Below are 144,179 nucleotides of genomic sequence, written 5' to 3'. Positions count from 1 at the left end.
GGTAGCAGCATTTCAGTGTGTGAGATACCAGCAGTACAGTGAAGAAATGTCGAGAGGAGCTGACTTTCATCATGTATGTGAAACTTGACAAGTCCAGGAATGTCTTAGGTGAGGTATCTCCAGCTGAAAGGAGAAGACATTAATTCCCGTGTAGAGGGTAGTGGGGAACTTGACGTGGACCGTCGTGCACAATTCTAGCCACCCATATTCAAGAAACATGGACCAAATTCAGAACAGGTGCAGGTTAGGCAGATGAGAACAACCTGAGAATTGAGAACCGATCTGTAGAGGAGAAGAGTAAAAAATCTTGTCTTTTTCTAACAAGCAAAACAAAGCCAGAGACTGAATGTAATGCCTTCTATAAATATATACACAGGAAAGGGAGAGGAAGAAGTATTTAAACTAAATGGTAATGTCAGCTCAGAACATATGGATATAAATTGGCCAGAAGGCTGGAAATTAGCAGAGGTTTCTAACTAGAACAGCTCTGGAACAGCTAGTCAGTCAGAAAATGAGGTGTTGTATCATTTAGTTGACTGCAGTAGCGGGCAAAACTAGGCTCAAACATCAGGAGCTCCCTTCCAGTCTTCTCTTCCATATTTATCACCTCCACTGATCGATGCTAAATACTCAGCTGGAGCGTACAGAGTGTTGAATCTTCCCTACCTCCTTTTCCTAGAGGAAATATTGCAAACACTAGAAATGAAGTAGAGCAAATGTCCGCTCTGTTTGTCACCATGAATTCTTACAAGGTGCTGGAGTCTGGAATATGTTCTATACTATTTCTATACATGCACATACATAAACGCATACATGTATGTGTATATGCATGGGTAGATGCTTGTGTGTATGCATACACGTGCACATACAGAGCCCACGTTTGCATGCACATTTGAAATGGGCTGTACGTGCTGCTGTATTTTTATTTCTCAGGAGTTCATTTGAGTATTCCAGTACTTTCTTTTCATCCTTATACCAGAGTAATGGATTGTATAAGTACCCTTCTGCATTTTGACCACTGCATACACAACATGTTTGTGTGATCTCATGTATATCATGGCATCTCATCTGAGCCACAGTGTAAGAGAAGGAATGTGTCACTTGAAAATGCTGAATTTCTGTCACTTGCTCTCTCAGTGGGAATCACACGCATGCATCTGCTGGGAGAGGCATGCAAGCAGCGGCTGGTGCAGTTCCTCCTGCCTGACACTGCAACCTGGTACGTTCTGCTGGTGTTTTGCTTCTCTGCGTGCGTGTGCAGGCATGTACGTGCATGTATACGCCTCGTACTAACACAGCTGCATGCGCCTCAGACTAGTTTGTAAGCTTACACTTTTCAAGTTGCTTTTTTTAAGGACATGGTGCCACATGCCTGGAGCTAGAGGACGTGTGTTACAGAAAAAGTCAAGCCTAGCGTATGGCTCGTGCATGGGGAAGGGGTTATGGGTGCCGGGCACTGCCTGTTTGCCTGTCATGCCAGGGAAGCGGGCATGTAAATCTGTCCCTGTGACACAGCTCCACACGCCTTGCTTGTTCATTTGTCTCGCAGTGATGGTCCTGTGTTTTTTCAGGTCAGTGCATGAGGAGTGTATGTGTGGGTGAGCATGTGTGCCTCGCCGAAATGGTCTCGGGTGTCTCAGGCCACCAGGACAGGGTATGTATGTGCCTATCAACGGGGTATGTGCCAGTTCAGTAAGAACAGTTGTACGTATTTTAGGCTAGCGTGTGTCTGTCAAACCCAAAGTGCGCCTGCCCATGTTTCTCGGGCCAGCGGGTGGATGTTTGTGTCTCGTGACCCGTGTGTGCTGGAGTAGCTTCTGTGCCTGTCCTTCAACCACTGTTACGTTCCACAGGGTACTCCAAGCGTACCTGTGCATGTCAAGCTACTCTGTGTGCGCAGTTCTCCGTGTGTCTGACAGCGACAGTCCCAAATACCTCAGATCAACATCTGTCTTCCAGTGACAGTGGCCCGTGTTCCTCAGGCCAGTGTCTGTCTGTCTGTCTGTCAGCGACACAGGCTCACATGCCTCAGGACTGTGTGTGTCTCACAGCAACACAGCCCCTACACCTAAAAACAAGAGACAGACTAAGGGTCTGTCTTGCTGTGACACCGTCACGTACACCTCCGCACTGCTTGTGTGTCCCACGGTGACAGTCACGCACCTCGGGACGGCACGTGTACGTATGTCCCCGTGACACGGCCCCACGGGCCTGAGACTGCCATGAAAGCCACATGCCCCGAACCCGTGATTTGTGTCTCTCCATCATGCAACGGCGTGCCTCACACCCGTGTCAGTGACACGGCCGCACACCTCGGACCAGCGCGCGAGCGTGCCTCGCAGTGACACAGCCCCACGGGACCCAGCCCGACGTCTGTCTGTCTGTCTGTGCCACAGGCCTGGCTGCCTCAGAGAAGTGTGACTGAGGGTGACACAAGTCCACGTCCCTCGGAGGTGCCCCCATCACACGCGTGCCTCAGGACTGCGCGTACCGCACAGTGCCACAGCCCCTGTGTCTCGGAGGTCAGCGCGCGCGTGTGCGCAGAAACCGCGCGTGTGCGCGAGGAGACCGCGTGCGTGCGCGTGGAGACGGTGCATGCGTGAGTGAGGGCGACCGCGCGCGGCGGCGGGGCGACCGCGGCCGGCGGGGCAGCCGGACCCGCACGTCAGCGCGCCACGCGGGGCGGGAGGCGGCGGCGCCGCCGTTAAAGGCCGGCGGCAGCGGCGCGGCGCGGGCAGCGCGCAGGGGCTGGGCTCGGCGCCGGCGGGGGAGCGAGGCAGAGCGAGGCGGCGGCTCCAGCCACCCTCCCACCCACCATGTCGGGCACCCGAGCGTCCAACGACCGCAGCAGCCACCCCGGCGGCGGGCTGAAGCGGGCGCGCAGCGAGCCGGGCGGTAACAAAGTGACGGTGGTGCTGGGGGCGCAGTGGGGGGACGAAGGCAAGGGCAAGGTGGTCGACCTGCTGGCCACCGAGTCGGACGTTGTGTGCCGCTGCCAGGTGGGTGCCGGGTCGGGCCGGCTCTGCCCGCCGCTCCCCCTCGGCGCTTTCCCGCCCCGCGTTGCGTGTTCTCCTCGGCCCCCGCTTTACCCCCGCTCCCCTCGGCCCGCCGCCCTCCTTCCCTCGCCGGTCCCCGCTTTCTTTCACTTTTCTCCCCGCGAAGCCCTGTCTCCCTCCGCCTGCCTGCCTTTGTCTTCTGCCGCTGCCGGCTCCTCTGCGTTTTCTTCCTCCTCCCCCCGCTCTCTTCCTCCTCCCCGTCCCCTCTCCCTCTCTCCCGCAGCGAGCGGTGGGACGCCATGTGCCCCCCACACCCCCTCAACCCTCCCCGCCTGCGCCTCGAAATGCCACTCGGAAAGAAAAAGCCCCGAACTATAAATATAAATAGCTGACGCTTCACGATAAGCGACACAAGATCCCGAGGTGCCGGCGGGGGGGGGGGGGCGGCGGCCGCCTGCCTGGGGCGGGGCGGGGCGGGCAGCGCTGCCGGGGGCCGCTGCCCGCCGCTGCCCGCGGAGGCTGGGCCGGCCGGCGGAGGGCCGCGCTCCGGGCGCTTCCCGGCGCTGGGTTGCCTCGGGAAGCAAAGCCCCAGGGCCTGGGGTGGGGTCAGTGGCTTGCGAGGCGGTGACGCTGCCTGTAAGGGGGTTGGTGTCTCCGGGCTTGTTGCTCCTCTGGGAAAAAAAAACGTTATGAGGCGCCTTGAAGACCAGCTGCTAATAACCCTCACGAGTTTTCCGAAGTTTTACTGCAGGGGCTTTTTTGGGTAGGCAGGTTGTGTTCCCTGCAAAACGCCTGGAAGTTTATTCTAAAAATACTTTAAAACGGAGCATGAGTAAAATGGAGAAAACGAGCTATGTAGAAGTGCAAGATTTAAACAGTTTGATGAAAACAGGGGACATCTTACGTGGCTTTGCTTATATGCATTTTTGAATTTAATATAATGCAAGTATTCTTAAATTATCTATTTGCCTCGTATAAACCAAATTAGACACGAAAGTGATCCCAAATAATAGTGCTAACTTTTAAAATAACTGTTTTCAAACATTAATTATGAACATATTAGACCAATACAGCTAATAACCTGTTCAGTTGTCCCTGCAAACTATGTGACCGCATTAATAAGTAGTCAGCTTAGTCCGGCTTAGTTGGTATGTACCATGAAATTTATTCTGCTTTAAAATGCATGATAGCTACTGAAAAACTGCAGATACCCTTGACTCTGAGATGATAAATCCAAGGACGTTTGTGTTATTAAGTATATTATGTAAATAAATGTTGTCGTGGAAGTTAAATATTTAAAAGGTGGAGGAAGTATTTTCAGTTGGGACATTAAACTCTCAAGATCTTGAATCACCTTGGGGAGAAGTTTCCCACAAAAGTTAGCTAATGAATATGTATTATCAGGACTACAGCTGCTTTTCCATCTTTATTTCCTCCTTCCTCCCCAATAATGCGTTGCTAGGAATTTAAACACAGGTCTCGTAACTGCTTTGGTGAGAAAACAAAATTTACAAGTTTTAGCTGAGGAGGAGCATTTCATATAGGCCCCAGTCAAACAGAGCTTTCTCGTGGGTTTGCTGTTACTACTGCAAGAAGTCATACTGGTTCTTCTTAGACCTGCTTTTGAGGGATGGCCTGAGGCTGCTTTCAAGAGGGATTTGCTGTCCATGCAGAGAACTAATTTGCAAGCATGGCCCCCAGGTGCAGCCTCAGAATACCCTTTGAAGGATACAGGGCTCTGCGTGCGTGAGAAGGGTTAGTGTGTTAGCAACAGGCTAGATGGCTTAGATGGTTTAACATGCTGCCGGGCATATCCAGATCGTCTTTCTGTAGCCTAATGATGAGATTGGGATGGATGGAAGGCAGGTGGATCTAGAGGAGCTCTGGACTGCCTTCAGGGTAGTGCTCACCAATACACGTGTGCACACCGTGTGTATGAGACTACAATAGGATTACTAATACACTGATTTAATGGAAGTGTCTTCAGGATTAGAGTTAGGGAAGAATATAAAACATTTGAAAGAGAAAATATGAATAATGATTTACTTCTGAGTAGCAAAAATTATACAAGTTAAGTGAGAAGTGGGGGGTTTTAATATTTATGTGGGGGTTTGCGCGTCTGGCATTTTTGAGGATGCTTTTTAAAAAGATGCAATTTAAATAATTTAATATTTCATACTTTCAAAGCCAATCAGGCAAATAGATAATGGTGTATGACTTTTGCCTCTGTTAGAACTCAGATGGGACTGTTAAGGTGTTGTAAAGGTGTGGACATATCTAAGCACGTGAACAGAACTGATGAGTTCTCTCAGTGTGGTAATGGTAGGTCATTAACTTACAGGTGTAATCAGTTTGAGAGGGACTTCACTAATGCTGTGTACTGCTATGAAAAACCTCAGTGTTTGGACCAGAATCGTGCTTGCTTCACATTCCTCTTAGAAACAAAGAAAAACTTTCTTAGGGCAATGGCACTTGTATATTAGAAGAGATTGCTTAAACAAGAAACACTGAATGTCTCGCTTATTAGAGACTTCAGAGAAAATATCAGAGAAAGTTCCATCAGGAATTTTTTGTGGTTTAGAATATGGTGATCGACAAGGTTATTTCCTGATGTCCTGTCCACTCCATTTTCTGAGACGTTGATGGAAACAGTGTTCAAGAGCCTGTTCTAGTCCTTGGCAAAATGAAAGTAGGGAAAGCTAGAAAATGAATGTCTGAAAAGGGGATGTTTATGTCTTTCAAAATATTGTCTCAGCTAGATTAATTCTTCATCATGGTAGGATATTCTTTGAGCTAACATTTTAGCAAAGGTGGCTGTGTGTGTCCCCCCTTCTGAATAGGAATTTAAATTCAGGGCCAAATTTGAGTTTGAAGAGCTTTCTCAAAATAGTAGTTCCCTAATATTTCTATGAAAGGAAATAATTTTCATTAAGTGTTTCTCAAGTATTTTTAGTATGTTGATTTTGTGAGAAAAATGTGTGACAGCTGGATTGCTACAGAGGAAATTAAATGGTATTTCCTGGGATACTGGAAAGAAAGGCAGACAGGCAAATGAGAATAGGAGGACCTTCACAGGCACAAGGGAAGCTTCAAAATATGTTAAATAAAGAAAATTCTGCATTAAAACCCCAGCATCTTTAATTTTCCTAAGTTTTCATAATTTAATTTCACATGAACTGAAGAGTCTCAATTTGTTGATCATGTTGTTTCTGTCTTTCTCAGTACTTAGATTATACACAGTCTAAGTACAAACGAATTATGGTACATACCATAATTCACTTTGTTTTTCACATTAGTGACACTGAAATATGTGACATAATTTAAATATGAAATCTTAGTTCACCTGAAGTAACTGATTTAATTTCACCTGTATACTTGAAGCATTCTTTGTGAAAGAGGATGTTTCAATAAGCATAAAAGCTCTCTGGATATTCTCGTAGATGATGCTGAACAAAAGTTTTCATAGGCTGCTTTCATTAAAATACCAGATACACCAGCACATATACCCATATAAACAAGCAGAAAAGGTATTTCTAAATAAATTAATAACAACAGTTAGAGCTGTTAAAGAATTGAGTAGGTTTGTCTAAGTTTGGGTTATTAATGGCGAACATCAAGAACATTTTTGCTTTAAATCGCTCTTTCAGCAAGCAAAGGCGTTCAGAAACAAAACAATAGAGGCTAGTATTTCTTTGTTATTGTGGCCTTCTGGGGCATAAAACTGTCACATCATGCTGTGCAATACTGTTAATCCCTGGTATACTTTCAGGGAAGGGTACAATCAAAGAGTTCACCCGCAAATGTTTTGTTTTGATGTTCCCTTTAAAACCAGGGTTTGTGCATTTGTGTAAAGCTTTTAACTGACAGAATATCAGACGTAAGGAAGATCACTTGTTTCCTCGCCTCTTACCGTGTTGTCGTAGAACAAAAAGTCCTAATGTAAGTTTAAGTAATTTTGATACCTATAACATACTAAAGAAGAGAGGTTTGGCATTGTTCAAAATGTGACTTCAGATCACTGTTCCTTCAGTGGCAGCTCCCATTCCAGCTGTATGTTTCTCACTTCACCTCACACATTGTTGTACAGCCACCTCCAAAACTAGAACTTGTGGTCAGTTTTGCCTACCTGCGTTTAATTAGATAATTTCACAGATCTGGTTTAGAGCATGACCCAACAGTCAGCTGTCACAACTGCCAAGGTGATGTGTCTACACAGGCACCACTTAAACTAGATCTATTCCCAAAAAGTCGTATATAGAACTGCTGTGGTAAGTTCACAGTTAACTGAGGACAGCTGGTGATCATGCAGTTTTAGCTGTTTCCTTAAGCAGAGACTATGTAAGGTACACTTGTAATAATAATTTTTCACTGAACGTGTTTATTGTACAGTTCTGTATGGGTGTGAATGGAAAAGGAAATAGCATGCATTGGCATAAATGGCAGGAGAAGTACCATGCATCTTTGCCAATAATGGTAGATTACTCAAGAGACACTTTCTCTTTTATAAGAAAGGTGTGTGCCAAGAATGTCTAGGAATTCCTGTTATAATGGAGAGTAAACAATTCTGCCTTTCCTGATTAAGTGTTCTTGTGCAATAAATTGTTATTCAACAAAACATCCAAAAGCATTGCAGGAAAATGTTCATAAACAATTTGATAAAAAAATTGAAGGGGAAGAAAGAGAAAAAGATTTTCCAAAAGCTCGGTGTGAAAGATACAAAAAATGTTGCTAGTAAATTAGTAGAGCCCCTGTGATAATAATCATTACCTGCAGTGGGTTTGATCTTGGTGACTGAATAGATTGGTAGAACAGTTGCAGCACAAATGTGTGTCTCTCCTTCACTTCGTACCGAAACCAGTGACAAGGATTCAGCAGCAGTGACTAGTCCAAGACAGTTTAAGATTTTTCAAGCCTGCTGTTCCAGCGCTGCCCATGCCAATGCTGGATGTGTCAGACCTGTGACACTTCTAGCATCTGGAAACAATCTGCCTGATGTTACCAGCATTGAAGACACAACAGCAAATTGTAAGAACATGATTGGAATAAGAAGAGCTCTTACTAGATTTCTTAAGCTTCTCATATTAACGTGCTTTTATTTTTCACTAAATATGCAGTCACTTTTTAAAACATTTCCTTTATCCAAGTCAGTATGCTTTCAAGTGAAGAATTGCTTTGGTTTTAAAAAGGGATCATCTGGTCTTTTGAGACAGATGGACAAAAATTATTGTTGATGTTAATACTGAAGAAAAACTGAGGAGGTTGAAAAAGGTACCAGAAAAACTTGCTGTTAAGGTGTTCTGTGGTCGAGTAGTTTGCAGTCATTTGGACCAAAGAGATTTAACCAAGTCATACACCAAGGGCATTGAGTAGCTAGTTTTCTCAATGTAGTGGATGTTAATAAATAAGATTGAGAGGCACTAACCAGTAAGAAAAGCTTAGCAATGTTTTGGGTTTGAGATACCATTGCAACATTAGAGAACAATCTAGGAAAGGGTGAAAGGACGCGCCCAACACTTACAATACAAATACCTGTTGCGTAGTATTGCCAGTTTCCTTGTTCTAGTGTTTTCATGAACGTAAAGTAAATACCATATATATTAAAAATGGTACTTTGATGAATGCAAAGGAATATACTGTGGGCAAGTGGTTGAATCGTAAAAACCAAACATGGCAGAAATGCCAGACGGGAAGTTCTTCTCGGTGGCTTAGGTGCAAGACAGGGCAGTTTCCTTTATTCCTCTGTTGTGCTGCTGACATGGCAGGGCAAAGCAGCCACACATTGTTGTGACTGTCCCTATTGATCATGGACTGCTGGAACTGTTTGCAATGGGGATTAAATAAGGGCAGTTTTATGTCATGATTGTGTGGAGTTACAGGAGCTTGTTGGCTACTGTTTTTCTCTGTGTATCATGTGTTGCTCTCCTTTCAGTGAGATTTAACCCTGATATTTAGTATAATTTCTCACTACAGGATAAAGTAGCATGTAAAGACTTTAATCTCCTAATGATTTAGTGCTCGATGATCTTCAGTGAAGAGATTGATGACCTTGGAGTCATGAGTGTGCAGTGACTACAGGACTGTCACTGAATTTGATTTCTCTAATGTTTGGGAAGGTTGATAATCCTGTTTGCATGCACATGTACATTCATACAGGCATATTGCTTTCTAAGTAATTTTTTGCAAGATTCCCCACAAAAAAGCGAGTAGCTTTTATTTTGCTGTTCAACACAGGAGAAGGTTTATTAAGAGTGAGTTTTGGTTTCCTTAGCTACAGTAAAGAAGATCCATCCTTTCAAAATTGAAACTTTTTGTGCCAATCTGTCATTTGTAAGATACTTTATCCAAATTCTACTTTTCATTTTGCTTATACATACTTATATGCTACACTATATCATTTTAGGCTTTAGAACAACATGGTGACATTGCTATTTTAAACTACCCTCCCCTTTGGGCATCAGTGAGATCATCTCAGGACCACCAGGATTATAAATACTGTATGAGAAGGTCAGGTTTAAAGTTTCCAAATCTCCATAAGAAAGCAAGCTTAATTTTCAATCCCCTTTATAAAGCATAATAAATTTATTATCCTCTACAAGCACCAGAAGAAAGCAGATGAAAATTAAGCTGAAATGACATCTGTTCTATTTAATTCCTGTTGTAACTCACTAGCTGTTGTTACTTGTTTACAGATACAAGAAAAGTTGTGTTCGTATCCTTGGATCATGTTACTTCCCACAGGGACATGTTCTCTCTTCTGAAGAAGCGTAGTCTAAAGATGAACAGACCTGTCTAGGTTTTTCATGTTTCATTTCCTTTATTTCAGGATTCTGCTAACATTATCCCTATAGCATTTTCGATCAATATACCTTGAATTCATTGTTTTCTTTACATCTTCTGCTGGAGTTAAGTGTGTGTTCCGTTGTAGTGGTCTGTCATAGTAGATTGTTTTTACATGGTTTGACAAAACTTTAAATTCTGTTTGAGAGAAAATAACGAGAGTTTAAGAGTGTCTAGTTTGTCTACACTGACTGCTGTTTGAAACCTGAGTTGAATTAGACCTGGCTTTTCCAGTTGCATTTTTCAGATAATTAGGAAGACCAAGGTATCCATATAAGTTAGGGTCACTTCTCATTTCTAGTAAAGGGAAAAATACTACATTATTAGTGCAAAACATGATACAAGCTTCAGTTTTGGATATTTGCACTAGCAATATTTTATATATTACTTTAAAAGATCAAAAGTTTTGCTCAGTTCTTCTCAAGAGTTTGTGTCTCTAGTCATACTAATTATCTCCTTAGGCTTCAGAAGGTCTCCTGCCATGGGAATTCAGGAGTTTTTGAAGAGATCACTATTTTAATTTGGAAGGTGGGATCCTGTGGATTTTGTTCATTCTATGAGATAGTGAGAAGGGACACAGCAGGTACATGCTTGAACAGATGCAGGAATCAGACACAGCAGTCCTGTGCAGAGTTGTTCTTACATGAAACTGTTACTACAAACATTCTTTGGGAAGAAGAGCAAGGCAGACTAGGTTTGGTTGTGATAATTGGTGTTAGGAGATAAATACTTGCAACTCACTCCAGCTCCTTGTCACCACCGTAGCTTTAAAAATCACTACTACCTCAGTTGTTCTGGTTTAAGTATACTTCTGATTATTCTCTAACCCAGCTTTTTCCAATGGCTTGGGTTAAAAAAAAAAGTAGTTACGGTCCACTTCCTGGAACTGAATTGGGGTGAGTTGGGTGCTATCAGGCAATAGTTTAACTGGAAAAATTAGCAAGAAGAAACTTCCAGTAAAGGAAACTGTAACAAGCACCTATGGCAGCAACTTCCCAACCAGAACGTACAGTACTTTCAGTCATCTGACAAAAGCTTTCACGCACAGGTGATTTTGTGACGTCTTGTCTAAGGGTCCAAGTGTTCAAAGCACTTAATGCATTTGCCATAGTGTAAATCAAGAGAAATTCCATGAAAGGCAATGGAGCTATATTATTATAAAGTTCATGTCAAAGCTGGTTATGCTGGTAACACTTACTAGCTACATTTACTCCAGTTCATTCCAGGCAGTTGCTAATCTAAGTTAGAAATAGCATGGTTAATTACATTGTAGAGCAGGAAGAAACAATTTATGTAACAGTGCTTTTTGTTTATTTGGACTCACATATGAAGTGCTATAAATGGAAGAAAATTACCCAATCCAGATAAGAAAACTGAGGTATTTTATAGTCTGTTTCATAGTATGATGAGCTGTATTTGGCCTACAGATGCAGTTGAATTTCAGGAAATGTTTTCCTTCATTGGTGGGTGGAATTAGTAGAAGTGGGACACTTAAAATGAGGAGAAATTGACAAGAATCATAGCATTTGTTTTCAGATGCGGACTTCCCAAACTGCTGGTTTGAGGCTGGTATTCCAATTCATAGATTATAAATTCATAGATTATAATGCCAGAGAGGATCATCTGTAATCTTGTCTGAGTACCAAGTACACAGTATTCTAGCAGGACTTGCGCCACTGCCAAAAGGAGAGGTAATACAATCCATCTACTCCTACTTGATATTCCCATTTATACATGCGAGGTTTGCCTTAGGCATATCAGCCAGTACTAAAACTGTATTCAGACAGCTCCACGTGCTTCCTAGCATAGATATCTCCCATCCAAAGTCTGACCTACCTTTTTGTTTCTAATGCATTTATTCTAAACCTGGTCATGACATTTTATACATTTGGTGTTTATACCCATTGGCTAAGGAGCTCAGGCTGCTGCATGCTGCTGGTGCACCGCTCAAACAGTAGTGGTGTCAGCTGCAGATCTTCAATAACGAGTGTCTATGTTTTTTCCCATTGCATTGATTGACATTGCTAACTGGAAGTGGGTGAGAACTAATCACTGTGGGACCCATCAGAAACATATCTGTTTTGTGTTCATCTTCTAGTTATAATTTGAAACTATCATCAGGTTTTAAGGCGTTTTATATGTGTTCTGGTGTTTTGGGTTTTTTTCACATCAATCAAGATTGTTAATCAAGTTATGTTTGGGCATTGTGGGACGCACTGAGCAAATGAAGGATGTGCTAACCAGTGGAAACCAGCAGAGCATCTGGAAACACTCCTCTCACATATGCAGAATGCAGTCTTCTGCATGTTACCTGGCTGGCAAGAGCCGGCAGAAACACATCTGAGTATCAGGATGCATTTCACTCCTATTCAAACATGTATCATAAGGCTAGGTGGGAGGAAGGAGTTCCTGCTATAGGTACTGAACAGCGTCACTGCTGCTCTGAACAGAAAATCTGTTTCTACCTTGGGATGTTTCAACTGCAGAGAATGGAACAGATGACAATACAGAACAAAACATCAGCCTTGAAATGGCTGAGCACTTCGGAAGGTGGATTTGTTTCTTCATCTTTTTTGTAAGTTCTACTAACAAGATAGATAAAGACTGTGTGTTCTCCTCTGCCAACCTGTTCATAATAATTATCAGTTCCCTGAAAGGTAGCATTTCTACAAGCATACAGTTGTTAATACTGGTAAAATGGAACAGCTTCTCAATTTAGTGTATTGATGCAGTACTTGTGATCACATACTATAGAATAGTAAAGTATATCACTTCAGTGCAAGAATCCAGTATCACAAATAGGTCAGCACATAAAAGCTTGGAAAAGTATTTTCTTTTTAAATAATGTACTTGAAAAAAACATTCAGATGTTTTATGAGGCTGCTTAAGTTCCTTTAGCTCCTTCTGGTACCAGGACAACATGTAGCTTTACACTTTGATTATTAGAAGTCTGAAAATGTAGATTAAAATCTTCCAGAAAAAAATCCCGTTTTATGTGTCCAACTTAAACATTCTTCAAAAATTATTTTTAAAAAACAAACCTAACCTCCTCATATAGGATTACTCTGCTCTGAAAATAATGCCTAGTATGTTTCCTGTTGTTTAACTCTTGAAAACAACATGATGCAACTCTTTCCATTAACTTAAGGTCTGTTTTCCAACCTGGAATGACAGGTGTTTTAGCTTGTTGAATTTAAACCACATTGGTGGTGGTCTACTGGATTTAGAAGAAAGGAGGTATAGTTTGCAGCACCACAAGGTAATAGAGCATTCCTTAGGCAAAATATATTGAAATTATACCTATTTAATGCTGTTAATAGAGTCTGAACTTCTAAGCACTTTCCAAGTTAATAAAAACTAATTTGTTAAGCGATGTAGGTACTTTCAAAAGGCTGAATACTAATTTTCCACTGTGGGCTATGAATGACTTCAGTGAAAGTTATTTTTTCTTAGGTGCCTGATTTAAATGTGAAGAACTTTAACACCTACAAAATACTGTTAGAAAAAAGCATTTATCTGCTCTGAAACTTTAATATAGCTGATAAAAAGAAAAACAGCTGTGACTGCACAGTCAAAAAGTATTGCTGTATCTATACAGTACCTCAAAGGAAGGATTTTTTTGTACTCTCTGGAGATTCCTGAATGATATTTAGGTCTTTTTATTACTCTAGTAAGATATCTATCCTGTTGTCTTTGGCATGCTTAATACTTTCTAGTTCTCAAGTCCCACTTCATTGCTGCAGTTTGCTGTAATTGATAGCCCCAGTCAGCTGCACCTGGTAGGTTTCCTGCATTTGGTACAGTTTTAATAAGAGTCACTAGAGATTAAAGAGGTTTAACAGAAGGGACACAAATGCTACTGATCTTGTTGGAATCACTGCAGGAGCAGTGAGGAAGGTTTCAGGTTGAAGTGGATGCTAATGTTCAAGGCACTGCTGTCATCCAAGTTGTGCTCTTAGCCTTTTGGAGCTTCAGCAGCTCTCTAATTGTTCCTTCTTTGGAAGAGAACTTCCCACACCAGAGTAGTTTAATAGGAATGCCCAGGCTTCCCAGATTTTGGAAGTGAATGCTCATTGTTATTTCTGGTCATACCATCATTTCACAATACAGATGATACCAAAGTGGTACTGGTGATTAATCTGTCAGAAGTTGTTGCCTTAACAGTCCCTTCATTAGAGAATTTTTTGAAGAACCACAAAAGAATGCAGATACCATCTCTAGAGACCTAGGAAAGTGCAAATGATGGAAGATAAATAATATTCAGGTGAGATCAGTGGTGCGCAACAGAGATTCTGTGAGCTGGGTCTGGATATTAAATGGAAGCTCATCATGCAGAGCTGTGTTTGAAGCAAGGGCCAAGCAGAGAAACCAAAGATTTCTTGGTCCAAGTGGAAGCATCCTGAGGGACCACAGAATACTGTCACTAGGTGTGTTAGTATTGACACCACTTTAATGAAATACCGTTTGAGGAAAAGAAGGGAGCTTACATGGTTGCAGTGTACCAGGTAGTTCTCTGCACCTGCAATCACGTAATCTTCAGATTAAGCCCATACAAGCTTTTGGGTTCCTCTTATACTTCATTAGCAAAAGAAATGGCTCATATAGAACTTATATGGACTCTTAGAACTCAAGTAAAATTAGAAAAGGAGTAGATATCTTTAATATCTGAGCTATTAGACTGCCAATATGCTGTTAGAATATCTATGGAACTGAACATGAGAAATTACTGAGGTGATCAGATAATAACTAGAAAGCATCTCATCAGACCAGCGGTATGTTTTGCAAGTTAGATCATGTCTGTTGGGCAATTCAGTGCTCTGCTACCACTTTAATTATATTTACAAAAATGTAATTAATTGAGCTGTAAAAATATACTCAGAAGACACTTGTGTAGGAAGTACAGACCAACATGAGCAGTGCACAAAAACAGTTCCAGAGCTGTCAACACTAGCTTTAGATTAGAGAAGTGCTGTTTTATAAGGTCTGTCACTGAATTCTTGGTTTATATTATCTGTCCAGAAGGACTGAAAGTGGATTCAGAGATTTTGGCAATTAAAGGATGTGTCATATCTGCTGATATTTCTGTGCTTCAGCATATTTTTTTTAGGTATGCCAGCTTTCACAGCTGATTGATTAATGTCCCTTTTTAAGCATTTGCTAAAGAAACAGCATTTGTCTGGGTATCAGGAGTTCAGGAAAATTTCCAAAATCATAAACTTATCTTTCATAACCATTCTCATACTGGTATATCCCACCTTCTAAAATTTTAGGATACAAGAAAACACTTCTATAGTTTAGGAGTGCTGTTATCTCAGATTGTGAGTCCTCAAGCCAGATTTCATTTGTTCATGTTGATGAAGAAGAACAGAATATAACTGTACTGTTAGTGACAACAAATACTTTTGAAGGAGTCTGGTTCCCCATTTTCTCAGGAAACATGAAAATTGTTGTTTGTTGTAGAGATTAAATCAGTGTTAAGTGATGGAGTTAATTCTCTTAAAGTTTCCATCTTTCCATAGCCTATAGGCAAGCAGAAAAGGAAAACTGATGGTTTCAGAAGAAGTTATTAGTCTCTTTCTCAAGCCTGATACCACTGTAATAAAATAAGCTAGTGTTTCAACCAGTGCAATCCATCCAGTCTCAGACCTCTTAAATATCATGTAAAGGAGTCTCCTGCATGATTTATTAGCCTGCCAGATAGTTTGGTACCTTTAATGAGATCCAGATTCCTGCAACTGCCTTATTATATCTGGGAGGCAAGCTAAATACCTGGGACAGCTCTGCTTTCTTCAGGATTCTCCAGACAAGTTATAACTCTGCATTAGCAAGACACTTGGGAGTCCTTCCCAGCCCAAGGGTGAGCTACCCAGCAGTTTGCTACCTCAAATGAAATTTTGCGTGTACCGGTTTTTCTGTTACGACTCGGACTCGGCTATCCCTTAGCAGGCTATCTTTTTAAACATCATTGTTGAGCTCATGTCTTCCAAAACATGAGAATAACTTTTGTTGTATTTAAAGGCATATTTCTTAATGTTTCCCTTCATCCCACTGCTTAAAAAAGAACTTGAATTTTTTTATAACCTGTATCTTTTCTTAAATGTGTTTCAGTGTATATCCACATTTTGAAAGGAATGTCAGTTACATGCAAACAAATGGATGAACAAGTAAATTAAACTCTGGAAGAAGGCGTGTTATATTAATTGTTAAAAATGACTATTCTTTCTCAGAATTTTCATGTAACAACTCTACTCATTCAGCCAACTCTCTTCATTATTTGCAAATTACCAGTCAGTCTCAATTCTTCCTCCAGTAGATGCCCTCATTCCAGTTGCTTCTACATCATTCAGACCTCATATCAAATCCATGAAAACTTGTCATCATTTTGAAAAGTGGAAGGGCCTGTAGCATCAGAGCAGACAAGTAGTCAGATTTACCAACCTTATCAGTAGGAGGAAAAAGTCATATCACCACAGAACAGCAACAAACATTAAGCCCGTTGAGAAAACTGGACCTTTAATTTTTAAAACTTTGCTGCTTCAGTTCAAATCAACTCGTGACCTTGATTTACTCACCTCTTCCCAAGTTTGTCATTGCCCTCATTATCTTCTTTTAAAGCCTTTTGGGAAAAATCAGTTTCTTGAGGAAAACACCAGCTTCCATTCTCAGGTCTGGTAGATGGTCATGAAAGGTATGAATTGTAGTAGACTCCATAAAGGTGTTGTGGTGTTAACTGGGAAGATCACCCCTTGACAGTGAGAGTCTGTGAAGCTGCAAAGACTGCACATGCTCCCAGCTCTATACCAACCTTCTGTCTTGAACACCTAGAGAAGCAGTAGCTGTTTGTGGGTGGGCAGGCAGGAGGCACTTCCATCCAAAAGGAAATACTGGGCATTGTAAGCTTAACTCTAAAGACATGACCATGCACAGAGGATGCCCAAAAAGGATGGGCTTGTCTAGGCATGTCAGAGACAGAACTCTGTGCGTGGTAATTCAGTCTGGTTTTGTTCCGAGAAAGCTTCAGTTCTCTCTTCTGCCACCACTCCTGCATTTACTTTTGCTCTGCCCCAGTCCTGCCTTGACTCCGTGATACCATTCTGCTTCCTAATTCCACACAGTCCTGCTGAAATCCTTCAGCCCCCTAACTGTCCTGTCTGAGCCCTCTTACAATACTACGGCATCTCAAGAAACTGGAAGGTGGAGAAAGCAGTGACCTAAGACATGAATGTATAAATAAAAAAAGATGATCTTGTCAAATCGTTTGCTGAGTGTTTAGAGCAGTGGTGTAGACCATTAATCTTCTGGTGTTTCTTTCTGTTGCAGGGTGGGAATAACGCAGGCCACACTGTGGTTGTTGATGGGAAAGAATATGATTTTCATCTCTTTCCTAGTGGCATCATTAATCCAAAGGCAATTTCTTTTATTGGTAAGACAAATTTGGAACTTACTAAATAAAATAGTATTACATGGTAGGTAGCTGCAACCATGTTTTATAGTAGCAAGCGAAGAAAAACATATAGGTGACTGTCAGTTGGATTTGCTTTAGCTTCAGCTGTTTGACTTTTATTTCACTGCTGCTTTAACATGAAGAGTTATTCTACTTTCAGTGTCAGTTTAGTTTCCGCTACTAGAAAACTGAAAGAATCCTCTCTTTCTGTCATGTTGCTCTTTCTTATACTTTATGGTACAAGTTTGGATCCCATCCTTTACTTGCACACTCCTTTTATACTTTCAGAAATATAATGGCTATACTTTGAGCACACAAAACCCAGCACTTAGGCTAAATAAATAATATAATTTATCTCTGGCATCTCTTTACTGACTTTCCAGAAAGAGGCCCCAAGATACAGGGCTCTCCTTGGAAGGTTATCATCCAGTCTCCTTTTTATTCACATTACCAGCTGTTTCAGGTCATGTTGTATTTCACTGTAAAGATATTCAATGCAAATGACATCATAAAAAAGTTGCATTGCTTACTGGCCATTAAACTCATATTTAAGTCGTAGGCAAATTTAAGCATTATACTTGTCCAAAATTATGATTCTTTTTGAGAGAAAAAATGTATACAGACTGTGCAAGAAATGAGCGTAAGTTTTAGTGAGTCACGGAACCATAGTTGCAGTTTTGTTCCATTTGAAAATTTCCGAATGGATGATTGAAATCCATGAAACGCATTTTTTCTCTCTGCTAAACACAGTGTATTGTTTTGCTTTCTGCTTTACTCCCTTGTCAGTTAGTAAAGTCTATAACTTAAGTTATGCTAAATTTAGGCTGAGACAGACTCTTGCAGATATTTCTGATGTTCCCAAGAAGGAAGCAGCAGCTGTTTCCAGCCCACTACATCACTAATCCTCCACGTCTTGTCAGTAATGCTCCGTATTGCTTGTGGATTCTATATTGTAGCTCAAAAGCAGGGAGAAGGCATTGCTAATGTATTATAGCATTAGTTGAGCTCAGTTTAAAACAAATACATGAATATTGAAGAAAATTTAAATATTGTCACACAGGCTTGTCAGTGTTGTAAGGCCACAGACTTCTTTGAGCTTTTACCAGGGAACAATTGAGGCTGAAGTCGTGGTGCAAACTCCACCACAAAGACAGACAAGAATCTGCTTACCTCAGCTGGCTTCAGAGCAGCCCTGGCATTCACATCTGAAACAAGCAAGCTCCGGTTTTAGCTCTGATTTTAGCAGGCTTGTAGCTGCTTACCCAAAATGAGGATTTATCCAAAAAGCTCTCAAGATCACTTTGTGAGAAATGTGAGAAGCTTAGTCTTACTTTTTAAATAAAATTTCAGACAGCAGTTGTTTACATGCCTTACATCCTAAGAATGAGTATTTTATTTCTTACTTTAAAATAAATCATTTATGTTCCCAAAGGTAATGGAGTGGTTATACATTTACCAGGCCTGTTTGAAGAAGCTGAAAAGAATGAAAAGAAAGGTTTGTATCGAGTAGTTTTTAACCTTTCTTTATATTGGCAGCCAGGTTGAGGGGTTTTTTAAGCCTTTGTTTCTGACCATAAATATTCAGTGCAATAACATTCTAGATTTTAAATAATGAGGAAAACAGCATTTGAAATGTTGAATTGTGTTGTAGTCTTCAGACTGCTTTTCAAAAGCAATCTTTTCATGGGTTTTCAGGGAGTTTTATGGCATTTGATACCACATTAGATAGAAAATAAAATCCTAAAGTGTGTGGCAAAGCTCCCTTTGAGCTCAGACTGAGATGATTTAACCCAGAGTTTCTGTGTCCCCATTTCTGTGCCCAAGTATAACCTCAGTTGGTTCTGCTCTGAGCAAGGCTTTGGACCAGATGACCTTCTAAGGTCCCTTACATCTAAAATTGTTTTCTGATTCTATATGTATAAATTTTCTATTTTCTGAGGCACAAATAGAGTTTAAGTGATTTATCGTATAGCGAGTTAAACAAGAATCTTTCATTAAAATAAGAATTGCGTGTAAGCCACAGAATTCTGGCATTAAGAAGTGAGTATCTTTGTCCATACCAAAATGAGAAAGCTGAAAAAGTAAAAAATGAGAAAGGTTTCTTAATGAAAATGTTGCTGATATTTGATATTCACTTATGTTTTATCCGTTTTGTCTACAGTCTTCTTAACAAGAAGCTAAATAAACTAGAAGAAAGACATAGAAAAACGAAAAGCAAATCTCAAGGTTTGACCAATCAGCACAGCTGAAATCCTACTTTTCTTTATATCTTCTGACAGGTTTAAAAGATTGGGAAAAAAGACTGATTATATCAGATAGAGCACATATAGGTAAGTGATGATTGAACAAGGAAAGAACTCACAAATGATTACTTAGCTCATGGTGCTAAACTACATTATTACTCCACAGAGCAGTCATGTACTTGATCTAATACGGCTTCTTTATATGTTGTGTATCTGAAGCATAATAATGGAATTTGTATCCGCTAAAGAGTGATGTTTTACATGTTTTCACAATATTTAAGGAATACTCGCTCTGTTTTCACGTGAGGAGGCCTGTGCACTACCAATGATAACAAAGGCACTGTGTCTTGGAATTATAGATGTCTGTGATGTAAAGAATGTTTTTCTTCTTTGGTGTCCCAGTATGTCCATTTGATTTTCCATTGCAGTGTTTGACTTTCACCAGGCAGTAGATGGGCTCCAGGAAGTGCAGCGTCAAGCACAAGAAGGAAAAAAGTAAATATTTTCAGCAGCTTCATTTCATTAACAGTTATGCAAATTTGAAAAATTGGTGTAATTTTGGAAAACAGAAATGCAATGTATCTCTAAAGAGCCTTGCTGATGTTACTAATTCTGACTCTGTTCTGCTCCTGCTTATGTTAGTATATCACTGAAAAGGCAGGGTATGAATTCTTACATATTTCCATTTTCCAGTTCTCTGCAACATACGGAGACATTTTGAAATTCCTACCAAATCCTCAAAACCCGTTTGCATTAAAATGATGTTTCCAATCCAGTTTGATATTAGACTAGTGATACTCTTTTGAATCAGGTCTGAAGTGTTGGCATGATTAGGTTCCACACTCGTAATCGTTTATTGTATATTCGCTTATACTTCATGGAGATACTAGTTTCTATTTTAATTTTAATCTTACACTTTAGCACAGTATGTAACTATTCATACTTCATTATTCTGGTTTCTGAAAGAACAAAGGTTTATGTGAACACGCTGTATTTTTCTCTCTGGTAGTCTATTAGTTTTTGATCCCATTGGACAATTTCAGCCAAACTTAACATACAAAGAGATCTCAAAATTCCTGTATTTCTAAAATGCACATGAAAATAGGCATGCGGGTAGGGAAACAGTTTCATTTTTACCCTCATCAAGGTAAAGGCTGCAGCAACAGTTCATAGGGACAGAGATGGTATGAGTAATGCAAAAACCGCAGGAAACCAGTTTGATCACTCACAGAACTGGTTGTTGTTTACAACTGTAGACAGGGCTGCAACTGTGAAAATGTGAAAACAACATTTGTTTCCTATTGTTTGTGGTAAGGAATGTAGTAGTACCACGGGATAGTATAGTAACCATTATTACTGTAAAATATATGTATATACAAACATAGTTTCAACTAAGCTTGTCTTAGCCAGACTCAAGGCTTAATGTTTTACTGCATACCATGAATATTAGCAATATTTATGCAAATCCATTGATGCATGAAATTTGCTATATATTTATTATTATAGAACTTGGGGGGGGTGTCTATATTGAAGAGCGTTAACAAAATTTCTTAGCGTAAAGCATATTTTTGCCTATATTTATATATGTTTGGGGGGTTTCTTTTTAATTAGTATTGGCACAACAAAGAAGGGGATTGGACCAACATATTCTTCCAAAGCTGCACGAACAGGCCTTCGAATTTGTGACCTCCTTTCTGACTTTGATGAATTTTCTTCAAGGTACAACTATTTTCATTTTTAAATAATTGTGTTAGAGTGATACATTTTGGCTGACAGATTTGCTTTTAAGGAGATATTTTTAAATATGTGTCTGAATGTTGTATATAAATTGTCTAGAAGGAGAAGAAAACTGGAAAGAATGTGTGTGTGTATATTTCCAGTACTTCATAGAGTTTCTCATCATTTAAAATGTAATTTTGTACATTGGGAAATGTATCGAAGTTCTGGGTATTTTCTCCCTATAGCTCCCAGTAAATACTGTGTATTATATAAGCTGAGTTCTTGCCAAAGGTTCTATGAACGGTAACTCAGTGTTCTTCATCAATACGATTTTAATATTTTACAGATTTAAAAATCTGGCACAACAATACAAGTCAATGTTTCCCACATTGGAAATAGATATAGAAGGACAATTGAAAAAGCTAAAGGTAAGGAATTAACATCTGTAATATTTGTTTAGTTTCAGGGAAAGTATAGCAGAAAACAGTAATACTTATTTTAATTAAAAAAGTAAAAATGAAGTGTAGCAGAACTCCTACTTACTAACACACTATATAGAGGCTATATCAACAAAATGAGGTAGCTATACATCATCTCTGGGAATAAAAATGGTACAGAGATTATGGCATTCTAATGGTATAACAAGTCGTGTTTTCTTACGTGAGTGGTTCAATACATTGATTTGTTTTCAATAGAATATAAACTAATGGTTGTATTTTTCAGGTAAAACACAGCTATTGAAGCAGGCATGTTAGGGTTCTCTGTTACGTTTCATGTTTCAAAAGTGAACACAGTGTTCCGTGCTCCCAGCCGTTGTCTGGGGAAGCTGACGTTTCTACTCAATTTGCAGGGATATGCTGAAAAAATAAGACCCATGGTTCGAGATGGCGTGTATTTTATGTATGAAGCTCTTCATGGCTCCCCAAAGAAGATTCTTGTTGAAGGAGCCAATGCAGCATTACTTGATATTGACTTCGGTAAGTTAAATTTTAAACTCAATTTAACTCCTAAGAGGTTAGTTTTATTTTGACTTGTGTTTTATATCAGCTTTGCAAACAGCAGGAAAATAGAGAAACAAAATAGTCTTTCTTTTAATAGGAACAGATCTCCCCAAAGTAAAGCACGGTAAGCCGGAGATTGTATCATTAACAGGATTAAGTGCTTAGGGTTTAAATATTGATTTTTACTGAAGTTTATTCCAGTGAGATTGAAATTTCACTCCAGATATTCTTGTCTTTATTACTTCTAAATGTGTGTGCACATTGCCGTACACTCCAGGCAGGCATTGCAGTGCTGCTGAGATAATTACTCTGTAGTGGAGGGAAGATTAAACTGGTGCAGATAACCTGTAAGTCTAGCTTTTTCAGCTGATCTCTACTCTGCTCTCTTACCAAAAGTCTAATTAAAACACTTAGGTCTCCACAAAGATAAAATGAAGAACTGGAGAGATGCTGCAATCCAGAGTCACAATGTAGAGATCATGAATAACCTTTTAAGACTTAGAAAATTTGCTGCAGATACTCAGAGCTACTTGTGTAGAGCACTGGGAATGTCAGACTGTGACCTTTACAACAGGATCTCTGTGGATGTTGCAGAAATACTTTCTGTGAAACACAGGACAGTGAAAAAAGCTTTACACATGAGCAGCATCCTATAATAGATCCAGTGCCTAATGGAAGTAGTACTGAGATGCTTTTAAATTTCTCCCTTGTGGGCAATCCTCAGTGAAAGTTGCAAAGGATGAATGCAGAAAAGCTTACGCATTGGAACAGATCGCATGTACTGGATACCTCCTTAAGTATAAGAAAGTAGTATATTTTCTTATTTGTCTGTGTGAACTTCTTGCTCACTAGTAATATGCTTATACAAATTGCCAGGATAAATCAGCTATTTGAGTGGAAAAAGTCCTTCATTTTGAGGGGTTTCTGTGGAGCTTTAGAAATCTAAATACATATTATTCACTACAGGAGGAAGCAATTTGGGGAAGAACAGCTTAATTCATTCTCTTAAAATCAAAATGGGGACATGTAGTAAGAAGAATTTGCCCTGCTCTTTGGCTGCTATTTCAGTTTAGCTTTAAAGCCAAACATACAGGTGAAAATCTCCTTTCAACTCATAAAGGAAAATCAGTCTTTGTTTCTTATCGTTGCTGAAACAGAGTTGTGCTGTTGTGTTTTTCTGACAGGCACGTATCCTTTTGTGACTTCATCGAACTGCACCGTGGGTGGTGTATGCACCGGGCTTGGTGTTCCTCCCCAGCATGTCGGTGATGTGTATGGTGTGGTGAAGGCGTATACTACTCGAGTGGGAATTGGAGCCTTCCCCACTGAGCAGATTAATGTACGTTTAATGTTACAAAATGCAATATATACAGTTGCCAAAAAATAAGGTCAATGGAATGGGGTAAGGGTATACCAACGATAAATAAGCACCATAATAATAATGCCAAGCAATCGCACTGGTGAAGAGAGGAGAATTATATTATAAACTTAACGTGTTTTTTTTTCAGAGGAGAGAAACACAAGTGTGATGATGTTATATTATAGTGACCACGCTTCTGCTGTAATGAATGATGTGAAGACAGATTTCATCATTTTATGTAATAATATTAGGTGCATTTCAGTGGTGAGAGTTTGTTGTACACTGGAACTGTCAGTGCATCACGGGAAAGCTTAAATTAGAAGATACAACTTCTGTGTTTAACAGCCTGTGTTCCATGTGATTTATAGAATAAATGCGGTGTGTGCATCAGCCAGTCGTGCACAAACTGATCAATAAAAAGGGGAAAGATTTTGATTCTTTTAAACTGTCTGTTGTATTTTCATTATCAAGAAACTAGAAAGCTCAGGGTATTGATTACGAGCTATGCACACAGCAATCTCTAGGTCAGTGATCCAAATCTAATTTAAGGATTTAGTCACTAAAATCCTTTCTCTAATGGCTCAGATGAATTGGTGATATCTTTTAGTTTTAGGAGTCATGAGTGTAAAGTTTCTTTCTTCTTCATTTTTAACACATTATAAACGCTGCCAGCCCGAAGGGAACAGTTGGCAGTCTCATAGTGTGGTAGAACCTAGGAGCCCTAGGCATGGTCAAGGAGTCTGACCTAGACATTGTACAAGCATTGATCTTGTCCCAGGCATTTACAGTCTTGTCCCCAAAAACAATAGATGCCAAAAGACCAGATGAAGAAAGTAAACACAAACAAAATTAAAACCAGGGATGAATTGTCAAGGAAATCTTCCTATCAGATGAAGGAGGAGGAAAAGTGTCTCCTTGGAACATGAAATAGTCATATTAAATAAGTATTTTGTAAATGCTAGTGACTGAAATACAAAAATCCTGTGCATGAGTGTCCTTATTCTCCACCTTAGTCCCCTCCTAATAAAACTTAATTACTTTTTTTCCTACAAAAAAGCCTTGGAATTGAACAACTATATTTTTCTTGCTTTTTGTCTCTATCTGTTTATATTTGTTTTCCTGCTGTTTTTCAGTGAAATACCATCAGCATTCTTTCTGTCGTCTTTTAGGAAATTGGAGATCTTTTACAGTCCCGTGGCCACGAATGGGGAGTAACTACAGGCAGAAAAAGACGCTGTGGCTGGTTAGATCTTGTCATTTTGAAATATGCTCATATGATCAACGGATTCACTGCGTAAGCATCACAGATTTTGCGCTACATTTGGAAGTGATAATTTTGTGCTTCGCAGAATAAATATGTAGGTAACATTAATATAACTCCAGTAAAGTGTTACAGTTTAAGCAATAAAATAGTTCACAATGGGCAACTGAGAATTGCCATAATGCTAATAATAATCTAATTCCTTTGACTTTTTTTTTAAAATCAAGTGATTTTACAACGTCATAACAGTGATTTTTTTTTTTTTCAGAGATGTTTTCACTTTGCTTACATCAGACAGCCAACACAGATTGGATCAATATATCAGTTTTCTAACAATTTGCTCTAGTGCTTTTGAATCCAGTGCTTTCATACTGACTTATATTGTGATCGAAAACCCGCTGGTTTTGAGCTTTGGTTGACTCTAGTGGATCGTACTTGTAGGACCAATTCTGCATCATTTGGAACCACTACCTCTTGAAGTAAAATAAGGGGGATGACACAAAGTGTAGTCTAATATTGTATTATAAATTTGGCTTTTAATAGGTTGCGTTTTGTTTTATTTTCTTTGGGACTGAGCGACTTACTTGATTGAGAAATTATTTTATAATTCAAAATATATATTAAATTGACATTTTAAAGTGGCTGTTAAAATGAACTGTTCAAGACCATAATGCCATCAAGCTAGCTTGTGTCTAATGCTAAAATGCTAGTAACTATCACAAGCCATTAATTTATAACTAATTACCAATCTGTATTTTTAGAAAAAGTTGCAAAAGTTTCATTACAGTTTTGTTCATACAAAGTGTAGACTTACTCAGGCAAACTTGTTCATATATGCAAACACATGACCCCAGTCATTTTAAGATCTTATAAACTGAGACTTAACTTAATATTGTTTATGCTACTGATGTTACAAAGGAACAATGATCTTTGTTCATTAATTTGTCAGAAGGGTTTTTAAAGTTTTTTTTTACTTGGATTTATATTTTGCTTTAACTTACACAGCTCTAGCTTATGTGGAAGTAGTATTAGGAAGGTGTTATGTTTCCTTCCATTTCAGTTCTATACAATTACTGCACTTCTATCAACAAAACTATGTCATCTCTGGTAACTGTGACAGTTAAAAAACATGGGGAGATAAAAACTTCAAAAAAGTTGAAGAACTGGCTCTATGCTGCTTCTTTCCCAAAAGGTCTTTTAATTTAATCATTGCATTCATCATATGCTTACTGAGCACATATAGCATGGACTATTATGCACATACCTGTCTAAATCCTTAGCTACTCATATTTTTACCAAGCAAGGTCTGGCATATTGTTTCTAGAGAATTTGACTAGTTTCAAAATGCAGTTTTGTTCTGATCAATGAATACTACGGTGTCTTCTTGAGGTTCTGTTTTTGTGTTCCAGTGTGTTCATTCAAAAGATGAAAAAGGCTCATTAAACTGACAACTCTGATAGCACAGCCTGGGCACTGAAAATCAGGCTGGGGTCTTTCTTACTGAACTGTATATGTGATTTTAGTAGCCAGATTATGCTTGTGAAGTCTGTTTTAAAAATGTAATTTACTAAATAAGTCTGTCTTACAGTTGTTGTGAATTGGTAGAAATAACAGAAGTAATCACTAGAGTGACGTAATGCTGTCATACACACCCAAACCAAGTCCAGTAAGCGCCACTTTACATAGTCAGCTTGCATTTTCATGCGCTGAACTGAACACTGTGCACCTGTATGAGCAGCCAAGCGTTTGGAAATGTGTCTTAGTAACTCAGTCATGTATTCATCCGAGAGGCGTGAATTCAATTAACAATGTTCATAGTTTAATATATTTGTGTATTTCTGCTTGCTGGGTTGCCTGAGCTGGATTTGGGAATACAAAACTAGAAAGAAAAAAAGAAAAAAGACAGGTGGAAAGTATTAAAAGAGGAGACTCATCATGTGTGTAACTCTACCTGATGTTTTTCTGTACAGTTTGGCATTAACGAAACTAGATATTCTTGATGTCCTTGATGAGATTAAAATTGGTGTTGCTTACAAACTGGGTGGAAAGAGAATTCCATATTTTCCAGGTATGTTGTTAAATATCTATGTTCATTGTTCTCTTTCCTGCCTGTTAAGTCATACCTGTTGGGAAAGACTGTTTGCTTTTTAAAATCGGGCTTGATTTCTTTTTCGCTAGACCTTCTGTAGAAATTTGCAGGACTGTGATATCAATATAAAGACTACTGTATCATATGTTAGCATTTTCTAGTCATCTTGTCTGTATGACAAGAAGTTCAGAGCAAATAAAATCTTGTGTTAGGGCCTCTATGTCTTGTTCCACTAGATTTTTTTTTTTTATTGACAACACAAGGGGTCTGAAAGTCAGCAAGATTCAAGTCAGTGTCTGTGTATCATTGGCGGTAGCCTTTAAAGAAGTAAAGTGAAAACAAAATCAGTGCTTAAGCTGTGCAAAAATGAGATGGATACAAGCAGAATAAAGCTGCTTGTGGGCTACAATCATATAACTCTAACAGCAACAACATTGTGGTTGATAATAATATACATTGCCTCAAGAATATGCTTCATGTTAAAACTTCTAAGATGTAATAATATGTAATTTTCATATATTAATGATGTTTTCAAGATACCTGTAACAGTCTATGCCAAGATGAGGGGTTTGTTCTGTTGAGATGGGGGATTCTGGAGGCACGGGGAGGGCTGGCAGCAGACAGCTTTCCCACCACTGATGGTAGTTCCTGACTGTGGACAGTGGCACAGTGAGAATTCCAGTGGGGAAGAGCTTGCAAGTTTTTAGCAAGCCTGATTTAACCCTGTTCTGTGAAGGTAAAAATTTTTGAGAAAGTCGTGCCTTGTCTACAGGAGGACTTCTATTTTATTATGTGCAAATCTGAACTAAAAAGTGGAACTACTATAAACTTCGAGTGATTTGTTTCCTTAAAAATACTACTGTAGTCTTTTGACAACATAGAGTGCATCCTAAGGTTTCGACAAGAGGAAACTGGATTACTGGAGCCTGTTGAATCAGAGTTCTCTTCCTAAGTAACAGAAATTAATTTAAATTAAGAATAAATTAATTAACCAACCAGCAGAAATGCTGTGGGGGGGTATTTATCAGATTATAAATGTTGTCAAAAGACTTTGTTGGTCAAGAACCATAGGTGTGTTCTTTTAAGGTGGAGCAGCTAAAATCAATTGTGATAAAAATTGTTCTCCCACAGCTAATCAGGAGATACTACAGAAGGTGGAAGTAGAGTATGAAACAATGCCTGGGTGGAAGACAGACACAACTGGCGCACGAAAATGGGAGGACCTCCCACCCAAAGCCCAGAATTACATCCGCTGTGTGGAGAACCATGTTGGAGTGCCGGGTAAATCTTTCTGTTGATGTACATATGAGGATGCCACAGCAGACAGGAACAGCTCTGAAAAAAAGTGAAAACTTTAGGATCTCTGCACCATGCTTCAGTGCATAGTTAGTCTAATGTCCTCCCTTTACTAAGCTCTTCCTTTCACTTTGCTTCTGTACCACATCCCTGTTTGAACATAGACTTTTCTTTTTTTCTTCTTTTTTTTCCTCTTCCATACTTACCCATATAAGGAGATGTGTTGCATAACGGATACAAGATTGTTTAGCCTGATTCTGCCCCTTTGGAAAAAAGAGAATCTTAACATGATCAGTCTCCAAAGGTTAAGCCATGCAGTTTTTTTCAAATCTAGTTGCTAGAGCTCTAGAGGTGCCAAGAGCTAGGTGTGGTGTGAATGGTGGAGTTTGGAAGGGAATTTCCCCAGTAGCAAACTTAGAAAGCTGGTATCTGTGCTTTTGTTTTCTATAAAGCACCTCAGAGGTCACATTTGGGGAGCGTGAACTAGTTGCAACTGTGGCAATTCCAGTATTGTTCATGGATTAGGAAGCATCTAATAGCAGAGCCTGAAACTCGCTGGATGGCCTGTGTGTGGTCATGGACACAGGTGTGGGCAATGGGATATGTAAATAAATCTCCCTTTACTTTATTTCTCTGGTTCTCAGTGTGAAGACAGGGTGGCTTGGTGGGTTTGATGTCTAAAGGAGATCTACGTGTAGTCAGTTCTATAGTATCCATGGGCAATAAAAACTGTAGTGGAACAATTATAGTACAGTATTTGGGGTGGCTGCTCACACTGGGTATGTTTTTAATTGCAGCCTTATGTTTAACAATATTATAGGACGTGTGCGTCACTATCTCCTGGTCCACGACAAGAAAACTTCACAGTCTGGCAGAGCGCTCGCTTCCTCTTTGCAGGGATTTAGCTGGACATCCTATCACTCAAGACAATGATAGTTAAATGTGCAACAAACATGCTTGACCTTCTGGTTAGGCCTTCCATCTGCAGTGCTTTGTGTTTATGGTATCATTATGTCATGCTTTCAAACTTCAGTATATCGCACTTCTAGTCTGGTAATGCAGCAGGAGTAAAGTGATTTTTGACACTAAAACTTCCTAGCATTGTGTTTGAGCACAAAGTTGGCCAGTTTGTAGTGAAGCATGATGAAAGGTGAAAATTATTACAATTCATTGATTATAATATTTACTCTCAGCAATTATTCTAATAGGTGTGTTTTCCTCCCCAGTTAAATGGGTCGGAGTTGGAAAATCAAGAGAGTCGATGATCCAGCTATTCTAAACAAATGAAGAACTTCAGTGATGAGAAGCACAACTGAGCGTTCATCTGTTCCTTACTGCTTCCTCTTTAAATGGAGATGCTATTTAAAACAAACATGTTCTTCTAGGAATTGAATAGAAACAAAATATATATTCTGTATTGTAACATTTTATTTATCTTTAAGTTCTCAGTAAATTCAGTGTAAAATCTACTTGGTGGCCATCATAAAAAAAAATCAAAAAAGTACTCTTAACAAAGTAAGGAAAAAATATTTTTTTAAATTTGAGCCATGTTACTATTTGAAAGTATTTTACATCCATATAGAGTTATTTCTTCTCGCTGAAACCAGTATTAAGCCTTTTCCAGTAGTTACTGGGTAACTTCAGAATTGTGAAGTTTGAATTTGTTCTTCAACTTCAAATGTTAAAATGTCTGTGTATCTGGGTTGGCACAAGATAGATACCATGTACTTAAATTGGTTGGATTATACAGATTTTCACTTTCTAAAATAGAGTGAAATTAGGTAGGTATTTTTGACTGCAGAAAGTAAAGCAAACACAATTATATATAATTTTTATATAATGATTTTTAGTAGCCCACTAAAATGAGTGGAGAGCAGCTAAAGCCTTTTTATCACAGAGCCTATTCTAGTAACTGAGATGACATCTGTAGAGGGCCAAACTGGAGGAAGTTGACCTGTCCAATAATTCTTTCAAATATCCTGTGTACTAACAGACAATCCCTGTGGAGACTGTCAGATGCACAGTCTTTACTTCATGCAGTAGGGAAGGAGTGAGTGAAGGTGGAAGGAAGAGAGTCCTCAGGGTACAAAACACATGGGGAGAGTGGAGTTGAGACAGCACGCTGTGTTTTCTCAGTGAACCTGAGACATTTCTTCCTCATAATGCAGTGATTGTAACTTCCAAAGTTTCACTGTAGCTATCTGTTGAGGAACTTGGGACTTGCAGCTCTGTAAGGCACACTCACTTCCACAGCTTCTAGGTTTCCAAGAATAAATCAATGCATGACTTAATGATGACTGCCCTCACACATTTTGACCTTCCTCAGCAAAATGTAATGCCTATTTATAGAAGGGGATGACATGTGGCAGCCAGGGTTGGGACATGCAGAAGCCATGGAGAGGTTCCAGAATCTTCAAGAATACACTTGGATTTCTTTGTGGATCTTCTAATTTATAATGGCTGTACTACAAGAGCTCTCAAAAAAAGGCCTACCTCTTGTAGAGGAAGAAGAATACACTAGGAACGGAGTTATGCCCTAACTGCGGAATTTTCCAAGTAAATGTTCCTTTTCTATATATGTCTCAGAGAGCTATAACAATATTATTTTTATCATTCTCAGGGGCTGGGGAAATGGTGTCACAACCTCAGTAATGCCATTATGTAGTGTGTGAAAATACCCCTTTTCTGAGATGATAACTCCAAGGATACAAAACAATTACATACTTTGCATCAGTGATGGGGGAAAAAGAAAAACCTATCTGGACAATCTTGTGTCATACTTAGCCCCTTTGTCTTTTCTCACTCACTATTAAATAATGGTTAATGGTCAAACCCATTTGTGTCAAGAAGCAATTACAAAAGTACTGGTACAAGCACATGGCAAGCACTAAACTTAACTGTTTAGGCATGTATTGCTGCTTGTAGGGAGAATTCTTACACCCTGTGGCTGCAGTGCAGTCTCTTCGTACCCCAGTTCATCACAGACTGTGGCTTTATGCCACAATCAAATACTTTCTATCTCTAAAAAAAAAAAAGGGGGAGCCAAAAGCCATGAATCCTTAATTCAGCTACAACTCCATTGTCAATCTTTGACAAGTTATTTAATCTCCTTGCTACTGTTTTGCAATCTGTAAAATTGCAATTAGGAATACTGCCTCACCTCTTCTAAACTATTCTTTGGAGGTTGGTGGGTCGAGCCCTGCAGTCCTTGCTCTGACACTGATGAGGAAGCTCTCCCTGTCGAATTTATGGGTGTTGTAATGAGAGAGTGATGAGATTTCTGACCTTACTTAATGTTTGCAAAGCACTTCTGAAAGGTGCTTGGTAAGTGCTAATTATTACAAGCACTGTGAAATGTTCCTCATTTATATGAGGTCATTTAAGCATAAAGATGCTTGGAGATACAGAAATTAAGTTTTGTTTTCACATGGCTTAACCTTGTGACATTGGCCGACTCGATGATCTAGACCTGTTCCTTTTCTTGGCCTCATCTTCATCAGTGCATTTGTTTCAGGAGGTTGCTGCTATATTTAAGGTTTGGTTGATTTGTAGGCAAAGTCCGCAATGGCTAACAAGCCATTCAGTGTGCTGAATAACTGGATTAAATGATCAACTCTAAATGAAGTATTTGACATATTGAAAAAAAATTAGTTTTTATAGTTTAATTTTCACAGGATTACTTTCTCTTGTTCACCTAAACTTTTTATTTTGCATTAAGTAAGTTTTCCATTAAATTTCCATTAGATCCACGTTGCCTGTCTTTGCATTCAAGGATTCATCAAAAACCCAGTGTGTTGTCAGTGGTCATGATGTAATAGGCAATTATCCTGTGACTTACTCAGTTAGGTAAAAATAATATCACGGATTTCATTTCATTTCATAGCATGGATTTTTTTAAATGAAAGTTCTATTGGATTTCATATGTGTTGTCATTGAGTTAAGTGTGAATACGTTCAGGCTTTTATTGAAAAGTTTTTTTGACCTACCAAGTGACACAATGCTTAATAAGAACAATTTCATGTAAATTTGCTTTCATTTTGGTTGTTTCCCCTATGTATTATTTTGTCTTGTTTGGAATTTCATTTTAATAACAATCACTGTGATGAATTTTAATTTCTTCTTTCTCCCCAGCCAAATGCAATAATAATGACTAAAACTGGTTGATACATCATCCTGTTAGACATCTGGATGGAAGAATAAGGGTAAACGTTTACCAAAAAGGCATAATTTGTGGTAAAGATGATAGTTTTTTAGAAGTAGCAATTACTGATTCACTCATGCACATTAATGTATTTGACATACTTTCTGACACTTAACCGTATGATATGGCCTTCATAGTCAGGTGTATGCTTCCTAACACATGCAGTATAGGATTCTGAAGCTTTCATAATTTCTAATTTGGCTATATATGGTCTTACAGTTCTGGCGTAATGCACTTTATAAAAGGAAAGAAAACTAAGCATTTCCATAGTAATGTGCAAACTATACTTACACCTTATGCAGATTTTTTCAGATGAATTTTGGATCCACACCTGTTTATTTTGTCCTGAAAGACATATTAAAACCAATTTAAAGTAACAGTGCTTGGTCTCTTTCTCTCTTCTTTTTTGTTTTTTGTTTGGTTTTTTTTTTTAACACAATACACTTCACACGAAAACCTGGTTCAATATTTCATGGATTTTAAAAAGTAAGTAGCAGCATTACTGAATGAATGGATATTTTTTTTCAATCTACAGATTCTCAGTGTTTGGCCTTTTTTTCACATATTCTATAAATTTTGTCACACTTTCCCATTTACAAACTGAGCAGGGATCCATCTTTACCACCGGGGATTCATGGTTAGTCATCTTTAGTTAGCTCATCTGAGTTGAACAATCATTTTATGAAGAAAAAAAAAAACCATTTCCTAATTGATGGAAAAATGTGCTTGCCATACCAGCTGGCTTAGAGCAATTGATATGAACTCCATATAGCTCTTTCTCAACAGCACTGTGCTAGAAATGAAAGGTAGATACGGGCTCAGATGATAATGATAATTATCACCTCTAAAATGTGGGAGGTCTTCAGACAAGTACTGTTAGGGCTTTTGGAAGCCTTTATAGAAATCGCTCTTTTTCTTACCCATTTTAGAAGATGTCTGGAACAGCAGGTGAGTCACCTGTCCAGTAAATGACAGCAGGTTAGTATACAGTTCAGGGCAACGTCTGAGAGCTGTAGGAGAACTGCTCTGCTAATTAGCTAATGTTTCTTCATTTCCTTTGCATCAGTTATATATATAAATTCATGTAAAATGGTCTTTGGTAGCCAAAGCATCTGATGCAGTTTAATCTAACTCCACATGACACTGGCAATGGCCAAGGCAAAAAGAAAAAAACAAACAAACAAAAAAACCCAAAAAAACCAAAACTGAGGGAGTCTCTCTTTGCTGAAATTACCCACCACGAAAATACTCTGGTTTTTTATGGGTCCAGCTGTTGTCTGTCAGCTGGAGAGCTGAGTCTTAAGACTGTCTATCTTGTTTCCTCCCTCCTAGCTCAATAAAAATGTGAACAATGTGACCATCTTGCCTCTGGAAAGCTGCAATTAACAGATGACTTTCCTGTCCCTACCCTCTTCTAGTAATACTTTGCATGGCATCAAGTTCTAGCCCACTCCTTATTCCTCATGCAAGTGGCCCAGCTTCCTTTACAGTAACGTTTCATATCCATCAGAGAGCTGGCTTCAAGTGCTGGATGTTTGCAAAAAGGATGGGCTGACATCACCCTTGTAGCTAGGCATCTGGCAGGAAAGAAAACCCAGCTCCAACCGTCTTATCTGTAGAAGTCCCTGTTTGCGGTATAGGCACTGTATCAAGGGAATAGCCTGTGGATTTGTTGGCTACTAATTTAAGGGAGTTTTCTAGTGCTGGTTTCATGCCTTTGTTAGATCCATGTTGCCAATGAGAAAGAGGGTGCCTGGGGCATGGACCCTGCTCGACCATCACAGTACTGCATGGAATTTGTGGTGTGTGCGAACTGGTGGTGTACAGCCTGCTTCAGGGAGGGAAGAAAATGGGTTCTTTCCTTCCCAAATCACAGGTCCATCACAAAGGAGCTTTGATAAGGAACACCTTTAACTCTCACATGGGGCTGGCTGAACGCTTAGGTGTTGCTCAAATTTAAAGTAAAATATTATCCATGTAGATGTCAGCCATAGAGTGAAGTCTAAATAAGGATTTCAAGATTTTGCCTTTTAATCTCTTACACACTTGCAGGAAATTAGTTGTTCTAAAATACATTCATGTGTTATTAGTATCTGTACATTTCTGGAGTAGAGACACTGCATTAAATATTTGCCCATCAACACTATGAAACTGTCTATAAGGAAAAAAAAAAAACAGGAAAGAAGATCATCTGTAAGCACATACACTTCACAGCTTCCTTTAATGCAGAAAATTTGGGCCAGCAGCTGCATTTTTCAGTGGTTGAAAACAGTACAAATTTTAACACTGTCCACAAAAATGTCTTTGGCAAGGAGATGTCTTTGTTAGGAAAATAGTAACACTCATATTTGAATGTTTTCACAATCTTGAGATAATGTACCCTTCCATTGACAGGCGTTACCTTTTAGAAGTTGAGCACATACACCAGAGTTTACATTACAGGCCTGTAAATAGTGCCTCAGACAACAGTGTTAGGTTTCAGGAGATACCTTTACAGTGCTTGATAAGTGGCGGAGCACTTCAGACGGTTTGGGTTGTTGCTGAAATCCTTAAAATACCCTGGGCAGAAGCACTGGAGACGTGTTTCTTAAGGACTGCGGAACACAGTCAACTATACGTGCCCTTACAGCAGAGGTGGCAGTATCCATCTTCATCTTCCCCTTTATCACACAAAACTTTTTAATGCTAACTGGGCGTAATTCCTCAAACGTGTGGAAACGGTGTTTGCTGCTGAGGTTTGTGGAAGCCCGGCTGGTCTGCAAATGGAGATGGTCCCATGTACGGGGTGCTGGAGTCAACTTTTGGTGAGCCTGACAAAATGACAAACTTGGTAAATACAGTGGTTGACCAGTCACTATCATAAAAACGTGTTTCATGGTGTTCTTTGTTTCTGAAGAGGAAACTCCTGGTTACAAACCAATTGTATTTAGAGTTACGTTTCCACTGAGATTCTTAAAATAGTGCAGTGCTCTGCCATGAATGGAAACCTGTCCTTTGATGAGTTCCAAATTCAGGAGTGGCTGACAACAAATGGCAAAGACCTTGATAAGCTTGAGGGCTGGGCAACGGAAAGCTGATGAAGCTCGGGAAGAAGCGCAGGGTTCCCCATGTCTCAGTACAGGCTGGGAAGCACCTGAGGAGCAGTTCCACTGAAAAGGACCTGAGGTTTACAGCAGATGCCAGGGTGAATATGAGCCAACAATGCACTCGCACCTTGAATAAAGCAAACGGCCTGCTGGGCTATACCAGCGGGATAATGGCCAGGAGATGGAGGGAAGGTATTTCCCGTTACTCATGCTGGTGAGTAGTACCACTGATTCATGCTAAATGTCCACTGGTATCTGCTGTAATGGCATGTTTTATGTCCTTAGGAAATGGGTGAAGGAGAAAAGGAGAATCAGGGACACGATGGGCCGTTCTTGTTTCAAGAATCTGCCTTGCTACAGATAAGACTAGCAGTGGTTGCAGTGCACGGTCACATGTAGTTCAGTACTACAGTTACAACTTTACTGCTTAGTTAGCATCCTACAGCATGAAAAACAGGCAATGCAATTCAAATTCTGAAATTTGCATTTCATACTCCAGGTTTTTTTCTGCTTCAGTTGTTCCAGCCATCGAGGCTCTGTCCTCATGGTGGCTTCATCCTGCTCTGCAACAGCTGTTATCGCTGTTCCATGCTTTGATTTGCACTCTGGAGTCATGGCAGCATAGAAATTGAGTTCCTTTCGGATGAAACTCAACGAGAGATGCCCCTCCCAATCTTCAAATGCTAACCAGAGTTCAGTCCATGGGGCCAGACAAGAGCTGGTCAGAAGCAGCCCTACACCTGCAGTGTGGATATTGGGTCCTGAGCACCAACTGCTTTGCATATTTGTTCCCACAGGGTTGCATTGCTTGCTAATATAGACACAGCTTTTGAACATCAGCTATTCCATCTCCCCTTATCCAGTTCTTCATACTAATCCCTAAGTAATAGCTAATTATTCCCTGTATGGTTCTATATCAAATGCTTAATGAAGTCTAAACAGATTATAACTACTGCAATTCCTTTGTCCATAAAATCAGCCATTATCCAAGATACTCAGGGATCATCTATTTTTAAGTCCATTTTGCATTTTATCCCATTTTGCATGTTTTATCCCATTATCCCCATGTTTTTAGTGAGCCTTTCCTTGAAAACATCACTTGCAAACTTCCGAGTCTAGACTATTAACCCTCTGGTTGTCAGCATAATTTTTTCACTGCCTCCTTTAAAAGTATTACATCTTCAGTTCTCAAATAATACAATACCACTCTCAACTTGAAAGATTATTAGAAGCATTTCTTCTTGCCTTGCAGTTGCATAGACCCATTCTTTCAGAATTCAGGAACACAGTTTATATCCATACCAACAGGGCTGAAATCATGTCTATGTGAGGTAAAATATAGTTTGAAGACATTTACTGAGTAAATTCACAAAAGCTTTGTCTTGCCATTCTGAAACAGCATTAAATTTCTATGTATACCTTTTAAAGAAGATTACTGGAAAAGGTTAACTAAGACATCAAACCCATTTCCTGAGGATTTGTTCCACTGATTTTAAGTACATAGATTCTGCAGACAAAATAAGAATGACCAGTGATCTCTACTTGCCTGTATTGTGTAGTGAAATAAATAGGGGGCTGGAAAAAGAAGCATCTTCAAGTTTGCAAGAAGAACTGAAGTTGGAATAAACCAGCAGCAAGCTCATGCAGAGCAGTGCTGGGGGCTGAACTCAGCCAAAAGAATGGCCGGTGCCTGGGACGAACACTGGAGAGCTGTGAATTTTGAAGAGCTTGGAGGAATGTCAGGCTACTCTGCTCCATTATTCAGTCAATTATGCAATGCCAATATTGGAGTTTTATATTTGCACCAGTTTCAGTGATGATCTATTTGTATATGTAGGTAGTTCTTCCTAGAGTTTAGGTAGTGCTAAAGAATCAGTATTAGAAATGGAGGCAATACTGAACATCTTCACCATCAATCTGGCGATCTTCCAAATCTTCAAGATAGATAGGAAAGATACAACAGAAGAAAGGAAGATATGATTATGTCACATCGGTATCTTCTCTGAAATTCCCATGCAGGAAAAAAAAAAGAAAAAAAATATTAATGCATATCCATGGCAGGAATATACTGAGCATAGATACACAGAATAAGTTACAATGCATTTTAATATACATGAAAAAGAGGTCAAGTGGAAGAAATAAAAGATATTAGCTAATTAAGGCATTACAAGTGGGATAAGACATTTTGCTTATTAGAGATTGATTTGCACCAGACTACGTAATTAAAATACCAAAGCTGGTACTGATGGAAGTCTGAGCCCTATGTATTGATGATTTCCATCCAGGGGAAACATGCCAGCAGCACAAAATTCTCATTCTATTAATTGGCACCCTGGATGCTAGGCCTAGGACTGAACATTACTGTTATAGCTTGTCTCACACCACTCACGCGAACTGCTCAGCAGAGAGAAAAGAGATAGAATGAGCGCCTTCAAGATTTCCCAATGTAAACAGATTTCAGCGGAAAAGGCTGTACGAAGAAAAGGTCCACATTAGCCCCAGTGATGGTCCTGCAGCTGTAGCTGTGGCGTGTTATCCTGGCAACGTTCAGGGACTCGCATTGACTCTGTGCAGCTTCTGTTTTCTGGACAGAGATCTTCTCTATCCAGGGTTGACAATACAGCGACACATATTTAAAATAAACACACTTTGTGGGCTGCTGCTGGGGCAATTGTTTGTTAGACACAGTGAGGGCCAAGAGCCAGGTTCTTCTCCAGCATGTGTTGACATAGTCCCTTTGAGCTGAACGGATGTAGCCTGGCTTGTTCCGGCTGCTTTAGGGAGTGGATAAAGGCCAGCGCGCGAGGCACAACATAAAAAGCTGTCTTGAAGAAAGGATTCATTTCCACAACAGAATAACAAGACCAGGGCCGGATGCAGCTGCAAGGTGGAGGGAGGAAGGTTTTGCCTAGCCCTTCCCATGCCGCGGGAGGGAGAGGATGTTTTGTACTGTGGGGGGCTAGTGAAAGGGCAGAGGTACCTGTAGCCTCTGCCGGGTAAATCCATATAGAATAATGGAATAGCACCATTTGGACACAGATTTAAAGAATTCTTAGGACAATCACTTAGTATTAAATGGAAAACATTGTCCCCTGCAGAGGAAGAAATCAGAACACTGTGGCACCATGGTCAGGAATGGCAGTTATCAGTGTCAGAGCCCAGTTTCCTTTTTTCTTGATAGATTGAAATAATCTGGAAAGAGGTAAAGTAAGAGGAAACTGCGTGCAACAGAAACGAAGGCACACAACTGGAAAGGCCAGGAACAACAACCACAAAAAAAAAAAACCTTGGAGAAAGCAGCCCCTTTGTAAACACTGCAGATTGCCGTCAGCAGAACAGTAACATCTTTGCAACAGCAATAACCATTTACAGCCTTGAGAGTGCCCTCTGGTGTAAGTGGGACCTTCGAGTGTTTTCATTTACTGAGCAGAACTGGTGTATCTCTCAGCTGGCAGAATAGTAACACACTATGAAATTCAACCACGTCATGCTAATTTAAGAGCGAGTACTGGCTGCCATGCCAAGCTGGCAGAACCTTGGCTTAACAGCAGCATACTTCGAGAGCCAGCCCTTAATCCTGCACATAACTGGCTTATCAAATGTTTTTTGATGCACAAACCGACGCATCGAGATGAGGACACAAACTCTGTTGCTAGTGAGTCATAGTAAAATGACATGCACTTGCGAGCAGATAACGTCTGAACTGTGTGTAGCCCTTTGATCCCAGTTGTAAACATGTTGCCTGTTAAGGCTGACGTGCTACAATATGATACGAAAAGTAAAGGACGCGGAAGAAAAGGAACAGCCCCGAGCCATTCTAGTAAAAGCAATTTATTCAAGGAGGGTTTTTTTATCTTTGAATCCATATTGCAGAGCACAGAAAGAAGAGTACGGTGAGGCTGAGTGCGTGGGGCTCGGTGCTTTACTTCAGTCCTAGCAGAGGATGTGTGTGCATCCTGATACTCCAGCTGACTTAACACAGGCTGCATGCTGGTGCAGGGCCAACTACAGCAGCTACTATAATGTATATTCCACTTAAAAGAATTTCCAGAATATGCCTTTCACCTTTTTATGATGAAAACATTAGAAAAGAACCAGAGAGTTGGCCAAAATCCACTCTTTTATACCAGTACAACTTAGGAGAAATCATTAAGCAAGCTCCTTATTTAAAGTGGTGTAAGAGACAGAGTCCCACCTCTAGCACTGTGTTTCGATTGCTTCTAAATGGCCTAACAATGAAAGAATAGAAAAAATGGGGAATTTTTACCACAAGCACATGGAAGGGAGAGCTTTGGTATAAGTGAAGCTGGAGAGAAAGTATTTTTAAGGCCCTTCCAATGCTTATGGGAACCTACTATTAGGCATTTGGAACAGTTTAAAAACTAATATAATCTCCTGGATTGCTATTTATCTGCCACCTGTTCCTAAAATGGAACACTTGTTACAGTAAATGGATAAAGGTTGCTTGCAAAACAGTCTGATGAATAATTGGATTCACAAAGCCAAATGAGCCATTGTGGATATTTTGTCTGACCCTGCCTAAAAGAGAAAGCCAAATTCTCCTCAGTTTGCTCTTTTCCAACTTTATAAGTTCTTTTACTGTTAAGAAAGCATCCAGTCTCGATTTGCAATGTCTGTGATTTACGCTGTGTGTAATTTTTATTTCTGCCTACCTGTTTATTTCTAATTGTTTTTTGGAGTAGGTGGAAGCATTGGCTGCAGGCAAACATTTATCGTGATTGTCTTAAATGGATCAGAAACAAAAATCTTAAAATCTGTCATTGCTTACTGGAGTGTTTAAAATCTCAGTCTACACATTTTGTAAGCAACGTCTATTGTAGTTCAGGCCTGAATGTGATATATTTAATTAAATTGGTCTCAGTGCAAAAGGAATTTGATGCCAATTCTTACAAAGGGATCGATGTGATCCTGAGGACTGTGTATCTGTAAATCTGAGGAAGCTTCTGGCAATTCAGTGTATTTAGAAGTACACTGAGGAAGGGAGATGAGCAGTGAGGTACCAGTGTTTGCTGCATTCTTGTTAAAAGTCAAATCCAAAAGCCAGCTGGGAAGAGCTACAGCTGCGTATTTTCAAGGCTCTCACTATACCAAACAGGCAATAAATTGGCGATGTCAGTAAGTATGCACTAACACACGTGGGGGAAAAATAACCTCGGTTATATACATAGAGTGACGGGTTCTGGATGAAGTGATTAGCACTCAGGGGAGAGACGCTGGGAGCCATTTATGAATAGTTCCCTGAAAGCATCAGTTTGGTACTTCAGTAGCAATCAAAATGTTAAATCAAATGTTAGGAGTTATTAGGGAAGGGACCAAGAAGAAAACATCTTTAGATTTATGCTGTCCAGATGCATAGCATGCCAGCAGCAGGCGCACTGGTCACCCAGCTGCAGGAAGGACATCAGAGACTAAGAGAGGTGCAGAGAAGGACATCTGAGGCTGGCTGTACTCTGCAGCTCAGGTATGCCGGCTGCGCTCCGCCACCAAGCCCCTGCTGCCCAGGGCTCTTGGGGCACCCGGGCCTCCTGCCCTCCCCTCCCACACACCCCACTCCCTCTCCAGAGGGACGAGACGTCCTGTGCTGTGCGCTGGGATGTAGCACAGGTGATGTGGATCAGGACACACTGCAAAGCAGTGCTTCAACGTGACAAAATATTTTGGCTTGAATAAAAGGTGAAGGAGGATGATATGGCAGATATCTGTGTAGTTATGGATGTTATGCAGAGAGTCAACAGGGAATGGTTATTCATTATTTTTTATAAAACCAGACATAGGAGACACCCAAGGAAATTAACAGGTGACAAACTGAAAACAAACCAGATGAAGCATTTTTTAAAAATAATATATTGCTAAGTTATAGACCTTGCTAGACAAAATAAGAAACTAAATGTTACCAGTTTTGAGAAGGGGACTGGACAAATTCACAAAGAGTGGGCCTACTGACAACTGTTAAATATTAAGATCCAGATGGAAATTTTGGCTCAGGAAATTTCCGAACTCTAAACTACTAGAAGTGATGAAGGTGAACTATGGCCAGAGTCCTTCTGCGTCTGCCCTAACTTTCTTGAAGGACCGATAGAAGTAGAATATTACGAGACAGACTTAGCAAGCATAATCCAGTGCATTTTGCTCTTTAAAATTGCTTACTGGAAATGAAAACTACTGGGAAAAAATGAAATGCAATTTTTCTTTGTTTTGTAAGTGGCAAAGCTATCAACCAGGCAATTTGTCTGTAATATTCACACAGGCACAGGAGAAGCAAAGTAGCAAGAAAATTACCGTTGTTTTTATTCTCTGCTTTTTTTTCACAAACATGTTTTCAAGGATAAACCAAAATCATCGTATTTCATAATTACCATTAGTGGTTTGGATTTTTTTGGGTTGTTTTTTTCATATTCAGAAGCTGTGTAACATAACAAACACTCTCATTAACTAACCTGGGAAATTGTCAGCATTCATTTTCATGAATGCTCAATGCCAGCAAGCTTTGCCAGATCAGATCTCAGCCTTTCTTCTACTTCCAAATCAACAGTGGATATTCCTTAAGGCTTACTGCTACAAAACTAATAAAACACTCAGAATCATTCTGTTGGGCAGATGAAACAGTTCCCTCCCTGTAGGATGCTAAGGTACATTGGTACAGACCAGACAGAATTATTTTGCCTTTATAGCTTACAAATAGGCAATAGCTGATCAGTAACAGATGTTGTTAAGGTTGAGGCTTGCAAAGCAATTAAGAGATGTCACCACCTGAGGCTGACTCAGATAGCTGCAACAGAAGATTTCTGCATCTGCCCTGCAGTGGGGTGGTGGCGGCAACTGTCAAATGTAATCAGCCCTCAGGGAAACTGCCCTTAAATTTACCCTTTGGTGACAGCACCAGCAGCACTGCTGCAGCACACGCTGTTCACTTTCAAATCTACTTCATATTCTGAGATCAGCATTTCAGAGCACTCCTTCTTCACCAGCAGAACATCGAGCGCTTTTAATTTTTTTCTTTGTATTTCATCCAGTTCTCAGACTGACGAGTTCCAGCCAAGCTTATCCTATGCCGTTTTAATGAAATATGTGTGATCTGTTGCCCTCTATCCTGACAGGGCTCCGTCTGACTGGGATTACATTCTGATCCACCCATATCCCCCAGAGAGCTTCAGGGACATCAGAGTGTATATCTAATGAATATTTACAAAGAAATTTCCTTAGAGAGAAAGAAAAGACCATGAGTTTTCAATGTGCAGTGGAAAATTGTCTGCTGAACATCTTTAAGCACAGTTTTGCAAGTACATGCAGAAAAAGCCAAAGTAGAAGTCTTCAAAGCTAAAGAAAGTGTGGCAGGAGTCAGACTTTCCAGCTCAGAAGGGATTTTTGTGAATGACTATGTATTACAACCGTAGCTTCCACTCCACAGACCAGAAGGCTGGGCTGATCAGCTCTACAGAGAAAAAAAAAAAAATCACATTAACCTGTATGAAGTCAGTGTGGTTGTACCTGCAACCTAATACCAGTTCAGCAGCCAGTGGAGGCATGGTTTTGGTGTTCGCTGATGGAAAAATCACTCCTGTACTTGGCTGTGATTTTCTCCAGAATCCTAGCGCATATAGGTGAAGGTTTGAATTCAGAAACCTCTCTGGCTGAAATACAACTATTGTGACAGATTGGGTTCTTCACGTGACACAAAACATTGTGCCAAGAACACCAATGCCAGTTTTAGAGGTCTCGTTTGCCCTGAGGAAAACAATGTATTTTCAAAACATACATAGTAACCAGACTGACTGCTACTTGGAGTTGAACATCAGGCTTTAAATGCATGCAACACCACCTTGACGGCTAGAGCCAGTTTACCCAAAAAAAAGGAAATGAACTGTAGTAAGTCCCTGTCAGACAACGGCAGCAGAAGGTCTCAGGGAGCTCCGTGACCGAACTGAAACCGAGGATCAGTCCCTGAAACCCCACTGAGCACCACGAGCGGCGAATCCGCTGTTGTTAGCGGGTGCTGAGGAGCCCCCCGGCCAGCCTTCCGTTCTCCAGCCTCCTTGTTGCTTTCAAAGAAAGTGAATTTTTGCACTTGTGCGCATTTTTGTTGCTTCTACAGCAGTCAGACAGCCGAAACCTTGGCAGGCAGTTTAAGCTGTAGGAAGAACTACCTGAGCCTGAACACAGACGTAACCCGCAGGACTTGCAGAAAGGAAGACGAGTCCAAACACGCTAACATAAGGACCACCAGGTAAGAGCATGAAGTGGTCCCTTCCAGATAGGCATATCACAACTCGGGAAAAGGAAAAAGTTGACTAGAAATAATTCACAAAAATCCCTTCTGAGCTGGAAAGTCTGACTCCTGCCACACTTTCTTTAGCTTTGAAGACTTCTACTTTGGCTTTTTCTGCATGTACTTGCAAAACTGTGTTTTGCTTTGTCCTGCCGGGTTCTGCAGAGCCAAGGACCAGAGGCACGGAGGGGACGACTCCCAGCCGTCGATACGCGGGCGGAGCGGCGGCGGGCGGAGCGGCAGGGCCGGCCGGGCGCCGCAGGCAAACCCCGGCGGGCGGCAGCGGTGCCCTCGGGACGCGGCGGAAAGCGACGTTTTCCTGCAGACGAAGGGATCGGTTCCCTGCGACAAGAACCGAGGGGTCCCGGCTCCCAAATACCTCAGGCTGGGGAGGGGAGGGGAGGGGAGGGGAGGGGAGGGGAGGGGAGGGTTCCCCGGGGCCGGGCCTGAGCCTGAGCCTGAGCCGACGCCGTCACCGCCCGGGCGCCCCGCCCATGCACTCGCGCTTCCCCCTGCCGCCCCGCCATTGGCCAGGCGCGGCGATGACGCCGCGGGGACGGGGCGTCCGTTAGAGGTGGCGCCCGGCCTGCCCTGGCGGGGCCCGCCATGCCGAAGCGCTCCTGCCCCTTCGGGGAGGCGGCCCCGCTCCAGCTGAAAACACGCGTGGGGCTGCGCGAGCTGAGCCGCGGCGTGCGGGGCGAGGAGTACCGCCGGGAGGTCTTCGGTGAGGCGGGGGGTGGAGGGGAGGGGGAAGCGGCGGAGCCGCCGCCCCGCCGGGCTCGGCCTGTGCCCGCAGGCCTCCCCAGCCGCCTCTGCCTCCCAAAGGCCGCTCGCTCCCCGCTGGGCCTGGCGGCGGGGCGGGCGACGGGGGGGAGCCGCCCCTAACTCTCCTCTCCCGCCGGCAGAGAGGACGCGGCGGCTGCTCTTCCAGGGCGCCCAGGCATACATGGAGGGCGCCTGGCCGGCCGGCCCCGCCGCCACCTGCGCCGTCACCCGCTCGCCGGAGCCGGGCGGGGAGGCCCAGGAGGGCAGCGCGGGGCGCCGCTGGAGCGGGCAGCTGCTCATCGGCCACGACGGGAAACTGCTGAAGCGCCCCGCCGCCACGGAGAAGGGTGAGTGGCCCCGCCGTGGGCAGGCGGCCGGCGCTGCCCTGCGCTGCCCTGCGCTGTGGCGTGAGCCAGGCTGCGGGCGCTGCTGTCCGACCCCCGGGCTTCCTGGCACCTGGAGGGGTGTGTGTGTCCCCGTAGTTCTTTATTTTCTTTTTTTAAAGGAAGTGTTAGATTTGAGCTTCACCGACGGATCTAGAAACTGTTGCATGTATGGTCTGCTTGACAATCTCTTCGCGGTCTTGCCATTGAGCAGAAAAAGAACCAGCAAAGTTATAAGCAGTGGGCCCTGTGCCGGTGCCTGCAAGTGTGTTCTGCAAAGTGCTGCCACCTGTAGCTGTAATGCTGAGCGGAGGTACCACGCTCTGCAGTTCTTAGAACTTCCAGGTGCTTCCTCTGTTTTGCTGTAAAGTACATCTCTTCTTAATTGCATCTTTTCCAAGCAGTGCCACCCGTGGGAGTTTCCAAAGCCTGTTCATCGTGTGTAAGAACTGCTGATGTCAAGGAAGCATGTACGCAGTGTGACCGGTTCGTCTGCCAGAACTGCAGCAGGGTCTGCAGCTGCTGTAACACACTTACCTGTTCTTTGTGCTCCACTATTGAGTAAGTGCCTTTTGAATTTTTAAGCTGATTTTAATTATATATGCCCTGAAAATTGGCAGTAGTACATGAAGACCCAACAGATTTCTAACTCATCCACGTAAAGGACTTGAACTCTTCTCATGTTGCTTTAGCAGAAGTAAAACTGTCTGAAACATGAAAAATAAAATGCCTATGTGAAGTAGTCTCATCAATCTTACTGCAAGTCTAGTTTAGCTTCACGTTTAAATGTTCTAGAGGCAAAAATTCCTCTTGCTTTCCTGCCAGCAATATAGTATGCTGGCCAGTGATGAATGAATGCACTCCCAAGGAGTAATCTTAAGTTTTTGCCATCATTGTTGGTATTTCTATGATATAAAGAAATATTGAGTGTGCTCTGTGGGAGTCCCGTGGTTACAGTTGATAATGGAATAGGATGGCGTTCTTTGTTATGTTCCATAAACAGTAGACACACTGACTTTTGTTTCTTTTGGTTTTCTTTCTTTCTTTTTTTCCCCCTAGTTATGGTGATGTGGGAGAGCAAGTTCTCTGCAATGGTTGTTCAATATTTCAAGTCTGAAACTTGATGAAATAGCCTTTATGGCCAAGATGTCTGTAAATGTCATGAAGTCTCCTCCTTACGGCTGGTCAATTAATCCTTTTAGCATGTGAATTAATTATGGAATTTCTATGTTTTATATCTTTATATTGTACTTTTTTAATATTGTAGCTAAATAAACTTTTATATTTTGAGGCTTTCTAGATTATTTCTAGTCAACTTTTTCCTTTTCCCGAGTTGTGATATGCCTATCTGGAAGGGACCACTTCATGCTCTTACCTGGTGTTCCTTATGTGATATAGAATTCAGAATATTAATCCAGTGTCTCTCCACTTGTTGCTCATGTTAGGACGCACTTTTGTGGGATCAGACTAGGAAATCATTTGCTTCTTGTGTGCTTTCAGGTGAGTGTAAATCTATTCTGGACATGCAACACTTTCTTTGTGAAGCTAACTAGGAAAATCAGCCACCCCTGAAGGCTTTTCCATATAGAGAATTTGCTGATTTCTGGTTAAATTATTTTAAACTGTCATAAACATCTTATGATTACTGACAGCTTGAATGGTTTTAATTGTTCTTTCCGTGGTAACTTTGATAGAAAGAACAGTGGTACACCAGGCTTGGAGCAAAAAAGCTTTTCTCAATAGTTAAGTGTCAAAGACTAATTTTGCTGTACCCTCCTTGCGAGGTCTTTCTTGGAAGGCAGCTTGTTTGCGTAAGTTGATCATCTACACTGTAAACTTTATATTGTCCTGAATACCCACTCAAAAATAGCTCGTGAAGTGGACTGAAAAGTGGTCAGCGTGCATCTCCATACACTAGCTCATTCCTCATTTTCCCTTTCATAGTGCTGCACAGACTAGTTTGTTTAGTATTGTTTGTGCTGTAGGAGTGAGACTATCATTAAGTACTACTGGAAAGCCCCTCAAAGTAATTTCCTTTTACTATTTTTTGCTATGTTTTTAAAAATAAAAACACCAGACTTCTCATCTTGCAAACCAACCATACGTACGACAAAACTACAGTGGTCTTGACCTCAGGAAAAGATGACTTAAGTGGCTGATTTCAGACTGTTCCTTTTTTCCTACAGATTTGAGAGGAAAAAAGAAATTCTCATGGCACTCGTAGCTAATGCTCCATTTCCCAGATTATTTGCCCTGAATTCCCAAAGCAAAGTCTGCCACTTGTGCTTCCCAGTCTTCTCAACTGTGATTAGTATGTTTTGCGTGGAGAAACTTTTTTTACTGCTTCCCCTTCACTCTAGCCATTTCTATTAGAAGAAATTCAAAGGCCCTTGCAATGCAAGTTGAGACACTGACTTCTCTTGTGGAGACATCTTTATTTGACATGCTGTTGAAAGCATACCGGATATTTTTACAGTTCAGAATACTGCAACTAACCCAACAGAACAGTAAGTGCTTCAGCAAAGAAAGTGGTGATAGCTGTTGCTGAATAGCACTACTTCATAGCTGCACGTTGCATGGCTTTGGATATATCAGCCACAATGAGGTGCAAGATGACATTCTTTCTAGCCCCAGTGTAATACCTTGTGTAACTATGCAGAGACACTTTAAAAGCATTTGTGCCCTTTGGGGTGTCTGGGGGGGAAGTCACTTTGCTACTAGGTCAACATTCTGTGTGCTAGCATAGTCTGGCTGGTGAGTCTCATTTATTTCCATGTTCTGCATGCTTTGTAGCTGGTTAAAACGGAGAGTTTACTAGTTCTTACTCCAGTCTTGATTTTGAGCAACTGTAAAATATATCTTGTCCCCATCCCCAAAACAAACAAACAAAAGCCTATGTCAGTCAGGTGAGCTAGTAGTGCAACTATTAGTCAGTGTGTGCAGTAATTCCACAGTACTATTTTTTCAAAACTGTAATAGGTTAAGTCAGGATGATGGCAGATCTCTGGTGCAGTTCCCAGCTGTCAGGTATCAGGGCAGATAAAAACATTGTTCCTGTGGTAATCATCTTAAAATGCAAAGCTGAGTTTTACGAATAGGAAGAATCTCTGGGTTACTGCATTTAAATGTTAGTTTTAGGAAAGCATTTTAAAACTTGGCTTTGTTTCATTTGAAGCTGAAAGCAGTGAACAAAAATGTTTTTCAGTCAAGCATATTTTTCAAACTGAAACCTTTAAGTATGTATCTGCTTTTTCTCATTCTCTCCCGAGGGTGGGAGACTGAAGATACTGTTTTCCTTCTAGGCTCCCGGAGAGATGAGACATGTTGTTTACAAATGATTTATGTTTCAAAGTAGTTGATAGATAGGGTTTTTTGGCTCATTTACTCACTGCTATATTCCATAGAAAGCTGTTCTCTGTAAACAATGACAAGGGTTTCATGGCTTGAAGTTCTTATTTGTTAATCCTCTAGCCTGCCCCTTGAAAGATGGGTGTTCATTAGGACAGATACCCGATGCATAGTGAAGAGCTGAGAGAAGAAAAAAGCAGGAGGGCTGGAACAGAATGGTTAGAGGCTGGGAGGAGTAGGGCAGGAGGAGCACAGAACAGTGCGGTCAACTCGTATCGGGATGGTGCATCATACATGTAAGAAATGGGGTTTTTTAGTGGTTACCAGCTCGTTTGCTTCTCTGGCTTCAGAAGGTGTGAAAAACTGCTTCTCATGTGCTTGTATCTCCCAAAAGACTCAAATCTCTTTTTTGAGGGAAGTTCCTGCTGTAGTCCTGCGGTTCTTAGATGAACAATGGGAGGTAGGGCTGGGGACTGTTTTTAAATCTTTATATTGCCTACAGAGAAAACCTATGGGAAGGGAAGAATGTTTGGGTGAGGTCCAAAGATTTTTCTCTTTGTCTAATTAACGCCTACTCACAAGGCCTTGTCTGTTGCCACTGGTCATAGAGTTGTACATTGAGTACTCCTAGGACTGCGCAGGAGAGCCAGAGAAATTGTCTGGTTTATTAATTGATCAGGAAATAGGTTTTTATACTGTGCTATGTTGTTATCATATGTTCTTTCCCTCCTACTCAGTGCAGAGTGTCAAAAATCAAAGTTTGCCTGATGTTCAGAGATCCTCTGAGGAGCCAGGTGGGTGAAAATACCCTACAGTAATGATTTGACAGATGGATGAGAAACTTATTTTGAGGCCTGTGTATCATTACTGGTGAAGTATGTCTCAAAGAGCACAGTTTTATGTCTAAAAGGAAGTCAACTGATCTGATCGGGATGAAACAATTTCCTTTAAGCCTAATATGTGAATAACTAGTAGAAATGTATGATTTCAGAGATACCAGATATTCCTTTAGGGACAATCTAAGGCGGTAAATGACTTCAGTAGTCTCCAGTATCTACAATCTGCATTAGAACAAAACCACACAATATTATGAAGAGCTTCAGTAAAAAGATCAAAGACTTGAATTATCACCTTCAATAGCTTTTATCCATTACATGCATCCCTCATAGTACTGTTGTGTTCTTGGTGGGTAGATCAGATTTGGTGGTTACTCAAATAACCTTAGTCCTGTGCACGCAGTGAGTAATTCCTATGTTTTGTAGATTAGGTCAGAAGCCTGTTTGCTTTCCAAGAGAAAAATGAACTATTACACAGATGATCCAGACACCCTAAAAAAAAAAAAAAAAAAAAAAAAAAAAAAAAAAAACCACAAAAAAACCCAAACAAACAAAAAAAAAACCCCACCACCAAACTAACCAGTGCCATTGTGTGATTGCTACCTCTTTTGTTTAATACAGCCAGCAACTAAGCTTCTTCCCCTCCTTTTGTTTTAGTGTCCTACCAATTTGGACCCTGACTTGTAGCCAATTTTTTTTTTTTTTCCTTTCTGGGCAGGTGATAACTAGATGCAGCTGTATTTTATCCCAGGACAGGGCACAAAACCCAAGTTATTTAGGTGTAAGTGAAAGATGATGTCCTTTTCTTTGTTATGAATATGGGTAAGACATTTATGCTTCGCTTCTGTGCTATATTTGCTACCATCAGCTGTGAGATACTAAGAAGTGGCAGCAATCTACAACGGCTTAAATCTTCTGAACCTTTTCTGAAGAGGTGTAACTAAGAAGTAGAAATGGAAACATAACTCTTCTATCTTTATCTGTTTTCTAGATACTTTATTTCTAAAGATATTGAAATATACATTTTGTAGTTGATTGCAGTTTGAACTGCTACCATTGTAAAACAAGTTTTAATGATATTTGCTAGTGTTTGTGTGTTCTAGGCTTTTGTTATTTTGGTTTTTTTCCCTTAGGAAAGGGCTCTGCCTCAGCTGGAATCAAATCGTTATAGCTTACACTTTTATTACAAGTTTTTAGTTCTTGTGGTTGTGATTTCCATTAAAACCTAGTGATAGATGTTACATTACTTTATCTCTCGCAGAGGTTATTATTGCTTAAATGTTTGTGGTTGTAGGATTTACTTTAAACTTTAGGATTTATTTAATTGTATTTTTCTTACATTGTTTTACTCAGATGTAATAGTTGAAATCATGATCCCCTTCTCATTTGTTCTGTTGTCACTTAATCTTTAAGATACGGATGTGTTTTTATTTCTTCTTTCCCTGACAAACACAGTTGTAGGTAGTGGGGCCAGTTGTCCACTTGATAACCTGCACAGCAATGTTAACATCAACGTAGTTTCACCAGGTACTGTCTTGATCTTTTCTACATACATATGTTCTTAAACTTGCACTGCAGTTCTAAAAACTGCCAGTGGCTCCTTGTGCAGAAGTCCACTTCAGTCTGATGAGAGACTTAAGATGAAACGTAACCATTCATCCTACCTTTTCAGTAGAAGTTTCATGTTATAGCCACAGGGTGGCATCACTATGTTAGTTTTGTGTAGATTGTTACCCAAGTTCTTAGTTTTTTTTTTTTTCTCAAGTCCTGAAAGTTTGTTGATACTGTTATAATTGGACTGCTAGTTTGACGGGGGGGGTTGGGGTTTGTTTTAAAATATCCCCCTCATAAATCTGTAGGTCCAAAACAAATGTTTCCCAAACAGAATTTTTTTTTATCCAAAATACTTTGTACCATTCACAAATATATAGCCTGCAATTCAAAATGGCCTGTTTTGCTGTCTACAAAGACAAAAAAAAAATGTAAATCATAAGCGTAAACATAAATTGATCACATTATTTTTTCTTTGAATTTTAAGGTATCAGTATCATAAACAAGGGTATTTATATGCCAGATAATATGTAAGTTATATGACTCTCTTCTTAAAAAAAAAAAAAAAAACTAAAAACCCCCCCAAAAAAACAAGCAACCCCAAACAAACAAAAAAAACCAAACCCAAACACCTTATGTCACATTCCACTTTTTGTTGCCTTAAATTAACATATCGCGCACAAGGTGCTTCTCATAAAGATGTGAAACAGTACAGTGATTGCTATGCCAATAGTAGGACTGTAAAGCTGGATTTTGAAATGTAGGGGAGGTTCTGAGCAAGCAGGCTAGCATCACTAGAAGGCTGCTGTCCATCATCTTTCAATGGCAGTGGCAACTGGGGGATGGTCACGATGATTGAGAAAAGGTGAGGGTTATGCTACTCTTTGAAAAGAACAATTTGAGGAATTACAGGCTGGTCAGTCTCACCTCAGTCCACAGGAAGAGTATAGTATGAATCCTTACAAAAGCTGTGTCCAGCACTACATCCAGGCACATAAAGGGCAGCAACATAACTGGGAACAGTCAACATGGGTTTATCAAGGGCAAATTATATCTGATCAAGCTAACTGCCTTTTCTGATGAGATGAGCATCACCAGATGAGGGGAAAGAAATGGGTGTCATTCACCTTGATGTTAGCAAGGCTTTCAGCACATTCCCCGCTGTACTGTTGTAGAAGCTGTATTGGAGAGGTATGGTTTGGACAGGTAAACCATAAGGCAGGTAGAAGCTTCGCTGGACTGTCGGATACCAAGAGCTGTGACAGGCAGGGCAAACCCAGCCAGCCCCTGATTACCAGTAGCATTCCTCAAGGGTTGTTACTGGCACTGATGCTGTTGGATGTCTTTGCTAATGACCTGGATGATGGCACAGAGCAGAGCCTTAGCCGGTCCCTGGATGATGCTGGGTTGGGGGCAGTGGTCAGTGCACCTGAAGGGTGGCAGCACAGGAGCCTCAGCAAGCCACAGAAATCGGCTGGCAGGGGCCTCCTGGGTTCGGTGAGGGTAAGTGCAAAGTCCTGCCCTGGGGACAGTCACACCATCCATAGCCCAGGCTGGGTGCTGACTGACTGGAAAACAGCTTTGCAGAAAGGGACCCGGGTGTCCTGGGGCACGCGTTGCAGCGAGTGACGGCGAGTCCTCGCCATGGTGAAGGCAAGCCATGTCGGGCTGCATTAGTAAGAGCAGAGGCAGCATGAGATCCAGAGGCAGCATGAGATCCAGAGGTGTTACTGTCGCACGTGGAGGTGTTACTGTTGCATGTGGAGGCTTTAGTTGTCCTGAAGACCATACAGTGCAGAGAGACAGCACTAACATGCAGGAAGCCTGGAGACTTCCAGTTCACAGATAGGACATGTCTGTGGCCTTCAGAGTATCAGAAGCACAAGTATTTTATATTTTTTTTTTCTTGGGATTCCAAGGCTCTGTATTCATGTATGGTGCTTTTGAATACACTTAGGAATTTATAGTACTGTTGAAACTCTTCAGTACTCTTAGACCTTCTGCATTCTACCTCTGTTCTCCTAAGCGTTGATTACTGCTAGCTGTCAGAAATGAGGAACTGGTAAAAGGATATGTGGTCTGAGTATGTCCACTCTTACATCCTGTTTACTCTGCTAGAACTACTGATATGATGAAACTTACTCATATCCTTAAGTGGTTTGGTGGGCTGTGCTGTAGAGTGCAGCACTTTGCAGAATATAGATTCCTGAGCCTAAAGAAATAATTAAATTTTCAACCAAGTAGCTTATATACAGAAATTAATGCACTTTTACGTATCTCAGTCCCAGTGAGTTTCATTTTAGGAGCTTGATTCTCCCACGCTTTCTTGCACTGAGTAATACCTCACTAAATGAGTAATCTGATTGTTCTGATTTCTCTTTCCATGATAGCAAGATTATTTACTGCCCCGAACTGGATTTTAAAAATATTCTTAAACCCAGTACAAACAAGCTTAGAAATCTGGGACTGTAGTCAGTTTGGATGAACAGTATAAAGAATTAAAGTATAGTAAAATGTAAGGCTGAAAATATGAATGTCTGTGTGTGAATTTTCACGGTCTCCTCACAAAAACGTTAAGAAGAAAGCCAGCTCAAATACTTCCTTCGTACCTTGTTTTATATTCTGCTGAGTGGTTTAATTCCACGTTGTTCTCGAAGTCCTCACTTCTCTGAAAATGAGAGAACTTGGTCTCAGTTGGGTGTAATCACATGTATTGCTACTTACAGAGCTGGTTTAAGATACCCATGTATTTAGACGGGTTGGATTTTCACATGAATGCAAGACCTTTCTTAGCCATTGTCTGGAGTGAAGAAGTTCTATATAAAACCTGCCTCATTCATGTGAGTTCATACCAGCACTGTTCAACACAAACCTCTGTAAGTCCTGAAAATATCTTTTATTCCTCACCTATCCAACACTGGAGTGCACTTAGTGGGACAAAGAACTAGAAGTTACTGTAAACCAAGTTAGAGGGACTTTCCTTCTTCGCTGGTTCAGGTCTTCCACTCTTCGTTTACTGCATGCACTTTCATATATCTATGTGTTTCTGTTTAGGATCATTGCTGTAACCTTTTTTTCTTGCATCTTGTACTGACTTTGTCCCTTCTGTGCTGATGCTACTGATGGATACAGCAAGAGCTTGTGCACTTCTGTTCACCTTAACACTGGTAAGTTTTCCACTTGTAGAAGTGTCGTGCTGTCCCTGCTCTGCAGAAGAGGTTGTTGAAGCTCACGATGCTGTCCCTTCATTGCTGCTGGTGCTTGTAATCTACTGCAAAATGATGTGATTTGGGGTTCTTTCATTTTTCCCTTAGTACCAGATATTGTCTTTGGTCGTGTTTTACAGTGCAAGTATAGCTTAATATGCAAGAGTTGTGGCTTTGAGCTGTACTTGAAATGTCTGTGGTATTAATTTCACAAGTAGTGTCTTCTGCCTAAGTTAAATAAAAACTTTCATAATGATGAGTGCTTCAGAAACGAGACTACCCTTTAATGTTTAGTGGTGTACATCACTTGGACATAAAAACTAGTTCAAACCTCAAGACTTGTTCTCTGTATTTTCTTGAGAATTTCAGTTCTTGCGAGGCTTTTAACTTTATTCCTCCACTCAGAATATTTTCTTAGTTTGCTTAACTCATGCTACCATCTGTTGTTCAGTAACTACTCAGAGCCAAGACAACTGATGGAGATCTGAGTTCTCTTAGATCAGCACTTGGCACCATCAGCTTTTTCACAACCCAACAAGCAGTTCCAACAGCTGCATGCATGAATCACTTAAGTTATAGTACCCTGCAGCACCCTGTAAGAATGGGTCTTGACAATCTGGTCAGATGCCACACAAGCAAAAGTGCTATGAACTGAGCTCCTTGGAAGGTGTGACATAAATTTAAGATCATTATTTTGATACTTGTTTTATTGTAATGATGTGCTCTAAAGTTTCATTACTGTTCAGAAAGCTTTGGGAATACCAAGGTTGTACATAAGGATTTACCATTAATTACCGAAAAAATTCAGTAGGCTGGGGGGTGTGTGCATGTGTGTTTATTTGTTACAGCAAACTATTCTGACACATTCCCAATGGCATTTCATGTTACTGAGAGAGAGTTTGCCCCAGCAGTAGAACTGTTCTTCACATGCTTTTGAGTCAGTCTATATTTAAACCTGTCTCCAGCAGTGTTTATTTCAGTTGTTTTAGTCTGGTTTGCTTAGCTGTGGATACATTCTTGATTATGCTGTATGTTTATTGAAAGATTTGCTATCATCATACACTGTTCTTCTGCAAACACTACAAAACCTCATTTCATTCAGAGTTTAGCAAGCTGCAAGAGCACTTCTTTACGGTTTGCAAGGGGATAGTGTGGATTCCTTGTTGGTTTTGTAGCAGTTAGCTGATTGCACCAACACCAAGCCCAAAGGACTGGTGTAAATCAGCCTCGTGTCATTGGGCAAACTGAGCTACACAGCTGAGGATCCTGTCCTGAATATAATTTGTGTTACACTGTAGTGTTGTCGTTATTTGTTTAATGATAACCATTGCTTTGGCAGAGTATTTAACACAAGGCCATTCACAAAAGACTTTATGGAGTCCATATGTTTGTATTTCACTTAGCTGCCTAAATAAGGGAGGGAGGGAGCAATATGGAGGTTATATTGTCTCGATTTTATTTTGAAGCTGCATCTGCAGACTAGCTGGAGCCAAGCAGGGTAACTATAGGATGGGACAGTATCATCCAGGAATGGGGTGTTGAAACTTCTTGGGCAACTTCTACAGAGCTGTCTGGCAGGACTTTGCCCCAGTTCCTCTTAGAAAATTAGATCAGTGGGTTCCCAGGGGATATGAGGGATGGGTGCCAGAGGCAGAAAGCCTCAGTGGTTCTGCAGAAGTAGGATGGGAAAGGACATGATTAAGTCTTGTGTCCAAGAGTTTAACCAATTTTTGTTGAGTTGGACTGCAAGCCTTTCACACCATTAGAAAAGTGGATTAAATAGGTCTCAGGATGTACAGGCTGCAGACTGAGGCAGTGAACTTGAAGATGCTGAAGAAGGTTGGTGTTAGTTTCCCAGATCTTAAAAAGTTTATAAGAGTTTTAAAGAGTTAAAGAAAGTATGTAAATGTCTTCCATCAGCAATTTTCAGTCAATGTCTTATTAAGGGATTTAACTGTATTTTTATAGAGAACTCTGGATAGGTTAAACTTGACAGTTCATACCACAATGAAAAGATAAGCTAGATAAAGGGCAGAGAAACGGTCTGTTTTGCTTTCCCCAGGTTTCTTACATTTACCAGCTGGAAAACCACACAAATTTAGGGATGCCCTGGAACAGAAATGGATGTCAGACAGTGAAGGATGACCAGATTTCTTTTTTGAAAGCAACTGACTCCTGTCTAACTCTACTAAAGAAATAGGAGTGAATGACAAAAGGTGCTGGGCAGTTATCTCCTCTTCTTACCCTAGTGATTTCCAGTTGTGCTTCCACTGCAGAAAGGATGTTAAAAATATCAATAGGAGTAGGAAATAACTTTAAAACTCGGTGGGAGACATGCCCTTTTCTTTGGTTAGGCCAGTATTTCATGCCGTAACATGTCAGTCAAGGCTCTACAGGAAACCCTGAGGATGCAGGTTTATATAGACAGCGTAAAGTGGTCCTGTAGGTTTGGGTCAGATGACAAAATTAACTCACCCAGCTTCACTACATTAAGGAACTGTAATATCCAAAATAAGATTTCATTGATAGGAGTACAGCTAGTATGTCCATCCCTAGAGTCAAATACTTGGTTGTCTTAGTATTTAGCAGCTTCTAGGAAAGCCACCACACCCAGACCAGCAGCAGGCACAGTCCTGACCCACAGGCTATGGCAAGGGCTTTCTCCCAGTTTGTGTACCACACCAGATAGTGCTGGTGGGAGAAGGAAGGACTACACTATAGGCTATAACTACCCTACCTCCTTTTGCTCATTAAATCTGCACTTGTCCGAGAGGCCAAGGAAAGAGGGACTTGCAGCTTCCTTTTACCATTTAAAAGGGAGCTTAGCTGTATATTGGGTCTCTGAAGTCTCCACAGCCACCCAAGGAGCATCCAGCATCAGGACACTGCCCAAGAGAAAATTATTTAAAGTAACAGATATCCTGTCGGTTCATAACACACCCTCTAGAAGGGACTGCAAAAGAAAATCTGAAATAGGCTAAGAAGGCATAAAAAAGAATGAGAGAAGGCAGGGGAGAAGAGGAGGAAGAAATGCAGTTTCTTGTCTGCTGGGAAGAGACAGGGGAAGGTGTCATAAGGAGTAAGTCAAAAGGCAAAATAAAGAGAACTGGAATTCAGACAAAACTGACTAAAAAAAGGGAGAGGGGACAGAATAGAGCAGCCTGGTCTCTACAGGTAACACCCAGCAATCTGCATCCAACCTCCATGCGGCAGGGAAGTGAAAGCCCACCTCCATGTGCCAGCTTTTTTCCTGCTCCCAGGAGAAGAGATCTGCTCTGCAGAGGAAAGACAGATGGCATTACCGTTGCCTGTGCTCCTGTGGGGATTTTTCCAGATGGGGAGTTGGAAGCCTCTTTGTGCTGCTACAGCCTTCCTCTCCAGCAGCCCTCAAGTGCTTGGGGCCTCCACCAGTCTGCATACCCGTATCATATGCTACTTAGACATGTGCACACATGCATCTTGGTACTGTGAAAATTTCAGCTGAACCTGTTAGCAAAATAGCTGTATTTTTATCTAGGGTTTTCTCCAAGTTTGAAAAGTATCCTTGTTGACTTTTCCTTTTTTGTAACGTGCACTTGTGTTCATTCATTATCGAGAGACTGCTAATAAAAACTGAGTTACCACCAGTGATCTGATAAAGTTGACACGACGAACTCCAGACAACACTGTGTCACTCACACACTGACTTCATCAGTCAGTCTCAGCGCTTTCCTATAGTGTTAGAATACCTCTCCTACCACCAACAAAGCACAGGTGTGACAAGTTTCTCAGAGTTCCCTGGACACTTACTGGGAAGCCCAGGAAGCATCACCCTCATCACAACTCAGTGAGCTGCTTCCTAGAATTACAAAAAAAAAAATACATTTTAAACTACAAGCAGCCACCTTTGATCTCCACTTCCTTAAGAGCTGAGCAAATGAGCACAGAAAGTAAAACTTTGGAAAGGTAACGTGATTTCAAATTTTACAACCAAGTAAAGGGAGATACTAAGTTTAATCCTTTTATCTTAGTTACACATTAAATTTATGACAACCTCACCTGTGTAAATAAGTACATTTTGTTCTGCTTTCTTATACTTCCCTTCCTCTGCAACTTTCCAGTCTGCAGTTGCACCAAGTGACCTTGTTCTTTCCACTTTGTTTTTACTCAGTTTCATTTTATCTCATTACAGGACTGTCAGGAGGTATTCCTGTCTTCCTGTTTAGTTTCATTTCCCCCAATAATATCGGAATAAGGAACAACTGCAGCAGCTGAACATACCCTATGGAAAGCTTACTATATGCTGCAATCATCTTAAGAATAGTATCACTCCATTTTTCATTATTACAGTTCATTAAAGGGCTTACATTTTGATCTTTCTGCATATCTATAAAGACTTTAAAAATCATTGGAGCAATTGATCAAATACATTAGAAAAGTTTATTAGCTAGTTAGAAAGAAAATAATTCAAATGCAGTATCAGCTCCAGGCCTCTGTGTGGGAAAAGGTGCTTCAATTGTTCTCCAAAGTCAGATCACTGAATTAAAAATAAAAAGCCAATTTCAGGGTAGGGAGCCTCTACAGCACCGACCTTGCCCCCAGCCATGCTGGGGCTCCTGACTGAGGCGCTGCTGACATGTGGCGAGCTGCTGGATTCAATTCTGTCAGGAGACCTAAGTCAAACTGGCATTTTCAACAGCAGTCAGCAAACTGGAAGCATATGCAAATCCACAGGGTACAGCTGTGCAGCTCCAGGTGCAAGCGACCTTAAGGGAGCTGGCAGCTCCAGCCTGCACTAAAAACAATTTCCGAGTGACTTACGTGTCAGACAGATAGGTGAAAAGAACATTAAAGGTATCTATCTATTTTGGGCATGACACTGTGGAACAGAAAAGCTGCAACCACCAAAACCAAGCAGAGATGAAAGTGCCTGGTGGTGATGCTGTTAATGCAGCCCTTCAGACACAGCCAAAGGATCCTGTTAAGAGTGAAATCCTAAGGCAAAGCAGACATCATCCTTCACCTGAAAGAGTAAATACCACTCGGGGGTTTCTCTCCTAGTCATGCCAGGAGGAAACCTGAAGTATCCAGCCTGCCTGCACCCATCTCAAGCAATGCAAGGGCAAGCATTGGTGTTCCTGCTTTAGAGGAATGTGCTGACAACCGACAACCTCCAGTTCAGTGACAATATACTAGAATACAATGTACTCTTCATATCCCTGAAAAAATTACTTACAAAACTATAATGTAATAAAATCTGTACAAATTCAACAAAGATACATACTTTGCTTAAACAGTAAGTAAGTGCAGTGAACTTGGGATGACCAGGGCCAATGACAAAAGAAAACAAGAAAAAAAATGCAGGATTTGTACCACTGGAGGCATCTCAAAACAAGGCTGGTGCAGAGTCACAGCCATTTTATGAAAGTATTAGACAGGTTTTGTCAGTCTGGAAGTATAAATACATAGCAGAGATGATAGAAGAAAAAAAACATGAAGAACCTCCTTCACTATGGCATACGGTCTCAAATCCACGACCTAAATCATTAAATAGACTCACAGACTAGTTAAGGTTTGCAGGGATTTTGGGAGGTTGTCGAGCCCAGTGCCCCTGCTCCAGGCACAGTCAGCAAGACTTCCTCAAAGGAGTCCAATTTGTTCCAATCACTGTACTTCAGTAAGATGAAGGAAGAACAGTATTAGTGGTTTTGCTTTTTTCCAAAACAATATGTTTAAGCATGTATTTTATCATCATTTTCATGCAATTTCAGTGAATCCCCAGGCACTGTGATGAAGACTGCAATCACTATTTTTTGTTCTGATACAGGTTTGCTCAGTCTACACAACAGTTTTCTGGCTAACAGCATCACTACTGTAAGAACACAATAGTGCAAGGCAATAGACACGGCAGTTTACAAATAACTGAAGATCACAACATTTGGTCTAGGGATTGTGCCTCCTCTGTTTCTGTGACGAATTTTCACTCTTGTACTCAAAATAATTACAGTATCTTCTCTGGGGTGAAAGTTACGTATTAATTTAAAAATGTGCAGAATTTGAGAGACCTTCAGAATTCTGAAAATACAGCAACCGCCGTCTGTGTGCTATCTTCTTGAAACAAACTCAAAGACCTGATGAAAATGCAAAATACAAGCAGTTACGTTAATAGGACAGAAGACATGAAAAAAGTGTGGAAAAGTTCATAAAAATGGAATCTTAGCACAGACCGGGGTTACATTTAACACAGGAACAAGTTCATAAAGCCCATCTCTAGAGAAACAGGTAGGGAGCAGTAACAGGCAGACAACCACGCGAAGCAGTGCTTCAGCAAAGGAGAAACAGAACCGAGCTACGAGCACACTGAAAAACTACAGAGGGAAGTAGTGTTTTCACATACAAAGTCCTCGATCTGGTCCTCAAGAAAGAATCCACCATGCTCACAAAACCAGGATGGTGACCAGCAGTTACAAAAATTAAAATAAATTAAAAAAAAAAAAAGAAAAAAAAGTGGCACACAGGGACTACTGTAACAAAATGGTTTTGTTTAAAATGATTTCAGACACACAGCAACTAGTCATCACCTGATTAGAATGCAACATATGTTCCACTAGACAGAGCTACCAAACGTCTGTACACTCAGCTGCATTGGGGATAATAAGCTCCCATTTGCTATAGGCACTGTGTGTTCTTTTCGTTTTACTTCTAGTGGCAATTAACCTCCCTGTTATTAAGAAAATTGAGCTAAAAGTGGAAGGCAAACACACTCATTTGCAACACTGTAGAAACAAGATCCTCCTACGTTTGCCCATTTCTTCAAATGTGTTTTTACTTCTGAAGCTCTTTTAGATACAGCGAAATAAATGAAACCTTCCTCCTAAATTATCATTTCCCAAACTTCTTGGGCAGAAAACCCATGCAACTCTCACAGGTGTTTTACCTGTGTGGGCTTCTCTTCTGCAACTCCCTCTCCTTGGAGTTTACATTCCCACTATAGGCTATGACCTCTAATTTGGGACCACCATCCTAAATCCTGCTACTGCAGATAAAAACCTGACTTAGCATATGCTCTCTAAAAAGCAAAGGGTAATTTCTCTGACAAAGATTAAAAAAACCCAAACAAACGAACACTTAGGAGTATGAAGAATACAGTACACTCATACTGAGTGTTTAAATGCACATAAGCAATCCAAAGTACCAGACAAGAAAATTTGCCCCCAGTTAAAGCAAAGATCATCCAATCCAAACAATTTTTTCACTCTCAAACCTCCAAAAACTATTGTAATTTGTTTCTCAGGTGGAAAACCAGGAACAAATTCAAATAGCAGCCAAGATACTTGAGGCCTGCATGAGAGCAGTGCAGCAGCTGGAGAGCACGTGGAGGTTACCTGCTGGAGGGGCGATGGTGTAGAAAGAAAAATCAAGAAAGAGCAGTTTATTTTATTGTGGGGGGTGAGAGGTCACAGTTTGTGCAGAGTTGGGAATGCTATAAACCACGGCAATCTTTGCCCCGTTTAAAGGTAGAAGAGCCTACCATATCCTAATGGGATTGTACTGGATGTTTCAGTTACACAAGAAAATATTAAACGGAATTTGCAGAATTACCTGGGTTCTGCCAATGTCTCTTAACCCCAAACAGCACAAGCAGCAGTGTAGCTCTGTTTCAACCAGTGCTCAGCTGACCTCATCTTCTGAATGCAGTCAGTGGCACACTGAGAACTGCATGTTACTTATTTGCTCTTGCAAAGGTTTTTTTTCTATTTCTCTCCCAACCTGAGTTTACAACCAAGTTCCTGGGCTGTAACACACGTACACAACCAGTGTTCTGCACTTGGGATGCACCATCTTTGCTGCAATGTACAACACCAGAGCAAGATGACATCTGTCAATGCCAGAAGGAAGAATGAGGATGTTTTGGCTGTACAGATAGTTAGAAAAGCTTTGGGTTTTCAAACAAAAGAGCTAAAGGAACATGCAAGATTTAAGCAGTCTCTGCATATATGGCACAAAAGCAATCCTAGTGGAATGGCACTCAGGTCACAGACTTTTGTGACAGGGAGGGAAAGACAACAGGATGCTAACAGTGATGGATATGCTGCTACTCATTCTCTGTGCTGAATCAAAATTTGGAGAACATACTCTACATTTGCAGGCAGACAGCTGTAATGCTGGTAATCATTCAATTACAGACGACAGGCAAAGCCTTTTGAATAATCACAGGCAAAATGAGGGAAAATATCCAGAAGACCCTGCATTCAGGTGTGGCCCTCACAGCTCACTGTTGCTGACAATGCTCAGATTCCCAGACTTTTTTGGCCACTTTTTTAAAGTTCCATTTTATATATGGAAATTAAAACAAAAATCCATTAGCAACAACTGGCAGAAAAATACTGTTCTGAGACATAATCAGCCTCAACAGAACAACCCGATCCATGTCTGTTCTTGCATTTGGAAGACCAGATTTTCCTGGGGCAGATGATGGTAACCTTTGCTCATTCGTGTTGCCTATATTTGGATGCACGAAGGGTGTTAGTTCAGAACTTGTCGGGGCTTGCAGACTTGCAGAAGAGTTCTTTGGACTTCATCCCCGGGCTGGCTGCAAACTCAGATGAAGGCTTGGAAGCAAAGGAAGGAGAGCAGTTAGGAGATCAGACTTGCAGAAGGGGATAGGCTGTCCAGCATCAGTGGAAAGTAACCTCTACAGAGACACAGATCCCTCCTTTCACCTTCCCTCCTTGTGTAAAATATGCAGTGAATTCTACTGGGAATTATAGCCTATTCCTTGAACCAAAAAATGTTTTGGATATTTAATGGCTTACTACCATTGCAACTTCTGTGCTTAGTTTGACGCATACTGCAGTTCTTGGACATTCTTCTATTTTCCTCTGTATTCTTACTTGAAAAAGGACATTCTAGCCTTGCATAACTATCTCCTAGAAGCAATTAACATTAGTCCCTAGAAAGGAAACGCAGTATTATATATTGTACACTGGCCCACGTGACTGGAATAGAAATACCTTTGAAGATTAGGGCCTCAGTAACACAATCGCGCTGGCATCAGGAGGACAGCAAAATGAGGCCTGTCCTCATTCACCTCAAGACAAACTATTTCTGGCACATTTTCCAAAATTATCTTTGCATAATGATCAGCACAGAGATGAAACAACTGAGGAGGGGCAGAAAAGCCTAAATCCCTCAGTGATGTGCACATCAGGCTCAAGAAACTGGAGCAGTTGTTGCATCTCCACAAATTCAGAAGTCTCCTACCACAAGAAATAAGAACCTAACTTGTTAAAGCAATTTTTATTTAAGTATTTGGAGGGAAACTTTCATATCATGAGTAAAAATACTAGAGTTGAATGTTGTTTAAAAAAAAAAAAAGTCAAGATGATGGGCTCTCTGTGCAAACACAGCAGTTTCTGATGGAAAGGGGAAGCGAGGGTTTTCATAACATACTCCCTTTCAAATAAAAAAATTAAATGCTAGTTAACTGCAGTACATGTCATCATTTTTTATACAGTCAAGAGAATGAAAAACAAAAAAAAGCAATTTAAGAAAATGCAACCTACAACGGAATAAATTCATTCGCAGCAGAGACAGAATAAGACTGCTTTTATGAAAATTACAAAGAAACATGATACAACAAAAATAGGGTGCGGGGAATTTTCCACTAAGATTAAAAATGAAAAACAAAAAAAATTTCACTTTTTGAACACCATTATTCAAACACATATGAAGTTTCAACTTAGTTTTTTTCTTATACATGGGAAACACTGTTAAAGTGAATCTTCAAGAGTGAGAAGGCACCATGAACTGTTGGCTGATACCTTTAATGCACACTCAAGAAAGAAGAAATGATCTGGCATGATGCAAAAAATCATTAAGTGTTTATATATATTCATATATCTTTTCATTAAAAAAAAGCGGCAACAAGTCATTACTTCAGTGCCAAAATGTACTTTTGTCTGGTTGACTCACTCATTAAGATGATTTCTCACTTAGACCTGTATGGTGTTTTTATACAGTGGTGAAAGTGGGTGATTTTGCATTGTTGCATTTCATATTAGACTGGTAAATCAAGCGTTTTCTAGGTTCTGAGAAGCCAATCCTATGAAGTATTCCTAAAGTCTACGCAAATGGAATCATTAAATGCACTGTCTAGAATGGAATACTCATCTGTATGATGTGGCAATTCCACTGGATTCAGTTTGATATGTAATGTCTTGCAGCAGATGTTATAACAAAAATAACTTTTGCTTTTTGATTTACCTCACTGAGGCCATTAATGCTGTTCCTATAGTTGGTTTTCTGGAGTTGGATGACACTTCACTGCTGTCCAAAATGAGTTTGAACCTTAACCCTCCAGAGTTTGTTCACTTTGTTGCTTATATTATTGCACTAGCTACTAAAGTCTTATATCTTCCTATATAAATCTAATTGTTCAGAGTGCAGATTCTATATTTAGATAATGAACTGTATGAAATAAATAAGATAAGGGGATTTTCTGGTCAGAGTTGCTGATATGTTGAATACCTTAATTATTTCTAAAGTAAACAGTTTTGGTGCATATTCTTAAAAACCTATGGTCATTCAGCATAAAAGCCTTGACGTAATACTTTAAGAATGGATTTGTTTTCCTTCTCAAAAATGCATCAAAGAATTGTTTTAAATACAGAATCTGTGAGGCTTCCTACAAATTCATCTAAATCGTAATACAAACACAGTTTGTAATTCAGATAATATAGAAAGTTCTCTAGTGTCCATTGAAGTAAGGTCCCCAAAATGCAGTCTGTTTTGTTTCTGAATGAGAAAACATTGCAAAACATTAAGCGGTTCCACTGGCTGAATAGGAGAACTGAGGAAAATGAGGTCTTCTCTCGTTATCTACACAATCCATGCTGTCATCTGAAAAATGAAAAAAAAACAGTAGACAATATTTGCTACCATTTTAAGTAAGCAAACAATAAGATAATGCACGGTAAAGTTATTTCAGAAAATTTCACTGTCGTCTTTTTCTTCCACAACTTGAAAGGACAAAGAAACAGGAAGTCTTAAATCTCACCCCATTAAATGGGCATCACAGAAGATCCTGATTGTTGTATGTAAACAGTTGTTTGGATGTCCATTTAAAATTGCTAGGACCTGCATTGCTTAAATCCATATTCAGTGTTCTGAATTTTTGGCAATTGCTATTTCAGAGCAGCAAGCATGCTCAGTTACCATGAAAATAAAATATATTTTCATTGAATACGGACGTTAGTCCATACTCAATTGACTGCTTGCATATACACAGTGTGTGCGCAGACATAGACATGCAAAACTCATTAACAGAATTATTTTCCAGTGGGAATGTGCAGATTTGGAAAAGACAACAGTGCAAATAATTTCATTATCTTCTAAAACAGGTTTTTCATTTCCCAAACTGGAAAGACGTGGGAAGTTTCACATCAGTTTACCAACTTCTTGGTCAAATACATATATGGAAAACCAGCACGTTTAAACTGATGCTTTTTCACATGGTCTAAAGAGACCAGGTAACATTATAGCAAATTATTTCTGGTTGTCTGGAGAACATAGTGGGCAACATTTGGGAAAACTTTACCTTGGTCAGGAGGAGTGATTGTTATCATCTGTGCAGTAAATTCTTCATCAAAGTATCTTGTATCTGTTTCAGATGTAACTTGTGGCTTAAACGGAGGTACAAGCTAAGAAAAGCAAAAAAAGATATTGTCCATTTACAGATTCTTGCAGTACTGTTTGAAAAAGGTAGAATTTGAAAGAGTTATAAGCTACAGTGCCTTTTCCTACATTCCTAAAATAAGTTTTAAAAACGCCAGTTCATAAAGAAGGAACCATATACAGTAAAAAGTATTTATTTAGGTGTGTACTTCCTATTTATGGGGCATTTAAGGCACTTTGTCTCTAGGATTTAATTTCACAACGACGAACCTATAATCCTACCATTTCTTCAAGTAATAAATAACATGCTTACAAATGTAAAAAATAATAGTATATACTGGTTCCCTGCCTAATTATGTGGAAATTGTCAACTGCATCTAGTCAGATTTATGCTTGAGGAGGATGAAAATGATTAAGAAAGATGCTCAGTGATACCAAACTGATCAGCTAGACTTGTGTATCACCACAAGGGTTGTAACATTCACAAAAAAAATTTCAGCTACAGAGCTACTGTGCACATGCAGCTCCAACTGCAACGGTGCTGTAGGTCAGACCAGCCGAGGAGAATATAGGACAAGGCAGCAGCAACATTAAGCATTTATACTTTTATACTATACTTTTACACTCCCCAAAAGCAGTTTGATACCAACTCTGAACTTAGAAAATCTGCAGTGCTTACAAAAAATCAAGCATGCTTCGCAGTGAACATTCTCCTCTTGTTACACCACGGGTCACACTATTTGGGTTTTATTCTTGACAGTCGCTTGGGCAGACAGGCTAGAAATCATCCATGTGTACCTAGGCAAGCTCTGGCAAGACAAACTCCAGATGGAGCGGAGCTGCTTGACTGGGGCTGGAGGAGGAGCACTCCTGGAAAGCGGGGTGGCAGAGCTGGTTGCATACAGATGCAGAGTTGGAACACGTACAATTTTGGAGGGCAACGGAGCTGGGATTCAGACCTTGCTCACCTCCCTGTTGCATGATGCGGTAGAAACAGAATGTAAACACTGTTCTTAGCCCTCCCACAGGGGACATGTAATAGCTTTCAGCGCTGGGCTTCAGTTCGCCCACCACTGGGGTTAAGCATGGCCATCTTTTAATAGCACAGAACCACACCAGGCAACAATTTAGGAGCGTGATTGAGGAAGTATACAGCTTCCAATCTGAAACCGCAGGGAAAGGTTTATCAAGGCAAACGGTAAATTGCTCCAACTGGAATTAAGCAGTGACCCCAAAACTTGCACTTCTGCCCTTACACAAATAAGAACACCACCGACAGAAATCACTACCTGGAAAACATCAGCAAATCCTGAGTGTACAAAACACTTTTTCTCCACCCCCAACTTTTCCTCCAGCTTAGGTCTGAAGAATCATTTGCTTGGCAAGCTGGTTAATAAGAAAAGCACTAGCTTCAAGCTCCCTATCACCAGGATCATCTTTCTGATCTGTTTTGAGAGCACCTAACAGAGTGTTGTCCTGTCTTACAAACAACAATCCAATAAAGCTCCTCCTTTTTCAATGTAAAGACTTTAAGAAGTGTTAGGTACTCATATGGTGGTATTTCCAAATACAAAGAAACATTCTACGGTTTAAAACCACTCCTTAAAAATTCTCTTTATTGTAATAGAGCACAATTACAATATATATTAATCCTACTTTTTTTGAATTATTAATGACCCTCTGTGCCCAAGGATGGCTTAAAGGAGCGTGGCAAATGTTCCTGTGAAAAAAATTAGGTCCTTAGAAGTGGTCTTTATGTCCTGAGTTTAAAAAGGAAAAGGAAACAGGATATCCCAAAGTCAGAGTCACTGAGCCTTACAGTCCTCCTGAAGCTATTGAAGAGGGAATGCTTCGCATTATAATGTTAATAATGCTATTCTCAATCAAGTCAAACCTGCATATTATGTATAAAAACCCTGCTGAGGATGAGCATTCTTTCTTTCACATTTTAACGCTATTCTCTTTCTCCTTATAGCAGTTGTCTGCCTATTCCTTAAAATGAACCTTGGTTTGTTTTTGACAAGCTGTGCATGCACGCGTGTGTGAAGTTCTATCTGTCCTTTTAAGCTAATGGTGGTTTTGGCATTCGCAATGCTCCCAGTTGCTCTAGCTTGCTGTGTGTAGCACAGAGTGATTTAGGACTTGGGCACTGCAGCAGACACCTGAACTATACACATCAGAACGACTCGGAGCAGCAATCCTAAGTCAGAACACATGTAATGGGCTAGCACTGCCTGTATCATTTTCCCTTTTATTTTAGTATCTGTTAAAAGCAATTTGAGACAGATTATGATGCACCCACACGACAACTTTTTTTTCCCCTAGCTGTCAAATTGAGAACATTAAGCTGGAAACAGAGGGGAAGCCGCAGAAAGCTCTAACACTGGCTTTACCAAGCAAATATGTTGCCTTACTGAAAAGCTGTCGCTGCAATAGCTCTGGAGTTTGATTGGCAGAGAGGTGCCACCTGTAGCCTCCCACTGCTGCAGACCAGCATGATACCCGTGGGCTTATGTTGGTTTAAGAGACAAAAAGGACCAGAAAAAACCATGTGATTAAAATCTCATGGCGTATGTTTTGCTTGTGGGTGGGCAAAATACTGCAAATTAAATCGCACCTTTCTTTGCACCAGAGACAAATAACAACACTCTTTCAGGAGAGTCTAATGAATATTTTAAATTTTTGGGACAACCCCAGTTACTCAAAACTCCTTACAATTCAAAGCAAAGCTGTGTTTTCAAAAACCTGTAATTACAAAGTCAGTGTTCTCGATTACCCCAACCCTATATTCATAAACATATTCACTGTTACCTGGAGATAGTGGGTAACTAAGCTTAGCACATAAACACCTCTAGGCAGCTGACAAAATTCAGCTTTTATCTGTGAGACTGCATTTCAGGTAAATGCTGCAAGATTCTCTTTGGACCACCCAGAATGTAGGCACCAATTACTCACAGGCTTTTTGAAATCTCTTCGTTTGCACAGCATGTCTATTTCTACAGTAGGTAATGGTTTACATCCAATTTCAGATGCACATGCTAATGGGACAGGAGCAAAACCAGAATCCAGCCTCCTTAGATACGCCAAGGTCAGAAATAGCCTCAATTAGCACACTGTTTTCTCCAAAATATGTAACATTTGGAAATTTCCTGGTAGTTTCCACAACAATCTGAGTCACTATTACTATGGGACAATTTATGAAGGCTTTTTCAGTCCTATGGATAAATAAATTGCCTCCAACTTGTGTGATTTCTCCTCCATTCAGGGAAGCAGGACTACCACCAAATAACAAATAACTCCACTGAAGACATTTGAGCCCCATTACGAATTTTTACCTTAAACTGAAAAAAAATAGCAAAACCCCACGTATTCAGCTTCTCAGCTGGGTGAAAATGGGGATAACCTCCTGTTTAGAACCGTAATTCGGACATACTTTTTACATTATACTGAATAAACTCCATGCAACTCCCTCCTGCCCTCATGACTGCATGCAGCACTGTCTCAAGGGATGCTTAGAGTTTAGACCTCTGTTCTTCCAATCTACAATTTCAAGGCACAAAAACTTATTTTATGATTTTTCATTTCCCTTTAGCCACACAAATCTGTAAGGAAGTGAAAGAAGAGAAGGAAACAAAGCACTCTTTGTAATTGTATACAGGCACTAGACAGTTTTCCCACTACGGTATGGAAACCAGCAGTGTTATGCTCTATTTCTTTAAGAATACAAACACTGCTAATAGATCACTGTATTAGTTTTACCGTAAGAATCCAAAGAATTAAAACTCAGTTTCTGTTAAGTTTCTTACCTGCTCCCACAACTGGAGGGAGAACTAATCTGTATTTAGAGATGAAACGAGATCTGATACCATGCAGGGGGAAGCAGGAAAATCAGGAAAGGCTGGGATTGAGTGAGATCATGTGGTACCAGTAGATGGGAGCCTTGAATTGCCAGACCCACGTTTTAGTTAGCTGCACTTCATGTGAGCGTTACAGAAAATGTGGCTGGTGAGAATCAAATGGGAGAGAACAACAGCAGAGCGCCCTGAGAGCACGAAGCAGGGCATCTTGGAGGAATGGAATAAGTTATCTGTGAATGAAGGGACAGTGAGGCATAGACAACTGATGAAACACACTCATACAGAAAGGGCTGGGCTCTCTGACTTCAGTGGCTCTCATTGGAAAGCCGACAAACTCAGTGGGACTCAAGGAAAACCAATGAGGAATACCATGAAGTGCAGACACTTCACATCAGCCCACTGTCACCAAAAAAGTAAAAAAAAAAAGGGGGGCTTGGATTGATGTAAAAGCCTACATTTCTCTGCACTTGCCTATTCAGTCTAATTTCATCACTGAAGACAGGAAAAACACAAAGGGAACAAGCAGCCCATCTTCTATTACTGCTTCTAGGAAGTTTTGCTTCAGCTGCTCAGGAACCAACAATAACTCCTGAGCTCGCAAGGGATATGTCAGTTGATAGCAAGGAATGGCAACAAGAATTCACAGGAAAAGCCATTTTAAAAGCTTATATACTGTCTAAATTTGGAAACAATTTTGTTTACATCCTATTTATTCAGTCACAGAAACAAGCATCTCATTGAGAGATACTCCTCTCGTTGTGAAAAAAAGCTTTGGTTCAGAAGTAATCCGATTACAGTATTTTAAGAAACATGAAGCAATTTAGCCTTGTTAAGAACAATCGCAAACCTTTTCCGTGGAGGGCTTCTGTGTACCTTACAGAGGGCAATGAAATTTGACACATTCAGTATATCCACAGCTACAATTCACCTTGGGAGAACAGTTGTATATGTACCTTTTTCTCGTATACATCTTGCCAAACAATGCCAGCAAAGAATTTGTGCTGCATAATCTCCTTGGCATCATCAGGACCGCCACCTAACCTGTTTGGGGCAAAATAAGTAATTAAATGTTTGAGTACAGTTATTTTTCTCATACAATTTCTATTAAACAGTAGTGAAGAAATTCTGGTTTATAGAATACATTTGGAAGCAGTTCTAGCATTTGCTTCACATTTGGTTTTTTGTGCAAGGGCTGCAGGATAGTCTATTTTAGGTTTCAACACAGTTCCACTAAAAGATTTGAAAACATGCTAACAAAGAGAATTAGAATAAAGGTCTCTCTTAAACAAACAAACAAAGAAAAAAAATAATCACAGTTCAAAAGACCTGCCCTTCAGGAAAGATGCTGTCCCAGGGACCACAGGATCCTGCAAATAGAAGGTCTGAGCCACATGGCCTTCTCTCTTTCTAAATTAACAAGTCACTACCCCTTACAATTTTCTAGAGCAGAGTGTTGCCAGCAGTAAAACTGAATTTGATTTTGAAGTGTAAGAGAGGCAAGGATTTTTAAGACAAACTGATCTATGCAACCTTATTGAAATTTCCATTAAAGAAAACAGTTGACAACTGCAGCGATAATATCGTGTTGTATGCAAATCTTTCCTCCTCCTTGGCTTCGAAAAAGCACAAAGGGTGTTTTATTGACTTAAGATATATCAAGATAAAGCACTTTTATTCCAAAATAAAACTGTCCACACAGCTTATAGATGCAATCAGTTTAGCTGCAGTCTTGAGGTTAACAGATGTTTAAATTTTGCTGTGGAGGTTAAAATGTTCTCTAAAAGATTGAACCACATCTGCAAGCAAAGGCATGCACTGAGAAAACAAAACACTTACTGAGTAATCAGCAAGAGACTTACTTTCAGCTAACAAGGTTAAGACGACGCTCAGGATTTTAATTACAAGAGGTGCCACCATGTTCATCCAGGCTGACCTCTAGTATCTACTTGTTCTCTGATTCTTGGTGCCACTGGCAAACTGAGACATTGTCCCTATTTTAAGAGCTTGGAACAATGGCTCTACATGACCAAGGCTAGAGCTATACTGCTACAGAAAACCAGGCCAAGGACTGTTCTTTGAACCTGAAGGCAAGCTGCCCAGTCAGGCCTCATCCCTGCTGTACAGCAGTTGGCCCTGAATCTCCTCTGGGCCACATGCAGTAACCCCACAGCCCTAATACATGATTATCTGGGGATAAAGGAGAGGGTTTTGGTTCAAAATATCAGAGATAATGTAAAGGCTGTGCTACAGCCCATTGAAGTGGTATTTTGACAGCCTGACACTGTACTGCATGCTCTGAGACATAGTTTGAAGGCACGATGCTACTGGGACAGCACTGGACAATTGATTAGTGAGGAGGAGTCAAATACGGTGACACTTTGTCCATACTGCCGATGGGGAATGGATCCTGGTGCATGCAACTCTCTCAGCCACCCCCGACCACTGTCTTCAGAGAGCGCAAGCTGGCAGAGGCCACAGCTGTACCACAGAGAGCAAGCAGCAGAGGTGCCTGGCAGTTCAGAGTCCGTGCTTGATTCCCAGCCCTCTTTCATTTAGTGGTATAGCAATGTAAGGGGTTTGCTCCTTCAAGTTCTTTCAGGAAATGTGCAGTAGAACAGGGAACGGATCCCCAGTCTTCAAAGTCGCAAAGCGTTGGGTGACGCTCTCCGTCCTCAGGTAAGCTCTAAGATCAAGCCTAAGTCCACCACAGAGCCCCACAGGCCAAACCAAGCCGGACAATGGCTCTCCCATCTGTCTGGCAGCAAGTTATACAGCTGCAGAGCAGCCTGGAACAGACACAAACTCCAGGGCAGCCTGGGAACAGAGACAAAGCCTGGGAACAATCATCCCTCTGCTGGTTCCCTGCAGGTCTAGAGGTTTTGCCAAGTCTCTACCAGGCTCCTCATTGCTTCCCCAGCGCAGATGACTATGGCCAGTAAAGAAGAGGGTGGAGTCGATCCTCTTTATCCACGGATGTCAACAGACAACACTTCTGCACAGAAGTTCAGGAGTGACTGTGAGCTAAGAAGAACTTGAATTGTGTTTTGCAGAAGCATGCAAGAAGGCTGGCTGACTGCAGCCATGTACGACTGCTTTGGAGAATACGTTGTCTAATACAAGCCTTTGTTCCATGAAGGGCAAATAAATATTCAGGAAAATGCCAAGTAAAAGCCCAGATGTTTTACTTACCTTTTAAAAAGCTATACTATTAAACAAATCCATTCAAAGTGAATGGGGAAATGATAGAAACCTCGTATTTTGGATATGGACTTATTCCAAAATACGCTCTTGTTTTTCAGAATTATTATTGAAGGACCCTCTCAAGGAGAACAAAATTAAATCAGCACCTAATGAAAAATCATAGTTAAGCACCACTGAGAACGGAAAGAGCAGCAGGTTTGTCTTTCGTAAGGACGTGCAACAACTGAAGAAAAATATAGCAGGAATAAAAGTCTTGAAAAGATTCTTGTACAATGAGGTGCAATTCTGTGCATTTCAGTCTTCACACAGAACCAAAAATAGCATAAATAGGACTTCAAAAGAAAAAGCTCCTGAGCTTTACACTATACAAGGAAATAGAAAGTGTAGAGGCGAAAAAGCAATTTAAAAAAACTTCTCAAAACTCAAACTTCTGTCTAAATTGGTCTCCTTTAAAAGTACCTGCCAAACAATTCTGGTTATTCATTTTTAACTTCCATCTATATTTGAAAGCCTTTGTTTCTATGTATCAGCTAAATCCCAAAGAGAAAATTATTAATAAAGTGCAACACCAATATTAAACTGAAACCATTTCCACATTTTTAATTTTTATGAAACTGTGTATTGCTTTCAAGTTCCTTTAGTCATTTAATGACAAATGTCTGTGCTCCACGAGTCAAGGGCAATCAGCTATCATTCCACAAAGAAATCATATGCAAATATTTTTAAAATGTGTATACTGTAATTTTTATATATATATAAAAATATAGTGTATAAACACACAGGCAACAATGAAAGTAGTATTATCACAGGCCAGAAGATTCCAATTAGTGGATCACAGGAAATATATTATTTCTCTACTTGTCCATGTAAAACTAAACAGTGCTTAGCACCCAGGTCCATTACCAGCTCTTTAAGAAGAAACCCACAAACTTCTAGTTTTATAGTTAAAACGTTTATACAGCAAGGACAGCCAGGCTCCAACACAGGAAAGCAGGCAGCAACCTGCCAATTAATCCCATTCGCAAGCTCGTGCTTCACCATATTAGGAGCCACAATACAGATTCTGACTGTGGGCGAATCCTCATCTGAAGAGACTGTCATATTTTAGGTGACAGATTTCTGTTGTTCACAGATTTGCACATGCACCATCCTCATATGAGAAGACAGCCACAGTTTTAGGCACTATTTATGTTGCCGTTCTGTCTTCACATGGTTTCTTTGACTCCCCCCTGCCCCCAAACCTGGCTCTACAACAGTGCAAATATACCCACAAAGCTCAAGAAAATCAGCTCAGCAAAAGCTATTGGTGTTCACCAGCTCAGAGAAGGAGAAATACGCATCTGTGTGCTCTAATACAGTCAGGATGGAGACTAGTAACTTCTTTTACCATGGCCCTTACCTTCAGAGGTCTCTAATAGCCACAGGGAAGGATTTAGGAACTGCACCTACACTGCTTTCCTGTGACCAGTACTAGCAGCACAGAGAAGCTCTGCCTGGCTTTGGGAACAGCATCATTTGATGACTCCAGATTTGGACAGAAAAGGCCGTATTCTTCCCAAAGCCCTGTACACGCACAGTCTTTGGGGGCTTTCCTGCTCAGAGGTTAAGACTTTTGGAAAGCCTAATGCAAATCCCAGCTCTGTGCCGAGCTTTACTTCCCCACTTCTTCATTAACCACCTGCTTGGACACAAACGTAGTGGATCCAGTAACACTGGAAAAGCTCCTCCCCCCCCCCCGCACCCAAAATTAGTAACCACAGAGGAGTCATGTTTGAGGATGCTGAGGCTTGGGAAGTCTCTGAACTACTGATTTCTAGAAAGCTGGGGAAAAAACCTCTTTAGATTTGCCTTCTGTTTTCCTCAGCTTCAATTTAGATCTCTTACGGGTGAACTGTTTTGAGTTTGTTCAAACTCATTCTGAATAGCTTTGGCTGAACTGATTTAGACTAAAATCATCATATGCCACAGCTAAATCTCAGTCTACCTCAAAGCACCTGGTGAAACACGTATGAAGATTTGATGAGCACTCTGCAGTTCAAGGGATACCCAGGACACTGGAGCTGTCTGGAGATAGAAACACTTTTGTACTCAAGACACACACATTTCAGAGCAAACATAAGACACTTGTCACATGTGGTTTCAAAACTCTGGATGCCCACAAGGCATTAAGTCTGCTGCCTGAGAGGACCAGCTATTCAAGGTTATCTCCTCCTGCCTGCCACCAGCTAGCTGGGACCACCTCCAGGCCCCTGCAGTCCCCATGACTGTCACCTCTACCTCTTCCAATTCCAACAGCGGCTGCGTGGGCTGCAGACCTAGCTGTGTCAGAGCAAGTTTGCTCAACGCATCTACCCTTCCCATAGCAGAGCACACAGACATACACCTTAACTACAAATCGCCTCCTTTCACAAGGAAAAAAACCAAGGAGTTTGGTTTTCATGCAGATAAAGGCTTGACTGACCATGATCTTCCTGAGCATCTGCAGCCAAAGTTACACTCTGGATGTGGAAAGAGCCACCATCACTAGAAAGAACGAAGTGCCAGATCTCTGTTAGGCTGCAAGGACTGATCACCAGTTCCCAGCGACCAGCTTCACTGCTCCAAAGCCACAACTTCAACTCTGTGAAGTCATTAAATCTTTTAACAGGCATTTGTGAAATGCTGCATCTTCTTCCTCTCATTCTTCCTGAATGGTAAGGTCCAGCAGCACCACAGAAGACAGAAGTAGATGAAGCAGGTTGTGACAAACCCCATCTGAAAGAGGCTGAACAACCCAGATCTATGAGAGGGAGCACTAAGGCATGTAGTGAAAACACATGATCAAAATTCAGAGGAACCCATCCCGAAGTTCTCTCAAGTTTAAAACCTGCCAAGATTCAGAGCTTGTGAGACACTCTGCTGATGACGAACCCACCCACCCATCCAAACTCAGCCCATTTACATGGAGCGCTCTGATCCATGCCCACTTTCTCTGGCTGTGGAGACTGCAACCTGTGAAAGAATAATAAGAGCTAAAAACTTTGCTGTTCTATGCATGAAAAAAATGCTCTGATTACCTCCTTTCACTTAATACACGTCACAAAGCAGCGAAGAAGAATTTCAAGTCACATTAAAAGGAAATATTTACAGAATAGATTTCTTCCTTCTTAGGAAAATTAGGGCTCACATTACAAGATTAATAAACTTATATCAATCCCAAAAGAAACGTCAAAATTCCTTTTCTCTTACAAAATGGATTTTATATGACCAAATTTAGAAAACAGCCATGATTAAAAGCAGAATGCAATTTACTGTTCTTCACATTTTCCCCATACGCCTGTGAGTTTGAGACTGAAGTGGTATTACTGAACGCAGAGTGCTAACACCGCTTCTATATATCCAGCTCAGGTACAATAGGTAATTTTTAAGATCTAATTCACTGACGCAGGTCACAATTCCCTAGCTCCTTGATATTTAACTTAAAATATCCTCGTCACTGAGCTTCATTATATCAACCTCTTTTGTTGTTAGGGTTTTTTGAGGATTTTATGGGAAGGGCCAACATCTCCCAGCTTCATTTTTCTCATGGTTTTGGCTGTCTCTTCCATCCCACTCTGAAGTTCATCAGCAGTTACTAAATGCTGCCAATTCTGATGTTTTCTACCACAAACAACATTATGACGACATCAACTTCAGTCCACCACTGGGTTTTGTGGAAGAGGGGATTTCTGTTGAATTACACAGTGGTTCCCAAAGCTAAAGTCAACCAGAATATCACACATTATTTAACTTTTCAGTGAATGTACTTTCGTAGCTATCTGCCTGTTTTTCTTCAGTATGGCTCCATGAACTCACTATGAGTCAACTATCAAGTATCCCAGGTGCCCACCCCAGCACACAGACCACACAGTCAAAAGAAAATAAAACTACAAGGCCAGGACTCAGGACTTCTACCCCTAGTGCTTCCAGCTCAGCTCTCTGTATGTATTGCCTGAAAACTCATGAAGCACAGGGGATTTGCAGAATCACAACTTCAATTAAAAATCTGGGTGAACAGTGATTGGTGAGAAACCAGTATTTAAGAATGGTCCATGATCCAAAAAGCTTGGGAAGCACCAGTGTAATTAGCAAGCTGCAGGCATGTGTGCAGGCTTGTCTAGTCTATAGTTATTTCTATCAGCAGCATGAAAATATCTGTCCAACAGATCAGAGCATCGTTGGTTCCAAGCCTACAGAAGATACATGTGAAGAAGTGGCTATTTGTATAAAATGAGCATATTGTGGAGTAATTATTGGCATTGGGAAAACCTTGTAATTAGAAACAAGTGGGCGTTCTTTGTTTGTAAACAAATTGCATTTTGGTTCATCAGAGATGCTCCTTTAAGAATAAATTGCAGCAGATGCTGCTTGTGTTTCCAGGGATTGAAAGGCCCCACCTGAATAAGCTACAAAAGGGTCACAATTGTATTTAACCCAGTGCTTTCCTGGACAGGAATCCTGTTGGCAGGGGCTGCAACCACACTCACAGAGCACAGTGCCTGGGGGGCTGCTAATCAATTACACAACCTTCTCCTGGAGGTCCCCTTGCAGCTCCTGTGGGTTCAGGAGGGGTGCATAGCTGTTGCCACCTGGTATAAGGATGGCTATGTACTGACTACAACTGTTCCCAGTTTCCCATGTCACCGCTAAGTTGAATCCTCCAGTAGTACAAATTGTGGATTTGCATTACAAGACCTCTCAACAGTATTTTCCATCAAAAATAGTGATGGAAATAGCATACAGTGATGACAAAAAAAACTTGCTACAAGTATTGATGTACTGGCAAAAACCATTTTCCTGCTATTTGCACGCACACACACACAGAGTAAACAAACATCAGAAAGCAAACCGTAATACTCTGCTTGCAGCTCACATGAAAGATTTCCTATTTGGGGCCCATTTATGGTGGAAGGCTCAGGACAGGAGATCAGGGGCAGAGTCACAATATTATTTGTTTTAAAAATGTCTGGGTTGACAAGATGGCAGGTTTTTAAACTGATGTTTATCTTTCTGAGAAGGTCAACATCCTTTTTGGATCTTGTTCTATTTTCTGTTTGTTAGCCATTAAGGGCTTGGGGTTTTTTGTTTTGTTTTTTTCTGTTTTTAAATCAAGGGTTACTTTTTAAATAATGCAGCATAGCAAAAAATAAACCAACAACCACAAAAGGAAGAAATAGGAAAAGTAGATTAAGCATGGTATAAACTCTACCACAAACATGGTACAAACACCACCACCTACTGTACAAAGCAGGATGCTCACTGGCAGAGATTTAAACGAAGATTCAGAAAACGGACAGCAGTCTGAACTGGGACAGAAGGTGAAAGCATTCCATGTCGAGCAGCTTATAACCCACAGCAGCCATTGGATTCATTACGACCGAAGGCAGGGTTAACTTGCTTTGTCCTAGGCTATAGTTTTGCATTAATGGCAGCCATCATGTTCTGAAGTTCAGCCTTCTGATCACCAAAGCTGCTTCATGTCGCTATTTGCAGTGTCAGCTCATGTCAACAGTTAAAACAAAAATGAGCAGGGCCACTTGCTGCGTCTTGGTGGATGATCATTTGGAATGGATTAGAAGCAAAACTACAATTTTGTCTGAAATACCTTCCTCAACTTTAAATAAAGAGAAATGGCTGGCACACATGCATTCAATATCCCTTTGTGCAGTATCATTTTCAACTGGTTTTCAAAGATGGCAGTATGGGCCTTTCATACTGCAGCATATTAACAGTCACTTTTAAGTTACTCGTCTTGAAGACTAGTTCCTTTTCATAGACACACCTCTGCATAGCACAACCATTAACTTCTTTGCGAAGGCTTTAGCAGAGTGAGTTTTTTTCTTGATTTTCTTTTATTTCAGCATTTCTGAGGGCACGAGTGCTTACAAATGCAACTATTAAGCAACAGTCTCACCTTTGCTTAGGATCTTTCTTCAGCAAACCCGACAAGAGAGATTTTGCTTCAGGTGACAAAGTGCGTGGAAATCTAATCTCCTCCATAAGGATGAGTTCAAAGAGCTTTTCGTGGTCCTGATTGTAGAAAGGGAGCCGGCCACACATCATTTCATACATCACAACTCCTAAACCCCACCAGTCCACTGCACGACCATAGTCATTATCTTCCAGCACCTGCAGAAATGTAAGGAAAAGGCTTTAGAAGACATTCCCAAACCAGGCATGAACACAGAACTAAAGAGGCAAAGTTTACTCCAGCAAGGTCATCTTTCCACATGTCACAGCCGAACCTACCAGCAGAGTATTTGCAGAAGATCCATTTGAAAAGAACCGGCATCCACATTCACCGCCCTAGGTGAGCAGAAGGGGGAAAAGGAGGCAGCGGGTACATTATGGCAACTCCCTTCACCTCTTCCTCCCACCCTCCCTCACATTACGACCATAATAAGCAGAACCTTTGAAAGCCCAAAGGCTGAGAACTGTTCTCACATTACAGAGCCAGCTGTTAAATTCTCACTTATTCATCACAAACTGCTCCAAGTGGGATCCTGTTTTTTTAAAAAAACACCAAACCACCAAGGAGCCAGTACAGGGAGAAAAGACTGTCCACCTGTTACCTCACAAGCAAGAAGCCAAACAGCTCCATCATCTTCATATCAACCTGTACCCCCCAGACGGTGGCTCTGCACATCCTGAAAGACCACGCACAAATACTAAATGACTAATCTACATTAAACACTAAAAGCCAGAATGCCACTCCTAACATTTGACCGGCTGTAAGGCCGTGAAACGGCAGCCAAATTGTCTGGAAATGTTTCCCCTCCTCCCCTCTGCCCCCCCCACAAAGGCACTTGCTCACTAGCTCTAACACTCCTGCCTCTGCTTAGAGGGCTGCAAACTCAGGAACTGTCAGTGGGGTGGACTTCTGCCAGGTCTCACAGCAGAAGGAGTCCAGCACAGTTCATTTTTCCCTTCCCCTAGGCGCTTCCACCTAACAAAGCCCCAGCTGGTGCAGGGACTCGGGACTCCAGCAGTGCCCTCCATCTCTCCTGCTTGCTCTGGGAAGCCCCGTCGCAGTGCATTTCTGATCTTCCGCACTGAAGGTTGCTGAAGGGAGTGGGGAGTGTTTTGTGGCTTGTGGAGTGGATGTTATGAGGACTTCTCTAGACTTTGTGTCTCCTACACAGTTGTCTGTAGCTGATACCAACAGTCTCATGTTCCAGACCCTGTCCTCAGGTTTTAGTTGTCATCTTTACTCTTTTCACAGGTCTGCACTGAACTGCTTACTCTTGCTAAGAGCACAAAACACAACCACACCACCATCATGCTTTCTTGTCGCATGGTGCCTATGTGAGCTTTATATTACTACAATTCAGAATACTTTACACTCAAAATTAAAAGGGTGAAAGAGCCAAATGAAGTTGACACAAGTTTAACAAAAGCAGGATCTGAACTTCTTACAAACCTTAATAAAGGTTTTGCACACAAAAAAGAAGAATCAAGACACTCCACATAAAAACTGTTCACACTCTGCCTCTCTTTATTCACTAATTATTCCCCTTAATTATCTGAACGAGGGAAAGGGCCTGCAGTAAAAATCAAAAGGCTGCCAGGTATTAGATTACCCCACGTTGGTCTATTTACGGCATCCCCTACCGTATGATTCACACCAAACGACAGCTGGCTCTGCAGCTGCCCTGTATATGTATACGGCCGACACAGCTGCCGGCCGGACGGGATTCCAGGAGCCGGTCCTGTCCTTCCCGAGGCATCGCAGCCCTTCAGCTCACAGGAGATATTGTGTGACAATGCAGTTACTGCTCTCTGAGTCACCCCATTCAGTAAGCACTTCCTGTTCGCGCTCCCCTACACTTGGGTTACCTAAAATAAAACAGTCACGGGGCCTCCAATTTTTATTTTTATTTTTTTAAACTGCTGCAAGAGAGGCAATAGGAGAGGATTGAAAGAAAAAAAAGAACACAGAGGCCTTTGTTGAGTATGTAATAAATGCTACAGGTGCTTTCAAAATGCAGCCAATACTTCAAATGTTACTTTAGTAAGCATATTAATACTCTGTATTATAATCTATATTACTAACTACAACTCTTTCCTTCACTCCATTAATTCCAAACAGAATATAAAATGATTATTTCTTCAAAGTGCTTTATCACGACGAGTATATGCTCATATTAGTGATTACACAAAACAGAGCAATGGTGTTAGTATCAAAAATACACCGTGGCAAAAAAGGTATTGCACTCATCCATGATTTACTGCAACACACAGGATAGCTGGGGAGCAATAAAGTAACAAGGTCATTTGACTTAAAGGATCATGATTTCCTAATGAGCAGCTTTAGACTGCTGTGAGATGGAATTTGAAAGAGAAGGCACAACAGCTGTAAACACCACAGCCATCGATGCATCTGACACATCAAAGTTGACATGGTTCAGTCACTGTCATCCGTGCACAAGATTCCAGTATGAACCTAAAAACAACGATGCAACAACTGTACAAACATGCCGCTAAGCCAGATTCAAGTTACAAACGCAGACAAGAAGATCAAGACCCCCGCTTTTAAGGATGTACGACCTTAAATGCACAGAATATCACTCGTGCACAATTACCAGATTTTTTGCATGCTATCGACCGGATGATAAAAGCCTCCAGAATTTAACATTCAAACTCACAGATGGGATTTGCAAGCAAGGGAGAGATCTGGGTTAATCAAAAGGATTTGTCCTTCAGGGTTTTGGATGAGCCAACTCATCATAAATATTAAAAAGAAAAATAATAGCAAATAATATAATAGAAAGAACAAGATAACACCTGCACAGGGAATCCCCACATTCCAAGTTAGGAAAAAACAAAACCAAAACAATAAATATTTTTAGTTTCCTCATCAAGTCCTTGACGAGACACTGAAGTTCAGCAATTGATTTTAAGAGGGAAGCTAAAATAAAAGCCGTATTTATGAATAATAAACACTCTGCTATGCTGCTAATTACTCCCTGCATCAGTAAATCTGAAATTGTAGTGCATGGACCCCAATTTAGATTCACTGAAGACTTCTGGTGATCCATGGAGAGCCGGCAGCTATCACGAGACTGGCTTCACCTCCTTGCTGCAAGTTACTTTGACAGGTGCCCACATTCTTCATTATTACAAAGAGACTGGAGGCCCTTGAAAGCAGCTGGGAGTTAAAAAAAAAAAACAACCCAAACAAAAACCAAGAGGATGCACTGCCATGGCTACGCAAGCAGGGAGACATCAGCTCTCAGTAGAAATATTGCCCCTCCACTTTGGTTTTCCATACTTTGTACTTCTGCATACTTCAACTCAAGAAAGGTTTGCAATGCCCAAGTCTCCCACCTCAGAGAAAGGCTACATCCTGGCTGTGCCAACAATGTATAATCTGCCAGCAGCCCAAGACTTGCTTCTGCCTGTGCTCTGAGCTGGATGGAAGTCTTAACACCACGGGTAGCAAAGCACCCACTGCAAGGCAACCAGCCCTTCTGCAAGGCACAAGCTCAGTGCCCTACTAATGCAGCAACTCTGCTTCCAGACAGCTCAGAGCGTGGGCAGAGAAAACTAGCGTCTGCCTGCAAAATACCATATATACATATATCCTCTATCACACAATTTCACTTTTGATCTGGCTGTAAATAACTCACAGCTATAACACCACCTGTGTTGCACAACTCTTAGGAGTATTTCTAGGATGAAAGTTGTAAGCACACATTTGCGTTTTACACTTTAAAAAATTAGTACAGAAAAATCCCCAAAACATACAGTTTGGGGACTGAGATCCCCTGCTTGGATTTATTTCCTCTGAAACTGAAAAGTTCAAATTAACATTGAGAAACATCTCATGCTCTTCCAGGCACAAAACAGTCAGCACTTTTAATGCATACCATGCTAAATATTGCAGAAAAATCTTGGCCTGTCCTGTTTCTGAAAACATGCCACCTTATACTGTCTTCAAAGAGTAAAAGAATTGGACAATACTTTTACTTCTTAAGCGAAGTCCTGTTGACAGCTTTAAAATAGGCCAACGCGCAGCAAACAAGCTGCAAAACAGTCACCAATCCATCAAGTAATATTTGAAGTGATTCAGAAGTGGTTTTTTTTAATTAGATTTCTGACACAAGAAGCAAGCACTGTTCCAGTAAAATATAAATATTTCCTAAAGTGGAAGGTACTACCCTGCCCGAAAATTATCACACATCGTTATGCTGAAGATACGTCCCAGAACATGATGAATAAAAGATTGTCAGTATGTGTTGTTATATAACAGTAGTTACTGTATGAACACATTATGGCACAGGAATTATTCTGTATCACTACTGCTATCACAGATGACATATAAGAAGATAATTTAGTACAATAGCCAACATAAACATACCTCTGGTGCAAGATACTCTGGAGTGCCACAGAAAGTCTTCATTGTTGCTCCATCCTTGATGCCTTCTTTACATAGCCCAAAGTCTGTTATTTTTATGTGTCCATCTTTATCCAGCATAAGATTTTCCAACTGTGAAGAAAATCCAAATGAAAGATGTTATTACGTATAACAAACACTGCTTCTGAGCAAGTCAATGAAAGACATGAACTTCTGCAGATCAGTTTTCAACCTCGTTCTCACTGGGGTCAGAACCATAGTAGCTGCCAAAGCATGCATGATGTAAATATACATTTATATCACTTTCCTTAGTTCTTCAGGGAATGTTAAGTAACTAATTTGCAGTCTTTGGGTAACCGATCATATATACAAAAAGTACACAGAATGGAGACATTGTATTTATGCTTCTACAATATTACCACCAACAGAACGCCAGTTCATTTAAGAATATATTAAGTATTCTCCCTCACACAGCTTCAGCCCTGCTTTTACTCTAAGTGATTTTATGAAACATTCTGTACCAGTAAAGGATAGCAAATGAAACAAAAATCAAATGCAAGGCTAAGGAACCACTTCCAAAGAGACCCTTTACATGAGAATCACTTTATACATTTACTCAGCACGTGGTATTCATCCTAGCCTATGCCACTAATTTTTGAGAAAGCCATCCAGATTTCAGGACAGAGTTTCCACTATGTATGAAATAAAGTGCACTTTCAAAGGAATTACGGTTATATGGGAGACAGAATCCCAGCAGGAATCCCAAAATTACTTTGACGTAGCCTGAAAACATTACAGAGCATGCTTCATTTTAGATTGCTCCTAAACGAACTACCAGTATCCTCCTCATCCTCTCCACTTGTCAGGGAAAAAAAATGCTATTGTTGCATTTTCCTCAAGAACTTCCCAAGTTTGTTTGCCCTGAGATTTCTTGTTTGGTTGTTGTTATTTCTTTCCCTTCTCTGCTCACCAAACAAATAAGCAACTTGAAGCTTATCCAATTTTCTAACTGCAAGCAGCTACTATGAAGATAGTGCTGCGCAGCGCATTGCAAGGAAGCACAATATCCATGCAGTACAAATTTGCATCTATCTGATAAGACCTGGGATGTAGAGCCCAGGATTATGTTCCACCACGCAGAAGAGCCAGCAAGGTTTCTCTTCGAACATAAGAGGGCAAGTGAAAATGCAACCCAAGTGGCTCAGTACCCCTTCATATTCTGTGAAACACTGCCAGGGTCCCGATAAATGCATTATAGAACGTCTTAAACTATAAAAATGTTTAGACATCCTGTAAAGTCAAGACCAACAGCTGCAACAGCTGTTACGTTCAAAGTTCAGTCAGGAAAGGCTTTCTTATAGTTCAGGCTCATTTGCTTTGTGACTAAAACAAAAAGCCCAAAACCAAAAAGCCTATGAAATTATTTTTCTACATACCTTCAAATCTCTATAAACCACATTCTTCTCTGAATGCAGGTAATCCAGTGCTGAAACAATCTCAGCTCCATAAAACCGAGCCCGGTCTTCAGAAAAGACCCGCTCTCTTGACAGATGGAAAAACAACTACAAGAACAATAATTTGTTACCCTTTGCACATGTTTCTGAGTTATGTCTTGCACCTAGCAAGCCATCCTGCTTGGAATGCAGTATTACCTAAGAGAAAACCCCTTCCCATCCCCGCCCAGCTGTGTTCCCAAATATGTTTAAAAGCATCATAAATGAAGTGATTAGACAATTAGATCTCAAATTCACAGATGCACACTGATAACCAGTTTGCGTGCTGCACATTCTTGTACACACAGAAAATTATAAAACCCCATTTTGATTGAACTACAATTACATATTAAAACTACAGCTTAATGCATGATTTAGAGACATGTTAATACTCCAACTTTTCCTTCATGACTGTCTAACAGTAGTTTGCTGTTTCTAATTCTCCCTCCAAACTAACGCGTGCTCACAATATTCATTAGAAAGTGTTAAAAGTTGTCTGAAGAAAAACTAGAAAGCAACCTTGCCTTCTTGAATTACTAGATGTCAGATTACAGTATGCTGCTGTCATGTAAAATATGAACCTACACCCAAGCCCTCTATTCTCCAAAAATGGAGTTCAGAAAATTAAGTCTTAATTCTTAATATTAGTTAAGCCTGCAAACAGCTCTGTTTAACTGGGACAACTTGCGTTAATTACAGTTGCAAACACGGAACTTAGCTAAATAATGTCAAGTAGAATTAGTAGTAGTAGTACAGGAAAATCCTAAAGTATTAAACATGATTACATTTCCCTTACCTCCCCTCCATTAGCATACTCCATAACAAAACACAAGCGATCATGTGTCTGAAAGGAATACTTTAAAGCCTGAAACAGATTTAAACCAAAACTTAGAAGACAGATCACAGTGACAGTTATAAAAGCATTTTTAATAGATTTTCAGAATCATAGACAGACATTAAATTTTCTATTTTAGTGGACTTTTTGTCCTTGGATCTTATATAATACTTACACTTCCCTATTGCAGCTGAGGACTGATCCACCCCCAACTTATTTCATTAAATAATTTAATAAAACATTAAAACAATCCCTTGCAGAAGCGATCAGTAACACCTGTAATGCTGTGAAACAAAGCCCTGGCCCATTAACAGTGATACAAAAAGCACCAATAGTGGTTCTGAAGTTTCCTCCCCAGGCCTCAAGCTCCCACAGTTTGATCTCACAGGCAAGAGGCCACAACCAAACCCCAGAGCACAAGGTTTTACCGCACTAGCTACGAGCCCTCTTATATGAAACACATATATATTTACACACACCAGTCCCCTGGTCTCTGCCCTGCTGTCTGCAACTGCTCCCCGTTGACAGCCTGCCAGAGGATTGAGCAATGCTGTCAATATCAATTTGTGAGCAATTCACAAAAACAGACCGGACAGAGGGTGTGATGGAGCGTCACAAGGTGCCTTTGTACAGTCCTGTCACGTGTATTCCTGTGGCAAGAGTAATGTCAACTTGTTTGCCACAGTCTTAAGTTTCTTGGTCGTAACCCAGTCTTGTAGCTGACTTCTCAAGACAGCCCTTGTTTTAGATATTTGGATTTATGAAAGCATCAAAAAGAAAATACCACATATGATATCACTGTCTTCATTACTAGGAGTGGCATCTTTAAACATGCCATATTTTTGCAGCGAAAGGGAGGACTGGGTTTTAGACACGTCAACAAACATTTACTGATTATACCAAATACAGCCAATATTTACTTCCAGAGGCCATGCCTGAAAGTCTAAATTCCAGTTAAGCCCTTGTGTACCTGGACAAAGAAAACAACCGGGATCCTACACAGGTCTCGTAGAGGGCTTAAGAGGTTGGAAACAATTCAGAGCCAACTTGTAATAAATACTAGAAACAAAATCTTGAGGTGGAAGTTGGGTATCTGAACTCAACCCAGAGAGACTGCTGGCATTGGAGGTCTAAACTGAGAGCACGGTTTGATTTTACAGCTAAGCCAATCCAAAAGGCCCGCAGCAGCTAAGGCATGGTCCTGCTCATCCCTCTTCAATTCCACATGCTCCCACCACTACCCTTTGGCTGACATTACCAATGCTCTGATTTCCTAGTGAGCTGCTTCTGGGAGCTTAAAAAAACAACCAAGGCAGGCAAAATTGAAGGGATTTTCCCTTCTGTATCTTCCTGAACTTGTTTATCACAAGATCAGGGTCACCCTGATCTCTGCTACAAAGAGGAGACCAAGCATTTGGAGGACAAGGAAAGCAGATACTTCTCTCAGAGACAGCAAGCCATTAAATGGGTGAGCCATAAAGTCAAACCACACCCTGAATCACTGTCTTCAGGAGGTACTGAGGACCTGCTCTGCAACAATCAGAAGACTTAAAAAAGCATGTTAATTTGTGCTTCCCAAAAACGGAAGGGTACAAAAATACACAGCCACTCTGAAAACACAGATCTCAGATGTATTATATAAATAACAAAAAATAAGGAAAGTCTTGGTTGTCATGATGTCAAGTCACACCCAGCAGAGGAAGAAACGCTTACTGTTAGGAATGGATGCCGCGAGTTCTGTAAAACACGGTTTTCTGTCAGCGTGTGCGCTACTTCATCCTGAAACACAAGCAGAAGGAAATCAGCAAAGTGATTCCCCAGATCAGGAGTCCATTTCAAATACCAACGGACCAATTATTTACAAGTACTCAGAGAATCCTTGGTATGACTTTCCTGAAGGCTGTATCAAGGGTGAAACACACATTCCCAAGTTTCCCATCTACTCACCTTTGCTACAATAACTTCCTTCTTCAGAATTTTCATAGCATAATACCGTCCGGTTGCTTTTTCTTTAACTAAAATGACCTTTCCAAAAGTGCCTTTTCCCAGTAGTTTAAGGTATTCAAACTCATTCATGGTCTGTTAATGATACAGATAAACAAGAACTGAATTACATGAACTAACAAGTATATCATTCTCAGACTAGAATTTCTCATTCACATGAGAATACATTGCATATGTTGCATATGTGGGGTTTTTAATCCTTTTGCTTAGTAGAATTCAGGGGCAGAAATTATTCTTCCATAAAAATGAATACCAGTGCACTCCCAAACACAATCAATCAAACTATTTAGGGAAAACCATAAGCTTTCAATTAACAGAACACTCTTTCACATGACTCAATACTCAACTGTGCAAACACCACTCAACATACTGTTATTAATCCATAGACATTTTGACCACTTTGTCAGTGCAGACATTCACTAAAAGGCACATGTTGCTCTGATTCCAGGGATTAGACCCATACCTTTTTTCCTATGTTCCCCACCTCTCCAGGGGACCAGCTTTCTTGTGCTTCATTGAACAGCACCAAAACGCACAGATAAAACAACTGCCTCACAGATGAGCCATTCGCTCTTATTTGTTTCGCCATTAGGAAAAATGTTGGGGAAAATGAGTATCTGTTGCAGGTGGAGGATAGTCTCTGTACTGTCATATCAATGACCATTGCCAACGTGGAAATAGTAAGACTTATACAGCCAAAGGCTACTGCAGCCTCAGTTTGGGAAAAATTTTAAGATGCCTTCAACAGCAAACTTCCTCCATATTCTTCCCTAGAGCTGGCTGAGGAGACTTTCTGCTAGTTCTTCGATTAGTTGATGCCAGGACCCCAATAATCATTTTGGTTATCCTCACTAACATGCCCAGAGAGAGACAGTTGCCGTGTCAGAAGAGTATGTATATTTGACCAACGAGGTGTTCTTGCCTTTCTATGAAGAGCTGCTCAGCAAGAGCGGTATCTGTTCAGTCAAGGACACAGAAAGCAAATGGCAGCTACAATTCAGAGTGACATGTAAGTAGCCACCCACCTCAGTCTAAAGCCACTGACATGACACAAGGCTGGCACACATACTTAGTGGTGACACTGGTGGATGGCTATCTTTTCTTGAAAAACTTCATCGGTTTTCCCAAAACTGAAACAAACTCATGAAAGTAAGTGGGGATGACAATGGTGAGGGGTAAAGACACAAAGAAGTGCCTTCGTACAATCCACAGACATAGCATTCGCATGGGAGAAGATTCTATCCATTCTTTCTTACAAGAGCAGGTGGGAATGCTTTGGAAAATGGAAACCCAAAGAGTAGACCATGAGGGAGTAGAAAAAAGTGAAGGGAGGTTGAAGACAGATACCTAAAAGCACTCCACAGGGCAAAGATCTCCTCTGGCACATACTCCTTTCATGGAAGGCCACTGCTGAGCTGGCCCTGTGCATTCAGACAATGCTGTGCCTAATGCAAAAACCCGACCTCTAGGAACACTACGGACAGCCACCACAGCGACTGTCTGGGAGTTAGCCTAAACCCTTAATGTGGAGCAATTAAATCCACTGGACCCACCCTAAATCCTGCAAATCCACTGGAATACCTTTGCACCAGCCTGCAAAGAGTTTACACAGTCACACGGTCCAGCAAGAGCTATGATTTCAGGCTCTGTATCACAGGAAAATAGGCAAACCAAATCCAGACCTGAGCTGGCCTTGAAAGCCATCCAGTAAGGACATCTGAACTCAGAATTCTGATGGACCCAGACAGGCTTTGCCTGGTACCTGCTCAGCTCAGACAATTGTTTCCTCCAGAAGCTGCATCTACAACCAACTGTGTAATTGTTATGGGAACAGATGTGTCTTGATGGCTATTTCTTGCCTACATTCGAGAAGACCTAAAAAATATTGTTATTCCTGCTATGGTCACTTACCACTTTGTGTTTTGGCTTTGTCATAGAAACTTCCATTTCTTCAGCACCTGAATTATCACTGGGAGAGCCAGACCTAAAATCCATCATCTCTTCCTCTTGTTTCTTGAGGCTGTCTGCTACTGTTTGGATGGCTTTTGTCCATTCTTCCCTGGCAAAATATAAGCAAAGACATTTGTTACTTGTGACTTGAGATTACTGCCTGCCATGGCAATGGTCACCAAGGAATACAGAGCAACTAATGCTCTCTGATGAATCCATGCAACATACAATGCCTTATGTGCATTTTCAAGCACTGTAAAAATGCATTTTTAAGAGCGCTTTTAACATCTATCTTTATTAATCGTACTGAAAACAAGAGACAACTGAAGTCCTCCCAGTCTGGATATGATATAAGGCTTTTCAGACAACAGAATTTCTAATAGGCATTCAGTCAGCAGCTCAAGATATGACCTGGTGATACAGAGATTTACATAACAAAAACAGACTTGCCAAAACCAAAAAGCAAAAGGCTCCCACGCAGCACAAAGCAATTAAACACAGCTTTTCCATTCCTATGGTGCACTGAAACACGTATCTCCAACTGCTGGGGGCACTACACCACCTCTTCGCACACATATCCCAAATTCTAATGCGAAGGGGTGTTATAGGAGAAGGTATTAAAGCCCAGGATACTTAGGTTATTCCTCTGTTGCAAAGGTGATGACAGAACTACAGCAATTCCTGTGTAAAGTTTAGCAGAATGTCATCAAAAGCAGTGACATTTTACCTTAGGCACAGGTCTTGGTTACGATAAAGTTTCCACAGCTGTTTCAGCAGCCAGTGCTCTAATGCTGACCCCTTCAACTCCTATGGACACCACTTCCACTCCAGTGTCCTTTGGGAAATTTCACACCTTTGGAAACTACTGAAGTGAAAGTTCTTGGCCTTCACTTCATTTCACTGCAAATTTATTGAACATAAAGCATACAACTCAAAGGACTGCAGAGTTTTGGGATGGGCTTTAAGGCATACTGGGGCTGAAGTCATGTTCAGTGGACTATGTGAATTTACCATGTTTTACTATCTTTCGTATTTGTAAGGAATGGGATGTAGTAGTTTAGTTGATACTTTTGGGCACTGGCTAAACTCTTCTCCCAAGGACACCCCAGGTAAAATACTTTGTTACTACAGCAGGAACGGAAGCAGCCAATGCTGAACAACTCCCATGCACAAGCTGCAGTGAAGCCATGCCATCCTAATCAATGTCAAATTTTTCACTGGTTCTATGAAATTATTGAAAAAAAAAATCATATCTGAATACGTGAATTTCAGTTTGTGATGGATGGAAGAGGCAAATCATTCCCCAGAGGAAGTGAAGTCCATGGGAAAAAGCACCCAGCACAAGATTCTAATAAAAACTGCACCAATTACACACCAGGTCTTTCCCGCCCTGTATATTTTTATTTTGGATTTTGTCTGAATGTGTACTACCCACCCCTGTCTGGGGCAGCAAGATAATGCTAAACATTCTGAACATTCTCCCTATACTCCCAGCACAGACTACTTCATTCACTATCACAAACCCATTCCTTTATTTCCTAGTCATTTTTCATATTCAGAACTATTACAAAAAGAACTTTCTCTTCTGTATTTTTATCTCTCCATCTCTCTCAGAAAACAAATGTTGGTTTTAAAGGCACAGAGAAAGCTAAAGGTGTATCTACCTTCACATCTCTCTTAATATTTGTTACTGACTTGGTTGAGACCTTGGCCCTCCTGAAGTATCTTTGATTTCTGGGAGACCAGAATTTCACCCTCAGCTTTTATGTCTCAAGCGTACACAACAGAGGTGACTAACGCTGAGCCCTGAAGTGTCACAAAGCTTACTTAATTAGCTAGGAGGGAACAAAACAACACTGAAATACAATCTTCCCCCAAGTGGAAACTGTTATTCACTCCCTTTAGGGTCACTGACCACAAAGCTACCAAAAGAAACAAGGACCAGTTTATTTTTCTTTGCTTTTAATTTGATTGCACCTTCTTCTGATCATTGTAATAGAATCAAAAGCAATAAACAGGAACCTTCTTTAAATCAGTGCATGCAAATGCTACGAAAGAAAAAAGCAAAGAATATTAGGTAGAATTTGCTGATCTTAAAAATAAACATGTGCCAATATCATATCTAGGGAGGACAAGGGTTTTAAAACACCCCTTCCCCTAGGGCAATGGTACTGGCATAATTTAAGTTCAGTTCCTGAAGAGCAAGTAAATATTTAAATACTCTGTAGTTGTAGAATAGCTGTGCTGAAAACTGTTCTCTGAGGAGGTAAGAGATCAATTCTCTGAGAGCACAGGATGCACACTCTTAGCTTTGTTTCCTAACAGCTGAAACAGAAATCTGCACCTGCAGCAGATAACTATCACCTTTATTATCTAATTTGCATAAAACATTAGCAATCAGCAATGACACAACTAACTTTTTTCCCTTTAAAAACAAAGTGTTTAAAAAGACTTTGAAAGGTCACTATTTTGATACAACTCAACTTTGCCTGAATCTGTTTCACTTGTGCTCATCCTTCCAGAAACTCCCAGGTCAGAAACCCTGCATTTCACATACCACAACATTTCCAGTGAGAAATAAACCCTGAGTTTCCAGAAATAATCACCTGTGCGCTGGTACACACCCACACCTGTCTGTTCTGGATACCCAACCTAGCAACATCTCATTTACAAATACTACTCAAAATCCACTCTCTGAAACCCCCCTTTAAGGTATCTTTTATACTGCAACACGCACTAAAACTGAGGTGCTCAAAAATTATTTGTTGCTTTTCAGTCTAGACGTACATCATCTGATAAATAAGAGCTTCGGCAAAGGCCTTCCTATTAATGCTGATCACTTGCATCTGCTTTTGCAAGTAGTTTATGTATTAAATATGAATGAAACATACCGCTCCTCTGGAGTCTCCACATGAAATGTTCTTTCAATTACTGTGGTCCACTGGAGGCATCTAATGATAAATGTGTTTGGTTTAGGTCGTTCTGTCTTCATCAGCTGGCACTCTACCACAATCAAGGAAGAAAGAGTCATGGTACATAAGCAGGTTTAAATAATCATTTGTCTTTATTCTTATCTAGCAAACTGTTCTGATTAATCAGCCATAGAAATCTCTGTAAGTACTTCTTTAGGAGACTTGAGACAATTTACTGTGTTGATGAAACCAATAAATAGCTTGGGAGATAGATAGTCATCTAAGCAGCACCGAAATCAAATTCTGCTTAGACAGGCTCCACGTTTGGTCTGCCCAGAAAGGCAAGTAGAAATGTGATGTGATGACAGAGAAGCTGTTCAGACTCAGGTCCTACACTCCAAAGGTCATCCAGAGCAGAGCACACGGACAAAGTCAGCTGATAATGCAGCAATTACATCCACTGAAACTAAAGCCAAGCCCCCACGTTCCCTCCCTTTGACTTTCCCAACATAAGCCCCTGTCCTTGGCTTTCAAGGAGTTGCTAGACAGTGCGTTTGGTCATTTTGCAGGGACCTGACAAAGATTAGACTCAGCATTTCCAGTCCTCAAACACTAGAGGGAACATCAAACTGCAGAGGCACCCCCAGAAAAGACCCCGTTCAAAATGCCTTCAGAACAGCTGCCGCAGAGTCGGATGCTGTACGGACATGCAGCTAACAGCTTCCATCACTGCCAGCATTTAAGCACAACCTACAAAGGCTACCGAAGTATGGCTACATGCAAAACCACCACTTCCTTCATAAAAATGCTCGCTCAAGAGCTGAGCATTCTTTTTTGTTTGTTTGTTTTAAAAAAATCACACCTACTATTTTAAGCTTCATAAGATGTGATGAGTGTTTATCCTTCAAATTTGGGCCTGAAAATGCACCTGATTAAGGGTACACTAGCTATACTAAAAGGGAGGATCTGAAAAACAAAAGAAAATCAATGAAATAACAACAGAAGCTAAAACACCACATTTTTCAGATTTGTATTAATAGAAAATTTAATGCTAATTAAACAGCTCCTGTTAAAGGGAAGTCAAATCAAGAAATCAAGTGAGCGGGGGGGGGGGGGGGGCGCGGAGAAAAGACAGGTAACTGGTTTTTTTTTTTCTTACATTAAACTCTTTTCCTTACAGTTAATGAAACCACAAGCTTGCTATTATTTGGTCTTCAGGTTCTAAATCAATTTCCAAGTAAATAAAAAGGCACTACGAAGAAAAGAAGAAATTTCTGCTTACTGCTAGAGCTATGAACACCCTCCACCATCAGCAATGTGGAAGTCGAGGAGAGAATCCAGCCAGAATAACAGTGCATGTTACTAAGGCTACACTGGTATCATTAGGTTAATTTTATTATTGAGAAAATTTAGAATGCTCGGTTTTAAATCCAAGCTCTTAATTAGCACCAAGATAAAATATTTACCATCAGTGGTTTTGGGCGCTGTATTTTTGGCAATATATTTCATGCCTCATTTGCTACTGGAATTATAAGCTTTTCAATGAGTAACTTTGCATTTTTCATGACAAGAAAATCTAATTTTTCTTTAATAGCACGCTGAGGTTATACTGCATCCTACTAAAGCACTGCAATTAGATAACAGAAAGTTTATTAATGAGTCATGAAAAGGTTTTAGTGTGATAAACGGCACTCCTTCATTCATCGAGATTAAAGAACTTTCACAGAGCGACGCAGCCGTGCTTGCAGAGCACCCTATTTAGCCTTCCAGCTACCTCCATCCTCTTTCGCAGTATGGCAGTTAAGGCCGAACGCAACTGCACGAGCTGGCACAGCTCAGTAAGCCTGGTTCTGATAAATTCAACTCAAGAGATCTCATTCCTGCTCCCGCATTGTCCACGTTAGTTTAGCTGCTCTTCTTTTTTTTTTTTCTGTTGTTTGTTTGTTCTGTCTCCCATTTTTGCCTGCTTAACATGATTAGATGAAGGCTCAGGTTGTCCTCTATAAACCTGCACAATGCAGCCCTGAATTTGGCTGAAGGCTTGAAGAAGAAAATCAGGCTATTTCTAACCTCATGCAAATACGAGCTGTTCTCCTATACTTATCCAGAACTGCGACATGATGAAAAAACACACTGAGAGGTTTTGCTTACCTTTTTAAAATAGCCTTTATATTCACATTTAGTGCTTCAGATTAAGTATTCTGAAGTAGCAGCACAGATATTCAAACTAGCCATGAATTCTAAACTTTAACCATTTAATTTCAGCATAATAAACCACACAAGGCATTTTCTGTCGTAGAAGGGGACCAATTAAACACCACCACTTTTCCCCTAAATCAGCACTGTCCATTGATACTTGTTAAGCTTGCTGATCCAGCAATCTTTAAGGCATACAGCAAGATGAATAATAGAGATTTGTCAGTTAATAACCACTATAATTCAAGTATGTCACATAGAAGTGTTTTGTTTTGTGAACAATATGCTGTCTAATTACGCTGCTCAATCATAACAGCACATATCAAGAAATACAGAAGGCTTTATTTTTAAATTGCTTTACCAAAGTGCTGTACCACATAGGTTTCAGAAAGTTTCCCCATATATGACAATTGCTTGGATTTTATCAATGAAACAATGAAGCAGCAGGTTTTTTTCTTAATTTTAAAACCGACTCTGTGGTCTTTACTGTAGTTGGCAAGCTAGAGAAAGACCAAACTTGCCTTCTATAATCATGTACCACAACATGCACCACTACAGCACAGCACAGATACAGATGCTGTATAATATTAGGCCTGATTCATGGCATGTTTGGGGGTTCTGCTATAAAAAAATTCACATTTCAAATACAGGCCAAGGGTTGCTTATCCACTTTGAAGACAGTTTTTCCTGTCAAACAGGCCAACAAAAGTATTCCCCATTTGCAACAAAGTAAGTACTATAAACAGCAGCCTGCTAAAAATGATTTAAATTGCTCTAAAGAACCTCTTGATTCTTTCCTGGCGTTTGGTCTTTTAAAGTAAGTAGGACAGAGAAATTGTTCCTAACAGGAACAGACACCAAGGCATTCAAATGTAAATTACCATTTTGTGTTTGAAAGACACTTAGTATTATCCCAGTGACTTTCTAAAATGTCACAATATTTGCTTCCCCAGCACTTAAGCTAAAAGGCAGATTACTTGCGATGAAAGTGTCAAACTCTGCTCCCTATATAACGACATCACACTTCAAAACGATAGTGTGAAGGAAAAATCCTCCCCATTCCTGCTTTAGTTTCTTTAAGGAATGGGATGGGGGGGAGGGAAGGAAAAAGAAGGTAAATCAGGCAAGAAGAATGATAAATAAATAAAACTTTGGAAAGGCAAACAGGAATATTATGTTGAAGCGCTCCTTTTCTGCTAGTACCACCGGATAGATTTGACCCCAACAGCTCAGCACGGCAAAAGCAAGGGGCTGGGAGCCCTGAGTTACAGACCTGGACTAAGGTGGCCCCTAGTAAGAGCAGACACAGAAAATCTGTCTGCTATCTGGCCATCCCATGCCCCGTGATAAATGCCTGACTGCAGACACGCAGTCCTGTCCCAAAAGGAGCACTCATATTGTTGAGCAATTATGTTTTCAGCTGTACAACAAAACCACCACAGTCCACCCTCCTTTTTGACAGTCCGAGAAATAATCCCTTCTTTCTAACAGGAATAGCCTCTCTCTCCATGTGGTTTTTCACAATATACTGCTCTTCTCAGCTATATGGTTTTAAAGGCTTATAACCTAATAGGCAGACATACACGATAATCCAAGATTACAATCGGTATGAAGGCTACTTATCTCACAGATTTACAACACAGGCTCTATTGGTTATTTATCTGCAGGGTCTCTGGAGCAGAACTATTTAGGTACAGACTTTTTTATTCCTTCTGTCTTCCTAGTGGTGAAATACAGAACACGAACACAAATATGGCTCAAAAAATCACAGTTAAATGCTCATCCACCACCTTTCAGAAGTTTTGCTTTGTTTGTTTGGTTTTTTTAAAATAAATTGCCAACAGGTAACTTCCACAGGGAAAATAAACTCCTTAAACATATCATTAAATTACAAACATAGATATATAGCTATTTTAAATGGAAAATTAGGTTAAAAAAAAGGTACTTAAAAAAAAGTGAGCCTCTCTTTACCCATGGCAGAGCCCTATAAACAAGTTTTCAAAGATGTATGATCAAAACCCTCACAGACTGAAAGGAAAAGGCTAGTGTAGAAGAAAGAAGAGACTGTCAAGCACATGGAAAGCACACTCTGTATTTATCACTAATACTTCTTTCACACCTGCTAAGGGAAAAGACAAATCATCATTACATGTTACCTTCTTTCACTGTTTTCTCCTGAATTGAATATTTCCTACCTCTCATAGACTGAAAAAATCACTTAATATGAATTTTACACTACAAGTAAGAAGAGTCCCCCAGTCATCAAAAAAACCCTTTTACTTGCAAAGATAAAAAAGCCTGCATTATTTTACAGCAAAAGAGGGTAAAGGTTTTAATCAGAAACATGGGACCGCTTCCAAAGAACAAACTGACAGAGACAGCCTGCCATCTCAAAAAAAACCAACCTAGTTCACTAATTAACAAAAAAGTCGGGGCTATTATGGTCTCTTGGGAAAAAAAAAAAAAGGATTAATTTTTACAAAACATTTAAGCCAAATTCCCCCCTACCTTTCACTGGCAGGAAGCTTCTGCAGGCTGCCTCTGCAGCGCGAGGCTCGTTCTGGCCTGAGCCTTCCTCCAGAGGCAGCTCGAGTTCACTCAAGCTAACTTGGCAAGTTAACCCAAATGAAAGTACCAAGCAAGCAGGTTCACAGGGAAAACTTGTGCTGCAAAACACATCCAAATGATACAAGTGTGGAGGGTACCCAGAAGGGAACCGCTCATCAGGTGCTGGCAGCACTGCATGCTAGTGCCTACATGAGAAATTAAATCCTGGTGGGGCAACAGCTGCTCCTGTGAGACCAAAACCATAATAATGGCTCCTAGCAAGGAGGTCCCCCCCATATCATCTAGGCCTTCCCAACCTGCCACTGGGTAACCAGGCAAGAGCCACTGCTAGGAACATCCTTCCACTCACCATCCTCCCTGCAATCCCTCTTACAGGGGTATACCTTCCTCTACAGGCATGTGTCATGTCTTTTCGGCAATGCTCCAAAACAATGGTAACAAACTTGTTTATCTATAAATGCCAAGACTGATGGGCTCAATATGCCAAAAAAGAGCACTGTATTCCTGTTGTGACAGCCGATTTAAGTTGACCCTTTTTGAAGGCAACTTGGACAAAGAGAAAGCAACAGACACATCTTTTTTTACTCCTTAGCACTGAGCTGCAGTGAATAATTATTGTAAGTAATGCAGTTAGCAGCAACAGGATGGAAGTGTCCTGCAAAAAGTGCATTTGTTAAAAGCCTCTGGCTATAGACCAAGTACTGAATTAATTTATGAATTAATGGCTTTCTGCTGCTTTTCTTTACCTTTTTGATCCATAAGGAGATACCAGTCTAAAGAGGAAAGTACCATGTCATTACCGAAATGAAAACACTACAATTCTCTCTCTAAAACGAGACAAAAAAACCCCAAAGCACTCTTGGCATCCTGCACAGAGGCACCACGCAACAGCATGTCCATTATTTATTCCCATCATCAGTCAGAACAGGTATATGTTGCTAGCAGCGCAAAAAAAATGAACATTCACATTAATTCCTAGTGCTGCCCAGCCCTCTTCCGGGCCCAGGGTGTTCCAAAATAAATCTGTCTGCTTAAAGTTCAACTACAAAGATGAACCCCATATATTTCAAGCTACCCTGTAATGAAGAGGGAAAGCCCCTACCCTTCCCTCTGCAGAACTTTGCTTCCACTAGTCACCAGGAACACCGAACAGTTCGTTGTTAATAACAGGTGCCACAATGATCTATTTTTAAGTGGTGGAACGAGACACAGGCAGATCATGAGACAGGAAAGATTAAGAACAGGAGAAAATAAAAGCTGGAAGTATACAGCGAAAGGTTAAAAATATGAGCAAGAAAAGGAAATTATCTTCTGATTCTTCTATCACATCCTGTGCTGCAGCACCTGAGCAAAGTCGGAAATGTTTGCATAGGACAGAGTGCAGAGGTTAGGAGATGTTATTATTTCCAAACCTTTTTGTTGGCTCTGATAGAAGAAATATAGTTTTGTGTTCAAAAATAAGAAAAATTGAGCGTCTTTCATTAAAAGCAGTGCTCACTCTGTGTTATCTTATGTTAACAATCAAATAACTTTGACTTATGTCAATGTCACTTGAATCCAGATCTGGTGGCAGAACAGAGGCTGAAACATTTCGGCTGTGCCTACCTGCCAAGTACTGAGACATGCACCTGGGTTAATTTTCACTTTAAAGTAACTTGCTGAATAACAGACATACAAAATATTAACAAATAAACCCATTTTATTCTATAACCAGAAACAGTAGAAAACAGCCAAAAAAAAAAAAAAGGCAGAGTATCAAACCTCCACATCACAGTCATTCCTGAGAAACACAGAGGGGTTTTATTATCTCAAATAAACACATTTAGTGTTTAGATAAATCACTCTGGGCAGATTTGAATGTTACTGATGCAGCTTACTGGTGCTATGACTACAAGACGACATCAACCCCCAAACTGGATGAGGGAGCATGTAGAAACACTTACGAGCTACTGAGAAGTTATTTAAAGGTGATTCCCGCTGGTCAACATCCTGCGGTCGTTCCTTGTAGCCAATGAACGTGCCATCGTTCTTTAAAAGAAAATACCGTGGCCTCCATGTTTTTATGTATTCTCCTGGAAAGAAAGGATGGGCAAAAGGAGGGATCATCAGAAAACACCCTGAAATACTGACTCGCCAACAATTTTTTTTTAAATATTGAAACTATATGTCATCCTGACATACCAAGAATTTTAAGAACATTCAGTTCATTCTGATATAAACAGTGGAAAAATACAGGCACTGAGTCAGATATTGCTAGTGATGTTAACCATAAAAATGGAACTTCATAAAAGTAAACCAGCTATGTTTTGTTCTTCCATCTACTCCGATTTCCATTCAAATTCTGTAACATCTGCCTTAAATGCATTTTAAATTTTAAAAAAATCAGAGCAGATGTCCTATGTATTATTTTTGCTATTGTCATTTTTCATACTGACAACTGGAGAAATTTTTTTCATTTACATTTTGCAGCGCAAGTATTTTAAACAACAATGGGTAATTTACTAATTAGTCAACTGCTTTATCAAACCAACAGTCACTTTTAGAACATAAGAAGATAATTCTCTGCTTAAGTTACATAACATCACTCACTCCTCTCACAACATCTCAAGCATGAAACACGAGATGATATATCACAATATGAAGGGGAAAACAATGGATGATGTATAGCCGCCAAAAAGAAAACAAACACCTATTCTGAAAGATACTCCACCTTTGTCAGAGAAAACATCCCTTGCTCACACCATGCTACTGGTCATCTGACTAACCTGCGCAAGTAAGAGTTGCGTGACTATGTTACAGCCATATTCAAAATCTCCAGCCGTAGAATAAAAAGAAAAGAGTTGATTAAAACTTCAGTTATTTACTGGATTTACTCAGTTGCACTTCAGGGAAGGAAGACAGGGCTTCTACCTGTGGCTCTTCCAGGTGACCTTTGTCAATGTGGCTCAGCTTCTTCCTTTGCTTATTGTCCATGTTGTCAACTTCTCAGGCAGTCTCCCCAGAACCTCAAGCAGCTTTACACGGTGTCAAGCTGGACCTCTAGGTCCTACAAGGTCCTGCACTAATGTTTCTATTTGGCTGAATCACAAAAGCCTCACTCAAGGTGCTATTCAAATCAGGGTACCAGCCACACTTTCCAACTCTGCTCAACCCAACAACAATTGATTTAAAAACATTAAAAAAAAAAAGAAGTGGTCACTACAAAGCACCCACAGCCGGGCAGCAGCTATACCCTCCTCCCTCCAGTATGGTTTCTCATTTGTTTGTTCAGCATCAGGGGAGGATGAGCGAGCAGACTAGCAGCCAAGCTTCTTTCAGGTCTGCCACAGCAGGAGCATGCCTGCACACCCCGCAAGGATGCTGCTGCAGTGGTTGGTACCCAGTGCCCACGGTTTCATCTGCTGGCAAGCTCTTCAAACAACCACCAAAAGCAGCGAGAAGAAAAGACTCCCCAGATATATTGGCTCTGGCAACCTTCTGCTGCTTTCCTGTTCTCCCAGGCTCCACTCACACCCTCTTTTCCTGCTGCTTGGCTCTCCTCCACTGGTAATTTCTCTCGCAGTGATGTGCACCCTTGCCCCAGGAACTCCCCTGCAGCTGCTTTGCCTCCTTCCTCTCCCCACAGACCTCCTCTGCAGTGCAGTTTCAACCTGCTTCAGGCACAAGCTGTGTCATTTCTTCTCCGTTCAGACTCATACTTTTCTCTCCTGCGCACAGAAGCACAAAAACACCAATGCCCACACCACATGGCTATGGGTGCGCGCACCCCTAGCTGCTGCTTTCACCTGTTTAGCCCTCATTAGGATTTTAATTTTCTAATCTAAAGCAACAAAAAACTAAGAGTTACCGAACCAGAGGAGAGTCACACAGAGCTACCTTTCCAACAGGGACCATGTCTGCAGAAAACATCCATTTGCACTGATGAAACAGGGCACAAGGCAAGAAAGATGAGGGGAAAAGGAATGAGCACAAACCTTCTCATTCTTTCTTTTAGAGATGTCTGTTGCAGCTGCAAGTGTTATACTAACCTACAAGATGTTTACAAAAATGTCATCATGGCTTTAGAAATTTCAGAACTCACCTGTAGCTGTCATGGCTTAACATTTATAAGCAAGGCAGTAAATGTAGAAGGTTTTGTTGTCGTTGTCTTTTTAATTCTGACCTTAATTAAGAGCTGCAAACTTTCTGGGATCAGTAGGAGATTATGAAGCCTTTCACATTTAAATTACCAGTCCAGTTCAGCCCAGATCAGTGAGATTACTCCAATCTCATTACTATTACATCACAGATGCGACTACAAGGACAAGAAGCTACACGGTGTGCTCAGCCTCGCTCTTGCTGAGAGGTTTGCTAGGTAAGCAGGTTGGGAAGGCGGCTGCCTGGACTATCACTATTTTGGAACGCACTGTTACATACCTCACTTATTGGTATTTTCTTCTCTTGCATAAAGCAGACCCAGGAGACCTAGGAACCATCCATACCCCTTATCATACCTGCCTTTAGGACTAAATACAGATTGGATGGGACGAAAAATATCTGAAGAGGGGCAAGACAGAGAGTTTCCAATTCCCTTACTCCCTAATCTATGCTACATGTCTTCCCTGTCCATATTTACAGAGGAGACATTTATTTTTTGCAATTCTGAAATTATTATCTGCTTATTTTCAGTGAAGTATGCATAATTTTACACAAAATTACATTGTGTCACAAGAGACTCTTCCTCTTAGATTAGATACTTATGTTTGGCTCTTATACTTTCTTACAGCTTTATTCCGCCAATCTAGTTCTCTGTTAGAAACACATCATCTAACAGGATTAATCACATAGTCTTTAAAATGGTGTATTCCATACCTATATAGCATCCTCCTCCGCACTCACTCTTTTGTGTGAAAAAAATCAAGGATTTCATTACTGCCAGGCATTTTGCAAGGACCATTCTATTTGGAACTTCCCTTACCCATTGCTTTAGCTGGTTCTGGTTCCTGATCCACCTTTTGTATTTGCAAATAAGTAACATGATTTTAAACGTCTTTTTCTGCATGTCTGGAGCATAATGAATCCTGTAATATGGCAAGCATACATATTATTGATTATTGCTCTTGCCAAGGACAGTACGAGGCACACTGCAGCATCTGTGGTATAAATTTTATTATATAACACACTGAGGTTATACTTCTGCATCTTGCAGCAAAGTGGCAAGACATTGCCCGGTGTGTGACTTCCCAATCAGATAATCTGTAAGTATAATTTTACATTCAAGCCTGAGCAAACTATCATTCCTCTACAGAAGTTCTAAAACACAGATTCACCAACACAGTCATCGAGAAAACGTACAAGGTGTATATTCTTAAGAAATAAGTTTATATTTTTATGATTAGCTAAAACACTACAAACTTCCTACAATCTGTGAGGAGGACCACATTGATCACGACAGCAAATCCGAGTTTTTTAGGTAGAAAAGGAGTTTTCCAATACAGACAAAAAATAATTACGTGGAACTGCTGGGACAAAGCTGACTGAAAAACATTAACACCTTTTCCTTCCTCTGATATACTCAGTAAGCTGTCATGCCTGAAGAGTGAACTGAGCTGTTTCAATTTTTGCCCTGTGTTTTTTGTTCCTGTTGTGGTTTTGTTTTTAAGAATCATAAGCAAGAAGTTACTTGAACTCACTAATATTAGTAGTTATGTAGTCACACTAGAAGAATTGTACCGAGTACAGTCAATGCAAGCATGTGTGGCAAATTCTATCAGACAACACTAAAAAAAAATAGTAATAATGATCCACCATGGAAAAGTGAACAATTTACAAAGCAAAACATTTTTTCCTCTGTGATTCATTGCTTGTGTAATGCCCTGGCAGAGCCTTCTTTGTTTTCAGTAACAGAATGCTAACACTGCAGAGACAGGAAAGCAAAAGCATGGGTTATAAATCCTACATATAAAATCCTGGAAACAAATATACTCCTCTGTAGCTTGCTAGCTTTATTATTTAAGATCTTTATGTTTCTGTTTACTCCAAGCAAAGATTCCCTGACACTATATATATATATATATATCTGGAAATATACATGAAGATTGTTATAGACCGATTTCCCTTTATTGCCTTGTGTCTGCCCCCACACATTGCACATTAAAATACTTAACACACACTTAGAATGTAAATCCATCTCACGCCAGAAAAGCTTTTTCACAGTAACACGTACTGCAAAGCACGCTTACGCCTGAGTATTTCACAAAAAGTTTAAACACAAAACTCTTTTGGTTCATGAAAAGTTAATTCTACTGAGGATTTACAATAATGCAGGGTTAGGTTATTTTCCTCTCCTCCCCACAACAGTATCTCACCGAATCTGGAGCTGTCTACCACTGATAGAGTGTCTAACATCAGAAACAGCTGCCACTCCCTGGGAAGCTCACGGGGTAAGTGGAGAATAATGAGCAGCAAGCACCAGCAGAACAAAAGAAAATCCATCTTTATTTACCAACTGCTGCATGCTTGTTGCTGCATCAAGCTCATTCAAAGCCAACACCACACCCTTTAATTCAGAACAGACTATATTTAAGAAGCCTCTGCCTTTTTTTTTTTTTTTTTTAATCAACTCATACATACCAATGGTTTGGAAAAAAAAATCATTAGGTTAACCAAGTCAGCATCCAATGATACCCTTGATATTTACAAAAGCACTGGACCAACTATTAACTTTCTTATGCCCCAAAGTAACCAGAAAAAGCCCAGGAGCACCAACTGAAAACAAGGTCTCAGTTATATTAAATGCACTCAAATGGCTATCACACATCTATGGATAAATAATGCATTAAACTTTCTGCTCCAAGCATCAGAAGTAGCACCATTAATTACAATTAAGGTTAACACTCAAAATATTAGAGCTTTTGAGTTACGCAAGCCCTCGCAATGTTCCCACCCGCTCTGAAGATGTATGACATTCCTTGATTGTACAGCTCTGAACCGTCCCAGGGAAACATGAAAGTTATGCCAATCGCAGTGCTAATGTGCCACCGGTGAAAGGCGGAATGACTCATTTCTGAGACTTCAATGGCTGCGAGAAGTGGTCTGCATCCTGTTGGCCTAATGAGGTTTCGGCGAAACAGATGCCAGCTTCCTTAAAGACATGAAGCTTTCAGGAGCTGCCATCTCATGCGCGCTGAAGAGCGGGACATGGATTTACAGTTAGTTTCTACTGCTTGAGTAAACAGGGTATGTGTCCACTCGCTTCAAAACCAGCCGAAATCAAAACAGATTTGGAAAGAAAAAGCAGGGCTTGAAAATTCGCCTTTGCATTTCTAAAGCACTCAGAAGCAAGCCCTTTCCAAAGGCAGCGAGCTAATTCTGGATCTTAACAACTTGACACCAAACAATAAAACAAGTCTAGGGTGACCCGAATGAAAACTCTGAGTTCAAGTATCTATTTTTTTTAAAAAATAGCTGCACAGACACCCACCAGGCTGGTGCAGCAGTCTTCCCTTCCCTCAACAAACTGTCAAAACAAGATATTTGAACATAGTGCCAAGTTTTCAGTAGCTTGAGGAAAGGAAAAAGAAAAAGGAAGGGAAAAAAAAAAAGGAGGTTTTGCTAACACCTTTCCCAACACGCTCTTGGAGAGAGGCCCTCTGGTTTGCCTGCCTATTCAGAGGCGCAGCGAAGAGGACCAATTCTTTGATGATTTTTTTTTTGGCCCCTCTCTGGATGCCTCCTCGGCCGCCGCCTCCAGCGTACAGCTGCGGAGGCGCTGCCTGTGCCCTGAATCTCAATGAGGCGGCCGGGCCTGCCGCCGGGGCTGCTCCCCGGCAGGGAGGTCAGCTCGCAGCCCGCGGCCAGCCTGCGCCAGGCCAACGCTCCCCAGCTCACAGCCTGGCTCCTCCGTGCCTTTCACAGCTCTAACGCGGGATCCCACGGTCACAACAGGCTAATTCGGGGCACGGCAAATCTGCTCCCCGCTTTATTCTCCGTTGGGCAGCTGGACAGCCGCACGGTGCGCCGGCAGCCCGCGTAGCAGTGACTGACGTGAGTGCCAACAGGTTAAGAAGAAATGCCTCCTCCTCCTCCTCCAGCCGGTCTCTGGCTTTTCTAAACCTACTGCTGTTTCTCACGCTCACACAAAGCTGCAATACTGGGCACCTGCTTCATTATCATATCTTGGGGGAATTTGGGGAGGGAGGGGAGAAAAAGGGGAGCTGGAGGTGGGGTAAAGGGGGATGGCTGAGCAGTTTGGCCTTCAAGAGACAAAGGGAGCCCCACGAGGACTACTCCTGGTCACCTGGCACCCCACATCTGTAAATTAAACTTCAGAAACCAACAAACAGCCTTGGCTTAGCACTTCCCACAAAGCTCTACGGGTGCGCTGTGTAGAAAAATAAGCGTATTGGAAGCTGCCTCTGTCTTTAGTTACACAACAGCGCAGATGGGAAACACCTAATGAAGGCAAGGAATGGGTGCTCTGATTCACAAAGCTAGGCATTGGGAGAGATCAGAAGTCAGATTATGAAGAAAGAAAAACAGATTCTCACCCAATACTTTCTCCATGCAGGGGATGGACAACTACCACATTCTCCAATTCCAGCTCTGTCAAGGGGTTTGAGATCACCAGCCAACATCACCACTACAGAAGATGACACCTCTGTGGTTTTTTTATCACTGTATTTCAACTGTATGGTTATGTAAAACTGAAACATGGAAGTTTATCTTTTTTCTTTTTTTTTTTTTTTTTTGCTGAATTTCAGTTTAGAAGGTCAAAAATGTTGCCATATTGCTTACAGCAATCAATTTAAACAATACCAGATATTCCCAAAGGAAAGAAAGAGAATTAATCAGCATGTAAAAAACTCCTTACTCCTACCTTTGGCACAGCTTAGTCAGGCTAGTCCTAACCTACAGCTGTCTCCAGTGGGAGAAGATGTAAATGAAGTTTCATTAAAACCAGCAGTTTTAAGGATAGCTACATAAAATACAGGAAAATATAAAGTGATTTCTTAAGCTACACTGAAAACAATCTCAGAGTAAACTGCATCTCCACCACCTCACGGTGGGAGCAAAAGGACTTAAAACTACCATGAGGTGTCCAACACAATTAGAGAAATCTTTTCTGTAATATGCTCATAAGAAGCTACAGCATTTTAACAAAATAAAACGTTCCTGTAACAGAAAGTGCCATCACGTATTCCTCTGCTTTTGACAGGTGCACAACTCTCTCTCATTTTTATAAATAAATAAAAGTGACAGAGGACATGTCAGATTCACTGAACTGAATTAAGCATGCTTGAAACAATTATTTCTCCCCTAGTAATTTTTACCTTGACACTATGACGGAAAATAGCACATGCAGCTACCAAGGCACTTACACTAATAAGCCTCTGCAACTTTTTAAATATCTTCCCTTAGAGGAGGGAGGTACCTACAACTGTTCCTCGAGCTCAATCTGAAGTTAATGCAATCAGTATTTCTGCAAATAAGGCTTGTAAATACACTACATGTATTTATATAAAGGGTGTGACATAATCCTCCACAGATTTTATGATCTCGACTAAAAATACAAAGAAAGAAAAAACAAACCAAAACCACCAAACAGGCCACACCCTGGTGTATTTGAACAAGGAAGGGCTTTTCTAGACATTATCTAAAAGCTGATTTAATTATTTTACCTCTCAGCATAAGCATCCTTAGCCATGACTCCCGCGCTTATCTGAACACATGCCTTATTTGAATATGACATACCCAGTTTTGTTCTTCCTGTCTAGAGACTGACAGATAGTGTAAGTGGGGACAAAGCAAAGAAACACACACAAACCAAAGCTCCTCCAGAGATTAAACAAAGTGTGTTCGAAAGCACAGTTTTAGCTTGTATTCCTAGGGCTGCCTACACATAGAGGATGTTCAGGAAAAGCATCATTAATTGATTAAACATTGATTTTACGCCCCTTCCCCCACTTTGCCCCATTAAAAAAAAATTAGGAGAGCCAAAGACTCAGGCGAGAGTGATTTTTATGATGCATTTATTTGCTTTGCAAACACTAAACCTGAAAAGTACTGAGCAGAGGCTCCCCATTAAAATCCCAAAGTTGTTGAAGCTGAGAGGTGACCTGGTCATTTGGGGGGTGGGTGCACATGGGAAAGCAAGAGCAGGGGAGGGAAAAAGCAGGGCGCAGCCGTGCACAAAACATCTGCGGCGAGGACTCACGAGTCCCTGGCTCGCTCTTCTAGGCTCCCATTACTAGATCATTGTGTCATTCACAAAGCGAATCAAAACCTTGGGGAATTGTAAAGAAATGGTGAAAAAAAAAGCTAAGGGACATTAGGGGAGATTTATGGAAACAGCAGCTTTTCTAAAACAGATGATATGGACCAACTTCAGAGGCGGTTTGAAACAGGGAAAAAAGCTCTATTTGTAAAAACTAAGCTGCAGAACATGGACTTTTATAAATAAGCAATTTACAGAGGGTAAGAAATTAACACATCGTATTGTTATCCTTTAGCTTCTGGGTTTGAGTCCTGATTTTCAACATAAACACACAGAGCTGTTCTAGGCCACTATAACAAAAGCTCTACCAGTAATTGTGTGACCATGCTGTGCATCAGGAAATTTCTTAAAAGTGACAAGGAAAAAAAAAAAGTCAATGCAGAATTTTAAGCATGTTTATAAAAACAGTTACTGGATAAATATTTCATAGAAAGATGCATAAAAGCCAAGTTAAGCAAGTATTTCAATCACAAAAATAAGAAGCAACATAAAAAAAGGGGTGTGCTCCCTTCATTTTGTCACTAGCAAGTCTGCAAAACCCTGAAGGAGCACACGGAGACCATGTTAGTTCTAATAAAACATTTCATTTATCTTGAGCCATTTAATGGCCATTAATGGAAACATTAGAAGCACTTCCCACAAAGCAATTTCTAATATTTGTTATCACAGCAACCTCCTGGTTATGCCTTCAAATTTAGTATTCCACAGATAACTTTTACTGAGTCACTACCCCAAACTCAGCAATGAAAGTCTCCTCCAGATAACAGGAGTGCCTGCCTCAGTTCAGAGGAATTTTGCAAAGTAACTTAATTGCATACTGAGAATTTATTAAAGCAACTTCACCACTGGGTAACGTGAGAACAACCAGCCACCTTACTCTGGTGCTAAGCTTAGCAGAATAAGGCAGGCATAAAGAAACTTTGCCAAGGATTTTTGTGCCTTGGACTGAGGTGTGTCATCACCTTAAATCAGAGCACAATCCACACTGCTGCCTCAACAGGGTCACAGACTCAGCTAAACACACTTCTGTCACCTTAAACACTATTAAAATTCATTTATTTTTACAATAGACAGTAAAAATATTGAGTTGCAATATAATAAAACAGCAAAATTTCTGCTTGAATTCAGTGGTACCAGAATTTAGGCCTGTAACACTGAAATATATGTATGTACTACATGTATGTACTACTAAAAGCACATACATATAATCGTGAGTATTCTTTTTTGAACCTCAAAGTCATCTATTATAGTAAGTTCATCATACCTCTCCCTAACAGCAATAAGCTCCAGGAGAGATGCATGCCAGTCAGTCACACAAAAATCTGTTTCTTACACAAGGAGGAATGAAATAGAGACCCACCTGAATAAAGACTCATCTATCTTGATGCTGTTACCATTAATTAATTTTCATGCTGCACCAGCATCTTGGTATGTTAAAGCCACTTTTCATTTTAAAAAAAAGAATCAAAAATGAAAGGTATACACCACACAGAAGCAAAGAGCAGATGGGCACAGGAAGACGGGAGCTTGAATTACACTTTTCAGCCTGCAGTGCCCTATCCTGTTGTTTTGGGAAGACATGGCAAAAATTCCAGTCTCCTCCTTTAAAACTGCTCCTATTCCTTGGGGAAAACCAAACATCACTCCCACCACCACCCCCAGCCAGCCCTAAACTCACACCAGTTTCTATGGGCATCAAACCTGTGGGGCATCAAACCTGTGGGGCACTTGGCCCGCCAGATTTTCAGAGGTCAGGGACTGCTGCATCAGCCCCACCTTCCCTCCGCAACTGATTTTCCAAGCACAGCACATCACGCGACTGCTCCGCACCACACAACATCCCATCTACCACCTGAATCCTAAAAGCCCTGTCCTATAACTGAGCACAGTTTGCTGTCTGTAGTTCATCTTCCCATTCTTACTAGCATGCTCCCAAAGAACAGAGGCAAAACAAACACCAAAACACAGCCCTGGCCTAGCTGGCTTACAGCTACCCTTCAGGTTTGTAGGAGAACGTGCAACAACTACAGCAACTATCCGTAAGAGTTAGAATCCCACACTTTAAGCCTGAGAACACCAGCAAGCCATAAATAAAGCTTTAAACTCATATGAGGGGGTTTTTGGCTTTTTTGGGGGTTTTTTTTTTGTAGTATTTTATAAGCAAAACAAAAGAGAGAAAAAAACCCTACAGGTCACCTGGGGTAACATTCCTGAAGAAGGTCATCTGGGGCCACATTCGTGCCTCCGGGACTTCTGCAAAGGAAGGTACATGCACACATACAGAAAACTCTGCATGCAAACCCTGTCGTTCGATGCTTAGGCCACACTCTAGTTACAGCATTTTCTTCCACTGGTCCCTGATCTGATGCTATCAGCTCAGGCGGCAGCTGCTAGGGTCTCCTCTGCCACCCCCTGGGGTCAAGCCAAGCAAGGCCACCCAGAAAACCCTGCTGCTGTTGCCAGCAAGACAGGAGGGGAGCAGGAGGAAAAAGGGAGAGGACAGAGGCACCTTGTGGAGGGGGAAGAGTGTGGTAGACATAAGTCAAGATGTGGCTACCACAATTCTGGCTGGCATAGGCTGCATCAGAGAAGAGGATGATGACAAAGGGACAAGCTGGAGTGTCCCCGGTGCTGCACCTCTGCTGGGCAGGGGGAAAGGTGCTGGGCTGTTGAGAACACAGGCAGGGCAGGGAGAGGTGGCAGCCTGACCCTCATCCCAGGCCACACCAACTATGCCTGCGGCCATCACCAGTCCTGATCCTGGTCCTGTCCCAGCAGCAACGGGGGCAGCTAGAAGGGTAGGTTGTGCCCAGTCCATGGGGAAAGCATTGCTCCCCTTTCAGGACCTCCTTCTTGAAACATGGCCAAATCCAAGCAAGTTTAAATAGCAAAGCTACAGCCTTTAAATACACACACACACACACGTATGTTTAAGAGAGTTAATGCAGAGCCTGGCTATGAGCGCACAACATCGCTGCACTGACCCTGCTCCTTCACAGGCAAGCACCAGCAGAGCCAATGCTCACAGTGAAATCTTCCAAAAGTCAGGCTGGCCACAAACGCTCAGCCCGTCCTCTGGGGTGGGGAGGCTATAAAGTTCAGATTATTCCCAAATTAATGCTTTCTTGCATTTATTTCCTTCTCCATACTGTGAGAAAACCATTTTAACATCAGGATTACAGTTTCAGTATCAAGCTAAGAGACAAAAAAAAGTTTCCAAAAAGCAGTCAATACATACTTGCAGTGGCTAATTGGCAATTTTCATTTATCCACAGCACACTAAATGAATCTTTATAGTGGGCAGATCTTCTTGCAAATTACCGTTTTCTAAACGAAGCCATGCTTGGGTACAGAAATTGGAAGGTACAGACAGGTAACACCCTCTCCTTAAAAAAAAAAAAAGATAACAAAGGACCCACATGAAAATTATTGTCCTGCTATTCTATTTGATGATAAAATTGCAGTTCAGCTACAAAATTAACTAAGCACAAGTCCACTACTGGGTCAGAATCATTGGTTTTAGAATATGTTTTTCTATATACTTTTCTTCCTCTCACCAGAGAATCTACATTTCCTAGTTTAATCATCTTCCCTTTTCCAAAAGAAATGGGAGCCTTTTTAAGCGATAAAGTAATTTCATGATTTAATCACAAGGCAGGACAAAATTAAAATGGATGAGAAAAATTAACCCAAACTAAACGTCTCCATTATGATAAAGTCTCCTGAACCCTAAATCGACAGGTTCCCAATTCCAGGTATAAAAATCTAATTGAAACTGCTGTTTTGCAAAACTACTGCTTTCTCCTGCCCCTCCTTACTAAAAATGCAGTCGAAGTTGCTATTTCCATAAAGAACAATGTCAAATATTGACAGCAGTTCTATGAAAAATTCTTGATGGCCTGCAGGGATTCTTGTACTGAAGCCCAAGGTAAAAATTACAGTAATTTATCATAGAAAAATCAACTGCTCTGCAGATCAGGGCTCCTGTTCTGTGCTACAGTTGGTATTTCTACCAAACAGGGGATGGTGGTGGTAATTAAATAGCTTCATTTTCAGTCCTCAGTTCTTTGCACCTAATTCATGACAGCACACAGGATGGAGAGGTAGTTACAACACTCTATATACTTTGTATTTCATCAGGTATGCTTTCCTGTTTTAATCTTTAAAAAGGAAATTATGAACAGTAAGCTGCAAAAAGGTTGATGATGAAACAGTAAAAGACAGACAGGGGCGGAGGAAATAAAAATAGTAATAAAAAAGGTTTTCAGGATTATAAACGTTGATGCCTTTTAAAAAGAAGAGATCCAGCCATATTTACCCCTTCCTTTGTACTGAAGTTTAATAAACATTTTCTCCAAGTTACCAATTTTGAGAAAATCGCTGGATAAACACTTGTGTTAACCCAGTTACATGGCTCAGTGCCAAATGTAATGCCAAACTTCCCAGTTGCAAAACGAGCTGTTTTTACACACCAAAGTAACCACGCAGCAGGCCTGCCGAGCCTGAAGACAGCTGACAGAGATGACTGTTGCTGTCCCCCCATTGCACCGACATCCATCCAAATACCAACATCTGCTGTGCTACAATTTACTTTTTACACAACATTTAGCAAAACAGTGCCTCTGACTGCAACATCATTAAGGAAGTAACAACAAATAAATCGCAAAGTCCCATCAGACAATTGTAAAATTAAAGCGTAGTTTGTCTTGCATACGCTGAGCTTTAGTTCAAATGTATTGGACTTCAGAAATAATAAGCATTAGAATCGTTTTCTTTTATTAAACACACAAGACAAAATTCTGTAAACTGTGACAAGCGCAATCCATCATTACAGTGAAAATTACAGTTTTGAGGATATTGACTTGACTCAATAGGCAGAGAAGCAGATGCCTGCGAGGCAGCCTGGCCTGCCCGGTACGATCGCAGCAACCCAGACTACTAACAGGATTACACTACGCCTGGAAGCATAAAGAAGTGCACTCTCAATTCAGGGCCCGCTTCTTTTCAAACACCCAGAGCGCACATTTGTACTCGTGAAGTAAGGAATTAATGTTCCTAAAAACTAAAGCGCCCTTCGCTTTAAAAGCAGGACAGAGCATGGGGGCCAAAGCAATCGGATGCCACCCCACAGAGGCAAGATGGCAAGGCAGGGTCAGGTAGCAAGTCCTGTTACAAATTCATAGCCTGGGGGTTCAAACCGGGAATTAGGCTCCTAAGTGAAAGCCAGGTTTGGTTAGCGGTTCCACTGTACTGCCCAACACACTTCAAGTCTCAGAAGTTCCTACGTGATCTGGTGTCCTCCAGGTAGCTGTCCTCCACGGCCTGTGTCACCCACGGTGCTGCAAGTCAAAACGGGGCAGCACTGACACCCTGCCACTGCCACGGGGCTCAGGCTTTCATCGGCACACAGGCAAAAGAGGAGGAAGAAAGGAGAAATGTTAATCTTTAAAATGGTGAACAGTTTTCAAAATCAGTTCTTTCTTCCTCCTGTCCTACAGTAATTCTATGAATGCAAAAAGAGGGAAAAAAAAAAATTTCTCACTTTCTTTTGAAAAGCAGATACTGAATGAAAGATTTCAACAAGAAGCAACTTGAATGCTGTTAGGCATCAACTAAGGGGTTTTTTTCCTCGATCTTTCTGTTCCTCATCACCATCTTTAAATACAACCTAGAAATTGCTGAAAGTGTATTTTTTTCTTGGTGGGAACAAGCACTCTCCCTACATCTCCAGACAATGTGTCTGTCAGGAACAACAACATACCCAACATTCAGCTCAAGATACGAGAACTTGGCAGGCTGTATCTCAAAGTAGTTTCACCAAAACAATACAGTTTCCCTCAAATCCTATCAGCTTAATAGTGTAAGACAATAATATTTCAGATAATATAGGCAGCAAACATTTTGGTAAGTTCAGTGGACATTCTTTATCCAATCTGCAGATAAAAACAGTCAACATCCACAGCTAGATTAACAAAAGTGCTTAACTGATTTGGTGCTTAATTCATGCTAATGTCAAGGGGTTAGGTGCTTAAATACTTCTGGGGGTTTGGGCCAGCATTGATCTGTGTCAGACTTTATGACAATATATATATGCCCATCGTGGGACACAGGAGAAGCCGTACAAAGCACAGCCTATGCATAGATCCTCTCCAGAGCAGGGATTTAGAGGACAGTCTCCTCCATGCTACCTACTACATGTTTGCACGACAGGAGTCAAGGTCCATTGGAAACTTATCTGAACAGTTGCTCCTGCGCAAACTTTAGGTTCAACCTCAGAGTTCAGAACTGAAACACTGTTTGTCCATTTATCCCCTGGCACGGTTGGCTTTTTGTCAGACAGATGTAGGCCACATGCAAGTCATTTCCCAACCTCCCTGCTCCACCTCCCTCCACGCACTCTGCACACACTCTGACCCCTCAGCAAATGTTATAAGAGAGGAGGAAGTGTTTCTGACAGTTTGCATACTCTTCACAACAATTTTATTGCAGGGTATAAATGTTTTCTCCTGCCCCCCAACCCTACTTGTAAGGAAACAAAGCAAAACAAACATGAAATCCACCACTTCCCAAACAACTGAATGCCCTAAACCCAGCGGCAGGAAAGGGGAGGGAAGGGGTGGAGAGGAAAAGACAGAGAGGATGGATTACACTGAAGTTATTTTTGTCTTGTTCAAGTGGATGGGCAGAGACAACTAAATATAGAATTTATCAAAGCAGGTGAACAAGGAAGATGACATGAGCCACATGTTTCAAGGAGTAAGCAATAAACAAAGTACATTCCTACCTCCTTGCCCAAAAAACTCCCCCAAAAAACACTTCAATTTGCATGACCAAGATTTGGTTGAACAAATATTCAACTCACCACAGCCTTCCCTTTGGACATGTGATAATGTAAATGTTAAGCAGAGAGGTTTCCTGTCTCTTACCTGCTTGTACTATATATAAACAAGCACTACGAAGTCTACATTAAAACGGAAAGAAGTTTGCACTCTTCTGTGGTGTCTTTGGACAGAAATTCTTCCAAAGAAAGTATGTTTGCATGTACAGCTGGGTAATAAAGCACCGCTGGAAATCAAACGTTAAGGAATGTTATGTTGTCAGTGGCAACACAAAGGATGTGGTTTTTATGAAATTTAACTAGTTATGTCAAGGACAATTGCTTTCTTCTGGTCAGCCTGCAGTCCACTGTTTGCTCAGAGTAACCGCTACAGTAGTTTGAATTTCACAGGAAAAAATCCATTCATATGTATTTTTAACTCCTTCCAGGGTCTGAGTGAGTCTGAAATGCACTGGGTGGCTGTTGCCAGAAGCATGTATTCCATTCAGTCACTGAGAGCAGCCTACACCGGCAAACACACGAGTAGCCAGTCTCACGCCTGCTCTTGGACTCTCAGAGCCTGCGGTCAAGGATGCAAACAATAGCATTTAGCAAGGATGTTAAGTGTTTTGCTGGTATGCAGGCAGTAGTGAGCAAGGAAACATTTGGGGAAAAGACACGGCACCAGTCAAGCCATGCCTTCAGTGGAAACCATACTCACATCGGTGCTGTAACCTACCGCTGGGCTTAAAGAACAGAAAGCTTTTATGCGGAACATTTCCCTTCTTCCATCTGTGCCCCCGCTTACCACAGTATCCAAGAGCCCCACAGCCTGAGCTGCATTTGTCCTCACAACATCCCTGTGAAGGAGGGAAGTGCTGTTATCACCGTTTTACAGATAGGGAACTGGGGCACAGAGAGATTAAAAATAGCCTTATCCGAGATGATCATACAGGAGGAAGTTTGTGGCACAGGAGGGGAAGAGTGGCTTCGATTCTCAGTTCCAGGATGGTACTCTAATACGTCAGCCATCTCTTCAGCTTCTAGATGCTCTGACTTCAGTTTGACCGACCTACCTATGTCCCCTGGGCAACAAGGAATGGGAAATGCCTACGCCTTTTATTAACAGCATTTCCAGCCCAGCAAAAATGGAAGAGGGTATCAGATGCAGGCATTGTTTGGATTCAGAACTCCAAACCTGAACAAAGAAAACAATTTCCAAAATAGTCAGCACTATCCTGGTATTGTGGGAAAAGGAAGGAAGACATATCAAGTTTTCAAAGCAGAAAGATAAAAAAAAAAATCCATGGCAGGTCATAAGTACAATTTTAAAAAATTAGTGAAAGTTTAATAGGAAACTGGTATTAGACATGTGTCCTTCAAGAAGCTCCCTGTTCTGGAGATTTTAGGTTATAAAGCAATAAGAAATTTAAAAAAATCCCTTTGGGACTACAGCTATCTCATTTCAGACACAGACCTAAACGCAGCTCTGATGTAGTTTCATATGGAGACCCTGACTCCAGACTTCACACAACAATCTTGTCTCAGATAAAACAAATTCCAGAGGCTGGAGACTGCTCAAGGTTTCCCATTTCTGGCTGAGCCAGACTTCAACCCTGCCCTCAAAGGCTCTCTTTTCTGAGTGAAATGGCACCTCAGGTCCAAAATTTACTCCATCCTTTGGGATTCCAGTTGCAGCCATATACACCACCAGTTGTAAAACAAGCTTCTACAACTTAAGGGCATTCGCAAAGCAGCATTTAATGTCAACTGTTTGAGGTGACTATTACCCTGGAACAAACAGCAGAGATCCATCACCCTATGGATCACCTTGTTTATCAAGTCTGACTCCAAAAGGTCACTGCTTATCATAATGGCCAAAGGATGACAGACCACTACTAAACCATCACAAACAGGCCTTGATGAGACACAGTCACTATACTGATTGGGACAAAGGAAGAAATTTGTGAGTTGGTGCTAGCTGAGGGCACCAGATCAGCCATGCTCAGCTTCCAGGTTGCCTCTGCTATCGGTAGACTATCCTGTCAATCGCTGCTGATAAGCTGGACCTTATGGCCCAGGCCTCTATTTTTGTAACAGGTTGTTGCTGTAAACTTTAGCCACCAGCAACACAATGTGAATCTAAAGCACACCTCCTCTGCCATGGTCAGAGTCTCAAGGAGCTGCAGCTGACCAGCTATTGCTGAAGGTGACCATCAAGGCACCTAATTCAACTTCCATCGGTGACATAAAATAACTGAAGCCTTGCTTGGAGAGGACCAGAAAGAACAGAGCTGGCCCCACCACACATCCTGCTACCCCTATTTCTCCCCCTTCTTTTACACCAGGACTACAAAAGGGTGAAGGAGAAAGGCTGGGATGAGGTTAGAAACATTTCTACTTTCTGACAGCGAGCCTCACAACAACAACATCCAACCAGCCAACCAAGAGAAAGGAAAACTCCCAGCAGCTTCACAGCTACATAGCAATCTTAGTAAACCAGACATCCTAGTACTTAAAGCAAAACAGAACTTTTGCTTCCAAAGCACAGACCCAGAATGCTAACAACAAATAGTAAATTAGCGAAGTTTGTTTATTACTCCATGTTTTGAACCTTTTCCTTGAAAAAGCCCAACTTCCGTATTTGAACAGATCAGCCAGCGCTGAAAAATGAAAAGGCCTGTTGACAACAGAGGAACTGCTATTTATTTTCTGTTTGATGGCCGTCAAAAGGAATATCAAAACTAAAACCAAACACCTCTACAAATGGCATTGTTACTCTCCATCATCAGGCTGGGCTTTGCATGAGATTCCCAATATCAAACCTGTCAAGAATCACAGAATACTTTATGCTGAAAGGAGTCATTAGAAGTGATCTGGTCTAATCATCCACTCAAAAGCAGGGCCATTCAAAACGCTACAAAAGAAATCCCAGAATTAATAGTACACGTGGGTAATTCAACAGAATCATAAAAATACAAAGGCAAAAAATAGAATGAATGCAACTTTGTGAAATTGCAACTTTCAAATCAAAATCGAGGAACAAAAACCTCAAGTCTGCTTGGCCATGTGCCCTCATTTTAATCTCCTTGCCTCTAGTAACCGGTTTGAGGATTGTAAGAGTGAGCAGAAACATGAGTATCAATATATGTTCTGTGTGTGTACTGGGCATAAAAAGGAGAAATTAATTCTGTGTCCCTCCATGTTTTATTTCACCACATGAATGATGACAGAAATAGCACAGGATTGTACGTGATCAAAAAGGTATGCACGGCCTCTGAAGTGTGAACATGTATCTACAGCCACACATCTAGTTGTGTGTCATTCCACTTCTAAAATGGTGCCTGAAAAGAGAAAAGTCTCCAGAAACATGAGGTTTTGCCATAAGCACACCCAGTCTAGTCACACGAGTAAACAAACCTCTCCAAGACACCAACAAGAGCTCTTGTGAAGTAGCCCATTCCTAGTAGCCTGAAGCAGCTGCTGAGAAGAAAGCTTTCCTCTGGCCATAGGGAGGAGGATTCCTTAAAATGGGAAGAAAACGTCATATATACTGATTTCTGCACATTCCTGCCAGTAACCTGTGAGAGGATTAACACAAAAAACCAAAAAACAAACACCAAAAAACCACCAAAAAACAACCCTTAAAAATGCATAAAACTTATCACAGTAAATCTGATCTTTTCATTTTTTTTTTTTTTCTATTTTAGATACAAATCATTATGTTCTAGAAAACTGTATTACTGCAGTACACGGCAACTTCAGATACACATCTGGAGCTGAGTCACCTGCTGTACAAATAAAACAAGGAGACAGCCCCTCTTCTGCAGAGTTTACTGTCACAGGACAGGGACAATGGAAGGCCAGACAGACACACAGGAAAAAGGGGGACCAATACCAGGCATCGCAGTGAACAGCAGTCTCAGCAGACACGCACTGCAAGTTCGTCAAGGCCTTTTATAAGCAACACAAGGAGCGAGCGCTTTCAAAGAGGATAATAAAGCAGTACTGCAGCTGTTTATAGGGACCATTTCCCAAGTGTGAAAGGGTAGCACAAGAGAAAGCACAGAAGTGGTTGCTTGCCCCCATGTTGTAGTCTCAGTATAGAGACATGCTAGGCTAACTCCAGGCAGAAGTTAACATCTTAATAGCAAATTAGAGATGGTAAAAATAGGTATGAAAAGCAAAAGCAGCTGGTTTTGCAGCTGAATGCAACAGAGGAACTAGTAGAAAGCAACAAAGCAGCAACCCAAAGAACGAGCTCTACCCTATGCAGAGCAGCACACTGAATGGGACAAGGTTACATGCCAAGCATACAAAGATGCAAGATGATGCAAACCTTAGAAAAGTATATTCCCCCCTCCATGTTTTGCTTTTGTTTTCTGTTTTCATAAATAACAGTATACTCCAACAACTACAGCAGCTTTGAAAACATCAACTGCTTTGAAGATGAAAAAATAGTCTCTGCAGATGATGTGGTTATAGTTGCTGTAGAGCCAAGACAAGTCACTATTTCAAAAAGAAAACTGGCCACCTGCTGCTCTAAGCAGAGAAGGCGGTATACATGTGAAAATGACACTTTTCTCCAAAATTACAACTGATACTACCCAGGAAACACAGACTAGACTGGGAAAAAATGCATTAACTCCAAATAGCACAGCTATGGTGAACTGAATTGTATATGGCTGGCTAGTAGTCTTCACTCAGTTGTCACAGGTTTGCTCATCTTAAAATCATTTTATATTATTCCTGATGAACAATCTACTATAGCCACTTTAGACCTCTGGCTTCCTTTCAAGTCAGAGGGTAGATAACAGTAAGGCTGGAACATCTCAAAACCTCAGGCATTTAAAAAAAAAAGTTATAGCTGTTATTATGGAAGGATGAAACACCTACAGTACAAAAGTGCAGCAAGAACAGCACATTCCAACCCAATAAAAGCAATCACCAAGTCTAGTCCTAGAGCTCACTCAGGATCAGATCAGTCTATGCCAATGACAAGGTGTAAGTTTTAAGCAACTGCTCTTACTGCTGCTGAGCCACCATGGCTGAAGAGAAGGAGCTGCTCCATTGCATCTGTCTTTAACAGGACTGTCCACTATATTCAAAATGTGTGGCCAGATTTGGCTGCTATATCTTTGCAACCACACTGCATAAAGGGGGACAATTAACCGATCTTGTAAAGGCAATAGTCTGGAGGAAAAATGCCTCGTTTCACCTGAACATGCTAAACCTGGCAAGAGCTGACAGTCAGAGAACACACAGAACCCTTTAAAAATACACAACATCGTTTATTACAGTGGGACGGTACTTTGTGTTGCACAATCCAAGCTTTTGTTTCAAGCAAGAAAATGTTTTCTAAATATTTTGTCACCATGACAGTCTAGCCTTGGACTCAAATTCTGCCCTTGGTTACTACAGAAAACCCCTGTGAAGTCAACTGTGTTGTACAGTTCGTCGCCACGTCCCAGGCCACCGGGAAGGCTCACTGGGCAGTGCGGCTACCAGCACCCTCTCAGCCCTCTGTGCTCTGCAGGGCTCTCTCATCCCAAGCTGTTTCGCCTACCCATAAACTAAAACATTCAGCATAAGATCCGCACGAAGAAACAACATGGTATGTAAGAGGAAGACAGTTCTGCACCTAAGAAATATAAACATCTCCCCGACAGGTTCAGCTTTATCAGAGGAATACAGGCAAAACAAAAACCATTCCCAAGATAGAAGAATGAAATATTTTAAACACACAGAGAAAAAGAGACATAGACAAACATCCCAGCTTTGACGGCCCGGTTCCAAGTAAAAACATTTCTTTCAGGGACATTAATTTGGCAAACTAAATCTGAGCAGATACAGCCTAGGTCCAGAGCACAGCCCCAAAAAGAGCAGTGGAGCATTTGTGTATGACTCAGGAAGCCCAGTGAAGACTTCTGCAGAACAAGATCAACAGGGTGTTTATATACAGCCAGCAGCATCATGTGAGCGGGTGGTTTAGTTTGTGAAATGAATGTTTGCATTGTCATTTAAAAAAAAAAAAACCCAACAACAAAAACCACCCTCTATTCCACACTTACGAGTTTCCAGCATTAAAAACATAGCAGGGGAAGGAAGTACTCCAGCAGCCAAAATTTACAAATTCTTACCATAACTTTGGTGCTGTAAACTTCTCCAGTGTCACAAAGGCCTATTCTTCAGGGGGCTTGGTTGCTTTTTTTTTCATAAGGACTAATCCACATGTTAAGGCTATTAAAGAACACACGTACAAAATGCCAACAGAAGCATGCATGCACACTTTGTGTGTGTGTTTTCAAAGTTTTATCTGTCTTTCCTTGCACAGAAAGATACCTCAGAACAGCCTGGAGGTAGGTATTTCTGCTTTCTCTTTTTACTAGTGAAGCTCTGAAAGCTTTTTCCTTTCCTTGACATAAAATGGCAATGCTATTTTATTTTAATGCATTCAAATCAGAGATTCATCCTCATTAGTTGCATTCAGCAGCCAGGTTTTAAAGGAAGATTTTAATACAGAGCAGGGTTTTTTGTTTGTTTGTTTGGCTTTTTTACTAGAATAGAAAACAATTAAAAGGTTACTGTTTGGAATTGAGAGGCACCTTACCAGAATCTCAAAGAAAATGTTAATACTGTAAGTTACACTTAGCATTTCTGCACTGCAAAAATAAATACAAGCTCTGAAAGTCAGCACTTTTTCCTCTTATCATCTCATGCTATATTAAAGCCCTAACATAAATTTGAAAGTAATACAACAGAAAATCCTGCCTGATCTAAATACGTAGAGTTAAATTTATCTTGCAGTTTTTGAAACACCGCTTAGAGACTGGGCATTTAACGTTCCACTCACTGGCTAGAAAAAAGCCAAATGGTAAATTTTTAAAAACTGACTTTGAAATACTGTTATGAGAACAGGGACAAGCTATGTAAACCCTAAAATTCTGTGGGTCTTTGTATTCACAATTATTGTTGCAAACTAAAAGGCTCATATTCCCTACTAAGAAAACATTTACAATTAAATCCATTCTGCACAAGGCATTTGCATTTCAAGATAGAACAGTCAGTTGTTCAGCTGCTGTGATTTAGATGGATTGGTTCATTATTGCTGCAGTTCGTTTTCAGCTACACTGTATAACAAAGGGGTGCCAATGTAGTCTTGAATGGCTTTAAAGCTAAGTATGCTGGTATTCTTCCATGATGATGTAATTTAACTATCTCCCCATCTCTCGGATCAAGATATCTTGACTTTACAGGCTAAACTTCAGCGAAAATGACAGAAACAAGCTGTCACAACAGTGTTCAATAGGCAATATCTCTGCAAGTCAGCTGAAGGCTGCTGCTAGCAAGTTTGCAGTGATTTTCCAAGTAATTTTTCCCTAATTCTTATTTAGAATAAATACTTTTCCTATCATGTGATTAACAAGGCAACTTTGACTTCCACACCAGGAGATACATCAGTTACATAACAGCAAACGTTCATGCTATAGTAAAAATGTATCTGTACCAGAAAAGAAGACCTAGAACTACAAATATCTTTGATGCAAAGAAAATTTGAAGTTGAAAAAGTCAACTACTACCCTACTCCTTTACTGTCTGAAACATATCGCTAAAGGCAATACGAAAGCGGTGAAACCATTTTTCTATTTACAACCACATAGAAAGACAAGATTTGTTTTTTTAAAAAATTGTTGAAGAAAAAGCCACTATGATTAGTGGCATTTAACCTCCCAATCTAAAGCATGGTCTTCTCAAGACACTGCCAGAGCAACACAAAAAACACTTACCACAGAGTGACTTGATTACTTTAACTATAATGGCAAAGGATTCATATTCTATGTCGAGAAATCAGTTTCCACCTATAAAACTACCTCCAAGCCCCACAACCAGCACTGTCACCACAGATTATCACAACTGGAATCTAGCCTGCTCCATGCATAAACTTGCAGTGGAATATAGCTAAAACTATACAACTACACATTTAAGTCAAGTCTTGAATTAAGAAATAAATGCCTTCACTTCTCTTAGTGTTCTCAAAGTTTCATTTCTCCTTACTGAGGGCAGGAGGGGAAGGAGATTGCATGATCAAAAGTTACAAATTAAAAAAAACAAAACAAAACCCCCAAAATCTGCATTACAGAGTAAACACTTTCATTTAGTTAACTGACTGTTATTTATAGAAGGTTTACAGACCACAGGCAGGCGCAGGGATATGTATGACCCACAAAAAAAAGAACCAATCCAGACTATCCATGCCTGGAAGTCCTTGAAAAGCAAGCAGCAAATATAAGGTAGTATTCCCACTTTGCACAGATGAAGAGGCCTGACAATGGATTTTGAACTGCTTAACACATTTCTTCAAGGGTGTAACTTCTTACTGACACTTCAACTGTGAAGCTCCAACCTAGGCATAACAGCAAGAATATATAAAATAGTGTGCATCCTTGCATTTCAGGGCATAAACCCTACTTTGTGCATTTTCCACACTGGTATAACTACATCATTCCAAACAAGGCAGCATTAATTTGGCAGATGTAATATGCCATGTACAAAGGCTCATATGGAAAGACATGGCAAAAATTTTAAATACTTTTTTTTCCTCTTAAATCTTGAGATTTAGTTTAACTGGAGTTTGATGAATAAAAAAGCAGTTCAAATGTAGTTTCATTTGTATGTTTCTATTAGCCATTAGACCAGCCAAGCCTCCTGCAGAAAATGCAAAATTTATTCTTTCACATCGCTTGCTTTCTGAAGTGTAATCAGGGTCCATTTCTTGATTCCCAGATCCTTTGACAGAATTGCAGAAATAGTAGGGTATACTGCTAAGGCTCAGTGTTCAGAAAAATAGAAACACACCTTATAAATTATTTTAAATCTTTTTGAGACTTTTTACTAGAAGTAATTAAATAGTCCCTTTTCTTTTGCTTAGTCTAAACTGTGAAGGCACTCAGGTTATATTTTCCAGTTTTTCCTCTACATCATGAGGATTAGCAAGCTCCTCTACATCAGAAAGAAAAAGGGGCAAAACCTTCAAAACCTTGCAACTTCTACAAGTGGAAACTGATTTATAAAGCCACAACAAATGCAAGGGCTGCACTTAAAATTTGAGAATTGCTGTAAGCAGCCCTGACCCCCCTCAGCACCTGAAGTCCACTAAAAAAACACCAGCATCAACTTAATGAGTTAGACTTTCAACATAATAATGCTTGTCTTAAAAGACCTCTCCTATGAACACAGGCTGAGAGATCTGGGGTTGTTCAGCCTGGAGAAGAGAAGGCTTCCAGGCTTTCAACATATGAAGGGGGCTTATAAAAAAGACTGAGAGGCTTTTTACCAGCGCCTGTAGCGATAGGACAAGGGGTAATGGTTTTAAACCATAAGAGGTTAGATTCTGATTACATATAAGGAAGAAGTTCTTTACTGTGAGGGTGGTGAAAGAGGTTGCCCAGAGAAGTTGTGGATGCCTCACCATCAGAAGTGTTGAAGGTCAGGTTGGGTGAGGCTTTGAGCAACCTGATCTAGTGGAGGATGTCCCTGCCCACAGCAAGGGGGTTGGAATAGATCATCTTTAAAGGTCCCCTCCAAGATAAACCGTTCTGTAATTCTAAGAGTGGAGCTCCTTCCCAAAACAGGTATCTCCTATGAAGGCAATGGTTCATGACCAACACAAAACTCAGTTCCCCAGCATGAACGTTCAGTGGTCCTCATTAAGAGTACATTAGTAAAGCACAATCAAAAGTGACTGATTTGACAGCCCTGTAAATGATTCAGATGCTGCACTCAGTCTCAATATTAACACCAAATACCACTGCAGTCATGCACAGAACCACTGACTCCAAGGTGTATTTCTACATGCAGTTCACCAAAGGCCTGGGCTTTGGACAGCGCTTCAAAACACGCTCTCCCAACTTACCTAAGAGACTCAGGAAAACAGAACTGACTTGCCTGCAGTCTGTGATGATTGTTTACCTCTGCTGTCCTCAAATACAAGCATGCACTTTTGAATAAATTGACAAATTTCACAATATTGTTTGACCAGCTCTCTTTTTCACATTTTTGGCTCAACTTGAAGAGGTGGGAGAATAATCCCAGAGTTCCGTAACATGTTTTTCAGCTGTACTCAAAGTCAGTCTTCATTATTTCCCCCTTTCAGTTGCAATAACTATTTCTCACAGAAGCACACTACTTCACACCTAATATGGTGCTATTCTTTCTCCATTCTTTTTCTTCCTCTTCCCTCATATAGTTTCCTGGTTTTTGTTCCCCCTTTAAGAGGCACATTGTACCTGCAACATAATACATCTGAAAATAATAATCCTGCCTCTGTCTTCCCTGCATGAGAGATGACTTTTTAAATAAGATTTAACTCTTTTTTTTTCTTAGTAAATCACTTACTTCAAGATGTAAAAGGGAAAAAAATCACAAGGCGGACAGTTGGTTTTTTTACAATGCTCTGCCTTTTAAAATGCATTCAAATTAAACGTTCAAATGTTAAGTAAACCCCTCTTTCCAACACATATTAAGGTTTGTTTACAGAATGAGTCTGAGACCAACCGCTACCCCGCTTTTTAAGAGAATTTGCCAGTAACATAAACTGCAGATAAAAGGAGATACACTACATGTCACCATGTACTGCTCTAAGTCCATCAAAGTCCTCACCAGCTTTTTCAGATGGTAAAGTCTAGGGCTAAGAGTACTAACACAGAGCAAGTTTAGGCAGGGGAAGCCAGAGGCACAGGCAAGGAGTGCAACTGATGGTGCTTAGGCAGGGGGAGAGCCAGCAGTGAATGGTGGAAAGGAAGGAACCTTCTGGCATCCAGACAGGGGCTGCAGGGGAAGACATTTTCAAGTGAGAACAAGGCGCCAAATTTAAAAGGCATGGCACAGCACCTTGCCTAAAACCACTCCTGCAAGAACAAGCAACAAGCTTTACTCTCTTGATCTCTTTTTACCTCAAAATAGCATACTCACTTAGTACTTCTTTCTTCCTAAGTCCAAACCTGATGACTTCTCAATATGCCTACTGAGAGAAAAAAAGAACAGAAAACCACACGTGGACAACTTCTTCTTTTTTTTTTTTTTTTCACAGGCCTACCTTTTCCCTCTCAAAAACGAAGGAACCATGAAAGAGAGGATCAAAGCCAATGCACGCAGTTTCCGCATGATCCACTGTACCAAGCATTCTCAGGCTCGCTTTAACAGGGCTTGCAACGTCCTAGATCCCTCATTCTCAAATCTCTTTTAACGACAAGTAATAGTAATTTATGACACTACCCAACTTTTAGAGATAAAATTGAGACCTAGTTTGTTTCACTTCTAATGTACAATAAAACAGAATATGAAAGTAAACTTCCAGGACTGACATAAATAACACGGGCATCAACATCTGAGCTCTTCCTCTTTGCCATGCAAAGCGAGAGTGTGCTTAGTGTCACTCCCATGTAAGTTCCACACAGTCAGTTTACAAACACAGAGAAAAACATCTAACCTAGCATGAATTCTCTAAGGAACTGAAAGTATTTTGCAAAAAAGGTAGGGGAAAATGTTGGAATAAAGATTTTTGGCCACTAATTTTTATTGAAAAAAGAAAAGTGTGGACTTCATCCTTCAAAAATTTGAAGCTGTAGCTTAAAGAACGTGTTTTCTTACACAAAAAAATGTTCTGGAAGAAAGACTTTTTCAAAAGGACACTGGAAAGATAGTCAAAGACTTAAGTAGTCTGCTCAGTGGAAGATGAGCAATCTCTAGGCTATGCTAGCTCTTTTAAAGATGTAATACAGTATAGTTACCACTGTACTAGGTAATTCTCAGCATCTGACTTCCCTGTCATCCAAAGCAGACTTTTTACAGTACACGGGATCCAGCCTGTTTCCTATGATCTCTCCACAAATAACTCCATCAGATGAGATTTACCCTCCAATAGTCTAGCTGACTAGCCATTATCAGCTCGTATTTCTCCAGATGTTTTGTGATCTCATCCTTTCTTAATGTCTCTAGCATCTTGCCTACCACCAAGGTCAGATTTATTGGTCGATGATTTCCTGGTTCCTGCCCAATCCCCTTTTCCCAGAACAGGGCAAGCAAAATGAAAGCAACCGAGAGCTAGCATTGCAAAACTATTGCCCCTTGTGTTGAAAAAGAGACACACGAGAAAAAACACAAACTGACAGGGCTTACCATTTGTTTCCAATAAGAAAAGCAACAGATTTCCCTATAAACCCAACCCTTCAGCTCTGGAAGTAGCATCAGCTTGTTTCCCTCTGTTACAAGCTTCCCCCCCTCCATTCTTTGTTCAGCCCTTATCTTGTTTCTTACCTTTCATCTTCCCCCAACCTTTTCCTCTGAAGCAGCTGTGCCCTCTATAGCTGGCATCTTCAGAGTTCAGATGTGTCTTAGGATCCTCTTTGTATCAAGTGCCACGGCCACTTGTTTGAAGTATCATGAAAGCCAGGCAATCCTTCAACTAATCTGAACCTCAAAGGTTCTGGCTACACAGGTCATGAAAAAGGTGCACCGCCACATCCCAGGGACAGTCAGAAGCCAAGGTAAAAAATAAAAACCACCCCAAAATGAAACACACACACATACAAAAAGAGGTAGGTAACACAGTGAGAACAGAAAAGTGAAAAGAAAGAAGAGGTGAAGAAAAACAGCAACACAAGAGACTCACTGGCTAAAAAAAAAAAAAAGTTTAGAAAGTTAACTTATGGTCATGCCTCATAAGATCCTGTTTTGATTCATACTAACAGAATACTGAAAGTATGAACCTGTGCTCAAAATAACAAAGCTAAAGTTCACCGTCTGTGCTGTTTTGCTAGAGAAAGTTAAAAGAGCAACAATCAGCATTTAATTCTTGGCTTGTATTTTACATATGGCTTGTGCATTCATTTTATACAATGAAGCTATAGGAAGACAAATCACAATGGACTACTGGTTATTTATTAGGACGTCTGTATCACTCCATTTCATTACAGAAATATTCTCTAACAAAAAAAATTAGTAGTATTTCCACAAGTGGAATAAATATCTTTTATATAATTTCTCATTTAAGGACCTCTAGTAATTCTGATCAGCTTGGAAGCCAGATTCCCAAACAGTCAAATAGTTTTACCTGTCTGAAGTCCACACAAATTGACATTTGGATAACATGTTCTGGTTTTCACTTTCAAAATTACTGTGCGGTGTTTATATACTATTTAAAAACAAAAGCAAAAAGTAGCTCCACATTTGCTGCTAAATATTAATGGATGAATACACAGGTCTCTCCTGCTGCTTATAATTGCTTCAGAGTTCTCAGAGTGAGAAATCAAGATTTCTACTTCCTTTCTTAAATGTCAGTGTACATTTTTCCCTCCCCCTCTTTCCCTGCCTCCAAAAGACTCCTTTTTCCATATGAGTTTATGCCCTAATAAGAAAACCGGACATACTAGGGAAGACAGAGATGACAGAGTATCAAAACGCACAATCCCCCTCTTTGTTAGCCTTGCAGAAAGACTTAAAAAAAAAAAACCAAACAGGATGAAGACTGAAGACAATAGAAGGACCTTTATAAACAGGGACCAGAGCAGAAAGATGCAAGAAATCCAATGAGATCTTTAAAACGGATCAGTAACGTAAATAAAATGCACTCAGGCATACCTCTTTTATCCAAAAAGTTCTACAACACATGACCAAAATTAAGGATACTTATGACATACACCCAGAAAACCTGGCATCTCAGAACTCAACAAGCAGCAATTTGAGCAGGTAATTTTCTCCTTCCTCCCTCATATTCAATCACAATTATAACACCTCTGCATCAACCCATTTCCCCCATCCTTTCCCAGTACACAAACCCTCAACGTAACACAACTAGCTACTACATATTCTGGCCGTACACATACAATCCACCAACCCCAAGTCCGAGTTCCTTCACATTTTCTACATGTGTGTTGGAAAGCTTCAGCCACGCAGTTATGCAAAGAGTGGTTAGTATTTTAACTACTGTTTCTGTCTTCACACAAGAGTCTATCACAGTGTGATTAGAGTAACAGTACCAAGTGCTGCCAACAGGGAAAAGGAAATAAAAAAAGTTCATTCATGAATTCTTCTATTTCTGCCTGGTTGAGGTTAGACATGTCATGGAGATGACTCTAGCCCCTGCATAAACAAACACCAGGGCTACTGGAAGTAGAGCTTCCTTTAAGCGACTGACTTACAGAACTGCCAAGAACTCTCGGCCAGGCAGTGATGTTTGATTTCATTTCTCCATTTGTATTTTTAAACTTGGAAACAAAAACAGAAATGTAAAGCATGCTGACAGAAGAAAACAACCCCACAATTCTAGAAATCCCTGTTATTTCCCTGCCAGGCCAAAACACCTGCTCCTGCTAATGATGGCTTTATGCTTATATACACCTGCCATCCAGAAGGGCTCCAGAGCACTTTCAGCCTGATTTATACATACACAACTCATTAAAACCACCAAAATTAAGCCACTGCTGGGGTGAGATGTAGCAACTGTTTAACTGCACACAGCTATGCTGTTCAACTGCTCAGGACATGAACTAAGAGACACCATATCCAACCAAAGCTATGGGGGAATGTTAGGTAGAGAGAACATCATTGCCCAATCTGGATTTCGGCCAGTCACTACTTAAAATATTTGCATGTGGAAAGCCCTAGGATCTTTAAAGAACACATGCAGTGCAACCTTTGGCTTTATAAATGATCCAAAAGACAAACAATATACATTTCCTATACCTAAAATCCTCCTTTAGCAGTCCCTCCCTGCAGTAATTACTGTTTATGCCTTAACTTCAGAAGTTCACACTATCAGACATCAGTTTTGGAAACATCCTGTGGTTGAAGCACTTGATCTTGCAAAGCCAGCAAACTGATAGGGTCTGGCAATAAACGTAGATGATTTAAAAAAAAAAAAAAAAATCATTTACAAAACACACGCGCACATGAGTGGATCAGTTCACCCCACGTGGACCCCCAGCCAAAAGAACTGAATTTGTCAACTGATCACGAAACAGCTACAAAAACCAAGAGAGTAACGGAGCTGACACACTGGCAAGCTGAGGAGGAGAGATAGCACTGCTTTCTAAAACCCTCCTCGCATGGACAACGCCAAATTAACAGTTGCAAAGGCAATGAAGTGGAATGAAATAGGTGTCACCGCATATACCGAGAAGGAAAAAAGGCATTGGGGAACAGGTTAAAGCATTAGGAAGCCTGGCATCCAAAAAATGCCAAGATACATTTAACAGTTTGGGTGTCTCAGCACAAATTTGCAGTCTCAAATATGCACAACATGCAGAGTAACATTTTGGAAGTAGAAATGTGTTCAGCAGATAATCTCATCACAGTATTATCAGCAAACCCTCAGAGAGAATAAACTGTTTCTCCAAGGTAATTTAAACAAAACAAAACAAAAAAAAAAATCAGATCAGGACATCAGGGCATCTTTTACTAAGACCTCCTCCAGAGGTCTACTTACTTGAAAGTAGCTTTATCGTAATCCTAGAAACAATGAAAATTCAATTCTCAAGAGTAAATACAGTCAAACTTGAAATACAACATGACTGTTTTAAAGTTTCAGACACATCTGCCTCTGAATCATCCTGACAATACATTTTCATACTTTTAAAAATAAATATTTCTCCCAGATTTTTGTACAGTGCTCCTCAAAATAACAAAATAATTTTTTTTAAAGTTACAGGTAAATGCAGAAAAAATTGTAACAATAGACGGTTAAAAAAAACTCAGCTAAAAACATATCTCTTTGATTTGAAGAGTTTCTAGATTCATAAACGGGAATGGGAAGCATAATTCCGTTTCTTTCTCCTGTTTTATCCAAACACAGCATAATTCTCAAATACTTTACCAGAACAAGCTAGCCTGCGTACACCAGAATTATCGAATGAGTTATTTAAGATAATGAGTGGAAAGGCGTTCCTAACTGAAATACGCCGGGGGAAAAAAAAAAAAAAGAAAGAAAACTTTATCAAAACATTTTTACATCAAGCTTCAGACAATTTGCTAAACTAAGCTGCATATCCAGCCGTTAGAAATATGTTTCCACCCTTTTAAAACACGAATTATCAACACGTTTTCTGAATTCTTAGAAATTTCTTTTTGTTGCAGAAGAACCACCAGCCTTTATCAAGGTTATGATAATGTATTTCCATTTTCTTCCAGAAATAATTATGCTACACCTTTACACCTTCAGGCAAGTTGTTGCAAACCCTCTAGAAAAATCCTGAGTCTGCAGAACCATGCGAGCTTCCCTACTGCTGGAGCACACAGATTCTGGTTTTGGTCCAAGAAAATGATGATATTATGGAAAGTACCTAACCGCTCTCTCCTTTCCAAGAAACAATAGTAGAAACAGTTAAGCCAAGTACCTTATAGGAGCAATGCCGTAGTACTTGAAAACAAACACCTCTCTACACCCCAAAAAAAGAACAAACCCACTGTTTTGGGAATAAAACATTTAAGAATGCAAAAAACATAATGGTACATGACTATGTTACTTCAGTTTTGCCACCCAGTCAAGAATAAAGACTTTTTATAAAAATCAAATGTCATTAGTGGTACAACAGAAATGCACAGAGTGCACAAACACTCCCATCTTCCCATCTAGGACACTGGTACCAAGAGCGGTTCAGATACGAACAAAACAGCACATTCTCTAGCAAGTCTCTGCAAAAGCACAGCACTGCTCACAAAATACAGGCATATTTTTCACCATTCAAATAAAGATTCACCTCAAGACAATTCTACCTTTTAACACAAAAAGAAACACTACAGACCTATATATAAACCAAAATAATTTGCTGCAGTTTAACCTTTAACACTCTTAGTAGCACCTCCTTCAGTTGCTATCTTTATCATCATTTTCAAAGCAGTTGACGCAGTTTTTGGTGAACACACACACCCCCAAAGAAAACCCTTATATGTATGTTTTGTCAAATTTGAGAGAAAGTCACGCACGCTCATTATATGCCGTTTCCCACTAGGATGAACAAGAAAATAATGGACTATTTGAAGATATGCTGCTAAAGGACAGATCACCACGTGAGAGAAAACTAATATACTGTCCTGGAGGGGAGAGACACTTACCTCGTTTGTGAAGCCACCCTTCCTTCACTATTGCTACTTCATTCATAATGGCAGGAATGTCTCTTGAAAAACCAGTTTATGCCAAAAGATCACTCTGTTGAAATTCCTGAACTTCTGCAGAAGGCTCCACAAAAGGGATGGTTTTTTTTTTTTTTCCGTTTTTCTTCTTCTCAGCTGTTTCTAAAAGGATCAAAAGAAGAGCACACCATCATTTTCAAGCATGTCACATATGTACAGTAAGGGATACAACAGGGAGCAGCTTTCATTGCTGGGTTGTTGGTTTGGGGTTTTCTTTATTATTATTACAAATCCTAAATGAGGGCTTTGCTCTTCACAAGGATTTTTATATCTCGGCGGGTGGAGGTGCCAAAATACATGCCTGCTAAGTCCTGCTTCTTCACTGAGCAGGTTGATCGTGGGCAGACTCACAACATCACCAGATGCTGTCTGGGTCAGAGGTGGATGCAAAACCTTGCCCAGTAGACATCCATCTCTCCAACAACACCTCACTCTCCACAGCGATAAAAATTCTGAGATTTCACAAAGTCTAGGTTTAAATATTTCCTGGTAAGAGGACTTGCACAGCATCTTCTGGAAGGTTTCTTGACAGCCTGATGTATAGCAGTGCATCTTAGAGACACACCCCTAACAGCAAAAATTCCTAATACTCTCCTTCAAATTTTCATAGCTTCAGCATCATCCTGTTAATTCCACTCAGATCTCAACTCCCCCTGAAAGTGTCTTCTCTATCTTTGATAGTTATAACTCCTGCCTCTCCTAGAGATATACAAAGAATCTCAGATAAGCTCACATACCTTTCTGTTACCCTAAATCAGCCCTTATAGCACCCTGATCAATTTTATTGCTCTTCCCTGAATGCACCGCAGGTTGCTGCTGTCTTTCTCACAATGAATTACACCTAAGCACAACTTAGGATTTTTACCCCTCTGCTTTACGAGATGAAGTCCCTATCTAAATAGCTAAAAATTGCTGTATCTTATTGAAAATGTGTCTAGCTGATAGCTGACTACGACAGAAATACTCTTCATGTTTCTCTCCCTCAGTGAAAGTAATTTCTTCCCAAATGCATTAGCTTTTATTATTTTTCTAAATTGAATCTGATTATTTTTCTGCTTGTGATACAAATGTTCTGTTTGTTTTTCTTTAATGACTTCTGTGCTCTCTGAAGTGTCCATACTGCCATTCAATTAGGTATTACTTGCGTGATCAAAAAATGTAACTGGTGACAAATTTCCAGCAATAACCAAGAAGTTTAATAAAACAGAACCCAGCAGCATTTGTAACTCACCGCCAAAGACCTGGCTTTTACTGGAGTCTCCCTCCAACCATGGACACATCACATTCCCACCTAACAAATATGTACTGTCTCTGCATATATTTAGCACACGTGCATCAATTATCTCTGAATGTGCAGGTGATAGCCATCCACCGGAAACTAGATTAAAAAGCAACTAATTCCGCGTAACTCACTAAGACACAACCCTGGATGGAGGAAACAACAGGTGGTCAAAATTAATCCAACCTAGAACTGAAACCCCAGCAGGGACAGAGCGGTCTGTACCATACATCACCACTGCTCTGAAACAGGCAGCTTTCAAAGCAAGGAGGTCAGATCTGAACAAGTTTTATCACTGCAAGCAGAAAAGGACTGGGAGAAAGGTCACTTCTCTGATACTTCGCCTATGAACTTTCATTGTTTATCACTATTCCTCAGCTTTCCTAGTGCCACTTTATTTTCTAGTTTTGCCCCAGAAACAAGCTGGGGTTTTTTTCACTAAATTACAAATCTGCCATATCTTACTGGTTATAATTATCAACTCCAAGAAACAGTTAAGTTGTTTGCCTCAGGGAGGGAAAACACACGAAAAATGACATTGGAACAAGAGACATGTAAGAATTCCTTAATTTCATGAGAACACCATATGCTGCAGAATAGAGATCAGTAACCCACAGCTGCCAGAGTTACCTTGGAACAAACTCCTTTAGCTCCAGAGCAATTAGGATAGAACCTGACGAACACGGCAGGCTTTCATTCTCCTTTCAAAAATGCATGCACAACCGCCATGTGAGCTAGACTTACTTGTTGATGTCAAGAGGAGACCAGACCTTGCTTAGAGGCTTCGTTTAAGCATCAAGCACTTTGCAAAGTGTTGAACAAAACCCCTAAGATTATCACAGCTTATGTCTGGAAATGCAGCACCCGGGTGTGAAAGCTAACACTTCTAATGTTGTGCCATAACAGAACATGCGGACTGTGCAACGTACCTCTGCGTTTTGAATCCAACAATTCAGCTGCATTGAACGATTAATATCCTTTTTCAATAGCCATACATAAAAAAGGAAGCTACAAGCCAAAGTAGTCTGTAGAAAGGACAATTCTATTATTAAAACCAGAAAAAAGCACAAAGGTCCAAAATTCTGCAATCTGCAGCTAACTTACTCCACATTTTCCTGGGTTAACACTTGCCAAGATTACCACTTGGCAGCCTCCTGCTTGTCATCGGCTAAACTGTCATTCTGAATCTGAATGACAATACAGCCCAAAAAAGCAGATCAACAAAGAAATCCAAAGTTCAGAGGAACTACTTTTTCTGCTCTCTGGGGTGTCCAAAAAGTTTGGACTGCCTTTTTCCTACAATTTCTACCCAAGAAACGTTCCCCACCTGCTACTGCAGCCCGGGTATCAGGGATGTGTCTTTAACTACCCGTCTCCTTCAATGGGAGAGGGGTGGTGAAGGGGGTACAGGATGTTGTAAAGGACCCATGCACAGAAGATTGGGTAACAGAGCACAGTGTAGTGGGAAAACACTAAACATTCCCTTACACCAACCTGCAGCATAGGCTTCACCTCAGTCCTTCAATCAGCTATGCCAGAGCGCTTATTTTATAAGGGGGAACTTAAGTTAATTTTTCTTCACAGTGTGAAGAGCTGGGAATCCCTTCTCACTGTCCAACAAGATGCCCATAGACACAGCTTCAACAGAAGCAAACCCACTCTACTTGGTATATTTTAAAACACACATTCAAGCTGTGCCTAATATATCTATTTTAGTAAAAGATGCTATTGAAGACAGCGGCAGCAAGTAAGAGTAACTTCTTGGAATAAAAAGCCAGTTAACTACAGGTCAATGTACTACTGAAGATGTGTAAATGAGAGAAAGTACCTTTTCCATAAAATCCGTGGGGGGGGGGGGGGGGGGAAGGAATGATTACAGTCCTCATTTATGGCCATCTAGGAATGGTTCCCAGTGAACAGAGGGCATCTGAGGCAAGCACGACCTGGCTGCTCCGGCCTGTGTCTGCACATGACTGAATACTGTCAAAAGCTGAACAACTCCATCTTTCTCTTAGCCTTCTGTCTGCTTGTTTTTCAATATGCATTTCTGTAACACCTTTTTCAATACCAAAGTACTCCTCACGTGGCTGAAGTACAGTAAATCATGAATGGCATGACATCAGCATTGTATCATGGTGATGCTGTTTTACGCATATATTAATTCCTTAAAGGTTATTAACTTCTTCATAAATAATGAGGTAACTCACTTCCCTAGGCACTGCAGCAGTGAAGCCTGCTTTAAGCAGTCAGTCGAACCAACCATCCAACAGAAGGTGAAGCAGAACCGTCTTTTCTGTATTTGCAAGAGTCGTGTTAGAGCTCCTTCTTCTCATTCTCTTCCACTTATTATTCACACCTTCTTTTGTCTCTACAAGATCAAGAGATGAATCTGTCCTCCTTGCCCTCTATCCAAAATGAAACTTTATATACGTTTCTACTCACACCCTAAAGCAAAAGAAGAAAAGGAATTCTTCTGTAATGCTGAAGCTGAAACCTAAGCTTATGGGATGCAGGAGCATCTATGGTAATTACCTTGTCTATGAGGGACAGTAAGCAAGAGACTGAAGGATGATCAGACCTACCAACCTCGTTCCTGCCTCTGCCTCACCTCCCATGTTAGACTGTGCCTAGGCTGTACTAGTTAGCCCAGATCAGAAAGCAGGTCACAGCAACGCATGCTCCTGAACTAACACTTTGCCCATCACACCACCAGTTACCGATGCCCACTGCATGGTGTGGCACAGTCCCGATGCTCCCAGGACACCCTGAGCCCTAACATGCCACACATCCTTACACGTTCCTTTAATGCACAACAGCAGGACCAGGCAAAAAAGGATCCAGCTGCCCCTGTTTGCCTACCTTGGCCACACGACACCATCATCAGAATAGATGAGTCGCACAGGAACTGGAGGGGGGCAGAGGGGTGTGTGTTGAGGCCCATTACATGGAATATCATGAGCAACCTGAACTCTCTTCCCGCAGTAGATCCCAGATCCCAGTGTAAGCTCACAGCTGACAGCCTGAGCACCTGAACAGCACAGACACAACAAAGTTGGGCTCCAGCCAGCATGTCAAGTGGAGCGTCCAGATAGGTGTCCCCACCAGGCTTTGACCAGTGAAGTACATCTCCTGCATTACGAAAATCCTGCCTTGTGTGTTTCGCAGGAGCGGCAGTGGTTCCAACGCGCTCAAGGCCCTCTAAGCACACAGTAGTAGCTTCACGCCATGACCCAGTTACCAAATCTGGGCAGACAGCTTTCAAGAAAGCTTAGAGGGACCAGGTTGTTCCAGCATCTTAGCTTACTTTACAAAAACGCATTGTGGGCCACGAATTAGGCGTGGTCACTAGTATTTGCTACTGTATGTTCTGTGTCGAATGACACCACGTCTAAACTGGCATTTCATGGCTGGACACACAGGCTACCACAAGGTTCAGAAAGGCTTCTCTGATACTAAGAGCTATAGGAAAACTGCTAAGTGGAGAATAAAAATCTCTAAAGCCGCATCCACTTTTCTTTCAATCTGTTAGCCTAATCTAGGTTTACAAAACTGTAATTTGAAATGCTTGTGCTCTCATGTCTTTGTCGATCAATAGACAGGAGGTTAATATCATTCAGGTGAGGGGCCAGAGTTACGACATCCAGCTGTCCAAGCTGCAACCACAACTATAGTTTGATAGGACAAACTAAGCTGCCTATTTCAAAACTGAGTGATGGCAGAAAAGAGACTTCTTCATACTCTGTCAAAGACACAGGCCAAACAAAATCTTCTTTATGTTCCCAAACAAGAACAAGTCCATTTACAGTTTACACTCATATAACTTAAGAACTGTGCTGCTCAGAACTTCTGTACCAACTTTAAATGCATTTAACCAAATTCCATTTTAAAGTATTTATAACAGAAGTTTTGTTCTGTCCCCAAACAAATCAAGTCAGTCGTGAACCTATTTAATTCTTAATGTAATCACTTACAGGACATTTTTATAAGCCGGCAAGTGAATGCTGGAGCTACAAATTACTTGCAGACACTGGATCAATTCTTAAATTTGATTTACCACTGCTGCACACCAAAAACAGTTCTGTAAACATCGCACACAACAAAACCCCTCCTATTTAAAAAAATCAAAGGTAGTTCCACCGTGCCTTTAAATCTATTAACTCAGACAAATGTTGTGGCTGTCATCAGGAAATTAACTACTACATAAAAGTAATTACTAGTCATGCAGTATGTCAAATTTATTTACCTGTAAACAAATATTCTTCTGAATTAAGTGTTAGTAACTCCCCTTTATAACTGTATTTTGAAATGTACATCCCTCCTGTGGTATAAATAAAACAAACAAGAGCAAATCAGGGATTTGCTTCTTATATGTTAGAGGTGGTAGGAAAACAAAGCAAAACCAAAAACAGTTAAATACTTTCCCCAAGGGGGTGGGAGGAGTGGGGGGGGGGGGGTATACCGATAAGGTGCAAGCTGCATTAGCATCAGTAGCGTACTGTCAGTAAACTAAAAAAAGTCCCAGAACGTTCATATATTCGATTATAATTATGTGTTTTACAAAGAAACAGAAGCAAAAGTCCTAGAATTCTCCCAAGAACATTTCAGCAACTGCAAAATTTCACCTGGGGGGGCTGGGGGGCATCTGCAGACAGCTCCCTACAGCTCTGCAAAACACGACTGCAAAAAAAAAAAAAAAAAAAAAAATCAAGTCCACAAACGCTGCACAGCCACCTACACACGCCAAATGCCCACGGAGATAATCACACCCCCGTCGGCAAACACTTAGTGGTCCGCAAAGCGGAGCCGGGCTTGAAGAACGCGACTACAGAAGGGGAGAAAATGGGGGCGGGTGAGGTGGGAGAAGGGCGGGGGGAGGCACTTGGCGACTTTATTTGCCACAGTTTTAGAAATATCTCACCCGCCACCCGTTTCCCTGGGGGATGCTCAGGCAGGTCCCGGGCGGCCCCAGCCCCCGCCAGCGCTGGAGGGCCGCGGCTCCGAGGGGGCCGGCGCAGGCCCGAGGGCCGCCGGGGGAGCCCCCCGCCCCGCCGCCCTCTCATCCACCGCATCCCGGGGGAGCCAACAGCTTCCTGTCCGCCCCGGGCCCGCCGGCAGGACGCCGGCCGGGGGCCGCCCGCAGCCCGGCCGCCCTCAGCCCCCCCACCCCGCCCGGCCGCCCCGCGGCACCGCAGCCCGGCTGTGCCCGGGGCGGGGGGGGGGACGGACACGGCGGGTCAGCCCCCCGCCCGCGGCCTAGGCGGGTTAGCGGCCGCCGCCCGGGGAAGGCGGAGGGCGGCCGCCCCTCTTCCCCTCCCCTCCCGGCCCCGCACAATGCGGCGGGCACGGCGCGGCCGAGCGGAGGAGGCCCCGGCCCCGTCGCTTCCTTCCCCCAGCCCTTCCCAGCCGGGGGAGCGGGTCACTTACATGGCTGGAGCCCGGGGAGGAGGTGATGGGAGGGTGGTGGCGGCAGGGGAAGGGAGCCGGGGAGGGAGGCAGGGGAAGGGGAGGGAAGGGGGGAGCGAGCCAGCGAGCGAGCGGGGGGAAGGGGAAGGCTGGCGAGGCGGGCTCTCCGGCGGGTGCCGAGCGAAGGCCTCACTGGGCTCCCGGCAGCCGCCGCCTCCTCACCATCCCCGGGCGGCGGGCGGCGGGGCGGCTCCTCCTCCCCCTCTCGCAGGCGCTCGGCCCATGGGGCTCACACGCCCGCTCGGGCTGCCGGCCTGCCTTCCCCGCCGCTCCGCCTCGCCCCCGCCGCCGCCCTGCCTCCGGCCGGGAGGGGGAGGCCGCCCCTCGCCTCGCTCAGCAACCCCCCCGCAGCCGCCGCCGCCTACCCCCGCGCCACCAGGCCGAGCTCCCGCAGCCGGGGCCGGGCTCGTCCCACACGCGTCTCCGCGGCGCTCGCTCACATCCTCCGGGGAGCGGCCGCCGGGTCCTACCGCCGCCGCGCCGCTTCCCGCCCGCCCCGCCGTGCCGAGGGGCCGCTCCGCTCCGCGCCGCTCCCCGGGGGGCGGGGGGAGTCCGCCGCCGGGGGCCTCGCCGCCCGGCCCCGCCTCGCCGCCCTCGGAGCTCCCCTCAGCGCGGCGGGACAGCGCCCGCCGGTCCGGCCCTCCCTCCGCCCACCCGCCAGACCGCCCCATGGCCCCGAGGGTGGCGTTTCCGGGCCCCCGGCGCGGCCTGGCCGCCGGTGGCTCGGCGGCGGGGTGGCCCCCCCCGCCCGGGACCGTCCCGGCCCTTGACCCGGGCGTTCGGAACGCCATGCCCCGCGAGGTGATGTGACCCCTCCTAACTCGGCCCTGCGGGAAGCCGCCAGCGTTAGGAGCCTGGTGCCCGGAGTGTGGACAACTTACCCCCAAACCAGAGGCCCGACCCCGCTGTAGGGGAGAGGCCCGGGCAGCCCCCGGCATTTCCACCTCTGGGAAGGGCCGAGCCCCCGTAAACCTCCTGGGGTGCCCCCAGGAAGCTTCCCTGAAAGCGTGGGGTGCCAGTCCGCTTACCCCGCCCGCGCTCAGAGCTTTCCCTCGCGCCCGTGAAATACCAATCGATTAAACGCTGAGGTATCACGGTACCGTGAAGGATATTTCAACATCCCTTTCCGCGGCAGGCGGGCTCTGCGAGGCGTGGAAAGGTTAAGCGATCGCCCGGGGACTCGCCGTGGCGGAGGGGCCCGGGCCGTGACTCTGGATGCTGCTGTCCCCGCCGCCTCGCTGCGCTCGAGGCCGTCCCGCTCTCGCAGCAGGAGTGGCTCAAAGCATCACAAATTGCTTGAACTATTGCGTACAGGGCAGCAATATTTTGTAAGATTTTTGAGAGCCGTTCTGCTCTGAAAAACGATGCTGTGGAAATGCCTTTAACAGATTTATTTTTTCTCCACGCTTCCAGTATCAAAATTTGCCCGCTTTGGTCATTAAGGGATTTTGTTTATTTTCTAATTGACAGTGCCATAAACGCTAACTGGGCTGTAAGAGTTCATTGGATTTGTATACAAACGTATGATCACTGATGACCGCATAGCTGCGGTCGGAAGCTAGCTGGAATTTCGAAAACACCACTTCTTCCCGCAGTTTTCCACTGTTAACTACGTAAAGGTGCATAAAACGCATTTACAGCAGTAAAGCTGCAGTTACACTGGTGGCATACCTATTCGATTTGAGGCTTTTCTGCCACATCATTTGAATGATTGTACATGTTTAATGAAATTCACTTTCTTCTTCCATTTTGATCAACTAGATCTGTCTAGTCGTATCTGTCACGTGGGTTCCTGAGCATCGAACGGATCGATGGATTTTGGGTACACCAGTGTGCTAGAGGAGCCAACAATAAGACAGCGGAGGAAAGGCTTCACTCTTCTTCATGGTGGAGGGAGACAGAGCAAGACCTCCTTTCCCACCAGAACAGACCAGTTCCACCTGGCAGAGCTGCTACACCAGCGTGGTATTTTCTATGTCTCTCTTTCAGGTTTACTGGGGCATGTTTCGGCATAGTTTTAAAAATGTACCGTTCGGGCAACTTAGTGGAATAAGCAGACCCATGCTACAGGCCCAGTTACCTAGTTTAGGGTCAGATCCTCATCTGCTGCAGTCAGTGGAAAGATTTCTATTGATATCAGGGCAGAATGAAGTGGCTGTGAGAACTTTCTAAGATGCAAAGGTAACGGAAAGGAAAAATCTGGGTTTGTGATCACATTTTGACCTACTGTGCATTACGCTCAGAATATTTAGTGTAGATTAAAATGTATGTAGGCATTAAAGATACATTTACAATTAAATTAATCATCAGTGTGCAAAGCTTGCAGGCAGCTCAGAGGACATGTATAGAACTTAACAAAAAAAAAGAAGAAAATTCATTAATGAACTAATTTTGAGTCTTCAGCCTGCAGTTGCACCTAGCAATAAAGAGCGTGTGTAAGTACAGGAGTTCACTGGCTGTAAGACACTTCTGTCCAGGCAGGGGGATCTCTGGTAACAGATCTGGTTGCAGGAGAGCTTTCTTGCCTTCCTGCCAAACCCTGTCCTGATTGATAAGTTCCCAGGCTGCGTGGTGAGCAAGGTCATTAGGACTTCCCCCTGCAAACGAAGCAGCAGTTTAAAAAATAAGGTCATACAGTAAACATAGTTTTCTATCCTGAAGAGAAGAAAATAAACCTCCGTTGTTTGCTAGAAAGGAAGTACAATTAAAAAAAAAAAAGAAATTTCAACATGAACAGATTGTTTAGATTTGCCGACTGTTGATTTGCCATGATGAAAGACAGGCCCAAACTAGAAAGTTTGGATCATGATCTGGATCTGACATTCCCCAAATTTGAGGGGGAAGTGCGATTCAGCGTCTGGAGTAAAGGCTTATCTCTTGAACACAGCAAAGTACTGTGGATAAAAATACCCAGGTAAAGTAGGAAGTGCCTGGTCTGCAACAACAAGAGTGACTTTGTATCAACAATGAACAAAAGCAGCTTTTTTTTTTCTTTGAGAACAATGAAATCACTCAAGAATTGTTATAAATGCAAACAATGTGGGTTTTATCACTCAGTTATCATCAGTGGGATTATAGTCTATAAACCCTAATTTTCAGGGAAGTCCCAAGATTTCCCTGAGCGCTTCCTCAAATTTCACAGCTGTTGACTCTAGTTTATTAAGTACTTCAGGATAAGGTGCATCAACTGTTCCTTGGTATTACATTACCCGAAAATAACGAATGTAGGGGTTAGTGGCAAAAAATGGGTGATTGCTAGACAATGTATCAATACCACACCCGAAGAGCAGGCACTTCTGTTCTCATCCATTTTTAACAAATACATAGGTAACATATAATTTTATGTAACTTTTAAAAGTTATTTTAAAACATTGAAATTGTGCAGCTTTGGATAAAAATGTTTTTTATCCAGTCAGGCATAAGAAGAAAGACTAGCACAGTAAGATGAAGTGGAATTACTGAGTTAAGCCCCAGTAGAACAAGTTCTGTTCCATGATTGCTAGTAATGACAGCACCTTTATGGGCCAACAGTTAATTTCTTCTTCCCTTTTTAAAAGGTGGGCTGTACTCAAAGGTCCTCAAAGGAAGAGACTATATGACATCCTAGAATTACAGAGCTGGTATCTTAGTCTAGGCATTAACAGCTTTTAAACAAACAACTCAAGTTTGGTCTCAGACAAAAATCTAGCTCAATAAAAATACAAATTAAACGTGCATTTCACGGTGCCAGATATAATAAACATAGTTGTGCTTCTAAAATTGAACTAATCCAATGTTTGAAGGTGTGTTTCTCAATAGTAAAACAATAGCAGCCTATCTGGAAAAAATAATAAATATAGTCCTACTGAAACATTGTCATTTTGCTTTTTAGAAATTCGTCTTGTGAATAAATAAATGTATGATTTCGTTTGTACTTCAATGAATTTGCTACAAGGCTAAGTGTCAGCTAAGGAGCAGCAAACTGAATGATGCCTGTTTGCCGAAGCATTTTTGGGAGCTCTTCCCAATGGCTCGCTAAAAACCCTGGGAGAAGTCAGACAGGAGACCTAGGTTTGGTTTCCAGTTTCTGTTCCTGAGCACCAGGGTGCTAAAGCTGGACAGCCCTGGGATGGCAGTGTGCTTTCTCCAGCTGGAGCGGGAGGAAGAAGGCACGCTTCACAGTCCTGCAAAGAGCTTTTCTGGCTGAGTCACAAATGGTGTTGACAAAGCGAGAGCCATACAGTCCTCTTCACCAGGAATAATGATAGCCGGGACACTGAGCAGCAAACAACCTATGGGGAATTTGGTATAGAAACAGGAACCAAATTGGTTTGCATAGAAAATGCGCTAGTTAGATATGGAACATACAAAAATAGCAAATATATCAGTTCTGTCCCATACACCACCGCAGTTGCTTTTGTTGTTACAGTAATAACCACAAGTCCCAGTCCGGACCAGGCACCATTAGGCTCTGTAGAGGCACATCAGAAGACACAGTCTTTGATGTGAAGGGACTGAAGTCTGCTTCAAACTACTGCTTTTCCTCCTTGCTTATAAAGGAACATGTCATGAATTCTTAGTTCTGGGAAGATACCTGAAAATGCTGAAATTCTAATGATCTGTGTGAGAAAACATCACGATCTTAACTATAGTCAGAAAGGCAAATCCTCTGCGACTGAAATACTGAAGTTATATACACATATTAAAACAAAAGTAAAAAACTTTCACGTTCTTGTTGTATTCTCAGCTCTCACACACACAATGCTGGATATGCTCTTCGCCTAAAATTACAGAGTTAAGCACAATGTGGGCATATTAACTTGGATGCAGTATCAGTGGTTGATTACCCCTGCAGATCCCCACATGGAAACATGGAAGAAGCAGCAGCTGCACTGCTGGACATGGACACGGGAACAGCAATGGGTTCTTGGAGCAGTGGTTCTGGGTGCATGGAGCTCCAGGTGAAAGCCAGCGCAGAGCGGTCAGTCTTCCTCATGATGTCTGCAATGTCCTTGAGATCAAGAGCTGTAATCGAGCTGTTAAGGTTTTAGGCACTATGGTGACAGGGGCTTCCTAGATCCATTAAAATGTATATACGTATGACATTTATCCAGTGGACTGGCAGGTTTTTTTATTATTTGTGTATTAACGCTAGAAGAGAAGGGATTGCTTTTCATTTCTTCAGTGCGTTTTTAATGGTATACGCACGCATGCAAAAATATGCTACCCTTTGAATCACCTCCTCAAAATTGTATAGTTTGGAAACTGATAAGGGCAGAAGTGACCATTTCAGCATCATTCTGGTCTGAGCCTCTGGCTACTGCAGCCATAAAATTGCACTTAGTGATCTCTTCATCTGTAATTCACACCTCATAGGTGACACTACCGTGAATAAAAGCAGGAAAAGAGAGGAAAGATAAATTCATATCTTTGGTGGTCTCTTTACTTCAGAGCCCTGCTGCGTCCTTGTTTCTGCAGTCACACCAATCAGACACCAACCAAAAAGCAATGGCTTATGGAGCAACGAGAGAGGAGTTTCTGCTTTATTTATAATACAAGAAGCAGTCCTATGAAAGGAGAGCCCCAGTAATAATTTATACATTATGTAACTATTTATATATATAAAAATACATAATTTAAATTTTTTTTCTTTTTTTTTTTGCTGTTAGAGCATCTCCCGTAGTTCTTTGATGTCTAATCAGGTTTGAGCTCATACTACCACTTGCTCTGAGTGAAATCACTGAGGTCTCCTTTTCTGCCTGACTTCTTATTGTCACAAAACTTCCGAGTGCTTTTACTAGCCTTTGGCTACGTCTACGCTGGTTTTGTTAGCTGTGCCTACAGATATGTTTGTGGCTGTTGCACCCTGCAGCCAGATCAAGTTATGTCCATCCTGCTTTGAGGGGCAGGGCTCCTCTCCAGGCCTGAACCCTCTTCCTCTCCCCCTGGCCTGAAGTTTCCCGTGGGCAACAAGCCGAGATGCGCTCGGTCTGCGTGAGCAGTAGTGGCCCCAGAGGAGTGGTGTTCTGGAGGGATTCAGTTGGTGTCGAGGACCCTGTCTCCACGCGGAAGGTATTTCAGTGAAGTGGGGGTGCTTTGGGCTAGCTGTAACAGGGTCCCACGGACTGCATGCCCAGTGGTGGCTGGAGTTTATGTGAACTGGTCTGGAGGACATCACTGCTTTATGTTCACTGGAAGGGAGCCCAGTTCATGCACTCCCAGACGGGTCCGTGATACAAACCGG

The 144,179-nt window shown here is 41.3% G+C and overlaps 3 protein-coding genes across 3 annotated transcripts; 2 read left to right on the top strand and 1 right to left on the bottom strand.

The window, feature by feature from the left end:
- The first annotated feature begins 2,816 nt into the window (after positions 1–2,816).
- Positions 2,817–32,771, top strand: ADSS1 (adenylosuccinate synthase 1). The gene is made up of 13 exons (XM_059819170.1): positions 2,817–2,999; positions 17,154–17,256; positions 18,710–18,772; positions 19,557–19,607; positions 19,949–20,015; positions 21,132–21,239; positions 21,586–21,667; positions 22,090–22,216; positions 23,425–23,579; positions 24,770–24,894; positions 26,832–26,929; positions 28,082–28,231; positions 29,473–32,771. Exons 1-13 carry the CDS (start codon positions 2,817–2,819, stop codon positions 29,523–29,525), a joined length of 1,365 nt encoding a protein of 454 aa, XP_059675153.1. The 3' UTR covers positions 29,526–32,771.
- Positions 32,772–44,426: 11,655 nt separating this feature from the next.
- SIVA1 (SIVA1 apoptosis inducing factor) lies at positions 44,427–46,267 on the top strand. Its single transcript, XM_059819369.1, has 4 exons — positions 44,427–44,544; positions 44,726–44,932; positions 45,373–45,529; positions 46,028–46,267. The coding sequence occupies exons 1-4, from the start codon at positions 44,427–44,429 to the stop codon at positions 46,083–46,085; spliced, it is 540 nt and encodes a 179-aa protein (XP_059675352.1). The 3' UTR covers positions 46,086–46,267.
- Positions 46,268–64,668: 18,401 nt separating this feature from the next.
- On the bottom strand, positions 64,669–131,294 carry AKT1 (AKT serine/threonine kinase 1). Its single transcript, XM_009806793.2, has 13 exons — positions 131,137–131,294; positions 98,899–99,027; positions 92,171–92,282; positions 89,241–89,388; positions 87,273–87,404; positions 87,039–87,104; positions 85,287–85,355; positions 84,434–84,559; positions 83,001–83,129; positions 78,555–78,769; positions 70,375–70,462; positions 65,488–65,590; positions 64,669–64,790 (listed from the first exon to the last, which is right to left on the bottom strand). The coding sequence occupies exons 1-13, from the start codon at positions 131,180–131,182 to the stop codon at positions 64,711–64,713; spliced, it is 1,443 nt and encodes a 480-aa protein (XP_009805095.1). The 5' UTR covers positions 131,183–131,294; the 3' UTR covers positions 64,669–64,710.
- Positions 131,295–144,179: the final 12,885 nt, after the last annotated feature.

Source organism: Gavia stellata, chromosome 7 (assembly GCF_030936135.1).
Source record: "Gavia stellata isolate bGavSte3 chromosome 7, bGavSte3.hap2, whole genome shotgun sequence".
Classification (NCBI taxonomy): Eukaryota; Metazoa; Chordata; class Aves; order Gaviiformes; family Gaviidae; genus Gavia; species Gavia stellata.
The sequence above is the reverse complement of the archived record's forward strand: the minus strand, read 5'-3'. Positions and strand labels throughout refer to the sequence as shown.

Bases quoted from the DNA above. Each gene is read 5' to 3' on its own strand.
- ADSS1 (XM_059819170.1), top strand. From the start codon at position 2,817: ATGTCGGGCACCCGAGCGTCCAACGACCGCAGCAGCCACCCCGGCGGC. The intron at 3,000-17,153 runs GTGGGTGCCGGG...TTTCTGTTGCAG, and splicing joins ACGTTGTGTGCCGCTGCCAG to GGTGGGAATAACGCAGGCCA. The intron at 21,240-21,585 runs GTACAACTATTT...AATATTTTACAG, and splicing joins TTTGATGAATTTTCTTCAAG to ATTTAAAAATCTGGCACAAC.
- SIVA1 (XM_059819369.1), top strand. From the start codon at position 44,427: ATGCCGAAGCGCTCCTGCCCCTTCGGGGAGGCGGCCCCGCTCCAGCTG. The intron at 44,933-45,372 runs GTGAGTGGCCCC...TTTTCCAAGCAG, and splicing joins CCCCGCCGCCACGGAGAAGG to TGCCACCCGTGGGAGTTTCC. The intron at 45,530-46,027 runs GTAAGTGCCTTT...TTTTCCCCCTAG, and splicing joins TCTTTGTGCTCCACTATTGA to TTATGGTGATGTGGGAGAGC.
- AKT1 (XM_009806793.2), bottom strand. From the start codon at position 131,182: ATGAATGAAGTAGCAATAGTGAAGGAAGGGTGGCTTCACAAACGAG. The intron at 87,405-89,240 runs GTAAGTGACCAT...TATCATTAACAG, and splicing joins CAAAGCCAAAACACAAAGTG to ACCATGAATGAGTTTGAATA. The intron at 84,560-85,286 runs GTAAGGGAAATG...TTGTTCTTGTAG, and splicing joins AGTATGCTAATGGAGGGGAG to TTGTTTTTCCATCTGTCAAG.